At 37.0% G+C, this 142599-nt stretch overlaps 3 protein-coding genes across 4 annotated transcripts; all 3 read right to left on the bottom strand.

Annotated features, from left to right (window-relative positions):
* Positions 1-24879: 24879 nt before the first annotated feature.
* On the bottom strand, positions 24880-83277 carry clvs2 (clavesin 2). 2 transcript variants are annotated; one of them, XR_005282392.1, is made up of 6 exons: positions 81945-83277; positions 76657-76831; positions 35911-36021; positions 33329-33561; positions 26632-27078; positions 24880-26498 (listed from the first exon to the last, which is right to left on the bottom strand). XR_005282392.1 is itself a non-coding variant. In XM_038304150.1 (5 exons), the coding sequence occupies exons 1-5, from the start codon at positions 82331-82333 to the stop codon at positions 26985-26987; spliced, it is 1002 nt and encodes a 333-aa protein (XP_038160078.1). In that variant the 5' UTR covers positions 82334-83277; the 3' UTR covers positions 24880-26984. The 2 variants fall into 2 exon arrangements, 1 of the variants encoding a protein (XP_038160078.1); XM_038304150.1 differs by having other exon boundaries at positions 24880-27078.
* A 27495-nt stretch (positions 83278-110772) lies between these two features.
* Positions 110773-119908, bottom strand: smpdl3a (sphingomyelin phosphodiesterase acid like 3A). Its single transcript, XM_038304157.1, has 8 exons — positions 119708-119908; positions 118544-118757; positions 116042-116186; positions 115355-115451; positions 114556-114719; positions 114279-114459; positions 112910-113034; positions 110773-111481 (listed from the first exon to the last, which is right to left on the bottom strand). The coding sequence occupies exons 1-8, from the start codon at positions 119811-119813 to the stop codon at positions 111176-111178; spliced, it is 1338 nt and encodes a 445-aa protein (XP_038160085.1). The 5' UTR covers positions 119814-119908; the 3' UTR covers positions 110773-111175.
* Positions 119909-122036: 2128 nt separating this feature from the next.
* On the bottom strand, positions 122037-123744 carry LOC119795915 (fatty acid-binding protein, brain). Its single transcript, XM_038304158.1, has 4 exons — positions 123584-123744; positions 123266-123438; positions 122771-122872; positions 122037-122308 (listed from the first exon to the last, which is right to left on the bottom strand). The coding sequence occupies exons 1-4, from the start codon at positions 123654-123656 to the stop codon at positions 122258-122260; spliced, it is 399 nt and encodes a 132-aa protein (XP_038160086.1). The 5' UTR covers positions 123657-123744; the 3' UTR covers positions 122037-122257.
* Between the last annotated feature and the right edge of the window lie 18855 nt (positions 123745-142599).

Raw genomic sequence — 142599 nt, 5'->3', positions numbered from 1 at the left:
TTTCTCTTGGTATATTTGCTGCACTGTAAGACTCATAGTTTGACTGTAATGGGAAAGGCTAACTGAGAAAATGCTCTCAAAAGCTTTAAATAATGAGATAAATAAATACCTGAATAAATAAACAGATGTTTCACTGTTCATGCATTTGTTGAATTTATAATTATAAATTTATTTACATAAGATGTATATGAACAAATAGGAGCAGAAAGAAGATAATTCTTATATAATATGTTCTTAGACAAAGAGGAGAAAAGAAAATGAAAAAAGATCAAATTCACAAAAATAGGAGTATTTAGTATTTCTATCATTTTGTATTTCATATATCATATTGGTATATAAAGGTGACGACTACATTCATATTTCCACAAAGTTTCAAAGATGTAGCAATCAGAGTTTTAACTTTATGCTTTTTGGAGACAGGAAAACTGCAGGACAACATTAACGTGACATACGGATGCGATGCTGTGATGTCTGCTACAGCGAATGAATGTAGACGTTCTTATCGGCCTTAAATTGGGCCTGATTAGTTGTCAAGTTTTCTTGTACCTCGATCTCTCTTCGTTCCGGTGATGTGACTCCGCTCCGAGGTTGCCTCTTTGGTTTTAAGCCTCGCTGAGCACTGCTGGAAATTTCCATGCTACTGTCTTATTAAACACAAAGTTTATGTTACTGTAAAGAAATAGCAAAGGAGTTTGACTCTAAAGGATGACTGCTAAAACCCCCAAGGTTCACTTGAAGATACAGGCAGTTTAGTCACTCCTTATGAAGTTTAATATTACTTTATAATCTAAGTTTTGTGATAAGCTGATGCCTTTTTCTAGATAATGCACACTGAGCATGCAAAAGTTTTATTAAAGTATTTAAATCTAAAATGTTGGACAGAGACAGGCTAATCCATGTTTTATTATGAGCTAGCTGGTTCTTTATATGCTCACAAAAAAGAAAATCTTGGACACTAAAAACATGGAGACAACTCTTAAACTGCAGAGCTTAGACTTTTTTTTTAAAATAAATTTGCAAAGTGGAAAATTTGCTTCATCTGGGGAGAAGACAACAGCTTTGAGCAAAACATGCCTGACAGTGTGGATCTTACCGACTAGTTTTTTTACACTCCGAAGGAGCCGTTAACACTGGTGAGAAAGTTTCTATTTCACGTCAAACGGTTTTCTTTGATGGGTTTTGATGCATCTAACCCTCAAGTTTGTTTAAAACTTTAAGTTGATTAGTCCTAATCTAACATGGGTTCAGGGAAACTATGAGCTCTGCTCGCTTAAACGGTTTATGGATTTAAGTGTGAAAAAGGGAAAATGTACGATAGCTAAACAGGATCTGACAACCAGCGAATGTGTTTTTTGGAGGCGCCTTAAAACACACCTGTGAATCAGGTGTTAACTTTCGGTTTGTTGTAAATGCTTTGTTACTGCAGCACAAAGTGCGTCTGTGTTAACTTTATTATATTAACTACAGTATTTACATTGTACAGCTGCAGGTATGTTATTGGTAAACTGTAGATGTAATGTCAGTTAAGGTGGGACAGACCATAATATTGTAAAAGAAACAGAAAAGAACAGGAATCAGTATTATCTTATGGAAGTTAAGTTTTGTGTTTTAACGTCTCCTTGAGGTGGAAAATGTAACTAAAGCTTGATTTTATTACAAGTTTAATATTCATGTTTGATATATTTTTGCCTTTTAATGCATGCTCTTTTAAAAAACTGTTGATTGTTATATTTTATTTAAGTGCTCTGCCTTTACATTTTGCTATTTCTTATTCCTTTTATCCTTTTTTTCCTCTCTGTTCAATTTATGTAACCACAGCTGCACAAGGATTTTATCACATTTACAGATTCAATCCTCGACGCAAAGAAAAAAACGTTTGACTGTTGCATTTTTCAGAATCAGAGAAGTATGAAATGATGTTTAGAGTTGAAATGTCTTGAAATTGTATTCCATTTATTTTCAGCATAAATGTTTTACTGCTGCAACTAACTTTGGTGCTTAAACTAAACACTTGACCAAGTAAACTGGTTAAAGGTTAAAGGTGATCTGATTCACTTCATCTGTAATCTGCATATCAGGCGTGTGTTTTACAGAAATCCTGCCTATGCCTTTAGCATGGGTTCAGGACATTATTATGCATTTAAAAGTAACAGGAATGTGAAGTAGATCCACATTCATGTGGTAAATGGACTGAATTTATTCATATTTTACACTTAGAGTTCTACACTGTGCGCAAACACCTAATCTCACTCATAAACAAGAGGCAGTTTGAGGTTAAGTGCCTTGCCCAGGGATATCTTGACATGTGGTAGGATGATTTTAGCATCAAACCCACAGCCACTACAGTATATCTGCATATAGTCACCAAAGTTGTTTTGTCTTCGCTGGACTGACTGTGTCATAATGGTCATTTAGGAAAATCTACTTTGACTTTATTTAGAAAACATTGATGTTCTGCTCATTCGTTTTCCTGTTGGTACAGCGTAGATTGACCCTGAACTGTTTTTTGACAGCTTTCCACTTTTGGCTGCCCAAATTCTATGTTTGAAAATAACTTCTGCTTAAATCCATGAATGCTTAGTTTTTTTATTTGCAAGCAACAAACAAGTGAAATGTTCAGATTTTTTGTTTAGTTTGTTTTTTTATGTTTTATGCATGAAAAATATAAATTCAGCCGATGCTTAGTTCTGTTTCACATCATATGGTGCAAATATGTGACTTATGGGTGTAAAAACAATAATGTTGCCATTAGACTGCCTTTATCGACCTATTTTATGTAATCTAAAGCAGAACTGTTTGATGAAACTGATTGTTGAGAGAAAAAGCCTGATCTAGTTTCATTTCTGGAGCCAATTAAAGGCCAAGAAAGACCTGAAGACTCTAAAATATCAGAGTGAGTGAAAATTTCTGTTGTGTAAAATGTTGAAACTTTCACCACAATTGAGTTTTCTGTGTTATGACTTCAATAAATATTTGAAGACGTTTGTGTATCATTGTATCCATCATTGAACAAATGAATAGTTTTTAAAGAGCTCTAAATAGATAGAATCTTTGCCTTTTACTGAAACGATTATTTTAATAGAAAGATAAAGGATCAAAACTGATCAAATGTTGTCTCACAGGCTGTTCCCCTTTTAAGGCAAATCTTGAAAAATCAGTCTGATGAGAGATCATTTTTAAGCAATGTAGGAGGTCAAGTTTATTGTAAATGGCATCAATGCCAGTTTGAAACAATAAATTAAGATGAAAGAGACATTATTGGGATATATATAGAGAAAAACAAGCAGATAAACACTGTTTAAAGACTGAATTAAAACACAAAGAAGGGAAAGAGAAAATAATTAAGAGAACAGTCAGGACTTAATGTATGTGAGAGGAATATTAAAAGGAAAATCAGTGTTAGTGCTAGATTTTTTATCCATCCATCCATTTTCTGTCCCGTTTATCCCTGCTGGGAACGTCAGGGGTGCTGGTGCCTATCTCCAGCTGTCAATGGACGAGAGATGGGGTACACCCTCGGCAGGTCGGCAGTCTCTCGCAGGAAAACACGGAGACAAATGGAAGAAAAAAACAACCATTCACCCACACACTCACACCTTAGAAGAATTTAGAGAAGCCAATTAACCTAACAGTCATGTTTTTGGATTGTGGGAGGAAGCCGGAGTACCTGGAGAGAACCCATGCATGCACAGGGAGAACACGCAAACACCATGCAAAAAGATCTCAGATATTTTTTTGTAATTAAATTATGTAACGTCCTTACATGTAATCCGTTACTCCCCAACACTGCTTCCAGGCAACATATTTCTGTTATTCTTTTATTTGAGATGGAAAGCATAAAATGCCTAAGAATGAAATGCTTAAATTAAAATATTAAATAAGACAATTTTCAGGTTATGATCAGTTATTGTACGTTCCAATTTAGGACAATCAGCAATGCTTTTAACTCAGAGAGGACCTCATGGTGAGACAAAATTCACAAAGGGGTAAACAAGTGAAAGAATGTTTGGAAACACTGGTTTTTAACTGAAGTGTTGGACTCGAAGTTGAGATGTTTCTGTTAATAAATTCTTATATTATGAATAAAAGTTGTTAATTTATTTGATGTGTGTACAGAGTTAATAGTTTGAATATGATTTCAGCTTTTTGTTTTGTTATCGCATAACAAGAGAGTCTTTGTGTGCTAAATAAATAATTTGTTGTGTCTGCTGATACTCCGTCGCTTTGCTTCACCTCACAGTTTTAATTTTTCCTGCCGGGATTGGAGGTTGAGGAGGGTAAGTAAATACTTACTGCTAATTTCAGTTAGCATTTATTTCAGCAATATTTTACCAGTGTTATTTTTTTACAAACATACATTAGATTTGCAATGAGGAAAAGATGCTGATATGATAAATTCGGATGGAGCCAATGCCTCACTTGGTCAGACGTGGGATGTCTATAAATAACAGGAGGGATGTCTGATAAAGGTCACGTTGATACCATCATGTTGCTTCTGTCAACAGGCTCAGAAGGCAAACAAACTAATTAAAGGTGTGAAATTGAGGTTTAATTCATGCAAAAACTAGAGTTCAAACAACATTTTATTTCAAAAGCTGTTTTTCCACCCTTAGCACCTTGGATGAGAATAAACTGGACATTAATATAAAACCAATTTAGTCATTTAATAGTGAAGGCGTTGTTCTGAAAAAGGGTTAATTTGAGAAAAATGCTCTTTTGGCTAATCGTAATGTACGGAGCCCCTAAAGGGACATGGAGGGGAAAAAAATAACTTTTGCGAGATCCTGCAATAGTTTTGCGAGATCTCGCAAAAGTATTGCGGGATCTCGCAACAGTATTGCGAAATCTCGCAAAAAATAAACTTTTGCGAGATCCCGCAAAAAATAAACTTTTGCAAGATCCTGCAATACTTTTGCAGGATCTCGCAATACTTTTGCGAGATTCCGCAATAGTTTTGCGAGATCTCGCAAAAGTATTGCGGGATCTCTCAAAAGTATTGCAGGATTTTGCAAAAGTTTCTTTTTTTCGAGATCTCGCAAAAGTTTATTTTTTCCCTACATGTCCCTTTAGGGGCGCAGTAGTAATGTTTATATAAGTTAAATTACATTATCTAAAAAGGTCAGCTAAAGTGAGTGGAATGGTAAGAAGTCTTGTACTGTTGGTAAAAAGTCAAAGTTTCAACACTTCTTCTGTCTTTCCATACACTTTTTTTCTGTCATACTATTATGGGTTTATTTAATAAAGCCATTCTAAGAAGATTGACTAACATTTATCTTTGTATGATATCTTAATTTATGCTTTTTTTCCCACATGAATATATATCTACACAGCACAATGTACAGTGACATGTAATACTCTATGCATTGTATTGTTGCTGCCATGCAGAGAAAAAATCAGTAGTCTAATAATAAAAAGTGTAATCATACTTGTATATGGAGGAGTATCTTAGCCTATATAACATTTTTACACTCTATTTTAACTTATTCTGTGTTCCACATATGCTAATTAATTCTATATTTGACACCAGATTAAGACTGCAAAGATTATGAATGTAGAAACGGCTCAGAATTGAGCAGATGGATGTCATTTTGTTTAAAAGCTCTTTGTTTACCTTTCAGTTAACACAATTAGATCATATTGGAAGCAAGGTTATCTGGGGGTCTGTGAGTGTTTTTATAACCCTTCATAACCCTGACCCTGACCCTGTATCTGTAGAGCAGAGTTCTTCAGTTCCTGAAGGTTCAGGGTTCTACACCTTTTAGATGCAGGAATTTAGAGTGAATGTCCAGCAGTTTGGGAGGGGGGTTGGATTATTTGTTCAGCCTAGTAAAGCAGTTTATCAATTCAGTTTAAAAAGTAAATGAAAATAAATCAGTGTTGTAACTCAAAGGATTTTTTTTATTTTTATTTGTAGAAATCAATGGCTGTGGGCAGAAAAATCTCCTATAAAAGTCTTTCCTGCTGCAGATCTGGAGAAGCCTTTGATTGAACACACACTGTTGTTGTTTAATTATTTTCTGAGGAGGATGTTTATGGTTATCCATATATTCTTCATTTTATGAAAAATCCTTAAAACTAACAATCTGCTCTGTCCCTTCTTGTAGAGAGCTTCAAAGTTCTGTCTCCAGTCTATTTTGTTGTCCGGGTGAACACAAAGGTATCTTTGCTCCTGCATCACTTCCACCTCTTCACCAATGACGTTAAGATAATTTGACCTGTTGCTGTTTCTTCTGAAATCTACACTAATCTCCTTTGTTTTGTTCACATTCAGGATCAGATGATTGCATCCAAACTCTGCAACAAAGCAGTTAACCAGCTCCTTGTACTCAGCGTCTTGTCTATCTGAGAGTCATCTGAGTAATTCTGTGGATGACAGTTGGTCTGTCTTGTACTGGAAGTCATAGGTGTGCAGAGTAAAAAAAGGAATGTTAAGAGCTCCCCTGTGGAGCTCCTTTGATCCCCATGTCATCCTTCAGACTCAACCGGTCTCTGCGGTCTGTTTTTAAGGTAGTCTTTTATCCAGGCAATTGTTTAGGCCTCAAACTAAGTGTCCTGGAGTTTATGATAAAGTAAGTCAGCCTTTTTTGTGTTAAATGCACTGGAGAACTCAAGAAAGGAAGTGGAGCTCTCTCGCCCCAGGTACCAGATAACCCAAAGCCAGCATTGTGGCACAGGAAATCTTGCAGCTCTGGGCAAGATTCATCTGTACACTTGCACCTCCAGAACAAAGGGCAATAGCCTGGGTGCCATTCCGAACTTACTCCCGCCCACAACGTTTGAGGTCGGGAAGTTCGGTCTCGCATTGCTTAATAGTAGCGCGAGTATGCTCGCACAATATCTGGCGGGCCAATCAAATTGTCAGGGCGGGCTTTATACGATGAGGGACAGATGATCAACAGTAACGTTATCAACCACGTGACCAAAGCGCGCTTGGGTGACAACAACAATGGCTGCCGCTGGAGAGTTGAGGTGTGTAGATTCTGCTATTAGGTCTGTTCTAGAAGATATCGACAGCAAATTAATTTTAAAAGAGGAACAGAGGAATGCGATCAAGGCTCATCTTCTTATTCTAGGCATGAAACTGCACGCTTTGATTTTTTTTGACAACAACTAAGCGTTTGTAACCAGGATAATTTTTCTATATTAGATTCATTTTATATTTTATTTTCCATTTTTAGATTTAATTCTATTTATTTTTATTTAAAGGTTTAATTAAAATCCTCCTTTCTTTAATTTATTCAACACTAATCTAGTGAGAACAATACTGTTCTTGCATGGTTTTGACATCATGTGCCAGCTGCACGTCATTGTCCTAATTGACAGCTATGGCTTATATGGCTGCTAACCGCGCCTTAGGTAGGAAATGCTGTTGGACCCTGACGTGCAGACGTGTGATCACTCAACCAAACATTGTAAAGATCACGGTTGGTCAAGAGGGAACTGGCCAGGTATATTGCAGATCCCCCTCAAGGCGTGGCTGAAGGGTCTAGGATACAGCAAAGATTGTCTGGCTTCATAATGACCAGACTGGCGAGCTAACCGCTTAACGGATTGGGATTGTCTGAGGAAACTCTTCCGAACTGGTTGGAGATTCAGCCCAACAAGTCTTCACTGAAGGAATTGGATTATTATTTTTGTTTTTTCTCCCTTTCATCATCAACAAAGACTGGTTGACTTCCTTGGTTTAAGGAACCCATTTGGACTTTAACATTGTGGAATAACTTGTGTATATATTGTAAATAATAATACAACTCACTAATTTTGCACCATCAAACTGTCTCTGTGTTTTACAATTTGCCACCTCCTCCAGCAGACGAACCTAGTCTATAAGAAATCACATGTGTTGACTTTAATTTGGGTTATTTCTAATCCTAATAATCCTAGAATGCAACTTGGGTTACAAAAATTGGCGAGCTAGCCAGGAGGTTGTTGGCATTTTGTTAAACACTAATTTATTTATTTATTCTCTCTCTTTTTTTTTTTTTTCCTTTCCCTGTCATCTTCAATATGGATGAATTTCAAAGACTTGATATAAAAATTCCCAACTCTGTTTTGGTTGAAGGCATGTCTGATGAAGAGGGTAAAGAGGAAGTATTTAACTTTTTGAAACAATATGGCAAGATAACAAAGATTGAAATCATTTCTGAAGCTGATTCTGAATTTGAGGGCCAGCTTGTGGTTGAATTTAGATGTGGTACAGCTGTGGCTGAATTACGTTCCATTCTACCATATTCATTTAAATCATCTCAGAAGTCAGACACATTTTCCATCTCTGAATTAGCAGTTGTATATGCAGAACATGTTGCACGGAGTAGAACTAATTCTTATTTATTTGAGTTACAGAAACTTGCAAAGCTTTCTGGCATGGAGTTTGCAGAGGTGTTAAAATCCACGATGACTCAGATTGGACAATCAGTTGCTGAACTTCATGCGGCTGCTCAAACGGAGGATCCTGATGAAAAGTCTGAGGTTATGACAGCATCTGCAGATCCAACAATGAAGAAAGAGCCAACATTGTCAACGGACACTGATCCTACAGTTCCCAGACTGAGAAATGAGCAGCAACCTACTTCAAGACGGAGACCTTCTTTTCATGATGATGACATCCAACCACCTGAAGTCCAGCGCTACGTGGTGGAACACATTATGAAAACTGAGGAAAGTGCTTACCATCTACAAAGGCTCCGAGTGTTTTCTGGACGGCTGCCTAGACCAGCACATGAAGCAGACTACGAGACCTTGCATTCAGGAGTGGATCTGCTATTAAAAGACCCATCAGTTTCTGAGCTTCAGCGATCAAGGAGGATTGTAGAGAGTTTACTTCCCCCAGCCGCTGATATGCTGAAGCATTTAAGTTCAGATACTCCACCTACTGTGTATCTGGACATATTGGATTCAGCATATGGCACAGTGCAAGATGGAGAAGAACTCTTTGCAAAATTCATGGACACTTTCCAAGATGCAGGGGAGAAGCCATCTTCATACCTCCAGCGGCTGCAGGTAGCATTAAACTTAGCCCTGAAACGAGGTGGTGTGTTAGCCAAGGATGTAAACCGGCATCTCATAAGCCAGTTCTGTAGGGGTTGTTGGGACAATATTTTGATTGCTGAACTCCAGTTAAAACAAAAGAAATTGGTTCCACCTAGTTTTTCTGAACTGCTACTACTTCTACGTACTGAAGAAGACAGGGAGGCAGCTAAAACTTCCCGGATGAGACAATATTTGGGTTCCACCAAACAAAAAGTAGTCAATCATGCACAATTGGCTTGCGTTGACACAGGTGATGGTGGAGCAGTTGCTGCTTTAACCAAATTGACTCAGCAGTTGGCAGAACAACTGGCAGATGTACAGCGGCAGCTGGCTAAGCTAACATCCACCACCACCCAGCCCAGGACTGCATTACAACCCAAGGTAACACACAGTCAGCGGGGTGTAAAGGGGGGCAATAAAGTGACATCTCAACAGTCCCCACCAGTCCATGTTAAACCTGTTTATTGTTTCAGGTGTGGTGAAAACGGCCATATTAAGCCACAATGTAATAATGAACCAAACCCTGCTCTTGTTACCAGAAAAAGGAAACAGTTTGCTCAGCGACAGCAAAACGTCTTTCAGAAGAAGTTAAACTAGGCATGGTTCCTGTTGCGGGACAAACCGGAACCAGTCCCAGCCAAACCAGTCCCCTTATTAAAGAAAAGACTGTTAAATGTACAAAACCGCAAGCCCAAGCTAATAAACTACCCACTCAGCTACCCAAAGGTTTGATTGGATCTAAGTGTGCTGCTGTTGTTGACATTTCTGGTCATGTGTGTAACTGCCTTTTAGACACTGGTTCACAGGTGACAACTATCCCAGTCTCTTTCTATAATGATAAGCTAATCAACCAACCTGTAATGCCTTTGGATAATTTGTTACAGGTTGAGGGTGCTGCTGGACAGTCAGTTCCATATCTGGGGTACGTGGAGCTGGTCATCACATTCCCTGAAGACTTCATAGGAGTAAACACAGAGGTACCAACTCTTGCTCTTGTGGTCCCAGATACTAGTCCTGATAGGCCATCTACTGTTCTTATTGGCATGAACACACTGGAAACACTGTATGAACAACATCTTAGTAGTAACCATGTACAATTTCAACCCATGGCCCAAGGATATCGAGCAGTCCTGAAACTGCTACAGTTAAGGCACCAGCGAAATCAATCAGGAAATGCAGGGACTGTCAGGCTGTTAAGCACCACTCCAGTCCTAATTCCACCTGGTCAAACCATTGTTTTGGAGGGTTCTATTAAAACCACCCCTCCATCTGTAGATAAGTGGGCCATTGTTGAACACCCTAGCTCACCTTTACCAGGGGGTTTCTGTGTTCAGAGTTGTCTAGTTACACTGCCACAGCATCCACCATATAAAGTCCCCGTGATCATGAAGAATGAATCAGAACAAGAGGTGTCCATATCACCTTTAACCATTATTGCAGACATTGGGTCAGCACCTACTGTTTTGTCACAACAGATTACATCTCAAACCTCACAACAAAGCACTTTGGAGTTTAACTTTGGAGACTCTCCCATTCCACCCGAGTGGAAAGAACATATTATCAACAAATTGAACAGCATTCCTGAAGTGTTCTCTCATCATGATATGGATTTTGGCTGTACAGATGCAGTTAAACATACCATTAAACTTAATGATGAAACACCTTTTAAACACAGAGCAAGGCCAATCCATCCACAAGATCTGGAAGCAGTCCGTGAACATCTTAGAGACCTGCTCGAAGCTGGCATCATAAGAGAGTCTCAATCACCATTTTCCTCTCCAATAGTTGTTGTTCGGAAACGTAATGGTTCCGTCCGGCTATGCATAGATTACAGGAAACTGAATCTTCAAACTATCAAAGATGCATATGCCCTTCCTAATTTGGAAGAATCTTTTTGTGCTTTGACAGGGTCCAAATGGTTCACTGTGTTGGATTTAAAATCTGGCTATTATCAAATAGAGATGGCAGAAGAAGATAAGGCTAAGGCAGCTTTTGTAACTCCCCTTGGATTTTGGGAGTGGAACAGAATGCCGCAAGGAATTACAAATGCACCTAGCACGTTTCAGCGGCTAATGGAGAGATGCATGGGAGATCTGCATCTAAAAGAAGTCCTTGTCTTCCTCGATGACATCATCATCTTCTCTGCCACTCTGGAAGAACATGAGGAACGGCTGCTGCGTGTGCTCTCCCGGTTGAAGCAGTTTGGACTAAAGCTCTCTCCAGAGAAATGTAAGTTCTTTCAGTCTTCTGTACGTTATTTGGGACACATTGTCTCTGAAAAAGGAGTTGAAACTGATCCAGAAAAGATTGATTCTTTAAAATCCTGGCCAGTCCCCCGCAACCTTAAAGAGTTGCAATCTTTTCTGGGTTTTGCTGGATATTACCGAAGATTTATTAAAGACTATGCTGCTATTGTCAAACCACTTAATGAATTAACCCGTGGTTATCCTCCTGCCCGCAACCCTGCAAAGCTGAAGAATCCAGAAGGAAAGTACTCAGATCCAAAGCAATCCTTTGGAGATAAATGGACTAGCCATCAGCAGAATGCCTTTGAAACAGTAATTTCCAAATTGACTACAGCACCTGTTCTTGGGTTTGCAAATCCACAACTGCCATATATTTTACATACTGATGCCAGTACAAATGGTTTGGGAGCAGTATTGTACCAAGAGCAGGAGGGCAAGCTGCGTGTTATTGCTTATGCTAGTCGAGGCCTGTCTGTCAGTGAGTCAAAATATCCTGCTCATAAACTGGAATTTTTAGCCCTGAAGTGGAGTGTTACTGAGAAGTTTCATGACTACCTCTATGGGACTAACTTTACAGTTGTCACAGATAGCAACCCTCTCACCTATGTTCTTTCTTCAGCCAAGCTGGATGCTACTGGTCACCGGTGGTTAGCAGCACTGTCCACTTACTCATTCAAACTGCAGTACCATGCTGGAAAACAGAATTTTGATGCTGATGCTCTGTCCCGACGCTCACATGAAGATACTTCTAGTGATCAGCACTGCAGAGAGAGGGAGCTCATTCAACATCTGACCAGTCAGTGGGGTAATGATAAAAAAACACATGACATTTCCCCTGAAATTGTGGATGCTATCTGTCAGAGTTGTATAAGCCGAACACAGAACCAAACTGAACTAAGTCGATCTGTTGCACTGGTTGAGTCTCTATCTGTCTCTGTTAACTCCATCCCTGATGAGTTCAGCAATGAAGAGTTACATGGCTTGCCTCTAATCCCCTCTCTATCTCAGGTCGATCTCCAAGAAGAGCAACAAGCTGACCCTGCTATTCGTGAGGTCATTCATCAGCTGGAGACTGGTGAGAAGGTCCCTCCATCAGTTCGAGAGGAGCTACCTGACCTTCCTTTGCTCCTGAGAGAATGGAACAGGTTAGAGTTGGTGGATGGAACCTTATATCGGAGAAGACATGATGGAGATAAACTTATCTACCAGCTAATCCTACCGCCCAAGTTACGACCAGCTGTTTTAAAGAGCTTGCACCATGATATGGGGCATATGGGCATCGAAAGAACAATTGATCTGGTGCGCCAACGCTTCTTTTGGCCCAAAATGACACTAGAGGTGGAGACCTTTGTAAAAACCTGTGGTCGTTGCATAAGGCGTAAAGCTCAAATAGAAAGAGCAGCTCCATTAATAAATATTCAAACAAGCCGACCACTTGAACTGCTATGTATGGACTTTTTAACCATTGAACCTGACAGCAGTAATACTAAAGACATTCTTGTTCTTACTGATCACTTCACCAAATATGCAGTTGCCATTCCTACCCCCAACCAGAAGGCAAAGACGGTTGCAAAGTACCTCTGGAATGAATTTATGGTTTATTATGGAATTCCAGAGCGTATACATTCAGACCAGGGTACAGATTTCGAGTCCAAGCTCATTAAAGAGCTCTGTGAAGTGGTAGGCATGAAGAAAAGCCGAACTACCCCGTACCACCCACGAGGGAATCCAGTCGAGCGCTTCAACCGCACTCTGCTCAATATGCTTGGAACCCTGGAAATGAAACAAAAGTCAAAATGGCGAGAGTATGTCAAACCTTTAGTACATGCATATAACTGTACAAGAAACGAGGTAACAGGGTTCACACCTTATGAACTCATGTTTGGTCGTTGTCCTCGTCTTCCTGTGGATTTGGCTTTTGGTTTACCCATCAGAGAACAATCATCAATCTCTCACTCGGAGTATGTTAAGAATCTGCAATCCAGCCTGAGAGAAAACTACAAATTAGCTTCTGAAAATGCCCTTAAGTCAGCTGCAAAGAACAAGATCCGTTTTGATCAGAAAGTTACACCATGCAGTTTGGAGATAGGAGATCGAGTACTGGTTCGCAACATCCGTCTGAGGGGTAAGCACAAGCTGGCAGATAGATGGGAACCAGGGGTGTACAAAGTTGTTGACAGAGCTGAAAATGTACCAGTTTACACTGTACAACCTGAACACAAAAAGGGACCAACTCGTACTTTACATAGAGACCTGTTGCTTCCTTGTGGTTTCCTGCCAGTTTGTTCCACAGAAGACCCTCCCATCTCCATGCCTGCCTCACAACGAAAGACTCGCAACCAGGATGGTTGCCATCCAGATGTTTCTGATGTGATGGAGGAGGATGAGGATGCTGAGCCATATGTGACAGAAGTTTCCATCCCACTCTCAACTGGATTCAGTGTGAAGGTGAGCAAATTCAAGTCATCACCGGAATCCATTACTTTGCAGCCCAGTTCACCTTTGGCACAAAGTGATGCTGAAGCGCCAGAGCATCCTGTACCTCTAAATCAGAGCACAGACCTTGAGACTGCTAGTCCATCTGAAAATGAAGGATCCTGTTTAACAACTGATTCCTCACTGTCTCACCATGAAGACAAGCTACCTGTAGAACAGGTTGAAACAGAGGAACTTTCTGAACCGCATATAGCTGAGGCTGTGGAAGTACACATGGAGGGAGAAATATCTAACGAACACTTACCTGAAGTTCAAGAACCTGACGCTGAGGATCATCTGGTCGTTCAATCTGAGTCATCTACAGGTCCTGCCAATGTCAGCTCACCCTATAACTCAGTTGAGGCTGAAATATTGCCCAGGCGATCAGATCGACAGCGGCAGCCTCCTAGTCGTCTAACATATCCTGTGTTGGGTAAGCCACTCATTTCAGTAGTTCAGACTCTATTGCATTGTTTGGCAAATGTGTACACTGAGGCTCTCAGTCAAGTTTCTAATGTGAATATTAAGAAAAATTAATTCAAGCAACCATGCAACGGGACGTGCAGGAATTAAAGAGGGGAGGATGTAACCAGGATAATTTTTCTATATTAGATTCATTTTATATTTTATTTTCCATTTTTAGATTTAATTCTATTTATTTTTATTTAAAGGTTTAATTAAAATCCTCCTTTCTTTAATTTATTCAACACTAATCTAGTGAGAACAATACTGTTCTTGCATGGTTTTGACATCATGTGCCAGCTGCACGTCATTGTCCTAATTGACAGCTATGGCTTATATGGCTGCTAACCGCGCCTTAGGTAGGAAATGCTGTTGGACCCTGACGTGCAGACGTGTGATCACTCAACCAAACATTGTAAAGATCACGGTTGGTCAAGAGGGAACTGGCCAGGTATATTGCAGATCCCCCTCAAGGCGTGGCTGAAGGGTCTAGGATACAGCAAAGATTGTCTGGCTTCATAATGACCAGACTGGCGAGCTAACCGCTTAACGGATTGGGATTGTCTGAGGAAACTCTTCCGAACTGGTTGGAGATTCAGCCCAACAAGTCTTCACTGAAGGAATTGGATTATTATTTTTGTTTTTTCTCCCTTTCATCATCAACAAAGACTGGTTGACTTCCTTGGTTTAAGGAACCCATTTGGACTTTAACATTGTGGAATAACTTGTGTATATATTGTAAATAATAATACAACTCACTAATTTTGCACCATCAAACTGTCTCTGTGTTTTACAATTTGCCACCTCCTCCAGCAGACGAACCTAGTCTATAAGAAATCACATGTGTTGACTTTAATTTGGGTTATTTCTAATCCTAATAATCCTAGAATGCAACTTGGGTTACACGTTGCTTAACATACGTCACGTACTCCGTTGCTCTTATTGGTTGTAGGTCTATCCAATTGAGTGCAGAGGCATTTTTTCCTGGTTCGTTCCAAACACGCCCCATAATCACAGCTCTATGGAGCAGCATCAGACTCATATTCTGACTAGAATTGAGTAGGACTACGTCAGGCTAAAAGGGCACATCTATGACCAAGATCTTCAGATGTGGGACAGGGAGGACAGAGAGTTTAAAAGAGGGGAGAAGGCAGCCATCTTTAAATTAATTCTGAAGAAATTACAGGAGCAGTCTGATTAAGATTCACATGCTTAAATACATAACTCACACCAAAGAACACTCTCCAATGACCCAGAAGATCAGTTTGCATCTGATTTGGAATCCAGGATGGGTGGAGGATGGTCGTCCATGTGCTTTAAAACATCAGCACTCAGAGTGAAAGTCTAGGTGCCTCTAACTTCAGCTGGTTTTGTAAATCTTATGTCAAATAATAAACAGAAAAAAAGAATCAAACAACAGAGTGAAAAAATCTGCATGTCCATATTTAATTTTGATCATTTTACATTTCAGCAAATTGTCTCCGAGGACATTTACACACAGAACACCTATTGGACAGTTTTTGCTCCTATAATATACTGGCTTTCCATAATAACTTCACAATTCTGCTTTCATGTGATCTTTCCTACTGGTCCTACTGCCACTATACAATAAAAAAAACAGTGAGAAAGGATTACATGATAAAACTCAAAATTATGCAATCATCTTTCCTAAAAAATGACCATTTTGTAAAAAAAAATTACCATTCAGTGTCATTGGTGCAAAATACTTAATGATCATAAACAATTCATTAAATTCTCAATGGAACAAGATGCTTTGGCTGAGACATAATCAACACAATTCAAAGTCAGTGAGAATCAAACCTCCAACAACAATATAGATTATTAAAAACAAATGCAGATTATTGTATAACAACAAAGTGATGGAGTGGAGTAAAAACTGATTAATGAATCCATTATTTTCCTTGGAGCATTTTTATCAAGCAGGATGCATTCAGCGTGTTTTCACTACTGAAGGCTTTAATTAATGAAAAAATTTGTTTCAGTTAGTGAAAAGTTTTTCTACTCAGGTGTATGAAAGCTAAGCACATCAATTATATCTCAATGGAAATATACACACCATTAATATATTTTTAAAGGTGACTAAGTATGAAGTCCTTGAATCAACTGAAATTATAATTTGAAGGTTTTCTTTGCTGTGTATATAAAAAATACATTTACATAATCAAAATAGCTGGAAACCACATCAGTTGCCATTATGGATATTGAAGGAAGTATGTTTAAACAGTTGAAACTGCTGTAATTATCTCCAAGGTTGTCATTAGATAGGGAGAAAACAAACAGGGTTTACATAATAAAATCTAACCTAGATGTTATCTGTAGCTTGAGGATGCTTCCTATTGCTTCTAAGTCATTGATGAGTTGGTGCTTAAGGGTTCGATATCAAGGAAAGGAAATCTGTTTCACATTTTATGTATGAGACTGCAATGCAGTTTATAATGCCAAAGAATTTAGTTTCCTAATGAGGATACTGATCTTATCATTTTTTCCTGACTGTGTGACTGTATCCTTATAAAATATGGATGTTTAAAGATGTTTTTTTTCAACACTAAAGTGACCAAATCAGATATATCTCTTCAAATCAATTAGAAACCAAAAAGGATAAAAAAAGGAAAAAAAACTTAATATTTTTTTAACAGTAGATAGAGGAAACTTTAGACCAAAATAATTTCTTGGCAGTGAATAACACACCTCTGCTTGAATAGTATGTTTTGTTTTTCCCCATCTTGTGTATAGCCTGGCAAATTTATTCTGATTCTCCAATGGGCAAGAAAAACGGGAGTTGATAATATTACAGATTACATTAATTAGTTTGTAGTCTTTTTTCCAAATATCTTTTCATAGGTGACAATAAATGCGAATAGGAGCGGATTTTGTAATTCGTTCCAAATGCTTTTCTGTTGTTTTTTTTACAGGGGAGAATAAACTGAGAAGCCCATTTGCTTCATAAAATGACGGGAACAAATACAGTGTTTACAAGCATAGCTTCTTAAAGGCCACATTTTATGACACAATGTCCCGGGAGGAAGAGATAAAAAAAAAAAATAGTTGTAATTTTTAGGGAAGATTTCAACCTCCAGGACTTCATTTCGGGTGTTTTTCTGTCAATACTTGGGTTTAAAATTATGATAAAAACACCTTTGAAAAAAACAGAACATCAGTTAAAAAACAAACATTCAAAATGCTGAGTTTGATTCAAAACTAATTTCCAAATGCTAAGACTTTAAAAGACATTTTTTATATTAAACATGAGCAATTTTCTTAAAATACTGATAAAATAAACAAAACAAAATACGTTTGGTGAAACCTCACCAAAAAGGATATTCGTTATAAAATTAAAGATCTTTAACTGTGTGTGATTCTGTATAGCCATCTGTTAAATACTTTCACAAGTAACAATCTATGAAATTCACTTTCAAAACCAAAACCATTGGAGGAGCAGCAGGATGCTCAGAGGTTAACGGAGTGGAGCTATATTCAAGCAGTATACATGTTTATTTCATGTAAACATTTTATCCCAACAACTGGAAGCATCTACAGTGGCTGTGTGAGAGTCTGTGTCCCTGCTTATGTCTGTAGTCTTTACATCTCCTCCTCCTGGATCTCTGACCATCCATTATTCTATATCAGGTGTCTGATCACCTTAAAAATACATCTAAGGTTTTTCCTGATGCACAGAAAATAACATCTAACCACTTGATTACTTCTGTAAAAGCATCATTACAGTCTCTGTTGGATTCACATTGTTCCTTGATTTCAACAGCAGTTTATTTTGCATTTTTTGCAATAAAAGCTCAAATGCAAAATGTTCAATTTAAAAGTAGATCGGTGTGACCTCTAGACTGATAATTACAAACAAGATGCTGATTCTTCAGGTCAACATAAAGATATTTTGCAAACAGATAGTGATTAGAAGCTGAAATGTGAGTTTTATTTTTTATACATTTTACAGAGTAGCTGTTAGCACTATTTCGCTGCAGCGTGAAAATGAGTTTGAATCCTGATCTGGGTTTCCTTCTGCATGTGGTTTCTCTCTGTGTACTTTGGCTTCCTTCCACAGAGTAAAACATGCATTTCAGGTTAACTGTAGAGTGATCTGTGCTGCACCTGACTGAGCAATGGCTCCAAACAGCAACAGTGTTCCTGTTTTTAAGACAGACATATTTTTGGCAGGATCACTAAACAGGGGCTTAAGTGGCAGATAACTGATTGACAGTTTTCACATAAAACTAGTGTAATATGAGATGAATGTGCAGGTTTACATTCATATAGCATAATTATACCTTTTTTAATCTAAAGCATTCACCCAAATGTATGTTATGCATTTGCATGTTTGCAACAGTTACAGTAGTAGCCATTTCAAACTTGGAAACAAAGTCCAGCGGATTGTTTTTTTTCTTCTGTATGACTCAGAATATTCATCATCAGTAAAAGCCATTCAAAATTTCCCCCTGATGGGCCTTTGGCTGGTCATTGGCCAGTCCTCTACAGCTCCTTTTTAAACATCACTCTTTGTACTAAAATGTTCTTTCTGTCATGATTTGTGGACTTTAGGATATAAACAGAAGCATCATCTCCTGATCGGACCCTGTAATTCAGTGAAAGGGTGGATTCAGAGTAAAAAATATGCATGTCCAGGAGAAGGCCAGTGGCTGGAAGTTGGAGGGGATTTAACTGGGAGTTGCAGGGGAGTAGGCTGCCATTCGGCTGGCGTTTGACTGGGAAGGGACACTTTGAATGGCTGCTACTGTACAGTTTTACCCAATTTATAGGAGAGATTTGCATTTTTATAGAAATATTCCAAACATAAAATTTATGTCAAATGAAATCAGTCATGATTTTCAAATGTCCAGATTATCCAAATAAGTAATTTTCAAAATATTAGCTAAATCTCTGAAAAGCTTGGATGTTCTATTCAGTTTAAAAATATAAAGAATGAGATTCAGAAGACGCACTTTTTAAATGATTGATACAGTATAGAAGTCTAAACTTATCTCCTTATACCAGCTCTTTATTTTCTGTTCTTCTACATCAGCTGAAACCTTAATGAGCCAGGAAGCAGTGGCGGCCGGCCCATAGGGGGCGCTGGGGCACCGCCCTCCCTGATAAGAAGAGAGAAACGTAAAATATATTTTTAGAAATTAACTCATAAATGTCAGTTTTACTCTCTAGACTGTGTACCTATAAGCAAAACAAATTATATAAACTACATTTCCCTATCTACTGTCATTAATTTGTGGATTTCCACAGACAGACTCCTACCGTCTCTGTTCTGGGGGCGCTGATCAGACTGACCCACATTTGCAGAGAATCTGTCAATCATGTACTATTGCTAGGTGAATTTAATGGCCAATCAGCGTCTCGGAACTTTATGGTCTTGGGGCGCTGAAAATACTGCGCTTTAACAGGCTTCTGAACCCAAGCGCAGGTGCAGACAATTAGAGGGAAGATGGCGAATGTATCGAACGAGATGCAGCTTCCACCAAATTCGGTGAGATCCTTATTTATCTACCCGTTTGCCAGAAGAATATCCCTGTTGTAGGATATGAACATTTCATGTCATGGTTATTGTGACTGTGACGAATCCACCTCGTCGCTTAAAACAACCTCTCTAACTTTGCGCGCCACACACACATTCCTGTTATACTGTGTTTGTGAGGACCAATACACTCGCGCTGAGACCAGTAGCTCCATGAACTTAAAACACACAAGCTGTTCCTGGTTACCTGCTGGCGTATTGAGGGTGCACACTTAATATTTCAGTGGGGTTAGCCGTGTGTGTGTGTGTGTGTGTGTGTGTGTGTGTGTGTGTGTGTGTGTGTGTGTGTGTGTGTGTGGGGGGGGGGGGGGGTGTACGTGTTTATGCTACGGGGACTTGTCATCTTCAGTCTGGCTGCGTCTTTGCTGGGTGAAAACCCAGTTTGGTGTAATTGAATAAGTCAATGAATCTGTGTAAAAGAATTAAGTTGTAAAAATTATTTGTTTTTGTACATCAATTATTTGTGGAGGTAATATATGGAAAAAACTGATTAATGAGAAGAAATCAGAAATAAGAGAGCCTGATGTGAGGGGCTTAAACTATTTAATGAGGGCTGTGGGAAGAAGAGCGGCAATTTTTGTTTTCTGTTTCTTTGTTACATTGCTGGTAACTGGAGGGAGGCTGAGGCCCAGAGTATCTTGTATGTTTAGTTTCTTTTGCACCCTGTTTTGAGTTTTTGAGCTCAATAAATCACCAACACCGGTAACCCGACTGAGCCTGGATTCTTGGAGGCCAAAGAACCCCGTCACAGTGACCCAAATCATCACTGTTACTGTTATTATATAGTAAATTAAATCATTACTGTTAAATTGTATGTATTGTCCAATTGTTTATTTGAATTCTTATTCCGGATTAGTTGGAGACATACACTCACCGGCCACTTTATTAGGTACACCTGTCCAACTGCTTGTTAACACTTAATTTCTAAGCAGCCAATCACATGGTGACAACTCGGTGCATTTAGGCATGTAGACATGGTCAAGACAATCTCCTGCAGTTCAAGCCGAGCATTAGTACGGGGAAGAAAGGTGATTTGAGTGACTTTGAACGTGGCATGATTGTTGGTGCCAGAAGGGCTGGTCTGAGTATTTCAGAAACTGCTGATCTACTGGGATTTTCACGCACAACCATCTCTAGGGTTTACAGAGAATGGTCCGAAAAAGAAAAAACATCCAGTGAGCGGCAGTTCTGTGGGCGGAAATGCCTTGTTGATTCCAGAGGTCAGAGGAGAATGGCCAGACTGGTTCGAGCTGATAGAAGGGCAACAGTGACTCAAATAACCACCCGTTACAACCAAGGTGGGCAGAAGAGCATCTCTGAACGCACAGTAGGTCGAACTTTGAGGCAGATGGGCTACAGCAGCAGAAGACCACACCGGGTGCCACTCCTTTCAGCTAAGAACAGGAAACTGAGGCTACAATTTGCACAAGCTCATCGAAATTGGACAATAGAAGATTGGAAAAACGTTGCCTGGTCTGATGAGTCTCGATTTCTGCTGCGACATTCGGATGATAGGGTCAGAATTTGGCGTCTACAACATGAAAGCATGGATCCATCCTGCCTTGTATCAACAGTTCAGGCTGGTGGTGGTGGTGTCATGGTGTGGGGAATATTTTCTTGGCACTCTTTGGGCCCCTTGGTACCAACTGAGCATTGTTGCAACACCACAGCCTACCTGAGTATTGTTGCTGACCATGTCCATCCCTTTATGACCACAATGTACCCAACTTCTGATGGCTACTTTCAGCAGGATAATGCGCCATGTCATAAAGCTGGAATCATCTCAGACCCGTTTCTTGAACATGACAATGAGTTCACTGTACTCAAATGGCCTCCACAGTCACCAGATCTCAATCCAATAGAGCATCTTTGGGATGTGGTGGAACGGGAGATTCGCATCATGGATGTGCAGCCGACAAATCTGCGGCAACTGTGTGATGCCATCATGTCAATATGGACCAAATTCCCTGAGGAATGCTTCCAGCACCTTGTTGAATCTATGCCACGAAGAATTGAGGCAGTTCTGAAGGCAAAAGGGGGTCCAACCCGTTACTAGCATGGGGTACCTAATAAAGTGGCCGGTGAATGTACACTAGGCTATATCAGCCCCACCAAAAATATTTTTCACCAGCCGCCACTGCCAGGAAGCCAATTAGTTCAAAAAACTGAGGATCTCCAAAACTGCTCCTTAAACCTAAATTACAGCCTGTATTTGACTACACCTAATTCTACCATTCTAGGTTTAATACTTAACTTATGCCCAAAGTAAAGACGAGCCTATTGGCTGCTTCAGCTTTCAAGCACTTCCACTTATTTGAGCTTAAAGGTAGAACCAGATTAGGATTCTTTATGGCCAAAATCATGACCCTAAATAAAAGTTTTTTTAAACTTTCAATAAAGAATTAAAAATATATAATTTGCACAGTTAACTGAGGATAATTTGAAAACATTGCCTTCATAATATTCATAAATATGTTGGGAAACAAAGCAAAGTGTATGGAAAAACTATAAAACTTGTCTTTGCAAGCTTGTTAGAGATCCTATATTAGTTTCTTGTAACCAATTACTTGCTTAAAAAGACCAGGTAACACAATATCATGTGACATTTGTGTAAGTTGATACTGATGTTGGAAAGAGGATATTATAGAATCTAGATTATTAAAACATAAAGGTAAAAAAAAAAAGAAAACATGGCCTGTTGGCTGATTTATTAAATATTCCATAAGAGATAATTTATGCAGAACCATCAGAGACTTCAGAGTCCAATTATCAGTCATTTTAATGTGCTCGGCGCTCAGAGGGACAAACTGATCATATATTCAGTGGATGAATATTTTGACCATCCGTGTGGCTGATTATCATCTCCCTGATTTAAACCCAGATCAGAAACCACACGCTGCTTTAAGTGGGGTTGACATGTCAAGCACGCTGGTGTGATAGTTTAACATTCCAGCTGTCTGCTCTGGTTGCAGCCGGCCACCTGATGCTCCCTGCCCGCCGGCGGGCTCCTCTGTGATCCGCTCGGCTGCCCGTTTGCCAGCCCGATGCTGCTGTGCCGCTCGGCGGAGAGACAATTTTTCCCAGCCTGCTGTTAACATTCAGTCGTCGAAGCTTTGCACTTCATTCGCCTGCGGTGATTCACTGAGGTGGAAAAACTGTAGCAGCCATTTATCAAACACTATCAGATGGGACCAGTTTCATTTGAATAAACTCCACAGGAAAGTCTGTCTATTATAAAAACACAATGTGAAACAAATGAGAAAAGTTTGTCCTGTTAAAGCGTCTATTTATCTATGCAATATAAATGGAAATCATTATCTCACTAATTATTACATGTGTATTCTAAATATAAAATTTAACATAAACTCTACGTACTTTAACTTTTTACAGAAAATACATTTCCAAACTGTTTGGAATATGTTTGACTTTTCTCTCATCCTGTTTACATAACTAAGAAAAGAACGCTCTATGAGATAAATAATATATTACTGTATATATCTATGATCATTATAATAATACTGCAGAATGGGCAGCCTGCAGGTCTGCAAAGAACCTTAAAGAAAACTCATGTCAACAATAGAAACAGCCAAAATTAACTTGGATTTTTAAGGACATTTTGAATTTGTGCATCATGGGCAGCTTACTGCTGTCAAATGCTAACCAGATTTTACACTGGGAAATGTTCCATGTAAAAAAAAAAAAACTAAAAATCATTGCAATTGATCAGTGGTTCTGCTCCAAGAGACTGACGCTGTTTTAGACACAAAGCTTCTAACTGGCTGGGAAAGCTGAGATCAGCTAAAATATGTACCTGTTTCAGTAGAACTACAATCACTTCAGTTACTCATAAACTAAAACATTCTAAACATTTTAGAACCGTTCTCACTCTCAACTTACCAAACATTTAAGTTTTGTCATAATCCTCTTTTTATGTTTCTTGATTAGGCCGGATATTCTGATAGATTTTAGGACGGAATCCCTGAAGCAGAAATGAATGCATTAAGACCAGGGATGATGTGGTAATGCAGAATCACATAATAAACTGTTTCAAATACTAAGAGCATTTTGACAGTGGTTATCAGAGCTGGAAAGATTTAGTCGCATGATAGCAATAAAGTAGATGGTACTTGGTTTATTGCTAAGTGGAAAAAATTAACTTGATAGAAAACATTATTAAATCCAAAATCACAGCCACCCAACCTAAAACTGAATAACATGTTGCTTTTACTATATAATGACTCTGAAGGTTAAATGTAGAATCTAAAGCAGGTTGGATAGAAGGAGGGTAAAACTGCAGGGTCAACATAACTGAAAACTAAAGAAAAAACATTTTAAAATGAGCACCCAGCTCCTGATATTACAGTTAGAAACCAACAATTAGGCTCAGTATTTGGGTTTAACGATGGACTCTGATCTGAACCTTCAGAGAATAATAAAGACTACCGTCTTTATGATTTATCTTTTTCTATCATCTAAAGAACATCTCAAGGATTAAACTACTAACGTCTCAGCAGGACTCTTAGACAACTGATTCATACGTTCACCTTTAACAGTATCTTTAAAAGGCTGTCTAAAACATTGATCAGAAGGCTGTAGTTGATCCAGAATTCTGCAGCATGCGTCCTCACTAATGCTGAGAATGTGGAGCACATCTTCCAATTCTAAATTCCTTCCACTGGCTCCCTGTGTCTTAAGGAGTGCTTCTATTTAGACTAAAAAAATCACCAAATGGCTTGACTCCAAAATGCATTTTAGACTGGTTGTGAGTGTAGAAACCAGCCAGACCTCTCAGGTCTCATGGCTGAAATCTACTCTGCAAACCAAGAACCAAACATGAAGAAGCAGCTTTTTGTTCCTATTTTCCACTAATCTGAAACAGACTAACAGAAAGCTGTAAAAACGCTGAAACCTGAAGTTGCTTTAAACTCCTGATCAAAAACTTGTATTTTTAAGTGACTCTTTGATATCTAAACATTTAATTTACATTAGTAGTCAAACTATCTCAGATTTTATCATTAATTATTGTTATTTTATTTTATCGTCTCAATAATCAGTTTATTCTCTTGAATTCTCCTTGTTTTCCTTTTATGTTTTTTTTTATGTACAGCATTTGAATTACCTTACGACTGAAATGCACTATATAAATAAACTTGCGTTGCCAAGAGGTTAAAGAAAATTCAACATCACTTTTAGCGCTTAGCCAGAACCTGACAAGACCTCGGTTGAATGTGGCATCTCACTTCCCCTTGTTTTATTTCACAGTATGTCTGAAAGAGACAACCTAAGTGCTAACACTGGATATTCATTAATTAAATGTCCAGGCATATCCTGTCTAATTTTTGCACTTATTTCAACATCTCCTTTTATCCTAGAATCCATTGCAGACACCATGATACAAGTTTTATATAGACTTGATTTTGCAAGCCATATTCTTTACTTTCAGGCAACATTGTTCTCTACTTATATTTGACGTGATTGATTTATAAAAACAAGGAATCAAACTATTTTAGGAAATATCAACAATTATTGGAGTCCCTTGGTCTTTAGCAAAATAAATCTCTCAAAAATCTATGTTTATCAGCTGGCGCAGGAAATGTTAAAATGCACTAAAGCATTTGTTGCTCCTGCAAAGTTTCTGTTGCCAGAACTTCAGAAAAAAGAGTAGCTTAAAATGTAAATGACTTAAAGCAGACGCACCAAAGCATCGATTCATCAATAAAATCTAGAATTTGTTGCCTATCAGTCAGTCTACAGTTAACTGCTTGGCTCATATATAAATAATAGTGTCCCAAATAACTCAAAATTGATTTATAAATAAAACCCAAGGTTAATCAAGCATCATTGAGCGAATATTGTAAAAAGAAAAGTTGAGAGTGAGAACCGGCTGACATATTTGTACCATCAAGCTTTAAATCATCATTAGATACAGACATTTAAATAAAGTGGGTTTACATTGAATTCTTAAAAGTAAAGGCAAACCTGATGTTTGTAAAATAGTTTAGGAATATATTAGTAGGACAACACTGGTTTCAAATTTTAAAACTAAAAGTGCTAAAAAGTATTTTTATCTAGCTTCACTATAAAAATGAGCTAAAATGAATGCAAAAAATAAAAAACAGATTGCAGGCCTTATTACTGCAATATGTATATGGGGTTTTCTGCAAATGGGTAAACGATATGGTGCAGTCTATAACATCTATTTCTATAAATCTTACAGATTGAAAAAAGCCTTTACTCTGAAGTGATAAGTAAAACTGCTGCTACTCTGTGATCATTTTAGATTTCTAGGGGAATGGGGGGATAACATCACAGAAAAAGCGCAATTTTGTGCCACAAAATGTGCCACGAAGCAAAAGAACTTTGCTTTTATAAAATACTTTTTTTCTGGCTACCCATTAGATTCTGAAAATACAACTTCTATCCAACAAACACATGTGAGCCTGCAGCTTTTTGGGCTTTCTAATGGCAGAGAAGAGCACTGTTTTCTGTGACATCTGGGTCAGATGGAGAGAAAATGGTTGAAGGGGGAAAAGCAAATTATTCAGAAAGCAAACTCGTTTGCTTTTCCTAAAGATAACTGGAGAGAGATGGACATTTTAGACATTATTGTTATTCAAAGATTCAAAACCTTACAAATACCAATACCTGTTTGCCAATTCAGGTTAAGGAAGATGGACAGGCTCATAGTTCCTTTCCTCTCCCCCTTCTTGTCCGTATAGAGTGTATTTCTTCATAAAGATATATAAAAAAAAGACTGCTGCTTATAGAAGTGGAGGCCTGAAGCCTTCTTTGAAATATGCTTTGCAGTTTCCACACATTCGTCCTAATCTTGTAATACTCAACAACCGTGGGAACCGTTACCTTCACACATTCAGGGCTTCTCCACTGCTATCCTTTTCAAGATGAGTCTTCCCTGCTCCATTCTGGATTGTTTAAAGACTTTATATTTACAGTTTCTGGAATTGGCACTTGACATGTAACTACATAAATAAATAGAGTGTATAGAGAACCATCAGAAGGTCGTCGGTTTTCCTCCGGTTCCTGGAGGTGTCCCTGCTTGCATCTGTTTTCTGTAAAGTTCCAACAAAAGCAGCTGCACTTTTTTGAAGGAATGTCTTTGTGTAGGATGCATGTTGATCCCAGTATGTGCACAGGTAAGTATTTAGGTTTGAAATATTGACTCATTTCTGCCTCTTCTCCATGATTATGTGGGTTTAGTCCAACGAGAGAAGTGGCTGCATGTTGTCTTCTTCGCTCTTCACTTTGTCCGGTCTCTTCAGGACTCCTGGTTCCACCACTGACTGAGACCTACAAGAACAAGCAAGCAACATCGAAACATTTTAATAAAAAAATATGTTTTGATTATAAAAAGTTTAACAAATAAAATATGAAATATGCATTTTTACTTGAATGCACACAGCGGACTTCGTGAACGAACTCTTGAAATACCGACTATGTAAGTTCGGAGTACACTGAAAAAAAGATCTAGAAATAAGTAAAAATGTCTTAATTTAAGTGTATAAACTTAATTTGAGTAGGTAAATTAGACAGTTTGCCAATGGAATCGGCATTTTTACTATTAAAATAAAATAATGAGATAATATACACTTAAAATAGAAAAATGCAATTGTGTTTTCTTATTTTAAGTGTAAATTGTCTTGTTCCATTGGCAAAATGTCTCTTTTATCTCCCCAATCCAAGAAAAAATGCACTTATTTTAAGAAAAAATTTATTATCTAGATGTCAAATTTTTCCAGTGAAGATGCACCGTTGTTGGCCAGGTAATGTGACCTGGAAGAATGTATCGCTTTATGTCTGTATTCTCTTATATCGTCATGGAGCTAAGGCTTTTGCTCTACTATTTCTCTGTCTGTTGGACTACTGGTCATAACTGTGACAAGAAAAAAGTTTAAAGCTTCTGCGGAGGCTGAAAAAGGAAAATGTGAAAGGGATAGTATGCGAGGAAAAACAAAAGTCGATCTTGGAAAGGAGTTTGCTTGTTGACGCAGGCTGGAAGAAGAAGCCAGATTTTTATTTATTTTTCAACTTTATTATTAGAGTCGTAAGTTAACACTTTCCTCCTAGTATACAGTTATATATCTTTGTTATTATTTTCAATGTTTAGTAGAAACAAAATACAGGCTGTGACAGGTCTAGCGCCCCCAGTGGCCAAAACTTACACCTAGTGCCTTTAATCCTTTTACGTTGATATTTGTAATATTATATCCAAAAGGTGAATGTTATTTTGTTTTTGCATTGAAGTAATACCTTTTCTGTTTTAGTTTTTTTCTGTTTTAGGCTAAAACTCCTCCAAGATTGGGTGCTGCTTCCTGTGTCTGTCCAATCAGCAATCATCTGCACAGTATTTAATGGCTGTGAAGCTGCACCTCAATCCTCTGGACCATTTGTCTGCCATATAAAGCCCTGTTGGTTGTGTGAGCTTGAATGCTTCCCTGCACATTTGTTCTTTTGTGAACATGTTCAGATTGCTTTGGGTTTTTTTGTTTAACCCCAGGTTTCTCTTGTTTATGTGCTTCTCAGGTTAGGTTATTTTTTTTTTAGGGCTCTTTATTTTGTTTTTACTGGAGCTAGCTAAGTTGTGTTTTATTTTTCTTTTAGTGTTGTTTTCTTTTTTATGTTAGCCTGAGTTCTCCCTGAAGCTTTTACCAGTCTGAAAATGTTTTGCTCCTTCTCTCACTGTCTAAATTTATGTTTGTCCCTTATACCCCCTAGACCCAGCCACTGTACGGATGAAGTGCAACCAAACTCCTTTAGATCTTCTCTAACCAGTAAATGCTGTAGCTTTGATTTCAACTAGAAGGCAAATGCTCTTTGAAACATATTTAAACAGTTTCATGAAGACTTAAAAAAGGAACAAACAGGTGGGAACTTTAACTTTAGATGCTTAAAGTCGAGTTGTCTGGTAAAACAATATCCCAGGCTATGAATGTCTCACAAAGCGCATTTTAATATGTTTAGGAAAAACTAGACACAGTGAATCAATACTATACTAGCTACCACGCATTGACGTCCGCTTAAACCTAAAAACCGGGTATAAAAAAGCATAAAACAGAGAATCAGCCAAGAAACTCGTGATAATTCTGGAAGAGCTGCAGGGATGCATGTGTTGGCTGATATAAACCTCAGAAATCTGGCCTTTATTGAAATGTGCAAAGAAGAATTATATTGTTGAAATAAAGCTTTAAAACAGTGTGCAAAGTCAGTCCTAATGCTCTGATGCACTGCATGTTTTGGCATGTTTCCTGCTTAAACACAGCTAAACATTATTAGGGCTCATTTAGAAGGTCTCTTCAGATAATGTTGACGCACAAAAGACGTGATTCAGCTGTTTGAATCTGATGTGTTGGAGCAGAGACAGATGGAAAACATGCAGGACACCAACCCTTTAGAACCGGAGTTAAACTCATCTGCATTAATAGTCTAAAGTTTCACAAAATTGTCATATCCTTCTTTATTTAGTATTTTTTTGAGCCATCAGCCGCATCAAAATAAGCATGGTAGTACAAGATGTAGCTTCTGCTACCATATATGCAGTGTAATAAAAACAGCAATAAGTGCATATTTGAGCGGCAATTCTGTTTTGTTTTGTCGACACTAAGTGTCCAATTAGCTCATGAAATTCTGCTGAGTGAATCTCTGATTCTATGGGTTCAGGCCGTTCATGTGTTGAACTAAACCTAGATTGCTTCCCCCTCTAAATGAAATCCTTTTGTCTCCAAATAAACTCCAGCTAATGATACAAAAAGTTTAAGCGCAACCATATTGAAGCTATTTTTATGCAGAGAGTTTAGATCTGTGTAATTTACTATATGTATATGGGATTGTTTAAAATATGGATAATATTTCTAGTCTTACTATGAACTGCATATCCCTTTTTTACGAAATAATTATGAGCTTAACATAGTAATTGAGGCAGACAGAAGATTATTTCTAACAATGCTGACTGATTATCTGATGGTTCATTACTGTCTAATTATTTAACTGTTAATGGCACCACTGTGAGGCCCCAGAATGGCAGCTTGTTGTCTCAGCTCAGGGTGGATTGTTTTCCATATCATGAAAACTTTTAAGGCGATTGAGTTGCTTTATTTCTAGTAATTATGAGATTTAGTGTAACAGTGAATTACGTGAACCCATTCAAACAATGGGTAAATACATAAAAGAAATCAAAGCTTGTGCTGAATTGAAACCAAAAGAAAGAAATAATTTTTGGACCAAAGGAAGATCGTTGAAAAGTTTGCACAAAGCTCACATTAGAACAGCAATAGAAACTATAATAGAAACCATCAATCAGGTTCTAAATCCGGGTGTAGAGATGGACTCAGACCTGAACCTTCAGACACATAAAGACAGTATGAATATCAGGCTTCTATCTTCTAAAGAACATTTTTAAGATGGGATTAATGTCTCAGCAGGAGCTTTGTTGATCACTGCAGCAATGTTATCACAGGTCAGTCTTAAAAATGGATAAGAAAGCTGTGTGCTACCCACATCCTCACTGAAAGTAAGTAAATTGAGCACATCAGTCCAGTTCTAAAGTTGTTACATTTGTTCCACGTATCACAGAGAATCGACTTTAAAAAACTTCTGCTAGTCTATAAATCACTGAATGGTTTGGCTGCAAAATACATAACAGATTTGTGGATCAACCAGCCAGACATCGCAGTTCTTCTGGATGATAAAACATGGAGAAGGAGTTTTTCTTTCTTATTGTCCACTAATTTTAAATAAATTCACAGAAAACTGTTAAACTGCCAAAACCCCTGGATCCCTGGGGCCCAGGGCAGGATTCACTTCAGGGTGGCTGGCTGCCGGCGGAGCCCGCAGACTAGTCCCCGCTCCATCATTGCGGTGGCTTGGGGACTTCCTCGGGGCTGTCTCTCCTCCTCCCTTGGTGGGGGTTGGATTTCCTGGGCTGGCCTCTCTTTGGTGCCTTCGCTCTTGGGGTCCCTTTGGGCGTCTGGGGCTTTGGGTCTCCCGGCACTGGACTCAGTGCTCTGGGGGGGCGCCCCTTCGGCTCTCCACAACCACTATTGAGCATTTTTACATGCACAAGTGCACTCTTACAAATAACTACAGGTGCTTGGTTCCAGGTCCTCAGAGATTCATTTCCATAAAGAAAGCCCACATTCTTATCTTCACAGAGTTTATGTCAGACTTAATAATACTACTTCAGCGAAAGTTTAAAGGTTTTGCTTTATTGTATGTCTTGTACCATGGCTTTCGGTTGTGCTGTTCTTTTTGCATCTCGTTGCAGGTGATGAAGCAGACTGAAAATGTTTTGTCTCCTTTCTATCTCCTCTTTTTTTCATCTTTTCTCTTTTTTTACTTTTTCTATTTCTGATTTTCCTCTTCTGTTCTATTTACATTGCAGTGTGCATATAAACTGTAAAACTCCCTCAATAATTATAATAAAGCTATTTATATGCATGAAACAAGTGGAGCAATATGGCAATTGCCATATTGCTTATGAAAGTTAAATCTGTTGGTTTTTTTTTGGCATCAAGACAATTATTCTTATTGCCACATTGCCAGACAGGACACTGTTAAAAAAAAGAAAAAAAGCCAAAACCCTAAGCTGATTTTATTCAAGATTAAAAATCTATTTGTTTATTGTGGCCCTTGACGGCACTACTTAATTAAAATGTGAGTTTGTCGTTCAACTTTGTTCCATTTTGTGGTTAACCATTTTGTTATTTGAATAATTGTTTTATCTCTTTACTTATTCACTTTATTTTTAATTATATATCTTTTTTCTATTAGTATTGTTATGCTACTGCAATGTAATTTATCTACTTGGAACTATCTTGCTACTGAAATGGGCTAAATGAATAAACATGGGGGGTAAAACTCAACCATGCAAATTCTTTAATTCTTCTACTTTGGTGTGTATATATCTAACATCCACATGGAAGTTTGTGTTTTGAGTCAAACCTTTTTCAAAACAATTAACAAGGTAATAGGATTTTTTTTTTTATCTCTGCAGGCGATCCACCCTACAATCCAATTACCTCCTCTTTTCTTCCTTTTATATATGTTAGGTACACTATCCATCTTATTTGCTCCTTCTATTAATGAGGAAAGAAAGCTTATACTACATGCAACTTAAGGCATACAAACCAGCACTTTCCCACTATTTTGGGTCATGTCACAGTCACAGTGAAAGATGCAGAATCGATTTAGAGAAAAATTATTTCCACTCACGCAGTGAGCAGCAGGTCTTGACAGATTACTAGAAACAAGGATCCCCATACCGTCTGTTACATCCCTATCACCATCTTTCTATAAATAAGTCATGTGGGAGGCCCCTTATGTTTTTATTTTTTATTTTTTCCATAACTTTGTCCTCACTTTTCAGCAGGTGGTATTCTTTCTTTATCTTTACATAAACCAACCTGAAGGCTGCAAACAGTTTGAGTCTTTCATACTACAATTGTAGTTGTTGTGGAACAAATTCAAAGAAAAAATTAAGTGTTTTTACCCAATAAATGCATGCATAGGGCGTGTTTGATTTCAGAGGCTGCATTCTCCAAGGATTTGGTCTATCTGGACTTTATTACCCATCAAATTTTTATTTTATTTTATTATTATTTTTATTTTGTTTTTTCATTGTGTGTGATACATGTACACTTGCACCTTAATCCTTATTTATCTTGATATACCGTATATAAATTGTTTATTCGTAATGCACCTTTTTCCTCCTTGTTTGCACCTTTTTTAATTACTAAGCCAATATGTGACCAGTGAATTTCTCCGCTGTGAGATCAAAAAAGCTAATCTAATCTAATCTAATCTAATCTAATCTAATCTAATCTAATCTAATATCGGACTCAATAGCCATTTAAAAAGACTACTTCTATTAATTTCTTCCAGAACTATTCACATACTAGTACTATTTTAAACTGAACTTACAATATTCTCCACTGTTCAGTGCATTTTACCTATTTCCTCTGAGCCGCTGAGGTGCTGGTTTGCTTGGATTTGTTATGAATAACAGGAGCTCAAAGCTACATAGGATACACAAAACGGGCAAAAAGAAGGATGCATTTGTCAGCCGCATAATGAGGAGTCTACCAATCGGAACGGGCTTCGGCGCTACGCTATGATGTCATCGGCCCAAACTCTGGCCCTCGGAGGACGCAGACACTGAATACAAACTCAGTGATAGTGTTTTTTGAATGTTGCCAAATGGTATCACACCAATGAGGAGCCCCTTGCTAGAACTGCACACAAACTATTTGTCTGCTAATATTAAGCATAAAGAAATATCTTAAAGCTCAATGTCAGCAAGTGGGTTATGAAAAAAAGAAAAGTACCATAATCAAATATTGAGTCTGAAATTTAGCCAAAATATTTAGGCTGATAACTGGGGAGGTTTTTTTTAAACAAAGATGTGTCAATTACACCTTACAGCTGTTTAAGACCAACTAACCTGAAAGTTGTTTAAGTATTCCAGCCACAGGTGTTTGCTATTTGATTCAGTAGAAAATCATAAACACAGATCCAGATGTGGAGGTGTTTAAGTTAATAATCTGACCTCTTCATGGTTTTCGGGGACATGTTTTTCTCCAGGTCTCTCTCCAGGTCTTGCACCGATAGGGTGTAGGACTCCGGGCAGTAATCCGTCTCCTCGTCGTAGGCATGGTCCAGCAGCGTACGCGCCCATGTCCCCATATCATATGGAGGCATCATCCCACCAAGCTCTGATGGCAGGATCTCTGGGTGGATGAGCTGGTGGAGGCTGTTCAGGTTGTTACCGTGCATGAAGATCTGCAAACAGACATTAATTGTAAAAATGTAATATATAATGTTAGACGTAAACAGCTACCAAATTGTTTTTATCTATTTTTTTTTGCACATCTCTGGTGTTCTGCATAGCTCTTTATTGATTATTTATTCCTTAGAAACAGAGTATTTATGTTGTAAAAACACTGTACAGTACAATACACTATTTGTTTTATTTTTCTATCTGTTATGTTTATGCTCTTTTCTAAGGTGCACATTGTGTGACCACTTCTACCATAACCTTTGCTGCTGTAAACACCACAATTTACCCATTGTGGAACAATAGAGGGATATTCTATTATATTCTATTCTTTTATATTCGATTCAAACAACATACTTTGTTAAGAGAGAGGACAGGAATAATAACAATAATAATCTATATTTCAAAGTCTTAAATGCTTGAAAAAATATGAAATAAAACATGGACGCAGGATGGTGAATGGATATGACATAATGAGTTTCACTTCTTCATATCCCTATTCAGAAATAAGCACTAAATTGTACATATAAGAGTTGTAAATCTCATCCCTTATAACATTTGTCTGTTAATTGTTTTTTTTTTTTTCATTTTTTTACTGATTTGTCTGATATGAGGTTTTCATTCATTGAATTGTAAACCACAATAGGACCGGCTCTATTTCGCTGAGCTGTTCTTTTAGATAGAAGTGTGTCAAGTCTGCTTTTGATCTTTTAATCATTAATTTCCCAGAGATCCCCAACAGCTAATGTGGTTGGTCCTACTCATTTTATGATGTAGCAGGAGGACATAGTAGTGGGATGGAATAGTGTTTAAATGTACATTTTCAGTGACCTGTTTTAAATGAAGGGTTATTGTATGATGGATGCAAATAGTTTACCATATGTAAGTGTTCAGCTCTGTGTCAGGAATCCAGTTTTTGTGGGTTTTTTCTGTGTTTCCTTTTCTCCTCCACCAGGTGGTGCCCCGTCCTCATTGGCCCTCGCTAGACACCTGCAGATCGTTGCCTCATTACCTGTGGAGTGCCACTGCCTCGAGGCCAGAGTGTTTGCCAGTTTGGGGAAGTTATCCTGCAAACTGGATTTTTCGAACCTTCTCTCCCTGGAAGGATCAACTGAGCTTCAAACTGAGCTGGGAATACAAACAGGAGGTTTGGATCCACTTTTCCTCCAGGAATCGTTTGAGCTTCACACTGAGCAAGGGATTCATCTGCACTACAGTCCGTTCAAGTACCGCAGGAAATCTGAGTGGCAGTCAGTTTCTCCGTTCACCAAGCAACATCCGCAGACTGAGTAAACCCTGCCTGGTCTCTCTGTTTGGTCTTCTGCATTTTGGGTCTGATCTTTAATTAAATCATGACACTATGGACTTTGGGCCATTTCAAAGCCTTGTTTTTCTTTATAGCCATTTGGTTTCAGATTAGCTGGATTGTTACCTTTTTGATGACCCAATTCGATCCAAGCTGTCAGATGAATGGCATCACTTCTGACTTAAATGCCTGATGGGAGAGAATATAGAATTCAAACAAACCCAAATCCTTTGCCCTAATGTCTGCCTTGCCTAGTGGATGTTTAGTCTGTTTTTTTTTTCTCAAAACATTATGGTCAAACATATCTGCTTTAGTCTAATCTTTCAAGAGGACTTTTTCCAAAAGCCCTATTCGCTGATTTAAATGCAGCTTTGCAAACCTTATTCTCGTGGCCCTATTCTTGTTTAGGAGGAGAAACCTTCTATGAACTATACTTAAAAACAACCAACATTAGTTAGGTGTTTATTTGGTGTACTTTCATGAAGTTTAACATTTAACATCCTAATTATTGCTTGTTAAATCAAAGCTGGAGCTTTTTTTTTTCTAACCTTGAGGAAAATTTTCAGATATTTTTGCTCCTGGGTAAATTAGCAGCAGTCTTAAATATTATCATCTTCTCAATAGTTTATTTTGCAACATTATTGTGCCCTTTGAAATATTTGGAAATGGACCTTTGCCTCTTCCAACAGGTTGTTAATAATTGTTTCTCTAAGCTCGTTCATCACAGCATAGTGGAAACACATAAAGGCCTACAACAGGGAACCGAACTGATAAATCACACTCAGTAGTTAGGATGAGTTTATTGCATGCATCTGGTTTGCAGCACCTGAGTTCTAGTGTTCATAATAACTTGTAAGACTTGGCTGTCACCTGTTTTTTAATGAGTGTGGAAAATGTTGTGAATTCAGGACCAGACTTTGATGCCGTGAATTGAAAAAGACTTCCCTTTCAAAATGATCATCATTTTATTCAGAATAGTAGATTCTTCTTAAAGAAAAAACAAAAGATTTTCCTCTGACTTTTTAAAATCTTAAACTGTTTAGCTTACCCTTTTCCTGGTTTTGTCCTTGAGAAATGGTCGAATGACAGTGTAGAGTGCATGGATGTACCAGGGCTGGTTCACAAAGTGGATCCCTCCAAATCTTGCAGGAAAACTGTCCTGTTGGGAGCAGAAAAAATAAACACAACTTGATAAGGTTGCTGAGGATTTTTTTTTTTAAAAGAAAATAACAATTACAGATTTGGTGACCCCTTTGATCTTGTCTATTGTATTTCGCATTTTTCTCATAGAAAGGCTTGATTGTGCTTGATGATGGGTTAAATGAGATTCTTGTTTGTTCATGCTAATGACAAGTCCTTTTCAAAATCCAGGGTTACTTGTGAAGCACCACAGGGTTTAGTGCTTGGACCAATGATTTATTTGTCAAAATAGTATTCCTGTATATAAACCTACTTTAATCTCTGGCCTCTGGTTGCATGTAAACAGATCAAAAGAAACCAAAAGGAAAGCAATAAAAAAAGCAAAAATATTTATCTAAAAAATGCTCTAAAACTTCATTTCAAATGTGTGATATGTATTGTTTTACTTGAGTCAATTATGTAAGACAAGAATATATACAGTATATAATCTAGAATAATACTGTATAAACTGAGAACAAAGATTCCTTATTCATAAAATGCTTCATGAAATAGCTGATAATTGGCATTAATGAGGGAAAAATGGAAGAATATTTAATTAGCATTGCACTTCTGAAGTGATCTCTACCAGTTTTAGTCCGTGAGGCAGACAACCTGTCTACTTTTCAGGTCAGGCAAACTTTCCTTTTTGATAAAGCTTACAGTTAAAAAGGCTCAGGTTATCCTGAGCTATCTCTATAGTTATGCTGCTATAGGCTTAGACTGCTGGAGGACATAGGGACCCCCATTTCATCATTCTGCTTGATTCTATCTCTATTCTCCCACTCTGCAGAATCTGTTAGTTGAATCTCTAACATTATGCTGTCTCTGCTTTTTCTCATAGTAGCTTCGCCTCGTCTGTTCCTGTTTGGCTATGACTCCATCCTGGACAGAAATATAGTCTGTGCTGCTGCCATCAACACCTTTGTTTATAGATGTTGGAGATCAGCCTGTTGTTCAGTGTAGACCTGTTTCTCTGACTGTGACTGGCTGGATGCGTTCTCTTCATCCTCTGACGTGGGAGCTGCCTCGGAGGCTATCTGTCTGGCTGTATGTTTCCAGAGATACAGCTGCCTTCTGTATCTCTGCTTCCGTCTCCTTGAACCCCAGTCGGCCTTGGCAGATGGCCGCTCACACTGAGCCTGGTTCTGCTGGAGGTTTCTTCCTGTTAAAAGGGAGTTTTTCCTCTCCACTGTCGCTACAAGCATGCTTAGTGTGAGGGACTGCCTTCGAGTCAATGAGTCGATGCAATCAGCTGGTTTTCCTTAGATTGAAAACTTGAAAAAAAATGTTTTACTGTATGATCTGGTGAACTGTAAAGTGCCTTGAAATGACTTGTGTTGTGAATTGGCGCTATAGAAATAAAATGAATTTAATTAAATTAACCCCAAAAAGAAGAAAAATCTCTACATTTAATTAAATCATAAAAGTACTTTTCTCAAGTTTCATGAATATAATCAACTATGCAACAGGCCAGTCTAAATCACAATGATTTAAACTCATCCAATATAGAAAACATTGAGATCCTGTTTACACAAAATTACCTCGGCGAGTTTCCTGTCCCTTTTCATTAGATTACTTTTGCAAATGGTCTTTAATCGCATATTAAGTAGGAAATGGTTCAGTCTATTTTAGAGGCACCGCAGCACAAGACCGGTGGGAAATGAGTCCATGTTCATGCAGGTTGGCGTGCAGCATCTGAGTCCAGTGCTGCAGTGTTTCCTAGAAGGCTGGACACAATTATGATGATTACAGTCCTCTTTCATGTGTCTGAGTCATAATTTGGCTGTGGTTCAACAGTACAGCGAGATAACATTCTGACCAAAGTGGTTGCTGATGAAAATTGCTTTGAGCAGACTTTATCTAAAAAAAAAAAAAGTGTGGAGGGGGGGGGGGGGGGGGGGGCATAATTTGGCACTATGTGGAAGAGAAGGAGAAAGTAAAAGTGTCTGAGGTCAGCTCAGGTACACGCATTAGGATTTTACCAAAATGATCCAGCATGGTTGAAGACCCAGTAAGAGTATTTTGCTTCAGTAGCTGTTTTCTATAAATATATAGAGAGCCTTTCTATTGAGAGTCCTTTCATTTAAATTAAATAAATACTGTTAATAATAAATTATTAATAGATATTTAAACAAATAGATAAATTGTACCCATTAAAGACATATATATATATAAAACAGCATTTTTTTTTCTAAAGATGCACCTCAGTGCAAAAAAAAAAATCTTTTGCATTTTAGTCATGATCCACATCATAATCCAGATGCAGGAATTTGTAAAGGATTCTTTTACATTATTTGGTGGAACAAGCAGTTCCTCCCTGAACCAGAGGATGGCAGCATCGACTATTGACAGCTTCAACATCTGACTCAAAAAGTCCAGATGTATTATACCAAGACTATTGTACTATTATATTTTATATCTGGAGTTTTGGCATTGTGGTTAGAGCAGTGTGCTTGTGCTCTGAGAAGGTTGCAAATACTCGGGACAAACTCCACTGCTCCCCAAGGGGATGGGTCAAAATGCAGAGAGTCAATTTCCCAATTGTGGGAACAAAAAGGGATTTACATTACCATTTTATTACATATAAATAAATAATATAGATATTATGTATATCCATTTTTTTATTTATAAATATATCTATTTGTGATTAAAAAACTCTCCTTATGAGTCATATGCAAAATGTCAAAAACGTCATCTTTACATTTGGTTTCATGTTAAGATTAAAAACTGTCTAGTAAATAAAAAAATCTACAGAAAATGATTCCAAAAAAGAGTCACATTTTTATCCTAAAATCTTGCAAACTGTTAAAAATTATTCCACATAACTCAGTATTAAGTCTGCTCCGAATGTTCAACTTCAATTTTAACTTTTATCTTTTCACAATCATCTTAGAGGAATAATCCAACACTGAGGGAATTATACCTTTTCATATTAGCTTTCATTGCATTTAGTTCAAAATCAAAGTTTAACTAACAAAGCATCTTAGAGATGTGTATTTAAAATAATATTTAAAATAGCAATTCTAATCCTCCCATGCTTGTTTTTTTTGTTATGAAAATTGAAAACAAGCTTTTTATTGATCAAATTGACCTTAATCAAAAGCTAAAGCATGTTTTAATGTATATATAACGATTATAAATGGAATATACTTAAAAAAATTATTGAACACTATTGAGCCACATTGAATAAAAAAACTATTTTATCCATCATTTAGTACCTTTTACATTTGAATATGAGAGGACTTTGGACTCCTCTGTGTCTCAACCTTTGGTCTGCCCTTTGCATGGCAGCCATGTTCACTTTGATGAAGTAACTGGCTGCATTATGCATGAGCACCTGAAAATGGAATATGAGCTGTGAGGTCCTGAGAAGAGGATCAAGAGTATGAACAGGAGCTTAGGGATGGCATACTTTCCTGCAAATCACTTCTGAAGAAAAATAGGAAAGGTCGGATTTGTAAACATTAAAGGTGAAGGACAATTCTCTCTGCCGAAGAACAAATTTCCATACCACAGAAACCCTCATTATTTTTAATCCAAAACTAAAACTCATATATTAATTTTTCTTATAGTCTTGCCTTTATGTAAACGACTTGCCTGCATTGATTTCTTAGCATCAATTATAATCACAAATCTGAATGTAAATTGGAATCTCTGTATGAACTAAACTAAAAGCAAGAAATGTGAGATCGCATTGCAACATAAGAGACTGAAAAATAGTAAAGAAGTTATCTTTCAGGTCATAGTGTAGATTAGCTTTAGGCTCAGAATGACTTTGTAAGAATTTTAGCTGGATTTTGCTGTTTAGTATCCCATTAAAAGTGCTGGTCTCAAAAACACTGGAGCAAAAAAGAGAATATCATCAAAATTGACAGAGAAAACATGTGGAAGATGGTACTCTGGTCTATTTTGTTCTTAATGCTAAATGTTTGAAGTGTTACGTCCACCAGTTGTTTGGTGGGGGTAACATTAAAGGAGACCACACAAGGATTTTCTTTAAACTGAAAATTGAATTTATTAAATTATACTAAAGAAACAAAACCTGGAAAAAGGATAAATAAAATGGGGAATAGAAAATGGCTTACTGCAAAACCAATAACTAAACAGAAATAAGCAAATGCAACCAAACCTATCAAAACCCAACCATAGGACAGGATACGAACCAAACCAAACCAAACGGGTTTCTGAGGAGGTAAGAGGGAGAAGTCTCCTGTCTGCTGCTTGCATGACAGCTTTTAAAGTAGACAAGCACCAATTAGGGCAAAACAGATCACCTGCAGAAGGCCTGCATCCAGAACCCTGCAAGGAAAGGGGAGAAAACCACTGCAGCCGTAATGGAAGGAAATGTAACTTTGCAAATCAGCCTAAACGCACCAGCCTTAAGGACTGGTTATCCTCCCGCAGCAGTGTGTCTCAGTGAGCTTGTCGCAGATATTTTTGATTTATGCCCAATACTAAAGCGTGGTCTGCACTATGTTATTCCACGCCACAACGGAAGAGGGACAATCAGGAACTAGCTGTGGGTCTAGATACAGCCAAGGAGGTGAGGAAATGGAAAAACTAAAGAGGCAACTCTTCTAGTGGTTCCAGCTTCACGAGTCATTTCCCACAATGGCGGTCATACAAAAAAAACAAGCCGGTAAGGTACCAAACAAGAAATACACATAGAGTAGAGCGGATATAGATTTGACCAATCAGAGGCCTCCTGTCTGCGGCACTGTCTGCGGTCACCAACAATTTTGGAGAGTGTCTGTGGAAGAGGAGGGGACACATTTGCATTCACTGCGACACACATGCAGACGACCTGGTTTCTGAGTATAAATTAGCCTTTAGAGTGAACATTGAAGGTGGCAGAGCCAGATCTATGCCTATATGGCCATGGGGTGGCCATATAGGCATAGATCTTGCAATTGAGGTAGTGAAGACTGACTAGATTTTCATAAAGCCTTGCAAATTAATCTGCAAACATGTAAATTATCTAAGTCAGTTATTGTTCTGCATCATATTTACATTTAACTGGCGATCTGTCCAGGGTGTAACCCACCTCTCGCCCATAGACAGCTGGAGATCGGCACCAGCACCCCTCGTGACCCTGCTTGGGATAAGCGTGATGGAAAATGAATGTATGAATATTTACATTTAATGTGCTGAGCAGTGGTTCATTATCTCCAATTTTACAGACGACTATTTGATGTCTGTAGAGACTCATAACTTTCTCCTTCTTCAACATAAAGCAGACCATTTGCTCTTAACTTATCTTATTTAACATTGCTTCATTGATGTAAATATTGAAATTACTGTAATTTTGTTGTCATTTTAATGACAACTGAACAATCAAATTAGTTTGGACGCTCGGTTAGAGAGCACCACTGCTGCCACCCTCTGGTTTACTGCTTGTTCCAGAGGGGTCTAGTATGAACAACAAATCACTTGCACTGCAAAAAATGTAAATCTAAATAAGTAATTTTTTCTTAAAATAAGTAATTTTTTTCTTGAATTGAGGAGGTAAGTGAGACACTTTGCCAATGCAACAAGAAAATTTAAATTTAAAATAAGAAAAAATAACTGCATTATCTTGTTTCAAATGCATATTATCTAATTATCTTGTTCTAAGAGTAAAAATACTGATTCCATTGGCAAACGATCTTATTTACCTGCTCAAATTAAGAATAAATTCCCTTAATTTAAGAATTAGTTTACTTATTTCTAGATGTTTTTGCAGTGAATTGGACCACACTGGAAAAACGATCTAGAAATAAGTAAAAATTTCTTATATTAAGCGTATTTACCCTTAAAATAAGTAGTTAAATGCAATAGTTTGCCAATGGAATGAGTATTTATACTCATAAATTAACATAATTATATAACATGCACTTGAAATAAGACAATGCAGTTGTTTTTTCCTTATTTTAAATATAAATTGTCTTGTTCCATTGGCAAAATGTTTCTTTTACCTCCTCAATCCAAGAGCAAATGCACTTATTTTAAGAAAAAAAAGGACTTATCTAGATTTCTATTTTTCCCAGTGCAGACCATTGGTTGACCACAGTAGACCCAGTAACATACCCAGATGTATGAAGTTGGGACAACAGGAAAGATTCAGAGGTTGTGATTACTTTTAAAACGCACTGAAGAGAGAAACATCACTAATAAAGTTCTTTAAGCTTTTATTTTACAAGAAAGTGATAATAATCTAATGCCTGAAATCAAAAAGAAAAGAAGCTAAACAATAAAAAAATACCATGATACAGTTTAAACAATAAAACAGAATTAAACTACTAAAAATATCAACCTTTCTTGCCTTTTTTCAGCAGAATTGTACTTTTTCTAATTTCAGATGGGATTGAAATCTACATATTGCCTTTGAACTTGTTGACGAATAAGGAGCTTAAATGTTTGGTAAGTAGGAGCTGCCAATTCCAGACCACCAAGTCAGAACCACTTCAGTGCTTCCTTTGATGTCGGCCCACCGCCAAGCAAAAGTGGATCCTAAGGGAACGAGAACGTGGGGAGGATTTCTTCTTAGATTCCTGCTGTATGTCACTGCCGATTATGTCACACTTTCAGCAAATATACTAAATGATAGAAGATGGACGGGAGACTGTTTACAAATACTGGGCAGCCTGTTGATCTGTTCCTTTTCACATTTACATATTGTGATGCTGACTCATCTCTCCTCCTCTCCCCTGGAGCCTGTGGCTTCACTCAGGAAGATAAACACATTAGACATGATTTGCTCCCCAAAGCCTGACTTAGTTTTAAAGAAATACACCTACCCACTTCCTGCTTCATGTCATAAATCACTCTGATGGATTTGTCTGCAAATCCAACCCCCGGCCACAACCACCTTGTTAAATCAGTAAATCTTACAGACTTCTTTCTTCTCCTTCAGTGACAATTACAGTAAAGATTTGCATTGTATTGCAGACCATAAACGGATGGATTAGCCTTTAATACTTTTGCCAAACTGTAATCATTAGGGTTGGTGTCTTGCAGCATTAAGATGTGTCTCTTCTTTGGCACACATGAATGAAATGATGATGTCAATAGCAGGACTCTGTAAATCTGGATCGTTTGGTGAGGAGGTAATTCAGGGATTAATTCAGGTGTGTTTGACAGAGGACACATTGAAGAGCTGCAGGACTTCAGCTCTTCAGGACTGGAGTTGGACATAAAGGATCTGTTTACCAACCCTACAGTGAACTCATTGCCGCTTTTAGGAAACTAGTTTAAGTTAATCAAAGTTTTAATACTTGATGAAGTAGTTAAAGATGGGTACTATGATTAGAAAGGGTGTATATGGTATAGGCAGCAGCAATACGCATGTAGACAAAGGCCTGATAATGAATTACTACAATATGCAATAATTTATGCATATATAGGGAATTAAATGTATTCATTTTTTGAATTAAATGTATTGCTTTAATGGATTATTTAATTCATAAATTTTTATTCATTTTTTATTATTCAATGGGACATTCAATCATTTAATTGCACATTTTGCAGGTTTATTATTATGTAAATCATGTGTTATGCAAGTAAATATATTAGATATAAAATAAGAATGATATTTAAATGTTTTTGGATCATTTTCTGTAAATCACAGAAATGGTTGCGTCCTAAAACCCCAGAAGTTTAGCAGTTTCTGAAGCACTTAGTCCAGTCCGTTTGGCAGTAAAAAACATTCTTTATATCTCCTCTCATTTTATCTTTAAATGCCCCGTATCATGTCTGGATTTCTCAATTAATTTATTTTTTTCATGTGATCGGCTGATTTCCTGACGTTTTTACAATAAATTCTGTAGGTTGTATCCAATAAACTCGGTAAGGAGGGCATGCAGTTTATTAATGCTTGGTTTTATCCCGTTTAAAGACCAGAAATAACATTCAGAACCAGCTGCAACACTGACAGGCAGAAGCTGCTTCAACTTAAACTGTTACTTGCAGGCTCAGTCTGAGAACATTTGCAGAAAACCCTTCAGAGGCTCGCAGTGTGACTGAGAGGATTTGGGCAGTCAGAGTATTATGGGAGTGCCAGGTCTGGGGAATATTAAACAACTGCAGTGATGTAAATTTCTAAAAGGAGCTTTAGAGAAGACCTTGAACATGACACATATCAGGTACACTCTTCTGACTTATCCATCCGTCATTTCTTCATGCACTGTTTTCCGACTTCATAGCTCCATTGTTTGGGTAGAAGTGATCATTTCTCCACTAACAGAACTCACACTTATGAAAAATGAAGATACTTTTGAAATGCTTTCGACTGAGAGCTTCAAAGTCAGCAGCCTGCTGTATTTGGATGTAATTAGGTTTGGATTGCAGCCCAGCAGGTTGGCCAACTTTCAGACAGCAGAAATAAATAAACATGCTATGATTGAGTAAGCCTTGTTAGTATAAATGAGGCAGGTACTGTACAAGAACAACAACCTAGGTGGCAAATATTAGAAGAATCAAGTTGTTTTAAATGTTTTTTATATATCAGTTATTTTAAAACAAGGAGTATCAATGTCTCTATAATCGCTGAGAAAATGTGTTTTGTTTCCCCCCCTTGTGATTTTAGTATTTCGGGTTTACAAACACACTGAGCAGATTTCTACCTGCAGGATGTAGGAATAATGAATCCATTTACCACAGCATCAACACTGATGATGAAAGGGATCTGCAAGGGTTTTCACAGCTGATTTTTTCCCCAAAGCATCTGCTTAAAAGATGATTTTACAGCTCGATCGCAGATGACATCAGTTTCCCTTATTTTCTTCTGCAGACGAGTTGTTTTGTTATGCTCTGCTTGTTTCGATATAAAAGGATTCATAAATGCAGCAAGAAAAACTTATGTGAAGAAAGAATTTCATGATAAATGCTTGAAAGAAAACATCTTTTACAAGCTATTTAAAAAGTCTGATTCAAGTAATGCTTGCTCTAATCTCTTTTTTAACTTTATTCAAAGGAAATGCTTTAGCATTTAGAAATTTTACACTAAAGTGCTTCTGTCTGAAGTGACCTCAGACGTTCTGTATTGATCTGCAACAAACCACAAGCTAAACCTGGCCGAGGACCCGGGCTCAGCAGAGCAATAAAGAGAACAGAGTCAGCATCCAGTGCCTGATGCATCAACTAAGGCAAACAGCATTGATTTATATACACACTGTAAACTTGCACCGGCCATAAAGCCCAAACAACTATAGGGGTTATTTATATAACAGATTAAAACCAATTAGGCCCAGTCAATTACTCACTAAAATGGGTTGAGATTCAGAGCAAATGATCCTCTAATGAAACAATATAAAATAACAATAAAAAGGAAACTCCTCAGTCACCTACAGAAGAAATAAAGAAGAAATAATCGATGCTCTGAGGTGTGCGTGAAGCTTCCATTTATCGGCTGATCCTCCAGAAGCTCCTAAATCAGTTTATGCTGAGATAAAAGCTGAGAGCGACAGACTGATCATTTATTATTCGGTTTATCAAACAGAGCTCTGACAGGAGCACGAGATGGGAGGGATTCAGATGATGGGGAACAGATTCACAGCATCCAAACCTGAGTTATTGCTCCGCACCTCTCCAGTCAGAAATACAGGAATAGACCATCTGTGGACATCTCTTTGGATTGATAACAGTTAAATTCAGTTTACCCAAATTAGTATTGCAAATCCAATTTCCTGAAAAAATAACATGTTGGTAGAGGACACAGAGAAAGAACATGGCTTCCTTTAAAAACATAGATAAGTGTTTGTCGCCACCAGGGGGGCGCATTTAATTTTGAGTTCTGAGTGTCTGACGAGGGGATAGGTTATTTAAGGTCAACCATCAATTCTGTTTAGGTGTTGTTAATAGGCTGAGGCAAACAGTTTTCTAGTGTGCTTGGTTTGGATTTATGTCGAATTTATGTGGATCTTGAAGGAAACAGTAAGACAATGGACTTTGTGCTGAAAATAAATGACTTTGTTTTATGTCAAACGGAAGATCGGCATTCTAAATCTTAATTGAGCGCACGTAAAACCAATGCCTTCCAAAAATAACCACCAGTAGCCTAAAATATAGGATTTTAGCCGCTACAGGGAAGGTAATTCAAAGCTTGTTCTGGTGTCACCAAACTAAGGTTGTTGTTTAAAAGCTCAAATGTTGCATAAAATCTAATGTTAGAGAAAAAAGAAATGTTCTGAAAAGTACAATGCCCTGATTTATAAACATGGTGTAGGGTCTGTGATGCTGTGGGTCTTATTCTTTGTCAAAGTTTTGTATTTGTTGTTTGAAATAAAATAAAAATAATTATGTTGCATCTGAAAGATAATAGCTAACTGGTCCATGCAGTTGTGTCAGCAAACCTTCATTTATATTAGAGAGAGACCAATACGTCAGCCGGACGATATTAGCGTTTCCTTTCTTGTATTGGTATCGGTCAAAATGAGCATGTGTTTGCTTTGAGATCACATGAAGTGCATCCTTTGCTGCTTTCTCCATATACTATTAATTCTTAATGTTTTGCTTTATTTTTTAGTAAACATTTTTTTTTTGTCGCTTAAAGACATTAGCCTTGTGAGACCATCCTGATCTCGAGAGCTTTCAAGATTTCACTCGCTAATCAGTCTGGAGACTCTCCGTTGAAGAAAATTTGGAGCCGTTCACCAAACGAACGTCCAATCAGCGTCGGCTTTGAGGCGGGTTGAGGCGTGACGCAACGAGAAGCGCGACAGTTCAGTCCAAAGAACATGGCGGCTTCATGAAACTAGCGTTAGCGTGGCTATCGAGCAAGTTTTATCGGAATTACAGAGTATTTTTTCACTGAAAGAAGAGTAAAACACTGCTCTGGAGGCTTTTCTCAGAGTAAAAGATGTTTTTGCTCTTCTCCCGCCTGGTTTCGGCAAGAGTAGCCTGGCTTGTGGTTGTGTTTTCGTCGTCGGTCTGTTAGTACGTCATATGCTTCGTTGATCTGATTGGTTTATTTGGCCCGTCTATCACCAACCAGTATTTTCGCCCAGTCCCAAAATTACTTCAACGGAAGGTTTCCAGATGGAAATGCGGAGCAAATCCAGCAAATCCATCTGGCGGAGTCAGGTTATAAAGACATAGTGGAGGATGTTCTTTTTCCAGGTGAATCATCAAAATAAGTGGTCCTGCTAATTGTCAATCATTCCGGTAATATGTTTACCTAAGGCCGTCCTACGTGCTTATCCACATTTTCACTTACAGTAACAGTGTTGAGTCTCACATAGTGGAAAAATTGCAAAATTTCTTTTGGAAAGTAAGCTCGTATGAGCGATGCAAACAGCAACTTTTAAACAGAGCGTATACGAGGAGAAATGGGCTTGCGCACGCTCTTGCATGAGTTTAATAGGCGTCCCACTGACCTTCTCCTTTGCGTGCATATTTTTTTACTCATTCTCTTAAACCAAACCGCTCTCCTGAAGCACATAAACTGCTAATGGCTGAAAACCAGTTGCTGGATCTGTTCACCACTGAGGGAAAGAGTTTAAATATATTCATGCTTTTTTCCTGTTTAAATGTTAAAGATGGATGCAACATATCGCTTAGAAATTATCAAATACCTTATTTTTCATATATAATTTTGATTTTTTAAATGCAGCATATAAAACATGCTGTAATTCTGTACCTGCAGCACAAAAATACCTGTAAAAAAATCAGATATTTTGATCAAATCAATGTTTTCCCAGCCAGTGAATCTATCAGCCGCACTGTTAAACAGCTGATGTAATGGAAGCTGATGGGTCTTCTACGCTTCAAGTGTGCCTGAGTTGTGGTCATAAATCTTTTTTCTCTCCATAATGTTTTTTTCAGGCTTTGTACAACCCAGGTTGATGAGTTCCTTCTACGTTCCGCTCTGCATCTGTCACTTCCAATCCATACGAGGATGAGTTAGCTTGTCCTCAATGGAGGGAAAAAAGAGCTCAGTGGTTTGGAAAAGGGGAACACGCCATGTAAAGGCCTTTGTAAAGCATAGCCTACAGTTATAACTTTGTTTGCTCTTTTCAGAAGCCTCCTTTAGTGGACGCTATGTAGAACTGGAAAATGGGAGATGTTCTATATTTGACCGGAAAGCTCTGGCATTTTTTTTTTTATCAAACTTCACTGATTTTGTTTTTTTTTACTTGCTTTTAGGAAGGTCAAAGCACTGTGTAAATCTGACTTTGGGCTTTTTCATCCTTATCTAATTTCTTCAGATGGTTTTATACAATCTTTTTCTTTATATCTAGTCAACACTCGTTCTCCCCTTTCTTTACTCAACCTTTTAACCAATCAGACAAACTTGCTTCTGGTGCTTAAACCATTAAACCCATCTGTTCCTGCCTTGGGTTAGATTTAACTTGCACCACCTCACAAATCAACTCGTAAGAATCACAGATAGAAAAAAAGGTAAAAGAGACACAAAAAGGTGAAGAAGAACTGCCACTTTTAAGAAGAATCTGAACAAAAAAGAAAAAATGTCTGGTTTGATGAAAAAGCAAATAGAAACTGCCCAGAAAAGGACTCCCTGATGCTTAGGAGAAGCTCTCTGGTTAAAGTAACGTCAGTATAGCAGCAGGATACAGTAGAAATAAACAAACATGAACAAGTGAACTACAGAGGCAGCTGTCCATGGGGCCCTCTTTATAAAACTTCTTCATCTTTCTGCAGTTAATATATTTCTATGTTGTATTCTGTCTGTTGCCACTGGTAACATTTTCTTACAAACAGAAGAAGTGGAATAAACTGGTTATGATAAGTATTTCAAATACAACCAGTGTTCAAACAGCAACAAATAAGATCAAATAAACAATTTTCATCCAAGCCACCTCTTCTTTTTTCACATTATGTTTTACTGGCTGACTAATTTAGATGTGGTTGTGAGGATATGCAGATCTTTGGGGTTTGAATGTTTATAAGAGTTAATATAGATGCTTCAAGTTTCCAATGTAAGGCTAACAAAGCAAATGGTTACACTTTTCAAACTGTCCTATGGTAAGGTTTTTTTTGTTTTTTTTTCACGAAAAGTGGAAGGCAGCACCGGGCAAGTTACGCCACCGTTTGCGGATGGATTGTAGATGCTTGGACTAACGTGTCTGCTGGCACTGTTGTTCGAGCTTTCGCAAAAACCGGCATCATTTCCGAGGAGCCGCGCGGCACGGAAAGTGACTCTGACAGCGAAGAAGAGGAAATTGGCATGTCTGATTTAGCGCAGCTGTTTAATTCAGAAACAGTGCATGATGACTTTGATGGGTTCGATTAATACTTTGTAACAAATACATGAATAAAACACAAATATACTCAGTTTTGCTCCCGCTCTATTTTTAAATATGCAGTAGAGGTATTTAAATGTAGTAGAGGATATGTACCTGTATAGAAAACCCGCGCCTTTTAGCATGGTGCACCTTATGGTTGTGAAAATACGGTACAATAATAAATTGTTGAACATTGACAGATATTTTCCTCTGCTAATAAACTTTTGATTCTTTAAAAAAAATCGACAAAATATAGCAGAAAAGGGTTTTAGAATAATTTCCACAATATTGAGCAGCAAGAAGTGCTACTTAGGGGCCATTTTTGGTTTACCTACAATTTCTTAAGCTGATAAATGTAAAATCTTAAATTATCAGAAATTATCTTTTTTTTAAATAAAATTACCTCTCCATTTAGATTTCAGTTTAATCAAAATGATTAAATATGTTTTAGAGAAAATTATTGTTTAGAGTAATTGTATGTTAATACGAATATATAAAATCAAACTAAAAGGATAGAAACAATATAAAAAAAAATAATTTTTCTGCATGATATCTAGACTTAAAGCATTAAAGTGACTACAGCTAACCGTGTTGGTCACAGTTTAAAGTGAGTGGGAGGGCCAGTTCAATTAAAGTTAGCAACAGGTAGCAAAATGTTATTAAATATGCGTTTAACTCATCTTCCATGTAGTGAGTTTCCTTTTACTCTAATTACTGATAGAGGCAAGCTTCCTGGCATTAAAATTCAAAGGTTCTTCACATGACTGCTTCAGTGAATGCTGAGAGCTAATCAGGCAGGTTGTGTGATCATTCAAGAGCCACTTCAGTATTTTGTAAGAAGCAAACTGCTTTTTCTTTTCTCTTTTTAATAGGTGCAACATGATGCAGCTCATTGTCTGTCTTCTCATGTGAATCCTTGTGTGTTTGAAGCCGTTGACCTGCCTGCATGTGCAGATTGCTCTGCGCCTCAGAGGAGCTTGTTGTCCTGCCAAACCAACAGAAGGAGGGAACAAGGTGCAACGACACAGAACTGGTTTGGGTGAAGATCCCGAGATAATTACTGCATCGTTATTTGTTCTGCATCGCTATTTAAAGATCTCTATCTCGGTGTTACTGACTTGGTTGACAAATTCTGTTGCTTGCACAAATGCAGCTTCTCCGCTGATGGCACCTCTAACAAAGGTGTTTACAAAACCCTCAGAGAAATTCCTTTTTATTGCAGTGGAATAATCAGATTAGCTTTGAAGACCTTGCTCTTCCCTTTAAATCTTTGTGTGTGGTAACAAAGAAAATCCTATTATTGCCCAGCCTCTTTTGTCACAGTTGCCCCTCTTTTAAATTTCAAAAGATGCTCAGGTTTAGGTGAGTAACTGTTTTATGTTTCTGCATCCCTTTCTAGTCATATAAAGATCAACACATCTGCGTCACACAAATGCCATGTGCTTTTGCATTCCCCCTATGTAGCTAAAAGCAATGAGCCTCCATTGCATCCTATTCTGTCTCCTGGAAATAGAAAGCCGCTGGTTTTTGCTCATTAGTTTGTTTGATCGGTTTAAAATATGGAAGTTTTTTCAAGTTTCAATTTTTGCATTGTCAACTGTCAATTGTGCCTTTGGTATTTTTCAGTCTTGAAGTGGGAATTTAGGTGGGATTATGACAAAGAATACGTGTGAAGTTTGCTGCATATTCATAGATGTAGATATCCTTCATAATGTGATGCTAATCACAGTTCAGTGTCTGTCTGCAGGGGCAGAAGTGGGAAATGATGTGGACGATGTGCCACACCCTAACAGCTCACAAAACTTTTGGCAAATCTAAAGGAAAACATCCCAATAATGCAGATTTGTTCAAGATTTTTCCATCTGGCTTAAAGTAGGATATATAGCCAGGCTTAATGATTGGATCAGCCAAAAAGTAAGATGTTGTCAACTTAGCCAAAAGGAATTTCACCATCACATCTGGAGTAATGCTCAACTCTAAGCATCTATCCTTTTTAGTCAAAGAAAACTCTGTGATTTACCAAGATTGAAAACCACAGAACATTTACCCTAAATCAACACATAAACCAAACTACGTAGGGGAGTGGTGACCTAGTGGTTAGGGCATAGTGCTTTTTAGTTCGAGCCACTAGATTAAATGCAGAGAGTTAATTTTGTTGTACTGTAATCGTGACTGTGTAATGACAATAAAACTGTGGTACAAAAACAACTTAAGAACTTCTGGCAGCCATTGATCACATTCTACCTACCTGCTTATATTCAATATATATTATAAAGATGGCCACCTAAATTATGCAGGCTAAATAGTATGGTTATAAATTAGATCCCTTTTCAAAGACCTATATGGAAAGTATGTAGTACTTCTTTTAATGAAATGCTGAAGAAAGTATTTTAGATTTATGTATAATTATTTAGTGATATTTAAATGTAAAAGATGTCAAGCTGAAAAAGGAATCCTACCAACCCTGGTTGACCTGTGAAGCCCCTGAGGTAGCAAACAGCTGAGGTCAAGTGTGCCACTGCCGGGTGGTTCCAGAGGCACAAACTCAGGCTTGGTTCAGTTTTAGACAGTTCACAGAGAAAGGGTAACAATCACCTTCAAAGTGATTCTAGCAAATTGTACGGCATAGTTAGGACAGTGGAGGGATCTCCTCTATCCAGCTGTCACACATTCCCTAGTTCGTTTCTCAAAGCCATACTCCTTCATCATGCAAGATGAAATTACAGAGATGGTCACAGAAGACACAGAAGTAAAATTTCTTAATTTTGAGATCAATAAAGTCAGCCTCCGACAGTACCAGAGGGGGCCCGGTTTGGGTTTCAGCAGATTTCGTCTCTGCTTTCTGTGGATGACGTGGTTCTGCTGTCTCCCTCCTGCCATGGAAAAGCTCTGAATTTGCCCATCAGTGTACGTTCCTACCCTCACCTATGGTAATGAAATCTGGGTCATGACTGAAAAGAACGAGATCTTGGATAAAAGATCTCGTAAAGAAGAAATTCGTAGAGATGACAGGCACTCCCTTAAAGAGAGGATGGGGAGCTCAGCCATCAGGGAGACGCTTGGAAATAGATGCTTCTGCTCCTAAGAGGAGTCATCTGAGGTGGCTTGGATGAATGGAGGAGGTCTTAGGGGAGAGGGAAGTCAGGGAGTCCTTGCTGAGACCCAGTGAGTAAGAGTATTTAGTTGCTTCTGGATTTATTTTTAACGAGGATGAATAAAAGAATGAGGATGAATAAAAGCGTCTTTTAAATGACAGACATGAGAATATTTAAGTGTCCAATAAAGCTGCTGTGTTATTTGTTCCGTTAGGAGATCTTAGACTTCTCCTATAAAGATACCCTATAGAGCTTAAGCACATACTCTGAAGTAGCTTTTTATCCTCGGCAGAGGATGTTAAAGCTTTTGGAATAGTGCTGTTATTCTACAGGGGGTTCGTTTTTGTTTACTCCCAGTCAAAGTGATTGAAAAATGTTCTAGGGTAATTCATGCAAAAAAGGTAGGCTTTGTTGAAGTGGAAGTTTTCTCTTACTCCTGGGGAAAAAAAATGTGTGGCAACTCACATTTTATCTGACTGAAGAAATAAGCCATAGAGCAACAAATGAGATGGAAAGTATGGACTTAAATGTGTATTCCTGAAGCATTTCACCCAAACTCTAGCATAAGGAGAACATTCTGTTTGCTTGTGGTATATTTTTTCCTAATAGCTACCAGCATGACTGTGGCAAACAATATTTACAGTTTTCCTTGAAAGTTTACTTACCCTTCCTTTAAAGAAAAAATCTGGCAGTAAAATAAAATGGAAAATGACAAAAGTAATAAAAAAATAAAATACCTACATATATATATATATATATATATATATATATATATATATATATATATATATATATATATATATATATATATATATATATATATATATATATATGTAGGTATTTTATTTTTTTTGTGTATATATATATATATATATATATAATGTGTATATATATATATATATATATATATATACATTCTGTTAATATTAAAATAATCAGATACCCTGCAGGAATAATAACCTGGCCAAAAGGATGAGATACAGGACACAGATGTTAAGACACAAAAGTTCCTAACCATGCACGGAGGGTAACACCCCAAATCCAGCACCCTGAGACTGTAAACCAGACATAAGGAAGGAGGCCGAGGACTAATGAGCGTAAGAGCCACTATCCAGGAAGAAACATCCAAGATCCATAAGTACATCAAGGACAAGGCTCCAACAGACGACATGCTCAGTGAATGTATCAGACAATGGGGAACAGAAGATGAGGTGCCAGAGTCTCCGTCATGGGAGGATAAGCCTCTACACGGGATGTACCATCGAAACATAACCGAAGTGGCGGATATCAGGAAATCCTACCAATGGCTAGACAAAGCTGGACTGAATGACAGCACAGAGGTACTCAACATGGCTGCACAGGAGCAGGCCCTGAGCACCAGAGCAATAGAGGCCCAGATCTACCACACCAGACAAGACCCCAGGTGCAAAGAGGCCCCTGAGAATATCCAGCACATAATTGCAGGGTGCAAGATGATGGCAGGGAAAGCTTACTTGGAGCACCATAACAAAGTGGCTGGAATAGTATACAGGAACATCTGTGCAGAGTATCGGCTGGAAACCCCCGGGTCAAAGTGGGAAACACCTCCAAAGATGACAGAGAATGAACGAGCCAAGATCCTGTGGGACTTCCAGATACAGACTGAGCAAATGGTAATGGCAAACCAACCAGACATTGTGGTGGTGGACAAAAAGCAGAGGAAAGCTGTTGTTGCTGATGAAGGTTCTCAGTCATCCAGGTCATAGTCATCAGGAAATCCAAAAGCAAGGAAATCCAAAAGACACGCAACAGAAGACAGCGATGGGAAAATTAAACGCAAAAACATCGAAATCGCTTATGTTGCTGGAGTGTCTGAAAAGCTCAAGAGGATTTTCTCCAAACACAAGATCCCAGTACATTTCAAGCCAAACCAAACCCTTGGAATGCTCTGATCTTTATATTGGCGAAACCAAACAACCGCTCCACAGACGCATGGCCCAACACAGAAGAGCGGCCACCTTGGGACAAGACTCCGCAGTACACCTACACCTTGTGGACAAAGGACATTCTTTTGAGGACCAGAATGTCCATATTCTGGATAAAGAAAATAGGTGATTTGAGAGGGGTGTGAAGGAAGCCATCTATGTTAAGAGAGAAAAAACAACTTTAAACAGAGGTGGTGGACTCAGATTCCAGCTTCCAAAAACATACAATTCAATCATAGACATGATCCCTTCCAGATATCACCAAACCCCCCCACCCCATCACAGAGGAACGACGGACCTACCCACTCCAGCCGGTGAACAATACCTCCTTAACGACCGACCCTTAACAATCATAGACAGGTTTCAGGTATTATAGAGGGATTATCAGGCAACGTCACTCTACGTCACTTCCGGCACCAATGCGCATGTCGCCTGCAGAAAGAGCCGCTAACATGTCTTGTTGTGCTGTCGGTTGCACGAACCGTTTTGATAAAAATAATAAAACGCGCAAGTTTTACCGAATCCAATCAACTCGCACCCCTTTCAAGGCAAACAAGAGACGTCTTTGGTTGCAAGCCATCAGAAGAAGCGATTGGAACGAGCAGATGATTAAAAATGCATCAATCTGCAGCGATCACTTTATATCAGGTAAGTCTTATCTATAAAAAAGCTAAACGGCATCGCTGGTTTTACAAGCAATGGTTTTACATACAATTATTAAGTATTACATATATAAACGGGATTAATGAATCGTACAAAACACATTGGAGCATAACTAGCATACAAGCTAATGTACCTTGATTCAGTCTTATCAAGTTGCAACTCATCGGGTCAGCCATAAGTTTTATCATTAACATCATCAGGTTGTCTGGTCTAAACTTCTCTGTGTGTGCTGTCTTTTCAATTGATTGACTAGTGTCTGTAATAAAGGTTGATGATGATGATGATGATGATGATGATTGCGTCAATACATTATTTGTACAGGAGAGGCATCAGACGACATCGACAGCCCAGACTTTGTCCCGTCTATCTTTCCATACTCAATCCAGCCCGGCAAAGACGGTGTTGCAAAACTGGAGCGGTAAGTATCACATCTGTGTGCTTGATTGTTGTCTGATTACAAGCATGACTCCACATAGTATGACTGGAAGTGCAAAGAAAAAATATTGATATATTGTAGCTATATAGGTTACCCCGGTTAAAGGTCAGAGCATGTAGTTTTTATTAGACATCTCATATGGAGAGTTGGGATGACTTAGCATGTGATTTGCATGGACTTGAATTTAGGAGATAACACCTGTGGAACTGTTTTGTTTTTTTGGTTTTTTTTTTGCACGAAATGATTGTTCTCTCCTGTGTGTTTCAGATATAAGAGAAAAAGAAGAAGGGATGCAACCCCCAGAAGGTGTCCAGAAGATGGACATCAGTGTATACCCTCTTCCATCTCTCCAACTGAGTGTGGAATAGAGGCTGGTGCTGATCTATATAATGGTATGAAACCTTATTACTAACCTGACCAAGACGGCCTGCAAACTCATTTGGATTTTTATAAAGGGACGTAGATCTGTGTGTTCCTAAATGTTAACATATTAATTATTGCAGAATAGAATAGTCACTAGTGTACAGAAGAGGTTTAGGACCACTGAAAAAAAAGTAAACTGATTTTTTAAATTTTATTTCAGTTTAACATGGGAACAAAGTCAGAATTCTGAGATTAAAGTCAGAATTCTGACTTTAATCACAGAATTCTGACTTTTTTCTCAGAATTCTGACTTTATTCTCAGAATTCTGACTTTATTCTCAGAATTCTGACTTTTTTCCCATACTATACGAAAAAAAAACAAAAAAAAAACAGTTAACTTTTTTTTTTTCCAGTGGCCCTTATCCTCTTCCGTACTAGTGTGATTAATCAGTTAGTAATGTTCATATCTGTTGCGAACAGGTATTTGCCCACAGTGTGACTGATCACCCAGAATGTAACCATTTGTTTTTTGTAAAGATAAGAATGTAAAATTTGTATTTATTTTTCAGAAGGTATGGTCCCAAAGACTGTCCATGATGACCTCCAGCTGAAGTACAGCCAACTTCATACAGAGTGTGATAACCTGCGTGAGGACATCAACAAACTGAAAACAGAGAATGAACAATAAAAAGAAATGCTCGGGACTGCACAGTTCTCTTTTGCGTCACTGCAGTGTAAAGCAGCACAGGTGCTGTTTTTCACAGGTCTAACCAGTGCCCTCTTTAATTGGGTCCTGCAGACGATTAAGGACAGTGTTGAGGTCATCCGTGGCTCTCTGACCCTAGAGGATCATCTTTTGGCTGTACTCATGAAACTCAGATTAGGACTCACCAACAAGGATATTGCATTCAGATTTAATGTTAACGAATGTGACATCTCTAAAATCTAAAGAAGTTGGCTGCCTATTATGTCTCAGATTTTGAAACCTTTAATCAAGTGGCCAAGTAAGCATGCTATATTAAAGAATATGCAAAAATGTTTCAAACCTAAATACCAGCGTTGCAGGTGCATTATTGACTGCACAGAAATTTTTATTAACAGACCAACAAATTTAACAGCCAGAGCCCAAACATATTCAAATTATAAGAGCCATAACACGGTTAAGTATTTGGTTGGCATGTCACCTGCAGGAGCAATTACATTTCTGTCTGCAGGTTGGGGTGGGCGTGTTTCTGATAAACAACTTACAGCCGAGTCTGGATTTTATGACCTTCTACAAGTAAATGATGAGATACTAGCAGATCGTGGTTTTACCATTAGAGATGAGCTTGCCTTGCGTGGTGCTACCCTGAGGATCCCTCACTTTACCAAAGGTAAAAAGCAGTTGTCTGCTCAAGAGGTGGAAACATCGAGGCGTTTGTCCAATGTTAAAATACACATTGAAAGAATAATAGGGAGATGGAAAACTTTCCGAATTCTTACTACTGTTATTCCTTTATCACAGGTGGACCTGTTAGATGACATTGTAATTGTTTGTGCAGCAGTGACAAACATTTGCAAATGCATAGTCCCTAGAAAATAAATTAAAAGCCCTTAATTGAATTGTGCCAAAATTAAGGCCTTAATGTTGTTAACATCTATGAATTGAGGTTTAAATGTCATTGAATATTATTTTTTGAAAAAAACGATTGCCTAAGTATTTTCACTGCATAAGCTCATTGAACATTCAAAAGCTGTGGTTTAAAACATTTTGCAGCAGTTTTGGTTCAAAATGTGTGTTGTATCCAGTTTGCTTTTGAATATTGAGATTTTTCCTCATTCCTCTGTTGTATGATATATTTCAAAATCTTAAATGAAATATGCAGATATTTTGCTTTGTGTTTTGCCATTGAAAATAAAACAATTCAATCAGCTGATACGTGTGTAAACCCTGTGTAAATATTAATAAAGTATTCAAGAGTCAAGGAAACATTGAAATATATTTATTCTTGTGCATGTAACCAATAATAAAAATAACAATATTAAACATTCTTGTCATAAGATGCACACTGAGAACCTTAGTGCATACTTTGAATGGTAAGCACAGGTACAGTTACAACTCTATGTTTCAGAGTGCATTTTTTCTAGTTTTTCTGTTTTTTGCACTGATCACAATACCATTCTTTAGCCTTTCTTTTTACTTTTGCACATTCGTAGTGGAAATGCCTATTGCACTTTGCACAAGTGGGAATGAATGTCCAGCCACTGAATTTTGGGCCATTTTTTCTCGTCATTTATCTACTCACCGGCATGTAACGCGTATGGGTCCTTAAGACGTATTGCATTAACTAGTGTTAATTTAGCAGCATAACTTATTTTATCACTAGGTGATAAACTGTTGTAGTACGCTGACAACATCGCTAGCTAGCAGATCGCAACTGCTGAATAACCGCGTATAATCACAACATTCAACCAGACGCTTTAAAGGACCCGGCACTTTTTGCAGTCAAGATGCGCGCGCATCCGCCGTGTTGATAAACAAATAATCCCTCTATAGGAGACAATCCCCCCCTTAATGGCAATCCCCCCTTTAACGACCGACCCCTAGAATCATAGACAGGTTCAGATATTACAGGCTAACGATGGAACTAAACGACCCATTCATCGGTTACCATTGCATGTTTCCAAGCAATACAAGGCCTTGTCCATATAAGACTCAAACTCACTGCGGATCCAGACATTTGAATTGAGAAAGCTTCCTGGAGAGGTGGCGAAACGTCTTCAAATCTTGAAAACCAAGTCCAGTGGATATTTTTTGAATTTTTATGGAAAGCTGTTGTTGTTCACATAGCAATACCAAGTGACTGCAACATCAGGAAAAATGAGCATTAGAAACTAAAGAAATACTAGGGGCTCAGAAAGGAGCTGGAGAAGACCTGGAAGGTCAAGGCATCAGTGGTACCCGTGGTCATTGGGGCTCTCGGGCAGTGAGCCCCAAACTTCAGGAGCGGTTACAGCAGATTCCTGGAAATACATCTCACAGCTCTGTCCAGAAAAGTGCAGTTTTAGGAAGAGCAAAGATACAGAGCAGAACCCTCAAGCTCACAGGCCTCTAGTAGACGACCCAAGTTTGGAGGAAAAAAGGGGAGACCACCCACGGTGGGTGAGGAAGAGTTTCTATGGTATGCAAACTAGAAATAAAAAATTATAACACAGATGCCCTCCTCACAGTCATTTCTACCCCTGATAGAATGGTAAATATGCCTCAGTGCAGAGCATCAACACACATAAGTGTTGGGTATGCATACAGAATATTCTCCTTATTCTCTTTTGGTGAATTGCTTTACATGTCACATGTCACATGTGGTGCTCATGACTTGGAAAACTCTAACAGTTGGTGCCTGGAGAGATGCAAGTCAGCTATAGACGGCCTACACATAGGGGAAGACCTCTTTGTAAAAAGCCATATCAGTATTGTAGGCCAATTCGCCTCTTGGTTTAAACTTGACCAACCTCTCTAAAAGATTCCCTCAGTATATAAACACATTAACAGAAAAGCCAGAAAGAGTCTAAGTCCAGTAAAGGGTAAAATTACATTATATTGTCTTTTTTGAAAATGGATCAAACATGAATAATGAAGCTGGAGATGGATTCTATTATACCTTTGTTACATAGCCCAAATAAGAGTAATCAATATTAATCATTAATAACACTTTTAGCTATTATGCTGAAACAGATTTGTGATTCTTTTAAAGCATAACAAACAGTAGAAATTGTAATTTTTTGATGAGAATTTCAGTTTTATTTACCCATAAGCAAACCCTTACTCTGTGTAAATGAGTGTGACTGTAAAATATAGCATTAAATAAAATAATGCATAAGGGATTAAAACAAAGCACTTAAGCATAGCATTAAAACTGAAGATTTAAATAATGCATCAAATAAAGTATTTTATCCTATTTCAAAGCAAAACTTGAATGATGCATTAAAATATAATATTGCAATAAGGCACAAATAAAGCACTGAATTCGTAAATGGGCAGAGGTGTTTTATCTTATTCTGAAATACGGTTTGTTTGTGCAATGGAGGAAAATTAAAATAAGGGAATGGCATAACCCATTTGTTAATATAGATTGACATCATAACCTACATATCTATTTGTAAATTTAAAAGAAAAAATAAATTGATAAGATACATAAGTCAACTGACATCTCATGTAGCAAACAGGATTAATAACACTGGACCAGGTTGGAGCTTGAAGAGATATCTTCAGTCATTTCTCTTTCCAAAATCTCTGGATTTTCTTGAATTCTTTCTATCTACAGTTCATACCTAATCTGTTTTGTTGGAATCTGCTTGTTTCACTTATAGAAACCAGAACATTGTGGTATTTACATTATGCATGATTTCTACCCATTTTATTTTAGTCTGCTGCAGGAAAATTATATTTTCTTTGACAGCAAAAAATCCAACACTTTGTTACTTTAGCCCCTAGGGGTGCTAGACCTGTAACTTCCAGGTATAGTTCACCTGAAGACAGCCTGCAACACTGCACTGTTGCAAAAGCAAACTCCATTTATGTCTTATATTCTGAAAACAGACTGCTTTGGATTGATTATTCATGGATTTACTTGTAAAGACAAGATCACTTTCACTGCTTCAGATTTAATCCTACATCATAGCTCCAAATTATCAGGTATAATATCCGTTTTGCAGGCTAACAGCAACGTTTAGCTTATTAGCTCTGATGTTTAATGGGAGCTCAGACTGGTACAAAGCGACACTCTGTGTCACATGACTTATTCAGTGATGGATCCAACCCTCTTAAGTTACAAAGCCAAGATCAGCCCACAGTGAACACTGATAGGCACAAAGTCCTGTATATTGCCATTAAAAATGTATTTAATATATCTTAAATAAAGCTAATGTTTGGGTCAAAATGTATGCATTGTTGGTTTAAAAAGAATTAGATTGGGATATTAGTGTAGATCCTTGACGTTGTATAAAAGCTTCTTCATGAACACAGAAAACCCTAACAATATCTTATGTTGTGGAGAAAATGTGGTATTATAATTTCATTTAGGTCAGAGGGTCTTGCAGAAAACAGTAACTAATTGCATCACTAAAAGTTGGAATATCTGAAGCTTTCTCTCTTTTTATGTGCAGAAATAAAGAACAAATGCTGTTCTTTGGTCCACACTCAAATTACAGACACTTGGACGCGATTTTGTTGTTTTTCTTTTTCCTTTTCCTCTTTTTTTTTGGCTGAGAACACACATTATTTGGCAGTTTCTCTTTGAAATTATCTTCAAAACCTGAGATCAGCCAAACTCTAAGAAGCTTATTTTACTGAGATGGGAGAACATTTGGTCAGAACGTCCATCTGCAGCGAACAGATAACATACACGATGTAGAGTTTAAATCAAGACAACACTGTTTGCAACGAGAAACCTGCTGAACAGCTTCTTTAGTCACATCAAATCTGGTTGACCCTCTATTCCAAAACTGCAACAGCAGATTATTGATGCCGACAATATGTTTCAGCTTTGATACCAAATGCTGTTAAACAAAAGTGGGAATTATGGCCTTTAAATATATCAATAAGAAGAAAATCCATTCTAAAACATACTTTTATCAAATATTGCCAAATATTTCTATGTAAACATGGGAAATAAACAGATATATTTTAAGCTTGTTAGTATTCTCAAATTGGAGTATTGTAATAGCTTCTCTCTTCCCTGAATAAAATACATTTTGTCGGGTTCATAAAATGTAGGTTTTTGCATAAGAAGAACTGAAATACACAATTTATGGATACAATTTCTGCAGAAAGGAGAGACAGTTGAACCCCAGACTCAAACATACTGTCTCCCACTGGACCTCCGCTGCAGAGCGTTTATTAACAGAACATGACGCATGGTTACAAACAGAGTATTGTTCTGACAGAACAATTGATCAGTTCATGAAGACAGAATGCTCCATCAGAATGACAAGTAACACATTTCATCCCAGCGCTGCTTTTCCCGAGCCCGTAACATTATCAATGACCCCTCAACCCCATCATGGACTGTTCTCCCTGCTGCCCTCTGGGAAGAGGCTTTGCAGCATTTGATGCCGGTCCAGCAGATTCTGGAACAGTTTCTTCACCACTGCCAACAGACTGTTAAACTGTTGAAAAAACTCTAAATAAAGTCACAGACTCTGTATCACACAAAAAAAATACCAAACCAAAATACTTCAAATTTGCACCATATAATGTTTTGTGTTAGCGCCATGCTTTTTCTCCCACACTGTTTACTTTTGATCACTGCTGCACTTTATGGAATGGAAATGTTAATTTCACTGCCATGCTGCTGCTCATTTACTGTCTGAAAGCTGTGCAGGATGAAATGTTGTGTTGTATATGCTATGTGTATACAAAATGACAAAAGTTATCTAATTATAATAAAAAAAGTCAGCTGCAGTCTCCAAGACCTCAGACTCATCTCAGATTGTTGGTGAGATACAGTAAGCCACCGTTCCTCTCATCATGCATACTTACAGGCTTATTGGCACAGTTTTAGTCCCAGTTACTTTGAAGGAGGCTGCTTGTTACATAACAATGTTAATGCAGAGCGAGTCCTGTGGGAGTTTACCAACAGGATATGTAACCGACTGTAGATTTTAAAAAGGGTCAAGGCGCTTTAGATGATTAGATTTTACTCTGAAAATTCTTCAACTGATGATATGTTTAAATTCAGTGCATTTATATGTCAAGGCTGATGTTTATCCTGATGGTTCAAGTTTTTTAAAGGTACAGTATGTAACTTTTAGAGAATACATACTTAGATTACATATTAGCTAAGACTTTCTCTATATGGTGGCAATAATCTGTTAAAAAATCAAGCTCCTCCTTCTTCTAGTGTCTACTGCCATTTGCAGAAATGCACCACAAATGGTCAGAGACAACCAATCAGAGCCAAGAGGAACATCTTAGCAGTGTCTATCATACTTGTGCACGTAGTCCTCACACCCCTTAAGATTGTCAGCGTGCCTCAGCTATAGGTCAGGGTAAATAAAATCATTGATGTTTGGTCCCTACCAGTGAGTGATTAGGTAATTAGGTAATTAGGTAATATGCACCTCAAATAAGACAATAAAATAGTTTTTTTCTTATTTTAAATGTAAATTGTCTTGTTCCATTGGCAAAGTGTCTCACTTACTTCCTTAATTCAAGAAAAAATGCACTGATTTTAAGAAAAAATAAGACTTATTTAGATTTAAATTTTTTGCAGTGTGTAAGACTCGTTGAGTCTCCTTCAGTCATGAGGTCAGCTTTTCCAGGTTTTAAATCGACATTTAATCTTTGAAATGTTTTATTTTATTTTATTTAAATCTTTTTATTTTACTTTGGTTTGTAGCACTTGCAAAATTGCACATAATAAAAATGAACCATTATTAAATTTGCCATAATGAATATATTATATTTTTTTATTATAGTTTAGTGCTTGGAACCTAGAACTCAAACTTCTAGTGTCAAAAGCAATATATTAATTTAAATGCAGTGGTCAGTACTTTTTGCACGTTTTATCTATCAAACTAAATACATCCTATGAAACAACTCAATTTGTTGCACATGCAATTTAGGACGTCTTATTAGAAATCTTTGAAGATCAGCCCTAAATATACAGATATTGCTAAGGAAGCACAACATTTTAACAATTTACCTTAAGTTAATGTTTTATTTTCATCAAATTAAAGGGAAATTTTGCAGCTGCTATAAAATTCTTTTATCAGTAGAGAAGAAAAGTGTTAAATGTTAAAAAACCTTAAAAGAAATTGACAAGATGATAAACAACAAACAGAGAACATCTTCTGGGTCACATAAAGGGATAACATAAACATTTCTATGTCTTAATGCGACTTTAATGTATTTTCTTTATGATTATGGTGAAATATGTGGGAAAAGATCAGCCCAAAAAAGATTCCTATGCTGACTATCCTATTGTTCTGCAAACAGCGTTATCGGCTGATAATACATCACCTATTTACATGAGTCATTGCACATTTACAATCTCCCACGTTGCGTTCGTTGACACTCAATCAGCTGCCTGCGAGCTTATTGAGGGAAAGAAAACAGCCGAGAATTACGGAGCTGCGTGTTTTCTGTCTAAACACACTACAAAAGGGAGCCCATCTGGAGAAGAGGGCAAGGCACATAGCGAGGCAGCAGGACATGTTGCCTTGGTAACGTAGCAAGGGTGGGATGAAGCAGGAGGGGGGTCTGGGAAGATGGAGGAAGAGAAAGAAAGGAGGGGGGTTAAAGGGAAAGCTCAAAACCGCCCGATGATGCTTCTTTCGGTCGAAAAAAGTAATAAAACCATTAAAGACGCTTTTGATTTGTTCAGATTTTGAGTTTAATAGAAAGGCTGATTTCTTGTGGAGCACAACTGGTGCAGATGACTAACCGATGCCTCAACAAAATCAATAATTACGTGGCTGAATGCTGCTGTCGGCGCAGACAAACGGCACTGCCACTATTGTCTCTGCTGAAAGAAGGATGGAGTGGCTTAAGTGAGTGAGAGAGGAGGCAGAGAAAGAGGGGACGGCAGGGCAATGATGTAATTAAAGAAAGAGGTGGGGGGAGGGGGAAGAACACAAAAAGTGAAAGGTGGGAAGGCCAGAGGGGAGGGATGATAGGAGGAGAGCGAGATCACAAGGCTATTACTTCACTTCTTTTACATGAAGTCATTTTTCTAAACACTGAACTTAATATTTTATCCATTACAGCTTCATCTGCTTCACGGTTTACTGCATTTCTGATTCACATTCATTTACTGAAATGTTTCCTTTAGATTTGACAAAAGGTCGGTTTAAATTTGAAAATCAAATTGTTCGATTAAAACACACATCATTAAGTTTAACCTTATTTTTTTTTTTACATAACGTCCAGTTCTTATCTGAGCTGCACTTGAAGAGGAAAATCCATCTAGGGTTCATTAAAGTTAGTCCCAAATGTCACAGAAATGTGTTTGATTGTCGGAGCGTCATCAGCAGCTCTGCATCCGCTTCGTTTTTCTCCTGCTGGATAGAGAAAGAATATTGACGTATTGTCACAAATAATTTGCTCAGTTAAAGGGACCTTTAGGTCATTGATCCGATGCTGCGTGACTGATATGTTATCAATATTGTTATAGAACTTGCTAATGTCACAGCTGTTCCTGGCATGTAACTGGTCCAACCAACCATTTAGTTTTATTCTGCACTAAATTGTCCTTAAATTTGGATGTCAACTAAAGAAAAAACATTCTGTTCTAGTATAACTCATGTAATTTCAGTCACAATATTGTGCTTCTGTTTTGTGTGACCAGAAACTTATGAACATTCATACATTTCAGCAAGTAATAGACTAACATCCCATCTAAGATGATAGTTTGATGTCTAGGTGAGTCAAGCTACCATACATTATTCTGAAACTTTCTACAGTTTACTCATCTCAGCCTGCATAGATCTTAAAGGGGCTTCTTGTGCATCCTTTTTATATTTATTATTGCAGATTAATATTGTTTTACTTCCACAGCGCCCTCAGATTGTCACTAGACCATCAGACTTTTGTTTACAGACAGTCAGGAGATCAAAAAGTCCCAAATCTTTAACAGCCTTTCCAGACCAGACAGAATTTGATGCTTCATCATTTATGTTTCCTTTCCTCACATTTAAACCATCTTAGATTAACATTTCTGAACATTTCTGATTTTTAATGATTGTGCATAGTGCATAGTTTTCCACAGTTTTGTCTGAATTTTAAAGAATATTTTGGATTATCCACAAATCCCGAGGCCGGTATATTATTGCATGTTAGAATTTTTTTCATGTATTTATGCTAGGCTAAAAATCCACAAAATAAAACTTGCATACTGCAAGAAAAAAGTTGGAAAAATTGCTTATTGTGGCTGAATTTGTAGGAGTTAAAATATTGTTTAAAATAAACACATTATTAAGATCTGTTCAGAAATCTCCTTGCAGTGAAAATAAATAAATACGCTTTAAGGCACACTTTAATGTGTTTTGTTCTTCATCTTGGTCAAAAATGAACTTAAACATAACAGCAGGCTTGTCCAAAAAACAAAACAAAAAAACAATTACATTTTGTTCACTGCTGAGTTAATAGCATTAAAGGACATGATCTAAAAAGACATATGAAAAGAGTAATTTCCTTTTACAGTTTTCCTCTTTTAAAGTCATGCATTGCTCAAAACTTAGAAGGAAAGAAAAATACATAGTTATTGATATAATGATATATATGAATAGATATATTTTAGAGATCTGATTGTTCCTTATGTTCCTAACAGAGCACTTCACTCTCAATCTACAGGTTTACTAGTGGTTCCTAGAATTCCTAAAAGTAAAATGGGAGGCAGATCTTAGTTATCAGGCTCCTCTCCTGTGGAACCAACTACCAGTTTTAGTCTGTGAGGCAGACACCCTGTCTACTTTTAAGGCTAGGCTTAAAACTTTCCTTTTTGATAAAGCTTATAGTTAGAGTGGCTCAAGTTATCCTGAGCTATCTTTATAGTTATGCTGCTATAGTCTTAGACTGCTGGAGGACATAGGGACCCCTTTTCATCATTCTGCTTGATTCTATCTCTATTCTCCCACTCTGCAGAATCTGTTAGTTCAATCTCTAACATTATGCTCTCTCTGCTTTTTCTCATAGTAGCTTCATCTGGTCTGTTCCTGTTTAGCTGTGACTCCATCCTGGAGAGAAATATCAGCTGTGTTGCTGCCATCAACACCTTTCTTTATAGATGTTGGAGCATGGCCTGTTTTTCAGTGTAGTCCTGTTTCTCTGACTGTGACTAACTGTATGTGCTCTCTTTCATGCTCTGACATGGGAGCTGGCTAGGTGCTTGTCTGCATGGCCTTTTGTATCTCTGCTTTTGCTCCTTCAACCCCAGTCGGCCTCGGCAGATGGCCGCTCACACTGAGCCTGGTTCTGCTGGAGGTTTCTTCCTGTTCAAAGGGAGTTTTTCCTCCCCATTGTCGCTACAAGCATGCTCAGCGTGAGGGATTGCCTTCAAGTGAGTCGATGCAATCAGTTGGATTTCACTACATAGAAAACTTTGACCAATCTGACTGTATGATCTAGTTGAACTCCCTCTGTAAAGTGCCTTGAGATGACATGTTGTGGATTGTTACTACATAAATACGCTGAATTGAAACTGAATAATAATTAGTCAATAATTAACCATTTTTAACATTTTAAATGGCTATAATAAATAGCATCCCAATACAATTCAATCAAAAAATACCAAACTTACTAATTTGACTCATTAATTTTTTTGTTCAATAAAAAAGAACATCTATTAAACCTTTTTTAGATCTTTAAGCTGACATTTTTGTTAAAATGTTCTGAAAGCAATGAAAGGATTGAAGCTTTATACTTCCAGCCTCATCATTACTGAAACACCCAGCAGCTGTATTTGCACAGGTTACATAGTTTTTGTTGTTTTTTCCCCCCACATCCTCTCAGCAGCTGGTAAGAGCTCAGTTAACTGTCAGAGTCATCAGACAGCTCATTCATTACGTTGATCGATCACTTTCACAAGGAGATTCACAGCTTTGACCTCTGGAACCAGATGGCTTCACAACATGGCTGTGTACAGCCACTGCCCCTTTAACAGGTTGCATGGTTGCAGAAAAACATTAAAAGCAAAACAGTAAAGTACAGCAAGATGAAATGCTGTCTTTAATGTAGCTTATTTGAGTTCACATGCTTTAAAGGGCAACGATAAGTCAGCCAAGTTAAGGAAAACACTGCTTGCTTCAGACTGGAGGATAAAATTATTCATATGTTGCATCATATTTATTCTCTGTGCAACTGTAACCAGCATGAAGCAAATTTTAAACAGTCCAGTTGCTAAAAACCCAATTAAATCATCAACAATTATTAACGGATGATACAAAATGTTAAGAAATATTTCTTCGCTGTATGATGAAACTCATTTTCACACATTAGAGGTTTTCCTCCAAGCTCTCATAAATGTTTGGAAAGTAAATCCCCAAACAAAATCCCTTTTTAAAAATGCTTTACCTACTTTGAACATTTTACAGTTATATTTCTTATCAGCTTTAACAGTTTGAGTTTTTGTTTAACCGATGAGCTGTTGGCTTTTTTTGGAAACATTTTTCAGTTTTACCCACAAAGTTTAACGTGTATTTTAAATAAAAGCACTGTCTTAAACCCACTGACTCCTGTAAAATACAAATTTCAAACTTGTTCTGAAAAGAAAAGCAGGTTCTGGACACGTGAAACTTTAATCCCTCAGTGAAATTGTAATCCTGGAGGATTATGACCGAATGGGGCTGAATCCCATCATCCACAGCGTTTCACCTCCTGTGTTTTCCTGGATTTTTCAGCCTAAGTGAATAAATATGGTTAAATGTGAAATTCTAATGTGAACAACAGGAAATCAGCCAGTACATTTTAAGGGCATTCATCCATGCATATAAGCACTTTACTTGAAGGACATCAAGTCTAAAATATGTGCTTATTTGCAAGGCAAAAAAACTGATTTTTTTCTATATTTTGCTACTAAGATCGCAGTGTAATATCTTGTTGCATAACTTTGTTGTTAAGTTACAGCTCATTGCTCACAAATAAGAAAAAATGAGGAAGAAATGCACCAACATCCATTTGGGTTTCCAAAGTTTAAGGATTTGGTACACATTACTTTAATATCTGTAGTGTTTGTGCATTTGATGGTGTTACTTGCAAATGAGTAAAAAATAACATGAAAGGAGTTAAAATGTATGAAAGCATGAATTAACTACACATTACAATGTTATTCACATCTGATTCAAGACAGGGTATAAGTTATCTATGCACACAGAGGGAAAGAAATGCATGGCAGGTTGTGATGCACAAAGATAAAAGGTCATTTTCACACAGGTTACAACAAAGCAGGCAGCATAATAGACTTACATCACATCCATGGGATTTATTATTCTAATAAACTGAACCTACATAGGCGTCATGCAAACCAATGCACCAAACCCTTCTTTACCTTCTTTTATTGATTAACTTGTATGGAACAAAGCATGGACTCCGAAATAAATGAAAACAAAGTAGATTACCAAGAGAGCGGAAATATGACACCTCGAAACTTCATGTATCAATAGAAAATATGTGTAGAAATATTCCAAACAAGCTGCCCACACAGTTTCTGGACATATAATATATCATTTGAAGGCTCGAGCAAGACATTAAATCCCTTAACCATGGGGCATGAGTGGGCGTAGTTGGATCCTTCAGTTCTAATAGAACTCCCCACGAAGCATAATGCACCGCATAATGGCCTCTCTGCCAACACATTTGTCACAACATGGTCTCACACCCTGGTAAATGTGCTAAATCTGGCTGCAGACATATGGTATGTGTCTGGAAATGTAAACTTCATCAAACATCGCCGGACACCGAATAAAGCTAAAACAACTATTTCAGTTCTGGGTTTTCCCTGTTTTTGAAACAACTTTTCATTTAAATTCTTTAATTTTTGTCTTAACTTTCATCAGTAGATAGTTTAAAGTTTAAACTAGAAGATTAAGTTAGAAGCTGCAAGTAGACAACAGGTAACAGTTGCAGTCTTACTACTATAAGAATCCAAGATATACAGTAAATACAGTAAATGCCATAAACACTACACTGTTTATTGTTTCTATATATTTAATAAAACATTGTAACATGGAAGATGACATGTTATTCATGCTAGGTCCTGCAGCGCTAGCTCGGTGCAACCAAGACTTTAAGAAAGCAAAGGGTGTTAGAAGTGATGATTATTTGGGGAGTGGTGGCCTAGTATAAGGGCATAGAGCTTGGATTCCTGAGGTTTTGAGTTTCGAAACCCACTCCCACAGACTGCCACTCTGGCTCTCTGAGCAAGACCCTTAACCCCACACTGCTTCCTGGGCGCCGCACAATGGCAGCCCACTGCTCCCCTAGAGGATGGATTAAATGCAGATGTAAATTTCTGTGAGACCAATTATGTTCAATTATTATTTCTTTTAGAGGAAGATGGTGTTTGCGCTGCTGCTGCTAGAGATGCAAACCCAGGTAAAGAGCTATAAAGAGCTCCAGTTTCTAACCAAAGCTGGTTATGAAAATCATCGAGATCAAAAGATTTTCTTAGATATGATCCTGATCGAAATCTTAAGACCAGTTAAAAACTGCATACATTTGCATTTTGTACAGTTGGATCTTTGGTTGAACCTTAGGATGAAAAAAAAAGAAGAAATGGAAACAAGAGACCAAAGTGAGCAGGCAATAAATTAAAAATAACAAATCAACTTAAATAATCATCAGATGATTCAAAGTTTAACACCACAACTTGAAAACCCCCAAAATCTTCTAAAAAGGAAATTAAAGTGTCAAAAACTGACTCAGCATTAAGTGGCTCCACCTTTAATGTTAACCTGTTTTTACTTTTTTAATTGAAAGGAAAGAAAAATGGGTAAAATTCATTGAAAATCCTCGTGCACTGAAATCTTAGGTTATCTCTAGTTTTTAAGTTTAGTGCATCAGATCATTTTACTGTTCTTGATTATTTAAGACAGATGAAACTTTCAGTGATCAAATAATTTGATCAGCAAATAAAATAAGGGCTATTTTCATTATATACACATATATGTTATTGGGTAATGTTTGCTTTAGCACTTTAAATAATTTCAACCACACAGATATTAACCTCAGATCTGCTGAGTCATGATAATGTCATGTTGTTTCCTTTCTGTTCTTAATAATTATTATAACGCAGGCATCTGGACAGCAAAGGCAAATGGCACAGATGGTTAATGTCAAAACTAATGAGGCCATTTTATTTTGCCAAATTACATTTAGTTCATTTCATTTGTTTGTCATATAAATAATGTCAGTCTGATAATTGATGACATGATGAATAACTAAACTCCCATTACTGGAGTTTTGGAGCTGAGCTGTCACTATCTCCCTCATTCTCTCGTTTATTTGTGGATTTCTGACTCCAAGAAGGATCAATAACCTTTCCCACATCTTCTATCTCTCTAGTTCTTTTCTGTTTCTAGACTTTGTACCTGGAGGCAAAAAAAAAAAAGGCTCCTAAAGAAAGTTGTGGGGAAAAAAAGTAAAATTACAGTTCAGATGAGAAAGCTGAAGCCTGGAGGAGACGACTCAGACCCACTTCTGCCCTGAACATGATTTGGAGCTGCAAATTGGATTCTGAGAGATGGGGTCTGCATGCTGTTTGCATTGCTCATACCCCACAGCATCAGGGTTGTCATGACATACTTGATGACAGCTGAGGCACAATAAGCATCAGATTTCCTTTTTTACAAAGACAACTGAGACTAATTTTCTCTGCTAAGGTATAAAATATCAGATTATTTACTGTGGTTATTGTGTTTTAGGCCAGAAATATGCATTTTTAGATCTTTCTCTCTCAGGTTGTCCAGGTTAGGTTCAGAGTGCAGAAGCAACAGAAGGTAACTGCAATTCAACGCTGACTGAGAATTGACAATACTCTTCTGTTTTTGTCATTGGCATCTATCAATATTTCAATTAGAAGTCCAGAAGTAAATCCTGAAATCAGATGATGCCCCCAGAAAGACCAGTAAATAATAAAAAAAAAACAAGCAAGTGCTGCTGTTTAAGATGGAAGTTAAATGAGCGATGCTCCGAATGTAAAGAAGATAAATCCCGGAGCAGAATTAACTCTGCAAGGCAGACGCTGCATGACTGTGGTGCTGCTGCTTTACACCAAGTCGAAGTGAGTCACCCTCACAGTTTGACAGTCAGATGTCTCTTTGTGCATCGAAATGAGTCAACCTCACCTTTGCTTGTCGGTGCAGCGGCTATAAAAGGTCCTGATTGCATTAACTCTATTAAGTCTCATTGTTTATTTAGAAAGGAAAATGAAAATGAAAACTGTCACTAAGAGAGATGTGAAGCCACAAAGGAGCCTTTATTCACTGATACTGGTTTATTTTTTGTGTAAATGAATGTTTTTCAATTATCACGTTCATTAGAAAAAGAGTAAAGAAAGTTTAGGCAAATAACCTCCCATTAAAAATCAGCAACTTTTTTACTTTTTAATTAACTCAAACTCAACACTAAAAATAATTAAAAGTATTCAATGACTGAGGTTTTTTTTTTTATATATTCGTTTAGGAAAATCTACAAAATTTATTAGCCTGTTTTTGCAAAGTAATATCCTCCTAATGAATTTGCAGCACCTGTTTCCTTTGTCTTGAGGAGCAAGCAGAAATCCTCCATGTAGATGAGCAGTTTGGAAAGACTTGTCGCTACGCTAATAACACTCATCAATAATTCAGACTCTTCTCTGTGTCTGGGGCACAGTAGAAAAAGAGTTATGCATGGACTCCTGGCAGCGATGCGCTGCATGAATCTTCTCTTTGTCCTCCTTATAAAAAACAACATAAACAAGAACATTGACAAGCATCAAAACAATGTTTAGAGGAAGTGCAGGTGGTGAAATAATGTGTTCAGTTATTCCTCTTATGTTGACATGAAGCTAAAGCCATAAAGATCTCAAAAATAAAAATCATCCATTGAGATGAACCTCTGTAGGATTTTTCTTTCCTCCCGAAACACAAGTAGAAAAATCTTTTTCATGTTTTTAAATACCTAACAAACTGCATTTTTAATAAATCTCTGCTCAGTTTTAAGTTTTGATTTGATCAGTCTGGCTGTAGGACAACAGGATGAGATCAAATGCAGGCTAAATTTATTAAACAATATAGGTACAAATTGATTACAAATGTAGATGAAAATGACGTTTACTTGAATCAAAAACAAACTTTAGGGTAATTTCTACAAGCTAGAGAATCCTCTATAGTGTTTTCACAGAAAGTTATTTTTTAAAATCACATGACATTTAACACATTTTTAAAGAGAAATAAATTATTTAGTTAGCCTTTATTAGATTAAACTTCTAAATGTTACATATTTCAGCAACCTTAGCTTATGGTTTTTTTTATAGAGCTTGCAAAATGTTTTTGCCTGTCATACTTTCAGACTTTTTGCTCTGAATGCTGCAACAGAAATAACGTTAAAGTGGTGGCAGTTTACTTGATGCTAAGTCATGTCGACTTCTGCAGGACACTTGCTTTTGAGTCCAGACGGCAGGTTTCCAATTAATCCCTGCCAGTTTTGTGTTAAAGTAGATGTTTTTGATTGGGTAAATACTTGCTAACGGTAAAACAAGTAGTTTAAAAATACACTCTTTTCTTCGCATGAAGGGTGAAATTTTTAGTAAATTTTTTAAATCAAAGTTGTCAAAATAGTTGCTTTACAACTGGAGTAATTGGTCTTGCAATCAAAATTGCTGCCTTCACAAAAAGATCCATCCTACGCCTCCACCCCGAGGATAATAGAGCCCTCATTTACACAATTAAGCTAAATTGAGACACGTTATGTAAAATTGTACTGCTAAAAAACATAATTAAATCTGCAAATATCAAAAGAGACTTGAAAACAGGTTAGAAAATGAAAGAATGAAAATGTTATATATTGCATTTGTTTTAAACACTAAGCTGGTCAACCAGAGTGTAAGGAATCAGCCTAAAAACAGTCAAATTATGAATCCCTGCAACCTGCAAGAGATTGATGGGAAAGTTTTCAAATCAATCTTTCCATAAAGTGCCTCTGGTTACAGGTTGGAGCAAATGAAATCCAACTGAGAACTACCTGCAGTATATATCCAATTTTCTATAACATGTTTTACGTTCCCTGAAGGAACAGGTGTGATAGATCTATATAAATGTCTCTTTCATTGCTGATAGTAATGAAAGATAGCAGCCATTAGCCGGAGGCTACGGACTTGTAGCTTTGAATTTGTTTTCTGGGTCTTTTCCCTTCGGTAAATTCAGCCTTGCTTGTATTTCTGACTCTCCGGAGAGGTTATTTTGCTTATACTGTGGAGAAAATGTGAGATTAGTGTCTAGTATGAAGCCCAGTAATGATCTCCTTTCATGCCGAGGGTGGATCTGATTATTTTGCAGATTGGCTTTAGAAATCTGAAATGCAGAAAATGAAACATTTTTATTTCCCTCTGTCAAACCAAGATCCTATCTTATTTGGACTTTTTTTTTGGTTTGGACTGATCATTATTTGCAAAGAAAAGCGCCCTACTTTCAACTTTTACAGTTTTTTCTCCAACCTTATAAAGATTTCACAGTTTTCATCACAAGTTTTTGGCACATATCTAGTTTGCAATATTTGTTTTTGTAATTGAATTAAAAAAAGCAAAGGTGCAATTACAGAGATATATTCAACTTTGTTTTATCTGCAAGGTAAAACACTGAACACATTTAGGGTGAAATTAATGCTTAGTTCTGTTGTGGCTTTCATATTTATCACAAACACCCCAGATAATCACTCACTCCACACTCGCCCTAAGACAAACTCTTCCCCTTCGGATTTAACTTTGACTAATGGAGCCCTAAACAAATTGGCAGATGATGCACAGCCATGTTGTGCAGAAATAACAAACTCTGCTCGAGCACAAACTATTTTTCCTCCCAGGTTCGCTGGTTACCGAAGGACAGCTGAACTCTTTGCTCACCAGCCTTTCCCTCCACTATCTCATTTCAGTAATGATGTTAAATGTTTGCTGATGACTGAGGAGACAAAAGGGTTTTTTCAGGAATCTATTAAACACAGAGTGTAGTGAGAGTCTTGCTGTTTCCTTATTTCTTTATCTCCAGGGTAAACAAAAACACATTTAAAAGGAGCAAAGTAGAGATATAATTTTGTGGGGTTCGGATGCTCTTTGCGGAGCTTCTGGGAGCTGGATTGTTTTTAAGAGCTGTTCTTTGACAGCAGAGTGAATAATGGAAGTGAAGCTGGAGGTTTGTTGTTTTTTTCCTGCAGAAGAAAAATCTAGCTCTCCGGGGGTTTTTCTTTCTCTGGTTTCAAAGAAATGTGACATATTTAGTGCAGTGAGAGTTAGTTTAAAGATAATCAACATAAAAAAAAAAAAAGCAGATAGCTATCCATTATTTTAATTAAAAAGTTAAAATGAGCTATTTTTAATTCGGCTGAAAATCAGATCAAAACAAAAGTGGTAATTTCCTTTTGCGAAAGAATGCTCTCAAAACAACATATGAAACGTCTGAAATGTAAATCTGTGAAGACTTTTTTTTAAATGTGGATTTCATTTTCGAAAAATCTCACATTGCTTAACATTTAAACCTGAACAAAAGTGAGAAATAATATAGAACTATATATAAACCAAGAACCAAGAAAGACAATAATAATACAATAGATTAATAAATGTGTGTCTTCCTATATATCTTAGTAGTATTGGATCATCTGGAGATGATCAATGTTTATTTTTTTATAACATTCAGATCAATTTAATGAGAAGGAAGGAAGCAAATATATGTTATTGTCAAACTATTATTTATTTTGGATTATTTTTACAAGTTGATGTGGTAAACATTGTTATTTTAATTGATAATTTCTTCAACATGAGGCGTGTAAAGTGTGAGCAGGATCAGCACTAAAACAGAACCCTGAGGGACTCCGTGAAAAATGGCTAAATAAATCTTAAATGACATGTTGACGTTAAGTTTTTTTCAAATAAAATTTTAAATCATTCTCAGTATGAATCAGATGACCAAATCAGATCATAAAGTCATGCTATTTTTGAATATCATGTGGTCAACTGGAATTAATCACTCTAGGACTGTGAATCAGCCACTGAAAGCAATAAAGAAAGTCTGACTTTTCAGAGTTAGCAGAAGGGTTTCAGTGGAATGACGACATCAGAAATGCAAAGCCTCAACACTGGAAAAAATCTACATCTAGTCATTTTTTCTTAACCCCTAGAACCCTACGGACCCACCGGTGGGTCCAGCTGCTACCTGACCTCGTAATTTTAACAAACTCCCAGTATTGATGTAAAAAACACATTTGGCACAGTTTGGTGACATTTTTGGATAAATGTGCCAAAATGGCCTCTCCGCCTAAGAAATTTCTCACTAAAACCATTCTAAAATAAATATGATTCATCTGATTGAGTCCAAATTTGGTATATTTTTACACAACATTTAGATTTAAAAGTCTGTACTACTTTTTTTGTGCTCTAAATAATATTTTGGTAATGTTTTGCAATGTTTATTTCTAAGAAAATTTTGGCGAGGTTCATAAAATGCAAAATATTTTGTATTTTGTCCCTAATATTTCAGGCAGGGTCAAAGCTACAATGGGCCTGACACCAGAAAACCATTCTATGACATCTTACCTTTACAGAGGTACCAAAAGTTTCTTCTTAAATCTAATAGCTGTGAGGCTATAAGTGATTTACTTTTGTGTGTTTTTGTCAGGCAGAAATTTATTTATACCCCCTGAGGGTGTAAGAGGTTAAAATAAGTGCATTTGTCCTTGAATGGAGAAGGTAAAAGAGACATTTTGCCAATGGAACACGACAATTTGCAGTCAAAATAAGAAAAGACAATTGCATCACTTTATTTCAAGTGCATTTTATCTAAATATCTTATTTTAGGAGTCAAATATTCATTCCATTGGCAAACTATCAAATTTACCAACTCAAATTAAGGGTAAATACACTTAATTTAAGACATTTTTACTTATTTCTAGAACGTTTTTCCAGTGAATCTAAATGATAAAAATACTTTTGTTTTTGTTTTCAAGAAAATAATGAAGTCGCTCAGCCAAATGGCTTTCCCTACATCTTGCAAATAATGAAAATCTAACTCTTTTAGATAAAACAAAATATTTTTGGAACCATTACCACATCTGCAGATAAAAACAAGTTTGATTTTAGTTTGAATGTTTCCCAGTCCATCACTGTGATCACCAAATCGTAACCAGCAGAGCTTCATTTTGCAGTCTCCTACCTGCAGCCCCTCGATAGCCAGCCGCAGCATGCTGGGGGTCAGTTTGGATGCCTGCTTGAAGGTGAAGTTGCTCCAGTCGATGATGAGGATGAAGCCGTTCACCTGTAACTCAGGATCTTCAATCATAGATTCCAGCGACAGCAGGATCGCTCTCAGGATGTCCACAAACGTGTACCTGAAAGGAAATGTCAAATGTGTTTTATTTTTCCTTTGAGGGAAACATCAAGGTAAACCTCATGGAGAACTGGGAGGAGGGGAGGATCTGAAGGCTGAACTGTTTAAAATAATCGTGCTATGAAGGTGTGAGAGATGGTTTAAAAATCTGTCACAGCTCTACTTGTTAGCGCTGTTGAATTGGAGTTAAAAGGTTACTGGTAACTCTGAATGTCACCTTAGGTAAACTGATAAATGCTCTAAGGTGTTGATGTCATGTGTGCATCATTGTCTTTCTCTGAGATGTCCTACTGATTTTACCACAGCTCTTTGTCACCCTAATCTTCAGGGAGGGAATCTACCAAGAAGTAACAGTTTTTTTTAACACAAATTAATTATCTCCAGTAAGTGGTACTTTATAGGTTATTATGTGACAGACTAACACAAAGTAAGGCATTGTGGAATGGAGGAAACTGATACATGGATTTTAATTTCTTTTTACTGAAATTTCAAACATTTTATAAACATTTATATTCAGGCTACTTTGAGTCCATAGTTTAAAAACAACTTTTCTCTTCCATTTCAGCCCCCGACCTTTTTAAATGTTTGGAATCAGATGTTCTTTTTTCTTCTTCTTGAAAATAAAAAAGCTGGTCAGTTTAGAAGGGCAGTGTTTCTGAAAATCCTATTTTAATTCATCAGAATTATATTTCTAATCGAGCCATTCAGACACAGAAATATACTTTTTGAGCCCTGGAACACAAAAACCAAAAGAAAAAAACAAAAGCAACTGGATTTATTAAAATCTTTTCAGGTCTTCCATTCATGGTGGGCAGTAGTCAGGCCGTTAAAATGCTGGTTTAAATTTGCAGAAGACAGATTATGAAGAAGACGTCTTGGTGAGATTGATACATTATTAAGAAGTTTGTTGCTCTTAATGCAGTTTTTTTTTAACCTTGCATGACTCAGAAGGCTAAAAATCTCCATTAGCATGTCGCTCTGGGTTTATTTTTCCAGCTAATTTCCAGGGTTTAGTTAGTTTTTACAGCATCTTCCTACCCAATAACTAAAATAGCTTCTCTGCTTGTGCTGAACTGGTATCACCAAAGCATGATGCTACCTTCACCATGTTCTTATTCCAAGAACGGCATGTTCATGGTGATTGGCAATGTCAGTTTTTCATCAATCTAGAACGTAGGCCCCGGAAAAATAAAGAACTATGGGTCGTTTGATTAGGGTATCATCTTAATATTCCCAGTTTTACAGATTTTTCTTGCAACTTTTTCATAAAACCAAGACATCTTTAATCTATGTTGTCACATTTTTCCCATTTTTAGTTAAAAAACAAAACCAGTTCAATTCAATTCCACCTCACAGTTCAGCCTTTTTTATCACATAAAATCAAAATAAGATGCATGTAAAGAAGAAATTTACAACTAGGGATGCACGATATAATCGGCCCCCTATCGGTATCGGCCTTAAAACTGAATATCGGACATCGGCCACCCCACCGATATTTAACCCGATATTTGATCAGCTTCTGAAAAAAATACTACTACTTCTTCTTCCTCAAAAACTTCTTTTTTACAGACTTAAAAACTTCTAAAGACGAGGGAAAAAATATTGATACATTAAAATATCACAATATCTTCATATGCTGATATATTGCCATTTAAAAACACCATATCAATCTCTTTCACTAATGAAATATTGCTATATGTCATCGTTATGCGACGAAATCCCCCCAAAATTCACGAAATGTTGCCATATTTTCATATGTTGATATATTGACGCGGTATCGATCTATTTTATTAACAAAATCTCACAAGAATTTGCAAAATATCACGAGAGTTTGTAACAGAACGATGAAATTTCACGGGATTTTGAAAGTAAAATAGATCGATACCGCGTTTTTAAAAATCAATTTGATATCATTTGATATGAAAATATATTTGAGTATATTATTTTTCAAAGTGTCAGAAATGGATAACAAAACTGCTATTTTCAATGACTACTTATTTTTGTCCAGCTTTAACATCAGTATCGATATCAGTTATCGGCTACATGAGTTTTAAAATATCGGCATATCGGATATCGGCCAAAATCCCAATATCGTGCATCACTACTTACAACATCTTAAATAAGGAAATAATTAGGAATATCAATGCTTTGCATGTCACAGTGTTAAGATTTCCTTTAAAACAGCTGATGGCCACACAGCCTTTTCAGGCCTTCATTGCCAGATTCACAGATAGCCTCCCAATTAGTTCTATCTCATTTTCATCATGTTGGTCTTAAAACTTTAATTGCTTTCAGTGATGAGGGCCCCTGCGTGTGGTTATCCTGGAAATGTAAGAATCTAATTTGGTGGCTGAGATTATTCTTTAGGATTTTCATCCAGCTGATGCTTTCAATTCTCCTGTGTCCTGTCCACTGTTTAAGATTTTTCCTGCTCACAGTTACCATGAAATCCTTATATCCTTAATCTTATATTTTTTTCAAATTTTATGAAAAGTTAAAATTGGTATAGATATTTCATGTGCAAACACGGAAAGTCTACACCGTATACCAAAAAATGCAAAGTCGACAGTATCAATGCAGCTAAAATATTTATATGTTTCTTTTAATTGTTATAAATCATATATTTTATACAAAGCAAACCAACATAGAGGGCAAAGGGTAAGTATGTTGATAGAACTGCGGTTACTCAAACGTTAAAAAGCCATGATCTCATTTTAAAGCCCAACAAAACCACATTCTGACCAAGCTTTTACCTTTAACCCCAACCTAGAAGATTATCCTGACTAAGTCTGTGTCAGTCTGTGCTTTTTCGCCCTATAAACACATGGCAACATGGAGAGAAAAAGAAAATAAAAAAACTAGTGAAACAGCCCCAAATAAAAAAGCAAAACAGAAATGTTAATTTAAATGAAACTTATTTTATGACTAAAAACAAATATATTATTTTGAAGTGGTTTCAACCAAACATTATTAAAGCTGAATCTGATTTTACCTTTTATAAAGGAATGGATGCATTCATTCCACTTAGCTTTAAATCTAAACTTAGAAATGTGTAGTTGTAATTGGAAATCTCTTTGCAAACTATGATTTTTTTTTTTCCTCATGACCATGTGATTTGATGTCCAGCCTGGTGGTCAGTGGGTCATCAGGTGATTAATGGTTCCTGAACCAGCACAAAGCAGGTGATCATGGTGGGAAAAGGCATCCTTTTAAAGTATCCTTTCAAAGGATAATGAGATAGCAAGATTCAGTCTCACAGCTGGTCGATCGGTTAAACTGCAATTAGGCACACTGTTGCTTTGAGGATGCAAACATGCTGACATGTGAAATGGGTACTGCTGGTTGTATTTTTGCCTGCTTTTTCGGCCCATTAGCAAGCAAATGTGTGTAGATTCATTGAGAGTGATAAATCTCTAACAACAAAAGTTGTAGAAGTAATTTTTTCCCTGTTTTTTCTTATTACAAAGAATACAAGGATTTTAATGGAAGAAAAATGAGACCATGAGGAATCATTTCCTGAGTTTTAACACCCTTAAGCCGACAAACCTCACCATATTTTGATGTGATTGACCCTCTCTAACTTACAAAAGGTTTTTCAAAATACTTAGAATCTCTTCAGATCCCTCAGATTAATCCCCATATATTCTATTCTGAAATCTAGAAAAAAAAAGTCATTTCTAAAGAAGAGTAACACCTTAGCATGATGGTGCTGCCACCATGTTTTACTGTGGGTATGGTGCTCTTTCGGTGATGCAGAATGCTGTTTTTGTGCCGAGCATCTCTAAAATTGTAGCTCAAATATTCCAGGATATTTTTTTCCTGCTAGGTTTGGACAAGCCTGTATGTTTTTATCTTTTGACACATGCCAAATAAAACCTTCCTGGAACATTTTTATCTTAAGTTGTCCAGAAACATCCCTGTTGTCCCAAATTTTCTTTAATTAAAGATGACTAAGTCCTGCTACATATTGTCCTGAAGATTTGTTTGCCCCTATTCATTTATCTCTATGTACGCTCTAAGGTATCTAAACACTACTGACTGGAACATTTAATATAGCTAAAATTTATTTCAGTTGAACCAGATACAATTTAACCCAAAACAGGTGTTAAGAAGACTGAATGCATAAATAAAATTCATAATAATCCCATTTCATCCTCTAAAGAAAATTTTTAGTTAAACTGGAGGAGAAATTAGGTCACATGAATCTTATCAATAGAGTGAGTTATGATTGCTTTCTTTTACATGTTACTTAGACTTAACAGACTTTATTGTCATTTTGTACACACAGAGTGTATACAAAAATAAATGTTGTTCAGTACAGCTCTCAAGACATTTTCATTTTTAAAGTGCAGCAGTGATAAAATGAAAACATACGACCGTATTTGATTTCCTACATTTAGTTTTTTTTTTCTACATCCCCTACTGTCAAAATAAAATGACTCAGTTGTAATAAAGCCGTTCAGAAGACTGTCCCCTCCGGACATCAAAATAAAAAGTTAAACAAGCCGTATATTAAATCAACTGTTCTTTGCAGCATTTAATGTGAGTTATAATGTATTTCTAACTTTATTCAGTCAATTTAAAAAACATTGTTTTAGAAAACAGGTTTCTGTTTTCTATTTCATTTTATTTTGTTTTAAAACAACACAATAACCTAAAGATCTAGACATAATTGTTTTATTTAAACTGATTTTTCCTGGGATGTAGAGGAAAAGAAATAAGGACCATAAGCAACCACTATATATATATATATATATATATATATATATATATATATATATATATATATATATATATATATATATATATATATATATATATATATATATATATATATATATATATATATATATATATATATAGTCAAACTAAATCGTTACATTTGTACATTTTTTGTATTTTATGAATGATTTAGAAATGACAACATCAAGTAGCCCCACAGCTGGTTAAAGTAGGTCGTTGCTTTAGAAGCACTGTGTGGTGCTGAATGGACAGCTCCACAAACCTCAGGCTTCTATTTCTGGGGATTTTTCAAACACGGAGGTATTTTAAATAGTCTGGACACTCATTTCATGAAAAGAAGAATAAAAAATAGCCTGAAACTTTTTTATTACCTGCTCTGGTCCCAGTTGGCGGCGAACAGAACCAGGATCTTCCTGCCGTATTTGTCCAGATTAGAGAGGACGCCGGGAAAGCCATCCTTCAGCGCCTGCTTGATGCCAGGGTCGGTGGGCTTCAAGTTCTTGAACATGTCCAGATTCTGCTGCCTGTACTCAAAATACTGTGCCAGCAGCCGAAACGCCTCAAAGTGGTTGAATTTCCTCGCCCGGAGGAAACGGAGGATGAAGGCGTCGTCTGTTCTGAGGAAACCGATGTCCGGCCGGGTGATGATCATGTCCCGGACCTCCTGGATGTCCTGGTGGAGAGTCTCTGGGTTCTCCTTCAGTTCCACCTTGGCCTTCTCCAGGGTTTCTGGAGAGAGGCCAGCCTGCAAGTGAGTCATCGTTTGCAACAGCTGTCCCTCCGCGGGGGGTTCGCACTACAGCAGCTCCCAATAAAACGGCTGAATAAATGGATACCTCCCGCAGCAACAGGGCAGGGAAGTGGACTGCCTGTTTCCTTTTCTCTCTCTCTGCTTTCTCTGATCAGTAGCTGACTTCAGATGGAGGCCTGCTGCTCTGGAGACGTAATCCACCCTGAACTGACACATACGCTGCTGCTCTGATGATCCTAGGATGCATTTTCTACATATGAGCCTTTCACTTTTACGCACAGATTCATTTCTTTTTTTAAACCCCTCCTGCAAGATTTCAACTTTATTATAATTCTCCACTGTGCATTGGTTGAAATCACGTCCTCCGGGCTTCAGGCTGCAAGTCCAACCTGCTGATCCGGGTGGCCTGAGCTGGGAGCCAACAAACAGCCGCTCTCCTCCATGTCACAGCCTCTCCGCCTCTCTCTCTCTCTTTCTATGACACAATGACGACGACAGCATCACCGTCTCTCCGAGCGTCGCTGGAAGCGGCCCGGCAATGCGGCACGACCCCGCAGCCGCTGCTACATGAAAACCAGCAGACCTTCACAGCGCATCTCCATCCGTGGAGCTCCTGCTGCTCCTCCTGCTCCTGCTGCTCCTCCTGCTCCTGCTGCTCCTGCTGCTGGGAATCAGAATGGAGGATTTCACCACCAGTATCTGCGTCTTCAAGCCAGTTTAAAGCACATAGGCGCTCTTTCTTATTCCTACCCACAATGTGGGAGAGAAACTCCAACGCATCAGAAGGTGGGTGGTCCAGTAGTGTACAGGTGTCCCGTGTGGTTTTTGTTCCCCTCTTGCCTCCTGCTCCTGGCTGTATGGAGAGGGGTGGGGTGGATGAGGTGGGGGGGATTACCGTCTCTGCTCCTCCTGCTGCTGCCGTCTGTTCTCTGGGAAAGTGACTGACATCCAGAGAGTCCCTGCTCGGCGCGCCTGGGTGTGTGGATACCATCGACCGGGGGGAAGGGAAGAGAGGTGGTGGGAGGAGGGGGTGGAGTGAGAGATGAAAAGGCGAGAGAGAGAGAGAGAGATGCCAAAACGGGATGCAAGGAGAAAGAGAGGACAAGGTAGCAACGGGATGGAGAGGCTGGATGGAGAATGCTTAGAAAAATAAGCATTAAATGAATGTAAACAGATGGGGATGTTGACTTTAGGAGATGGAGATCTTAAAATTAGGGCCCCCCTTCTTTTTTTTTTAAACCTTTTAGTGACCCAGTTTGTTTGAAAGAGCCACGTGTTTGCAGGTTTCAGCCTTTACATATGAAATTGTCGCAAATGCTTCAAAAAAGTTCATCCTGATGTTCCAGTTGCTAAAGAAGATTGATTTATATGTTAATTATTCTGTTAAAGTAAGCAATTGAGATTAAAATAAACCACAGTTTCATTAGAAATTAATTTTAATATTTAAAATAAAAATGTAATAGTTTCATCTATGATCATATTCAGACACTGTTTGTGTTAATGATCATGTTTTACAGTCTGCAAAACCTCCAAATGTTGTGTTTTTTTTATAATTCTTTATACCCAACATAGAGATTCAAAACACTTAAAATGTTCAACAGAAAGACATTGATAACCTTCACAAATGACAGAATTTATTTCCAAGGTTAAGTTTCCAAAGTCAGTGAGGATTGTGAAAAGATATCCTCTGCAGGATCCACGGGGATTTATTAAATCCAAGGTTGGCGGGACATTTTAGAGTCTTCATGCCTCCCCCAAGAAGCTTTATGGGGAGGCTGATTTCATCTTCCAGTAGAACTTGGCGCCTGCTAACACTGCCAACTAAACCAGTATCTGATTTAATGGCAGCAAGAGTCTCTACAGCCAGACATATTTACATCACCTTCTCCTACTTTGATCAGAGCCAGAGCAACAATACATATTAAAGATGCATTTAGATATTACTTTCCAAAGATGTAAAATCAGGCTTTGTTCTGATGGTTCCACGTCGATTATTTTCCAATGAAATGACTTTAAAAATGCTGCTTATTGGTTGTTTATGTGGGAGTTCAGTGCAAATACTAAGTGTATGTTTAGTCAACTTCTGGTCTGCATATTCCAACACAAAAAAATTACATTTTAGTAATGCATCTAAACATAAACATTACTTTTAAAATGATTTCACACCAAACATCTCTGTGAATTTCAGCACACAAACATGTACAAAATATATCCAATAATATGGAAAAATAGATAATAAATATAAAGGATTCAAACAGTCCGATTTAGTCATAATTACGATTCAATGCTTTCTCAATCAGTGCCAGTTTGCAGTAAGAGTCATGCTTTACAAATATTAGCTGAATACAATATATAAAAACCTTTACATTTTCTCATGTATGTTTGTGGAAAAACTGTCTTACCTGTAATCAGCTATACAGAATTTCACATTTTATTTAAAATCTAGTTAAGAAATTTCTCTTTCATAACATTAAAAACTATGGGTCTTTTCTAACTGATATTCTTTTTTGATGTTTTTTTGTTGAGATCTTTTTTATAACCTTATTTGCAGAAAAGTAAGAGTCTAAAAAACTTTTTAAAAATGTCCCTCAATTGATACTTGGTCATTGTTAAGAGAAAAATATCCCAAATTTTATGTTTGACCTTAATTTTAGATAAGCTATGCCAGTCCTATTTTTTTCTTATATCAGTAGATATAGTTTAATTCTATCTGTCAAGGTTGAGCAGAGGTTTTGAGGACCCAAAAGCAGAGATCAGGAGGCAGAGATACATTTTTCTGATTTAATTGAATGTCCAAGGCAACAGAGGCAAAAATCCAAAATACTGAAAACCAAAAAATCTAGTAATGTCGGGTGAAAACACATAGGGAGCGATGAGTAACAAAACAACAAGACACCAATATTGAGGAACTGCAGAGGTGGTGCATATATGGGGAACAGAACAAAGAATGGGGTAATGAGCTGATATGGAGCAGATGTGAATAGAAGTAACTAGAAGGGGGCCAAAGGGAAAGAAAACAGACACAAGGGGGCAACAGGGAGTAACTCAAGAAATATAAAACTGACAGAAAACAACTACAATGACATAAAATAACAAATAAACTAAAAATAAACTTAAACAGAAGGCAGAACCCTGACATTATCCTTGTTTATTTATTTTTCTATTAAACTCTGTTGCTTTAAATGGTATTTTTTGAACATATTTTTTTTTTTTTGCTAAATAGATTTGGGCTTCATTTTCATTTTCCCTTTATTTCTAGCTTAACCTTTAGATTGGTAATAAATCTACTCCACCATCAGCCTACTTTTGCCCTGTGAAATAATAATAGATGAGGTAAAATAGTTGTTCTGCAACAAACATGATCGTGTGCTGCCACAATGTAGAGCATGATGGGATGGAGTGTGTGTGACTGAAAGGGAAAGTGCAGCGAGGAATGAGGGGGGGCTGACACCTGCTCAGCAGTCACCAGACAGCTGGACTTTAAAATGCTGAATTAATTTCTTTTGTATCTGCCTGATTATCCCCCCCCTCCATGGCTTTCTGTGTCACTGCAAATGGTGGAGCGTTCAGCTCAGTTACCTTCACTGCATGCTGTTAAATCAGCAGAGTCGAGACAAATCTGGAACAAATAAAGTATAAATAGAGCGCTCACTGTTGTGTCACAGCACGGTACTTAAGTCTTCCCCTAAGAGCAGCTATAACCTCCAGCATTTAGAGCTTAATGCTCCAAAAACACAATGTATGATTTGGCATCATTTGCCCTGCATAGTATTGGAATATCTTACTAATGTAATAATATTATTGTCATGATATCAGGTGCAGTATAAGCCTATTTGTCTGTTTTTTTGTCTCTCATCACTCTTTGACCTTTAGCATTTTGGGCATTGTCATATCTGTCCACTGTTAACATCTGCTGCTGTGAGACTCTATTCAACGGACTAAATATTACATTAGCATGAAAAATGCAATTCATAACACTTGGAATGTATCAGCCAACAATTTTTGGACTCCAAACAGAGCTTTATGGTTTCAGTAGTTCACACTGATGTCAGTATAGTGGAGATATATTCTAAACGTCCTATAAACCAGATAGAAACTAGTAAAGAGCATCTTTGATTGATGCTGTCTTGGTCTGAAGGTTTTTTCTTTTATTTGCAGTTATGTAAACTTCAAGCGAACGGCTGAGAAAAGATTTCTGCTTTGATGGTTGGCTGAGATGCTTCTGCTTTGATGTCAGTAAATGTGTTAAAGCATGAATGTTCTTGGATTGAGGTTCCTCACATTGGTAATGGGTTTGATCCAGTACATTTAACTGGTTAGTAAACACACATATGTGCTAGTTCACATGTATTGACTAAAGGAGCAAAAGGTGAGTTACTCCAGAAAGACATAAAAAAGGATAGATATACGAGATGATGCAAGATAACAGAAAAGTACAACTGCAGATGTAAAATTGAATACAAGGCCAATGCAAATGTTTTATTTTCCAAATCATAAAAAGGATTACTTTAATGTGTTTTCAATTAAATTCAACTCAGTTTATTTATATAGCCCCAATTCACAACACATGTCATCTCAAGGCACTGTACAATTCAACCAAACTCTAGAGTCAAATTGATTCAAAGTTTTCTATCTAAGGAAAACCTACGGAGCCCCTAAAGGGACATGGAGGGGAAAAAAATAACTTTTGCGAGATCTCGTAATACTTTTGCGAGATCTCTCAAAAGTATTGCGGGATCTCGCAAAAGTTTATTTTTTGCGAAATCCCGCAATACTTTTGTGAGATCCCGCAATACATTTGCAAGATCCCGCAATTTCTTTACGAGATCCCGCAATAGTTTTGTGGGATCTCTCAAAAGTATTGCGGGATCTCGCAAAAGTTTATTTTTTGCGAAATCCCGCAATACTTTTGTGAGATCCCGCAATACTTTTGCGAGATCCCGCAATAGTTTTACGAGATCTCGCAAAAAGTTAACTTTTGCAAGATCCTGCAATGCTTTTGCAGTATCTCGCAATACTTTTGCGACATCCCGCAATAGTTTTGCGAGATCCCACAAAAGCATTGCGGGATCTCGCAAAAGTTTATTTTTTGCCCTCCATGTCCCTTTAGGGGCTCCGTAAAAACCAGTTGATTTCATCAACTCATTGAATCGAAGGCAATCGCTCACACTAAGCATGCTTGTAGCGACAGTGGAGAGGAAAAAAATCCCTTTTAACAGGAAGAAACCTCCAGGAGAACCAGGCTCAGTGTGAGCGGCCATCTGCTGAGGCTGACTGGGGTTTTTGAAGCTCTGCTTTTAACTATGCTAGCAACTGTGTATGAGGAGTTCGAATAATGAGGTAAAATGTAATTAACACATTTTTATTCTCTTACAGATTTTTTTTAAGTTTTAGGTTGGTTAAAGTAACCAAGAATCATAAGAACTTATTTACAGTTAAGTTTTCAAACCATTATTCATTTTTTTAAGGATAGAAGGTTATAAAGAGCATCATAGTCCAATAAAGATATAAATCAATCTCTTGTTAATAAATGAAATACATGTGATTAAAAAAATTGGTTCGACTTCACAAGCGGGTGTTTTCACTGCCTGACCTGTTATCAGGAAATCATTTAAATCATTTTTTTTTCTGTCAACAAGATGGACATAAAGAGCTTTAAAATCGGGACAGTGAAGCATTTTTCTCAGCTCTGTATCTAACTGGTGTTTGGGCCGTTTAGTATTTAATTGTTAGGATAAATCGTAAAGAGTATGGCATCAGCCAAAAGCTGGGTAAAATGCTATTGATGCCAGGTCAGTGTAATGTACCACAAGTCACAATAAATGCTGCCTTGATGCACTTTCCAAGATGACTAGGTTGGTTTTTAGACAGTTATATAAACTCTGTTATAATGAACATATAATTTCAACTCTTTACAATTTCTACTAACCAACTATACAGTATATTTCAAATATATAAAGCACAACTCAGTCTTTTACAACCTCCTTCAGAGCCACATTCTCTATGAGTTGCCTTTTGCGGCTACCTGCTGGGAGACAAACAGAAAAAAAAGTCTCTTACCAAGGGTACTCATTATAAAAAAAGCAATGCAGTAGACCAGAGTAAAAAAGCAGTTATAGATCTGTCAGGAACTCTGTCTCAAAAAGAGACGCAACTAAATAAGGAAGAGCTGGGCCATTACCTCAAACCTAATGGCAACTATAATCACCAATAATACAGAAATGAAGAGCTGTGGGAGACAATAGCAGGTTTGGAAGAAATGCAAATGTCAATATATGCTTTAAGAAGTATCTCCTAGAGATGAAAGCATAAAATGACTCTGATTTTGAGATCTTACTGCTTCTTTTTGATGCACATATTCTGGGCTTTTTATGTTGTGTTCTGTTGGAGAAATCTGAAGTGAATGTGGTTATTCAACTGACACATGCTGCTGTTTGAAGGATTTATGGAGATTTACCACAACTTCTGTGCCTAATAAATACATTTATTTGAACATGCAGATATTTTCAAATCATTTCAATAAAAAATATTTTAGCAATCGGTCAAAGCAGGACCGCAAGAAATCTTTTAACTAAGCCAAATACACAAAGTTAGAGATCTAAGATGTGTGGAATGAAGTGTAATTAATTTAATCCTACAACCTTGTTGCAATTAAGATAAAACTTAAATTAAATCTATTTACAACTTTGATAATTTCCAAAAGAGAATAAATAAAAATCACGTGAAAAAGGAAATATTCTGCCCAAAAAAGAAAACATGTTCTTCAACCTTCATTACAAGTATTTTCTTGTTGAGTATGAAACACCTTAACCCATTCACATCAGGATAATCCAGCATTAGTCACTTAGTTTTTACTGCGTAATATCTTATTGTAGCATAAAAAGAACAAATCTAAATCCTTTATTCTCTTATAATGCCATAAAAATAGTAAACTGAATTAATTCCAAACAACAATGCGACCCACCAATCTTAGTAGTTTTCCATAAACTTTTCCTTCGGCTTTTCTAGGTTATTACAAAGTATAGTTAAAAAGGTTATTTCATGACTCCTTTTTTTCTAATGACTCAGTGTGAAAAAGGTGTAAAGAGATTTTTTTTGTATATAAACTGCACCAGTGCTAAATCATAAGGTTTAGCTGCCTCAATCTTCGACTATAGCTGTCAGCTTTGCCCATTCCAGCTGAGAGTCATTTTGTTGCTATGAACGGCTTGGAAAAAAAACAAGAACTCGACTGGGTAAGAAATCAGCTTTTCAAAGATGTCAGAGTTAAAAAGTTTAAAAGATTTTTTAAAGCTTTATGTTGCCATAAAGGTGAGGGCTTGTTTTTGTGTGAAGCAGGATTTTTAACTGATGTTATTTTATTGTGTTGGTTTAAACTGAGTTTATAATTTAACTTTTCTAGATTCTGTGGATCTGTTTCTCTTTCCTCTTACAGATATTTCTAATCCAGTTCAGTACAACTCTACCTTTTGCATTTATCAGTGTTGTGGTCAAGACCACCTAACCCGAGACCAAGAGACCAAGACCAGAGTGTATCGAGACCGAGACAAGACCAAGACTTTTAGGGTCCGAGACCAAGTCAAGACCAAGACCAGCATCAATATGTGAAAATAAAATGTGAAACATGATCAAAATAAAAAAAATTGATCTAAAAGACCCACATTCACATAAAAACACCTAGATATTTAACACACATAACTGGACTAAACATTAACATCTTTATTTAGAACTTCTGTGTAGTAATCACAGAATTTCAAACAATAATCAAAGTCGATCAAAATTGTATTTTCTCTGCCGTTCATGAACAGTACATACATTCATGTTGTTTTTAAATGTGCTATTTCAAAACAATGTGCAAAATTTTGTAAAATGTGTAAAACTGAAAAAATGCCAATCATTTCTCGTTTCTCTCTCATATACAGATTAAAGCTTTATTATATAACTTTTCTTAAATAAATCTATATCTGTCACCAAGTTGTGAAATATGTTATGAGACAGATAATTTGTTGAAGAAATAGATTGATCTCCTTCTCTGCATTTACCAATGAGACAGGTTATTGCTTGGATTTGAATCCAAGCATCCAATAAAAAGAAGGATCTTAAAGAAACTGATAATATTCTGATGATTAGCGTTATTTCCACAGTTGTGGTCTTGACCAGTCTTGAAATAAAATGCAGAGTCGTCAGCGCCCGAGACCGAGACAAGACCTGAGACCAAATGCGGTCAAGTCCGAGACGAGACCGAGACCATCAAAAAATGGTCTTGAGACCAAGACCGATCTCGAGTACTACAACACTGGCATTTATATTGTATAATTAACATATGTCATAATCTTCATGAATTCCTTCAAACCTTCTGTATTATCAATCAGCTATTGATTTTCTTTCAGTTAGTGTTTTTGGATCCTCACACATGTTTGTTTAAAGTCAGGTAACGTCTAAAGTGGAAGAGTTGTATATCTCCAGGTCTGTTTAGAAAAGATAAGCCTAACATTCTGTACAAGTGTTGATAAAATCGCTTAAAGAGAGCCAACATACATGAGCTATGGGTGGTCACCAAAAGAAGAACTGCCCTGCAAACACATTAGGCTTCTTACAAGGCCTAACTTGACTCACCTTCTGGGAAAAAGCAGAATATTTAGGAAGGAATCAGAGTAAATTAATGATAATCTTCAGAACAAAAGGGGTAATAGCTGATTTTGAGGAGAAATCTTTTTTTTTTTTTTAAGTTTGCTATCAGGAAAAGTTTTTCAGACATGGAGCTTCGGGTTGAGAACTTAGTATGGAAGCCGGTTTCCGCCACTCTGTAAAAAAAAAAAAAAAAAAAAAACTATCTCAATATAATGAGATACTGTCTCATTAAAATGAGATAGTATCTCAATATAATGAGATACTATCTCATTATAATGAGATAGTAACTCAATATAATGAGATAGTAACTCAATATAATGAGATAGTAACTCAATATAATGAGATACTATCTCATTATAATGAGATAGTAACTCAATATAATGAGATACTATCTCATTATAATGAGATAGTATCTCAATATAATGAGATACTATCTCATTATAATGAGATAGTAACTCAATATAATGAGATAGTAACTCAATATAATGAGATAGTAACTCAATATAATGAGATACTATCTCATTATAATGAGATAGTATCTCAATATAATGAGATACTATCTCATTATAATGAGATAGTTTTTTTTTTTTTTTTTACCAATTTTTTAAGTTAAAATTGAGTATTTGTGGTCAATAGCTCCCAGGTCATGTGACCTATTGATGCAAAATCAGTGTGAAATTGTTTTACTAGTCTCTGTAGATGGGGCACACTCATTTGTTTTTCATTTTAACTCTTTTTTTATTTTTTAGCAATTTTTTAAGTTAAAATTGAGTATTTTTGGTCAATAGCTCCCAGGTCATGTGACCTATTGATGCAAAATCACTTGGAAATTGTTCTACTAGTCTCTGTAGATGGGGCACACTCATTTGATTTTCATTTTAATTCTTTTTTTTATTTTTTAGCAATTTTTTTAGTTAAAATTTAGTATTTTTGGTCAATAGCTCCCAGGTCATGTGACCTATTGACCCAAAATCAGAGTGAAATTGTTCTACTAGTCTCTGTAGATGGGGTACACTCATTTGTTTTTCATTTTAATTCTTTTTTTTAATTTTTTTTAACCAATTTTTTAAGTTAAAATTGAGTATTTTTGGTCAATAGCTCCCAGGTCATGTGACCTATTGACCCAAAATCAGTGTGAAATTGTTCTACTAGTCTCTGTAGATGGGGCACACTCATTTGTTTTGCATTTTAACTCTTTTTTTTATTTTTTACCACATATGGACACCCTTATGCTTGAACATGGTGTTCGTTATGGACAATCCATGACGAGCACAGAAGTCCAACAACAGAACACCACTCGAGTTCAGATCGGGGCGACCATTCCTCCCAACCATGCCCCTCCAGGTCTCACTGTCATTGCCCACGTGAGCGTTGAAGTCTCCCAGCAGAACAAGGGAGTCCCCAGGAGGAGCACCCTCCAGTTCTCCCTCTAAGGACTCCAAGAAGGGTGGGTAATCTGAACTGTTGTTTGGCCCGTTAGCACAGACAACAGTCAGAACCCGTCCCCCCACCCTTAGGCGGAGCCCTCTCGTTCACCGGGATTAACCCCAACGTACAGGCACCGAGATGGGGGGCAACAAGTATGCCCACTCCTGCCAAGCGCCTCTCACTGTGGGCAACTCCAGAGTGGAAGTATGTCCAGCCCCTCTATAGGAGACTGGTTCCAGAACCAGAACCATACGTCGAGGTGAGACAGACTATTTCTAGCCGGAACCTCTCAGCCTCACACACTAGCTCCGGTCCCTTCCCACCAGCGAGGTGACATTCCACATCCCAAGAGCCAGCTTCTGCAGCCAAAGATCGGACCACCAGGGTCCCCTCCCCCGGCCAACACACATTGCATACGACCCTTATGGCCCCTCTCACGGGTGGTGGGCCCATGTAAGGGGGGACCCAACAATTCACACTGATTTTGGGTCAATAGGTCACATGACCTGGGAGCTATTGACCAAAAATACTAAATTTTAACTTAAAAAATTGGTAAAAAAATAAAAAAAGAGTTAAAATGAAAGACAAATGAGTGTGCCCCATCTACAGAGACTAGTAGAAAAATTTTACACTGATTTTGGGTCAATAGGTCACATGACCTGGGAGCTATTGAAGAAAAATACTAAATTTTAACTTAAAAAATTGCTAAAAAATAAAAAAAGAGTTAAAATGAAAAACAAATAAGTGTGCCCCATCTACAGAGACTAGTAGAACCATTTCACACTGATTTTGGGTCAATAGGTCACATGACCTGGGAGCTATTGACGAAAAATACTCAATTTTAACTAAAAAAATTGGTAAAAAAAATAAAAAAGAGTTAAAATGCAAAACAAATGAGTGTGCCCCATCTACAGAGACTAGTAGAACAATTTCACACTGATTTTGCATCAATAGGTCACATGACCTGGGAGCTATTGACCAAAAATACTCAATTTTAACTTAAAAATTGGTAAAAAATAAAAAAAAAACTATCTCAATATAATGAGATAGTAACTCAATATAATGAGATAGTATCTCATTATAATGAGATAGTAACTCAATATAATGAGATAGTAACTCAATATAATGAGATAGTATCTCATTATAATGAGATAGTAACTCAATATAATGAGATAGTAACTCAATATAATGAGATAGTATCTCATTATAATGAGATAGTAACTTAATATAATGAGATAGTATCTCATTATAATGAGATAGTAACTCAATATAATGAGATAGTATCTCATTATAATGAGATAGTAACTTAATATAATGAGATAGTAACTCAATATAATGAGATAGTAACTCAATATAATGAGATACTATCTCATTATATTGAGTTACTATCTCATTATATTGAGATAGTTTTTTTTTTTTTTTTTACAGAGTGGCGGAAACGGGCTTCCATAACTTAGAGCCGAATCAAAGGCCCTCATGCAAATCCAGTGTGATATGACTGGCTTTGAAAGTGACTTCTGAATTTATCCAGGAAAATCTGGGAGAGAATTATTCAGGGTAAGGTTAAAATCGAAGGGATGGATAACTATAATAAAACAGATGATTTTTAAAGAGATTATTGCCTGACTTTATGACCCTATTTTGATTATCGGATAAAAGTTGGAGAGGAACTTGTGTGTAAACCAGTTGTTTTTTGTTTGTTTATTCCCTGATTTCTGCTCTCTGACCCATGAACATGTCAATTTACTGCTAAATGCTGCCGGAGGGAAGAAATGTGTGTCCAATATCTTAATCCAGTTAGCAATGGAAATGATTTCAAGCCTTTAAATGGGTAATTAATTCTTAAAGTAAATTTGTCTGAAATAAATCCAAATGAAATGACCTCCCACTCACAGCGGCACTGATTCCAATATGCAGTTAAGCGCTGCAGCAGCACAACTTTCCCAGGCATGCCAGAGTTTATTTTTCATCAAAGATGTGTATAAAGGTTCTTCAGAGTGTTATTATGCTGCCCATTTTGAGCAGAAAGAAACTGGCACTGTGTGTCGATGGTTTGGACAACACCCAGTCTGTGGGGAGGATAAAAGGGTAAATGGAAGTTTAAAGAATGTGTTTAAGGCAAGGCAAGTTTACTTTATATTTTATTGCACATTTCAGTAGCACAGTGATTTAATGTTGCACATAGCAGAAAAACACACAGGGAAATTTAAATTGCAAGATGATAAATAAGAAGTGATTGGTAATAAAAGAGGAGAAATTTGGACTACAAACTTAATGAAGTATTAAGATAAAACATTCAAAGATGTAAAAACTGCTGCGCCATCATTGGTTCTGGGTTCAATCAACTGGGTAGGTGGAGTAGATTTGAGCCAGTGTCAGGTTTCTGTTATAGAATTCAGTCTTGCTTTACTCCTTGCTGTGTTCTTTGTTTTTTTTCCCCCAGTTACTGTCCTAGTCTGGGTTCTGTTATGTTTTTCTTTTGAGTGTTTAGTTTTCTTTTCTCCATGTTTTATAGTCCTTGTAATTTAACATTGTGTTATTTCCAGTCTTCCAGGTTTCTATTTGTTGCTCTCTGCTGCCCTCTTGTGCTCTCCTTCTTCCCTAGCTCTTTCCCTCTTGTTCTGTGCACACCTGCTCCCAGTTTCCTCATTAGCCCCCTCTTTGTCTCTGTCTCCTTTAAAACCCCTTTCTCTTCAGTTCCCCTTTGCTGGGTCCTCGTCAAACACTGCCAAACTTTGTCAAACTTCCTCCAACTCCGTCTTCCCGAGTCTCCCTCGTTGTGATAGTGATTCCCCTGATGTCTCCACGGTTTCTGGTTCGTTTTGACTAGTTTTTATGTTTGATTCTTTTGGATTTTTGGACTCCTGATTTGATGCTTGTTTGGACTTTGTTTTCATTATTGGATTATTGGATAACCTGCCTTTGTTTTCAGTTTCCTTCTTTAATTGAATCTAAAGAAATTCACCTCTGCCTTCCTGCCTCTGCTTTTGGGTCAACACTCAATAACCAAATCCTGACAGCCAGAAGATCTGGGAGGTTTGGGGTGTTGATTTACTGATAACAGTGTGTCATGGTTTTTTTGGTGCTAAGCCATCCAGTGATTTATAGACTAATAAGTGTTTATTAAAGTCTACTCTATAGATAAAGGAAGGCACTGTAATGGTTTTAGAACTGGCATGAAGTTCTCCACTTTTATAATATTAGTGGGGATGCAGGCAGCAGCATTCTGGATCCACTGCAGCTGTGTGAGACACTTTTCATTCAGACCTATGAAGACACCACTACAGTGATTAGTTCTACCAAAGATGAACACATGAATTAGTTTTTCAAGGTCCTTCTGAGACATTAGTCCTTTAATCCTGGAGATGCTCTTTAGTTGATAGAAAATCCACTTTGTTATTCTATTTATGAGCCTCTCAAGTTTTAGGTCAGAGTTCATCACTACACCGAGATTTAGACACTGATTAATGTTTCTGGCTGGATTAACTGAAGCTTAATACTAACTTTTGAAAGCTCTTCCTTTGTTCTAAAACTATTACGTCAGTTTTGTTTTGGGTTCACTTTCACTCTGTGACATCATAATGTATAATTGTGTGTCGTCATAGTTAAGATAACTTGTAGTATTGTTTAAGATTTAAGTAACGGACAATGTAGACATTGAACAGCAGGGGTCCTATGATAGAATCCTGTGAAACACCAAATGTGTCTTCTACTTACCCCTGTATTTCAGGTAGGATTTAAACAAGTGCTGGAAAGAAATGCGGACATAGTTTTCCATACGCTCTTATAAAATCAAATAATCAACAGTGTTTAATGTTGCAATTAGGTCCAATAAAACCAGCGCTGTGGTTCTTCAATAGTCTGTATTTATAGATATAATTGAAAATCTCAATCAAGACCAGTCTGTGGGAGTGGGGCTTGAACTCAGAATCTCAGTATTCCAAGCTCTATGCCATAACCACCAGGCCGCCATTCCCCAATTAATGCATTACAGAAAATAATTTGCAATAGTTGCAATCTTTCAAGCTTTCTGTTTCTATAGAACGGTTGGTGAAGCCAAGTTTCCAAGAAACACAAAGTCAACTGGGTGTGCTGACTCTGCACACACTGTAAAAGACAGAGTGTAGTTTTCATTCGCTCTGTCAACAGTAGTTACGTTTGATATTCATGCATTAATTTTCCATGCCAGCTTATTTCTTTTCAAGGTCAAGTGGGCCTGAATCTTTCCCAGCTATTACCTGGAATGAGGCATAAGTCACACATCTGCATATTCAAAGGCATAAAAAACAAAAATATGCATGAGATCTGCTTCAAAATTAAGTCATTAACCTAACCTTCATGCATGAGAATTTACATCTACTAAAATTAAATCTATGCAGGGATTTAGGAAAAAAAAGCAATCTCTCCACCCTCCAAATTGGAACCATAAACCTTGCAAGGAGGCTTAGCTTTCTTACAAACAAAGATAAACATTTTAAACATATGTCACAGAATAAATACTTAAGAAATAAGTCCCACTCCACTGAGAAAGATTTTGAAACATTACATTTAGTAATTTAAATTAAAAGGTTAAACCTATAATTTTCATAGTATATTTTTCATAAGCTGATTTTCATTTTGTTGTGATGTTTTACTGTTTATAAAACACTTGAAATTGAGTTTTTCAAGCAAAAATAAAAAGGAATAAGACGTTCATAAGTTAGTAGCAATGGGAATTTTTAATGCATAAATATTATGGTCTACACAAACCAGAGGAAAACTGCAGCAGACTCTACAATGGTTCATCAGACAGTCCTTGACACCTTCTGCAAGGAGGGTAAACCACAGAAGGTAATTCTGAAAGAGAAGCTGGCTGTTCACAGAACTCTGGATCCAATATCCATATTAATGCACGTTTGAGTGCAAAGAAAAGCTGATAGAATAGATGTGCAGACTTCTTCTATAAGCAAGACTCTGAAGGGGATTAATAAAGTCTGAAAAGAGGCTGGAAACTGTATTTCAAGAGGCATTATGCAAACATGTATCAGCAGTTATCAATCTGGTCTGTATGTAAACTTCCTCACCTACAGCAGTGCCTCAGGCTGATCCTCTCTATGCCATCCTGCAAGTAGTACATCATGCAAAAGATGTGATGGGTAAAAATACAAGGATTATCCTCTACAGCAGTGATTCCCAAGCTGAGGTCGTGACCCCACATAGGGTCCTTGATCAGCCAGCAATGCTTAACAATAAACATTAACTACTACTATACTTTGTTTGCTGTTTGTTATAGTATTAACATCCATCGTTAACTGATTTTGTGTAAATGTTTAATCTCAATTAATAGTTTAATTAATGTACTTTATCAAGGGTCAGAAGAAGAACTTTTTTTTCTGAGAAATTCCATTTTATTTTGCAGTACCTACAATAAATTATGATAAAATCAAAAGACATAAATGCTTGTATCAATAGGCAAGGCAAGACAAATTTATTTGTATAGCACAATTCAGTACAAAGACAATGCAATGCAATAATTTATCAGTATTAGGTTTTTTTTAACTGAATTGGTGAAACAAATTGATTTAGTAAGAATATTTTAGATTTCATGATACACTTTTACATGGTTGGAAAGCAGAAAAACATTAAATATTTCTAGACCTTTATGTTATCTACCTTTTCATTGTTCTGGATCAGAATTAACCAAACATTTTAGTCCTACACTGCCATCTGCTGGTCAGTTCATTTTAACTGGACTTTTCTGTTTGTCAAGTCTTTCTTTTTTATCTTGGTTGTACTTTTAGGAAATTAATTGATTTAATATTTTTACTAACGGGAGCCAATTAATCTTAAATTCTGCCTTCTGTAGATAAATTCAGCTGGTGAAATAACAATTTGTCATCTAAAAGAGGTTGGAGTATATAAAGTCCTAGTTTATTACCTTTCTTTGTAATTCTGATACATGATTAAATATGTTAAACTGGTTATAAAATGATTATGACTCAGATTTTATACTGTCTAGTTTAGTGTAAGATCAGACCTTGAAAAATGGCTTCTTAGCTGCTTTTTAAATGTTAAATTAATAAAGGATTTGTTAAATAAGATCTATCAAGAGCTCAGATCATAAATCTCAGTCAAATCTAGCTCTTTAAAAGATAATCCTATGTATTATAGAGATGTACACCCTGAACCCTTGCATTTATTTGAATTACTAACAAGGAATAAAAGCAGTAAGGGACCCCTAACACCTCATAATACTTGAATCCATGCAGTTAATCTTTAGTAACCATCTTCTATGCTTCAACCAAGACCTACAGCCAGATGAACAGCAGATGGCAGACTTGTTATACATGCAGTTTAACATATATGTCCTATTATTATCAACCAGACTGTTGAGGGGATTCTTTAAAAGGAATAAGACAAACTTTATTGTCATTTTGTATGCACAGAATGCATACAGAATGAAACTCTGTTGCATACAGCTTACAACAAGAATGATATGTAGTTGGAATAAATAACATTAGAAAAAGGATGAATAATAATTAGGTGATTAATTTAAGTTTTTTCCTAATATGTATAAGTATATAAACAGTTTATGCTTACATTTGCCTCCAAATATAAAGTTTGTCTCTACTTTCTTAATATTTTAAAAGTGAAATTATAGATAGAACAGATTTGTTAGATCAAGATGTAAGATTGGATAAAGAAACTGAATGTTGTTTCCATTAGATTGTTAAAATGTGTCCAAAAAAAAGAAAGAACATAAAAACTTGGGGGAGGGGAGATTTCTCTTAAACTGGGGAGCCGTTTATGAGGCCCAACTGGAGATGTTTCTCTGCATGGGGCCTGTTGGACGCCAAGGTCAGCACAAAGCTCATCAGGTGGAAGAAAATTGATTGTAAGTTCTGCAAGGATCAAAGACGCTGGCCAACATACCACTCCTCTCTGCTCCAATACTAACCTCTTTGATTACAAACTCACTGACCCCTGCAAGCAGAGACGACAGGGGGTGCAGGGCAGCAGAGAGAGTCTGGGTCATTCCTGGAAAGTGGGAGAGCTGGTTTGGTAGTGGAAGAATAAAAGATGGGATGAGGAAAGATAATTAAATAATAACTGAAGTGCTTTTCTTTAAAGAGTTATGGCCTGGTGGTTAGCTAAATGATTTATCCAATTCCTTTTTTTTAAACAAATCAGTAATATATGAATAAAATATGAATATAAAGGATATCTTTTAATATTCAAAAATAAAGCGAGAATAAAACAATTTTCTAATTAGTGAATTCATCCCTCCATTCAAACGTCACACAGTCATTGGGTGAAAGGTAGGGTTTATCTCCACCATCTATTATTAGGCAACAAAGAGAAAATTAATAACCATGGAAACACTCATAACTAACAAATAATGAGAAACAAAAACCTCAGAAGCACATTTTTGAACTCTTGGAGAAAGTTTCGTCCTTCAGGAAGAAAACGTGCATCAGGAGGACATGCAGACTCCATGCAGACTCCATGCAGAAAGAGCTCAGGTCATGAAGATGCGAAGTTTGTTGAGGCTGTTTTTTCCCTGTGCTTACCCCTACTATGATGTAGAAATAACAATTGTTTAGAATAGGTGTTTTCTTTTTTTTCCTGCTCTGTGATAAAAAAACAAGAAAAAAAAACATTGTTGGAATGAAAATATGTTGCTTTAAATTGACAAATTAATATAAACAGAAAGGAAGTTCAGCTATAGATTTATGGATATTACAGCTTTTAGAGAAGAAACGCAAAGATATAAAAATGTTTAAATCCTTTTCATCATTACAGTTACATTCTTGATGCTAATATCTTCAGATTTGTCTGGTTGATGCAGAATTTCAAAGTGGCTAAAGGTGGATTAACCCTGGACAGGATGTCCGTCAGTACTTATGCAACTATAATCACCTTTTTTCTTTTATAGCTAACTTACAGTTTAAGCTTTGGTAATGAATATATAATATATAGTTTAGTCTCATTTCCTCAGTTTATGACAAATGGCAACACATTTTCAGTTTTACAATAGTAACAACAGGAGAACATGTTTCAATATATACTACCTGCAGTTATGTTAAATAAATTAGAATATGTATTTCAAGAATGCTTTTTTTTAAAACAGATTTAAGCCTTTTAAAAGTAACCTGTAAGTAATTACAGCACATACATTCAATTAAGCCAACATTTGGGGATTAAAATGCTTTTTTTATTATTATCTTAGATGGGATGTTTTCATGAGCGACAAGTGAAAAATCATCATATATAACAAAAGATTAAAGTTATTCTGAGACGACAGTTAGCATGATATAAAAACATGCCTAAAACTTAATGTTGGAGAATCTTTGGGTGATCAAGTCCTCAAAGTCTACATTTGATGCAATGTAATGTAATGTATTGTAGAATAAGTCTTTCTGCATCTACAAACACAAATGTAAAACACTTTAAAAAAATGCTAAAGTGTTGACATCGGCATTAGATCAATGTCTTAGATGGGCAGCTAATCTGGGACTGTCTTGCTCAGGGACTCAGCTGTGGGATTTGAACCAGGCAGGCAGTTGTCACCTTCTTAGAGCAACTGCTCCTTCTTTATCTGGAAATATGCCCTTTGGTCAAACGAAACATGGACTTTTAGACAAACTCTACAGGTTGATTTGGTGTGAAATGGAAAAATAAATGTGTGAAAAAGGACATCATGTCCACTGTTGGGCACGGTAGAAGATTTGTGATGCTGTGGGCCTGTTTTTTTTTTCTTAGGGCCAGTAAACCTAAAGAGCTATTCAATGAATTAGAATGATTTTGAAAAGGTTTTTTTTTTGTTTTGTTTTAGTAATATATTTCAGTAAATAAAAGACATTGTATAGAAAAACTGCACATTCAGCTGCCCATGTTAAAAAAATGATACATCCTTTTTCAGCCTAATATGAGGGGAGAATTTTTATTCTTAATCAAAGTTATACATTTCTAGTTTAAAGACGCTACACCTTCTTATTAAAGAAAAATAAAGCATGATTTTTTTTTAAAAGTCGCTTTTTTAAATTTTACTTTATACCAGCTGTTCAGATTGATAATAACTTAATATATTGTTATGAATGGATGGATGAATATGTTATTGGCTAGTATTTTCTGTGGTTGTAAGTTTAGTAGGCTTCATTAACCATGAATAAAATTTGTGAGTAAAACTTTTTACGGTCATCTGTTATTATTGCAGTAAGTATTTGTTTGCTTTTTATAAATTAGTTAATTAAGGAAACACATTGAACGCAATTTTTTTCAAGCCAAAAAAAAAAAAAAAAGCTGAATACGTATAGAATTTATGGATATTTTAATCACTTTGTTCACATGTTACGTCTTCAGTTTTTGTTATTTTCGATCATGTTAGTTAAGCACTGAAGTCTTGCATGATGCTGTCGCTTAAAAGTTAAATTGTGTTTATTTTATTAAACAGACAACATGTTAGTTTTGGTTTTATGAGTTGTAGAAACACTATGTTTGGTTTTTTTCTTCTTTCTCACATTCAGGTATTCTCCATAACCACTTTGTTTACACAACATTTAATAAATATGTTTTAAAGTATAAAATTAGACACATTTCCTTTAGTTGTTCATAACTTATTGCTAGTTTTTTTCTATTTCACACACACTGAGAAAATATTTCTCACTACTGTAGTGAAATGACACACTTCTTTTTCAGTGCCTACCATCTTTTGTGCCCATTCATAAATTCATCAGTTCAGGAACAATCAGGTCTTTGTTTTCCCACTGAAAAGATTTACTCCAGTGGGAAATGAACAACTGGTGTTGCTGAGGGAAATTTTAATTAGATGCAACAAAAAAGACTTAACCGTGAGGTTGGGATGTTAATAGCTGGCCCCCTTCCAGCTCATTCATACCAAAACACACACAGAAACACACATTTATACAACTTAAACAAAAGTTATACCACATTTTAAGAACTTCAGTGCCTTTTGGTTGCTTTTGCTGTTACTTTTCCCTTTGAGTCTTTGTGAAAGCAAAACTCTTCTTCATGGATGCGAAGAGGAACCCCTTTGAGATAAAATTTAAAAATACAGTTTTATTAAAACTAAATAATTCCCATTTGATTTCTTGTTTAATTTTCACTTGAAATGTGTGCTGTCTGTAGAAAATGATGGCTCCTGGTGGACTCTGGCCAAACAGGCTCAGTAATTAAGAGTGAATAATTGATTCCTAAATCAAACAGGACAAAAGCTTAAATAAACATATAAAGAGGTCGGAAAGACAGAAAAGATTGATTTTGGAACTAAGTAAATGTATGAATTTATTGTAAAAGCCGTAACATATTAGTAGAAAAATATTTTTTCTCACTAGCTTTATGGTAGTTTTAAAAACATACATTAATACTGAAAAAAAAAATGCAATATATTAAAGCATAAATAAAAACAAAAAAGAAAATCTGATGTGGGCTAAGAACTGCAGCAGGCAATATACACTTCGTCTGGATGGTGCATCTACTGTATTCCTGTTAGAACAGTGTTAACCTGAATTAATGATGCTGGAAATAGTTGAAGATTTTTTCATGTGTTCATGTACCTGTAGGAACTGCAAAAGATCCATTTGGTGTAGGAAGGCCTTTTATTTTAAATACATTCAGATCCTTCTTGAGGAAAAATACATAAATAAATGATGAACTACATAACATACTACATGTTGTCAGTGGCTCAACATAAAAACTCAAATGTCTAACTTGAATCATTTTCAAATATGAGACATAAATAAAGTTTTGCTGTCAAACATTAGTTAACAGTTAAAAATCAGAGCCGAACTTCTCTGTTTCTTCGACGACCACTTTCTTTATTCACTGCTTTTATTCTCTCCTTGAATTAACATTTTGTTTGGGTGGATCCTGTTCCAACTTGGCACAGCCACCACTAGAGTGAGGTAATGGGTTCTGGGACGCCTGATTGGCTCCTGGAGACCTGCCTATGGTGGTCCCACACAAAAGAGACAGATCTGGGCTACAAATGGGCTGAGAGCGAACCTCAACCTAAAGGTTCACCCCCGCTAGTGTACAACCCCCCCCCCCCCCCCCCCCCCCAACACACACATTGCACTACTCTAAAATTCCTTGCCACTGTCTCCCTCTCTGATGAAGGAGGCCATTCATGCCCGGTGACAAATTACTACTGAAGCATGAGACTAAAGAGACCCCCCATCTCTGTGTTTGTACCTCCATCTTGCTCCATTATTGACTGTTTGAGACAGAATATCACAGGACACCAAAACTAAGAAAGGAGCCTCATGTTTAGCTGCTACAAACAGAAACTGTGTATTTCTAGATAGGTTTTATTATAAATATTGTTATTGTTTTATTCACTCTTGAAGTTGAGCTTTCAACATAAAGAGTTTGAATTTTATTTTTTCAGGTGTATTTAGAAATAGAGGATGTTATGAAAAAAATATCCAACAAAAGAGAGTGAAGAAGTCACTTCTAATATTCTTTTAGCATGCCATAATTTACAGAATATCTAATTCTATTATTATAAACATTTAAATGACCCGCATAACAACCTGTACACTGCAAAAAAAATAATAATCTAAATGAGTAATTTTTTCTTAAAATGAGTGCATTTTTTCTTGAATTAAGGTTTGAAGTGAGACACTTTGCCAATGGAACAAGACAATTTACAATTTAAACAAGAAAAAAACAATTGCATTGTCTTATTTCAAGTGCATAATATCTAGATAGCTTATTTTAAGAGTAAAAATACTAATTCCATCGGCAAATCATCTTATTTACCTGCTTAAATTAAGGGTAAATACACTTAATTTAAGACATTTTTACTCATTTTGAGATCATTTTTGCAGTGTAAGGAAAACTGTGTAACAATGATTATTAAAATAAGAATTATTCAATATTATTAGAAAGATAAATTACCAGCTATAAGACGTACTGATACTGAACGCAATGTTACATTCTGTTAAACTACTAATTACACTTTAAAAGTGGTGTTTTTATGAATTGAAGAACATTTTTGTGGCTTATTTTATTGCAATATTGAATGCATTACGTTTGATTTATCTATGAACTGAACTTGAGTTAAAAGCTAATGTAGAAAAGTTTGATTGGCTGCATCAACAACATCTACTGGAGAATCTTCTTGCTCTTTTTGGTTATACAACCTAAGAAGAACAGTGAAATTACTGGGTGCTAAACATTTTATAATATATAGCCATTTTATAAGTGAATAAAAACAGTCTTTAAAGGAATGCAGATAATTTACCAGGAATCAGTGCATATCTGCTGAGCTGGGTTGATGTGGTCATGCCTTTTGGTAACTGTTACCTGCCACACAGCAGCTTCTGGACTCTGTGGTCAAAGCAGCAACCTCTGAATTCAGAGTATGTCTATAATATAACATTTACTATCTAGTATTGATGCTAACCCATAATAACTCATTGCATGATCTATTATGGGTTATTCATAAAAAGAGCAGTAGAATGGACTCTTCTTAAAACATCACCATTTATCTTCAATTTCAGACTAATTGCTTTGGAAAAGGAGGTTGTGTGCATGAAAAAAATAAAGATAATTTATAATTGAGGTAGTTTTATCTTTTAGCAATAAGACAACAAAGGTAAAGTGTAAAAAAAAGTAATAAATTTGTGCTGAATGTAACCACTGAAATTAGTTAAAGACAAGCAGCTAATTTTCTCAATCTAACTTTCAAGATCTTAAGACCACATCTTTATTTATCAACCTTGACAAAAGATATAAAGAAATATATTAATACGGACTGTTTTATCATTATCTCCCTTCTATCTCCTCTTTCTTTCATATGTTCTCTTTTTTTCTGTTTTTCCTCTTCTGTTCTATTTACATTGCAGTGTCCATATAATCTGTAAAACTCCTTGCATAATTATAATAAAGCTATTTAATTGAATGAAACAAGTGGAACACTATGGCAATAGCCCTACTGCTCCACTTGTGAAAGTGAAATCTCTTGGGCTCTTCTTTTGGCATCAAGACAATTATTCTTATTGCCACGTTACCAGACAAAACAGCGTAAAAAAAAAAAAAAAAATACGTACACTATTTTAGGAGGGGGTCATTTTTCAAACCCCTAACGATGCTGAAAAGAATGATCTTGGTTGGAAAAAGGCAATCTGAACCACAGACACAGAGATTCCAGCTCCACAGGAGAGGGCTGCTGGATGGTTATACTATCCTGACAGTAATCCTCAGATTAACTGCTGTGGGCCTCCACCAGTCAGCCAAAATAAAAGCAGAAATCTCCATAAACGTGAATATGTGGGTCAGTGAGCCAAACGAAACAAGAGAGACAGTTTAAGACAGAACAGAACAGAAACAGAGTTTAAAGAACTGGATTTGGTTGTTTTTTATACTGTAGCTTCTTATTTAGTCTTAAAGTATTGAAGTAGAAACAAAAGCAATAATTATGCATAATACAAAGCTTATCATTAGTTATGATGGTTACCTTTTTGTATTAATATTTTCACTTTGAAGACAAAAAACAAATGTTTTCCTTGCATGTGTTTTACAAAAACAGAAAATCTTTCTGCTATTTAAAAAACGAAAATCATCTGTTTTTTAACTTCTTAATACAAACCTAAACACCACCAGTTCAACAATACAACATTAGATGGACTCTGAACCTTAGAATGTTCTACTGTCTGTATTACATTTTAGAAATTATTAAATCAAGAATTCAAAATTGTTTTTCCTTTATCATGCCTCCCAAAAGGAAACCAAAATCCTAGATAACGCACTTTCTTAAGCAGCAGGCACTAAAAACCCCTTATCTCCTTTATATGCATTGTTTCTTATCTTGCACATAAACTAGCATCCAGTTGATAAAAAGAACTGCTATATAAAAAAAAAAATCAAGCAAAGTAAAATCTGAGCTCTAAAATACATTTTTATGGGAAATTATACATTTCATTCTTGTTGAGTACATAGCTGTTATCTATGGGTATTTACTAAGGCCCCGTCCACACGAAGTCAAAACGAACATGAAACGCTAATATTTTCCAGAACGTTTGTCGTAAAGACGGAGACGTAAAATAAATGTGATCGTCCACACGAATGCATGAAAACGCTGCAAAATGTATGCCAGGCCTGTAAGTGGCGCTGTGGTGCCAAAGCAAAAATAGGCGACGAAATGTTGGGCATGCGCAGTAATATTTATACATGGTTGCCCTGCGGGTCCATTTTCGTGGTTCAGTCAAATTCAGGTGATGAACTATGTCTTCTATATTGCTCTGTTCTTCCTGGAGATATTCCAGAAGAAGATTCTGTTGTAAGCCCGACAGCAGGGTGAGTAGCATGAGCAGCAACCATTCAACACAGTACGGCGCCATTGTTGTTGTGATACTGTGTCGCGCATGCGTGTTTAGAGGCGGCGCTATGACGCATGCGTGTAAGAAAAAAAATGCGGTTAGAGCTTAAAGATGGAAACGCGAAAATGGCGTTTCAAAATCTTCCCACTCTGAAGGCTTAATAAAAAAAAGATCGTTTACAGACCCCCGAAACGCCGGCTTCGTATGGATGAGAGGCTGCTTTGGTGAAAAATTTGTGCGTTTAGGCCAGGGTTTGACTTCGTGTGGACAGGGCCTAATACTCGCTAACCTCTAGATTCAGGAACCAAACAGGTAAAGGAAAAACCTCTCAAGCCATCATGGCTTTGTCAAGCTGCTGCCTGCCTTTGTGAAGCAGGAAAAAAAAGACTAATACAAAGTGAATCCAGCACAACTTTTTATTGCCTACCTGAAATGGGTGAAAATAGTTGAATAAACTTTTGGCTCTCAAAATGGTAACAGTGCCCTATTTGTTGGTACTCGCCGATACCGATACCACCATTTTAGTGCTGGATCGAGGCCCCTCCCGATACTTGTATCGGTATTGGTGCAACACTAGTGTTTACCCTCAATTTTAATAAGGGAAATAAGATGATCTGCCAATGGAATTAGCATTTTTACCCTTAAGATAAGATATTATGCACTTGAAATAAGAGACTGCATTTTTTTTTTTTTTTTCCCTTTTACTTAGATTTACATTTTTGGCAGTGCTGTCCTAGTTTGTAAGCCATATTGAAAATGGCAATGAAAAAAATAGTCTCTAACAATGCCCTCCGACCATTAGGAACAATCACACATACAGTGTTTTGCAATAGACATCAGATAGAGTTTGGCACAAAGACGAGTGTTCTCTTGACCTTTCTCTACAGATGATGAAATTTGTGTTTAAATTAGTGTTGCACCGATACCAGTATTGGGCAGGGCCCCATTCCAGCACTAAAGTGGTGGTATCGGCAAGTACCAACAAATAGGGCACTGATACCATTTTGAGAGCCAAAAGTTTATTCAACTATTGTCACCCATTCCAGGTAGGCAATAAAAAGTTCTACTAGATTCTCTTTGTATTAGTCTTTTTCCTGCTTCATAAAGGTAGGCAGCAGCTTGACAAAGCCATGATGGCAATTATTTTACATCCAAGTAGTATGCAGTTCTTCATATAAACACACATCGATTTCTAACAGATCGTATCGGTATCTGCCAATACTGTACAGCCAGGTATAGTAGCCATAAAATGGCATCGGCTCAACACTAGTTTAAAGTCATCAATCATTACTGATGACATGAAAACACAAGTTCTAAACTTTAGCCATACAAAGCAGGCTGTATTGGAAGGAATTTGGTTTCCTCAATTAAATGTGCATAAAACACTTCTAACTACTTTTTTCAATTGTAAAGCCCATATTGCATGAGTTTATAAAGTTTAAGCTCCATTAAATGCTGCAGAAAGAATCTCGTAACACACATGCATTACAGCTCCTCTGTTTGGCTGGTCTGGAGTTGAAAGCATTGCTAATAATAGTGACTCAAGAGAAGGATCCTCATGACTGGAAGCTCTACTCCTGTTACTGTGGTGACGGAGTCCTTTCCATTGCCATTCCTACGCCATCTTAGTCTCCACGGTTACATTTGGACAGGAACTGAGAGGAAGGAGGCCCGGGATCGACAGGGAGAATAAAAGCAAAGGAGGCACAGAAGGGGAAAGAGTTTGGCAAAAGACACCAAGTACCGACTCTGGTCTCAAGAGAAGTTTCTAAACTCCTGAGCAAATAATTCTTCTCCAAAAGTGTTCTGAATATTATCTTTTAATAACAAATAATTCAGATAATTATTCTGCATAAAAGATTGGATATCCTAACATCTCATTGTTATGCAAACTGTGACAAGACAGCATTTCCTGTTTGTGTTCTTGTTTTGACCTTAAACTCTAAAATGTTCAAGAGTTTTTTTTATTGCTCCAATGAATTTTACAGAATAATAAAAAAAAATGTTGCAAAAAAAACTCAAAAAACAAAGCCTCTATTCCAAACCACTGTGAAATGAAATTTCATGCATGTCAGAAATACTGTTTTTGGAAGATGGGAAACTCTTTCTTATGCAGTCCAGCTTTTGGTGATTTGAACTGATGCATTAGCAAACACAAAAAGGCAGTGTTAGGGAAGCTTTGGGAGAGGTCCACTCAACATTTGAGAAGGGAGGCAAAGGGGACAAAAGAGTCGGGAGGGTGATGGGAAGGAGGTGAGGGTCAAATTCTTCAGTCGGTGGCTGAGAAACAAGGGGGATTTTCTAGAAGGTTTGAACAAGAGAAGAAAAGGACCGGAGGGGTGGTGATAGTGGGAGGGAATGAACTTGAATGTTGACGGTCTTTTGGGGTTAGCTGCTGAGGCTTTGGGGCTCCAGCAGGGGACACTAGTCCATGCAGCTTCAGTTTATACATTTTACTGCTTTTTTTTCCTTACTGATAACTTATGCATTCTTAAATTATCTCTAATTAACTAAATTTACAGGCTACTTTTATAACATTACTGCTGAACTTTTAATCAAAATAAAAAAGCTCATAAGTTTTTGTGACGAAACACAACTGATGTATCCAATAATGTTTTGTTTTTTTGTATATGCTGAATAATTGCAGCTAATATTCCTATTAAAATGTGATACAGTTTTAACTCAAGGCCATTCTGACTCCCATTGCCTCCTTAAGTCAGCACAGCTCAAAAGCCAAAGCTTATTTTGCTTATTTATTTTTTTTATTTAATTTGAGATATTTAACCCCAATGAAAAGCTATTTCCTAGCTCTATATTGGAGCTATATCTGGCAACGCCTGAGCTTTGTCTCACATCTAACTACTATTCCAATTTTGACTTAGGTATCCTTTACAGAAGTAAATAAATTGCATATATATTTTAGACCTGTCAACATGTTAGAAAAAAAAAGCTGGAATGTCTCTTTGTAAAATGTACCAGCAAAACAAAAAAGTATAAATACATCTTTTGTTGACAAGACAAATTTGGTAGTAAAATTTACTTGATTTTGTTAAATCAACTCTTCTTAGTAACTTAGATTTTATTGAGTGAATTCTACAAAAACTTTCTATGTAGAAAAAGTTACCTAACTAGCTTAATTAGTTCTCTAAATTGTCCTCAGGTGTGAGCGTGTGTGTGAAAGGTTGTTTGTCTCTGTGTTGCCCTGCGACAGACTGGTGACCTGTCCAAAGTGTCCCCCACCTTTCACCCATAGACTGCTGGAGATAGGCAGCAGCCCCACTGTAACCCTGACTAGGACTAAGCAGGAGAAAATAGATAGATGGATGTAGCACTTAAATGTTCTGTGATGTATTCAAAATTAATCTGATAAAAAATTTTATCCATCACATTTAAATTTGTTAACTGATTTAAAACTTGAACTAGGGGCATCTGGTTCCAAGTTTTTCGATTTCTGATATAATACTGATTTGGCAGCTTTGGGTCTGGACTGATAAGGATGCTGACCTGATATGTCACCACACATCAGACATACTTTTAGGAATTATTTTGTAGTGGGGAAAATTAGAAAAGGCTTCATCAAATGATATTTTTAAGTGAACAACAACGAATGAACCAGCTTATATTAAGCAGTGGGTTACATAAACCTTAAACAGAAGCTGAGTTATTCTATCAGCTTGGTAATATGTAAGATATTAGATGTAGGCAGAAATATTCAGAGATTAGGTTTTGTTGACTGATATCCGGATGGTTTCTGTGACATCCTTATAGCTTAAATATAAAAAAGTCTTAAGATGCATTTGTTCTGATATAAAAATAAAAAACAACATTTGAAAAGACAACACTTTTTGTATATTTTATTCCCTCCAGATACTTATACAAACTTTATTTTAAATACTATTATCCTCTTCCATGAAAAGAAGCACTGTAACTGCAGCAATCAGCATCATTTTACAATCTTTGGATTCATAATTGCACTTGAAAAGATTTTTAATAAAAAGAAAAAATTATAGAGGTGATGAGAAAAATACACAGAGATGCATCTTGATACTATGTTAAAAAATATTGTAACATAATATTTTAGCAACAAATAATCATCAGTAGAGCAACTGTGCTGCTCAACAACAGTACACATAATCAATTTAAATGAAACATAAAGACAGTAGTTATCTTTGATCTCTTTAAACTAATAGTGAAAAAAATACATTTTAAACTCCTTAAGTAACAATTCGAAGTCTTTTTCCTGAGTTTCCAAACATCTGTGTCATTTTTATTTCATTGTATTCTACAAGTCTCTAACATCAAGTAATTGGCATAAAACTGAAAAAAATACCACTTTAACAAAAAATACCACCTTAAGAACAAATTATTTGTTGAATATTGGTTTTAGTGAAAGCAGATGCTCACATTTCCCTTCTGATTCCGGCAGTTATCAAAAATCTTAAAGACTGTTTCCTGAGGATAAAGTTTGCTACAAGGCTGCACTAGCAGCACATTTGTTGTAGGACTTCTGGTCCAGGTAAAGCACAGCACACACCTGGTTGACCTTACAGCTTCCATCACAGGTGATCCTGTTGTCGTAGCTGACCATAAAATGGCTGAAGTACTGGTCAAACGCTTTGGCCTGTGGCAGCAAGAAGCTCAGGCCCAGCTGAAGAAGACTTTTTGGCTGCAGGTCTTTCAGCCCAAAAGCCTCGGTCATGACGTATTCCAGCCTCCAGTCGGACCTTTGTTTCTCGTTGGCCTCCGTCAGATTCAAGTAGTACTGCCAGATATCCTTCAAAGGGACAGAAAAGCCCAAAAAGAGACAGAGGAAGAAAAAAAAAAGTCTTTGAGTCACTTTAAAAGCCAGAAACAGTTTTTGTGTTCTGATTGGCACCGTAATTAATCCTAAAAGCGCATATAGCTTCGGTCTGTAAGCAGAGAGATGAAAGGAATTAGCAGTTAAGCCTAATTCTATTAGAATATCCGACAATGTTTTTTAAATTCTGTTAGTTTGTGGATTATATAGTGAGAGAGAATAAATCAATGTCAATGAAACAATGAACCTTGTGGTAATCCATCATTCTTTTGATAAAATAACAAGCTTATGCTTAGTAAAATGCTCCTTATACATCAAAAACAACCAGCAAATTCCACTAAGTTATAAACACAATAATCCAATTTTAGCTGTTTTTTATGTCCTACTATTCAATGCTGAACACTAAATGTAACCTATGAACATTTCGTTTATTCAGAACATTTAATTTAACATAACAGAGTTTTTATAAAATGTTTTGTTTGGGTTTAAAAATAATTAGGTGAATATATGATGCAGTAGATTTAGAAAAGGAGTAAAACACAAAAAAACTCTAAGATAATGGATGTAAGATATTTTTATTATGCTCCAAAACAACCAAAAGTAATTTAATACTGAATTTCAGCTGATATACCTTTATGTAGTTAATTAGTAATGAAATGCCTCTGGTCAGAAAACTCCTGGCTGATAAATCAAACGCACCCTCTCACAGGAGAACATGCATATCCCTGTCAGAACCATTGTCTGATATCCTTTTACTCCAAACTACATGAGATAAAGATTTTGCATCCAATCAAAGTTCCAGAATTTACCAGTAGGTCAAGTCTTGAGACGTTCCTATTTTAGCTGCTGCATGAGTCTATGTTCTGACAAAATCCCTGATTTATTAGCATTTTTTTTAATTTTTTTGCAGAGCTTGTGGTCCCTGTTTGTGTAGAGAGATCAGACTTAAGCCTAAGACCACCGTGTTCAATGATAAAGCTCAAGAATATGGAGTGACAGCAGAAAACCAAAAGTGGTATCTGGCATTCTACTTAAAAAAAAGACATAGTCCTGTTGAAAACTGAACTGGATCATTTGGCTAAAGTGATGCATTTTGGAGTGTTAGTTCTCAAGGCTCTGCTCGTGAGGCCTGTACAGACTCAGACTGAGAAGCTGAACAGCGAATCTAACTTTAGATTGAAATTGACATTTTGTAAAGTGACGTGAATAAAATTGTCCATCAAGTCAACATCAGCCAGTTTCATGGTCCAAACGCTTGTGCAATGAATTCCAAAAACATTAATGTTAATGAGGTGGTTAGCTATGTTTTATATACTGTTGTATTCCTTTAAATCAGTAATGTTTGTCTGAGAAGAATGTGAACATAACTAGAATAAAAGCCTTTAGTTTGTTCTACCTTCTTACCTTCATACTGAAGTCCTCGTTGTTGTATAGATACATGCGGAAACCTGGGTTGTTGGAATACGGCTCTAAAACATTTTTGATGGGCGTAACAGCCGGCGACACGAACAGAGAATTTACTGGTTCACCTGCAGAACAACCGCATGGAGTCAAGATTTTTTTTATCCAACACAATCAAACCTTGTACTTATTAACCACTTAACAAATATGTGTTTAGATCTTTGTACACAAATCACAGTTTTAATAACAGAGGAGTTGAATATTACAAAATAGGGTGATCTAATAGAGATAGAAAGATCATGGAGATCAGGTACTTTCTTTCACTGAAAGTAAAGCAAGATCTATTTCCAGAGAAAAACCTTTCCTTGATCCTCAGTGTCGTTACAACATGTTAATATGCAAAGGTACTGTATATTACTTTATATTTATTCTACAGTTTATAGGTACTTCGTACTAAAGTCTAAACAAGAATGGTTATACGTTCTTCACAGTTTAAGTGTTTTTTGACACAGTAGTTAGTACATTTAGTCTAGTTTAGAGTCTGCTCAGGGGCTGAAATCTAACCACACAGAAACAACTAGAAATAAGTATAAATTTTTTAAATTAAGTGTATTTACCCTTAATTTCAGTAGGTGAATGAGAGGATTTTTGCTCTTAAAATAAGATATTTAGATAAACTGCACTTGAAATAAGACAATGCAATTGTGTTTTCTTATTTTAAATGTGAATTGTCTTGTTTCATTGGCAAAATGTATCCTTTACCTCCTCAATCCAAGAACAAATGCACTTATTTTAAGAGAAAATGAATTATAAAGATTTGTTTTTTTAGGAGACCTAAAACAAGCCTGATTAATAATAAAAATATACAATTAATAATAAAATAAATAATAAAAATTCTAAGCTCCTAATAAACCCTTTTTGTAAATAAATGGAATGAAAAAATGAATGGAATAAACAACAGATTAATTAAGAAGGCAGGTTGAGGACAAACATACATTTCTGGAAGATGGGTGGGGAAAGTCTCAAAATAAAGTTTTAAATCCTTCTTTATTTTTGCATTGATCCAAAAAGACATCCTTTACTTTTTTTTATACAATATAACAAATTGTATTCTTTCCGTTTACTCACAGACAAAGAAAACAGAGTAAGTATGGCTTTAGGTAATTGTTAAGAATGCTGTTTAAACATCTTCAAAACAAACTAAAACTAACTCATCCGACCTTAATTTGAACTGTAAATCTCTCTGTTTGATTTTTTTATTAAATCATATTAGAATGGGTATCAAATCAGATCAGAATTAACCAGCAGAGACGAGTATCAAACAGCTTCAAGTGCCCCAAATAAAAGATTGTCAGTACTTGTCTTTTCTCACCCTGTTCGTCTAACAGCACCATGATGCTGTCTCTGTGGGTGTGGCCGTAAAACTGTCCAGCAACAACATGGCTGTACTTCCTGAAGATGGACACCAGCCTCTCGTTGTGGCGCTCTCTGATAGCGGTGACGTTTCTGACAAAGGGCAGGTATCCCACCGGGACGTGGGCAATGATGTAGACCTAAACAACAAATGCATCAGGCGGAGCGGATTAAACCGACTTTAAAGGATATCACACACAGCCATGAGGAAGCGAAATTAAAGGAAAAGTTCACACCTTTTCTTGGCTCTGAGCAGCTTTCTGCAGAATCTTCTCCAGCCACTCAAACTGTCCAGCTGGGTCTGTCATGTTACTTGTAACTTTATCAGGACCGTAGTAAAGGATGGTGTTGAGACTCACTAACCGAAGACCAGGTTTTACCAGCTGAGAGTAGAAACCACCTACAGAAACAGAGCAAAGCCCAAAATACAGCCTGATGCTTCTTAAATGAAGCCATCTGTAAATTTTTCCAACATTTCCAACAGGTTAACGTACAGTTAAAGTAAAACATTCACATGCATGGAACGCAGAGATATATTATTAGGTATTCAATTCCTTAAACTGATGAGATGCTGCCTTTTTGAGTCAAAACTAAACTGATCTTACACCAAGAATGAATTTAAAGATCAAATACTGATACCTTGGTATTTGAATTCATTTTTACAATGCAGAAATCATTTAGAAATTTCCTATCAGCATCCAGTAACATATTCACATAAAAACAGAGCAGATCAATTTAATGTCAACAGTAAAAACACTAAAGCTGCCCAACCTAAGTTTATATTGAAAAAGTATAATTTCACCACATTAGGATATAAAAAGCGTGGAGACCATGAATATTGGAATGGATGTTATTAAAATAGACCAAATCTAACTGGATTTGAATAAAATTTTTCCCCGATGTTGTGGTTTAGAGCTCTACAAGTAAACTAAAATGAAGTGAAGTGATTCAAATTAAGATATAAAGCAGCTCAGATTAACAGCTGAATCAGTTTATGTAAAACATTCTATCCCGATCCAGGAGGCCCTAATCTACCTTGTGAGAGAGTGGAGAGAGCTTCAGCGTCCAACCAGGGCTTCCAGAGAGCAGCGGCTGCTTTGTAGATGGCGTTAGGGGAGTCTGGCATCTGGTCCTGGATGAATAAAGATAAGCAATCACTGGAAAACAATTCAAACCTTCTTATAGTTTTAAGGTTTCAGGATAAAATAACAATTGATCTGATCTGACCAGGACTCTCTTAAAAAAATGTTTTAACCTCAATGAAATCTACCTGAATAAATACAGGTTACATTCATAGATGGAAACAAAATTAATGAAAAATAACATGGAAGATCACTGGATACTTAAATAGAAATAAGAAACAATCACTATATTGCAGCCATATGTTGCTCTACAAGCTGGTGAATCAAAGGTTGTAAATTATTCACAGCATCCATGTTGGTTTTGTTTTGTTAAATGCTTAATGTGATGAAGAGATAAACAAAGTCTTGATTTTTAAAACCTCAGAAGTGAAAGAAGATGTGGTTTTATTTTTATAAGAGCAGGTCATGAGAAGATTGACTGAGTCATACCTCTGGGTAACTGATTGCTGCATATCTGATTATCACAAATTTCCCCTAAAAATGACCTGATTCCTTTCTTCAGGACTAACTTAACACAGCTGGGGAATAACATGGTCACACTTGTTGTCTCCATCCTTCCTCCCTGATGCGTCACGGTTACCTGGGGCCAGTAGTCATGGTTTCCCACAGCTGGGTAGACAGTCAGGTTGGGGAAGTGTTTGGTGATGGTCTGCGTCATGTTGCTGATCACCTGGATCACCAAGTCTGTAGAAAGCTCATCTGGAGGAACATGAGGTGGACTGTCCCTGTGAGACAAACAATATAAACCCTTCATAATATGCTTATCTAATAAAGATAAAATGAGAGGAATTAGAAACACAAAGTACATTTGTCAGGGTCCCTACAGCATAAGGCAAGATAAATTCAAGACTTTTTAAAACTTTTTAATGCCACTTGAAATAAAAATTTAAGACCAAATTCACAAGAAACACAAGAAAAACCTGCTTGCGACAACTTAACCCAAAGGTTTATTTTAACATAAACCCCTGCACTAATGTTTCAAATTTTGAAAAGCTTCCCATACAGGAAGAAAGCTACAAACACACAAATGACAGATATATTTTAACAATTATTTAACTGAATTCACAAACTTTGTTTTAGCAGGGGAAAAAAATCAGTTTTAAAGCCACAACATAACCAGTGCTAAGTCTTTTTTGCAGCTATTTTTCTTTGTATCGTTTTCTTAGTATGTTTGATTTGGTGATAAGTGGAGGCGTAACTCGATTTTGACGCTTTGTGTTTCGTGCTTCGCATGTGTGACTCCACTGCCTTAATTCCCATCGTTCTGAGCTTGAATGACTTCTTGCACAAAATCCACTGAGCCTCATGTATGTTCCCTGGTTTTAGCCATGGAGAAAACTCTTGGCTGGAGCCAATTTTGGTTACATTTACACTTGCTCATATTTTCCAGACAAAAAGTTAATGGCGCATCTCCCAAATGTCCCGGCCGCAACAACGCTTTTATTGGTTCCGCTATCGGGACGGAACCAATAATGGCAAGTCGTTATTCTTTTTAAATACAAAAAAAAAATTGTCAATTTTAATGTTTTATTTAGATTAAAAATATTTATGATGTTTTAAAAATTAAGACCTGCGAAAGACTGATTTAAGATATTTTAATACCAATTAAGGCCTTAGTTTTATTTTGAAGAATTCAATGCCTTTTAAGACTTTTTAAGGACCCGCGGGAACCCTGTTTGTTAACTTTGTTGGTATTAGCCAAATGTTAATTATAATCTTAGCGGTAATACGGTTGTCAAAAATATTTATACTCTAAATGTATTGTTACTTAAAAAAAGCATTTGCATATTATTCCTGTTAATTTTAGATTACTGCCTAATTTTACATATAAATAATGATACATCTGAAAACTTCAAAATATTGGAAGATTTTGTCTTACTTGGGTTGTTCATTTTGTATTTACTAGCATATTGTTCTGTTTTTTCCACGCGATATAGAAAAAAAAGTGAGTTTTTCATGTTATTTTTAATTAATTTTTTATGCCATTGGTGTCAAAAATGGTATCGACTATAGAATATTTTGGTCGGTATCAATATAAAGTTTCAAATTTTACTGTAGTCATAGTACACAAAGATCGAATCATGACTCCAATTAATGTATCTATTTAAATATTATACAAATAAAAAGATTGACAAAAGATATATTGGTAAAGATATGAATCAAGATATCCTAAAGGGAGTAGGTCAAAGTAAAACTTATATTTCTACTCCCTTCTAAATTCATCACAACAAATTAAACATATTTAATTCAAATGAATGTTTTTTAAGTCTTCCTCAACTCCATAAAAACTACAATCACTTCCTTACAGTCCAGCTAAAATGTATAAAGACTCTTTAAAATAACTTCCTCATGAAAAACCACAGAAGATAATAATCTTCAGGAAGAGGGAAGTGAAGCTTCCTCTTAACTGAACGTCAGGAATAGAGGTCACAAAAAAAAAAAAAATCATAGTCTGTTTGCTGATCTTTTAAACCATCTTCCAAAAACAGAGGAGGACTTTTCAAATAAAAGGAATATTAACATTAATGAACGAATTACTTTAATCTAGCATAATTACCAACTTAACACATACAAACATAATGTATAGCTTGTGATATATATGATTAAAAATGAGCTATATAAGTTAGTGCTAATGTGTGAAAAGCGGTATGGAGAAGTGAAACTTTCATATTCATACCCCTTTTTGTTTCCTACTTCATTTATGAGTCCATTGTACTCCAAAACAGAGGAGAGAAGGGCCTGTAATTAATTCCTTTCTCTTTAAATAAAACAGATAGATATATGCAACTTTTTTATTATAAAGAAATTTGTTGCAATTATCTTTTAATTTAAATGGAAAATTTTAACTTTAACAGCACTAAAGAGTCATCTGGGACCAATTGAAAATGAAAGTAACTTAAAATCTTTGAACTTTTCTAAGTCCACCACTAGAGTAAAAAAAGGAACAGGAACTGTGAACTGGTTCTTTCTATTCCTGACAGACATTCACCAATTCAGCGTTTCGCATTATTCTATAATGAGACAAACCGAACTAATACTTTTAAAGTATTTTTCAGTCGTCACCTTCAGTGTGCGTACTGACCCGGTCCATATGATGAAGTCCTGTGGCTGTGTGAGTGGAGCCATGTTGGCAAAGGCTGATTGGATCAGGCTGTAGGGGGAGTCGCACAGGAAGTCTCCGTACAGCCCTGCGTGGGTGGCGGGGGCTCCTTTAGAGGAGAAGCACACCTTGGTGGGGTCCTGGGCCAGGTGGTAGGTGGGGTCCAGGTGGAGGTCAGTGATGTGCCAGAACCTGCCTGAGAAAACAGAACACTGATAAATAATCATTTTAGAATATTGTTTCCTATCCACTGGAATGAACTAAATGTGGGAACTATAGTCATATGTTTACATCACCACAGTGTTTCTTTTCACCAGTTTCTTTTTTTTTAATCACTGCTGCTTACTTTAATCAAGACTGCACTTTAAAAAATGAAAAAGTCTAGAGAGCTGTACTAAAATAAAATTATTTTTGTATACATTTGTGTGTAAAAAATGAAAAAAATAGAATCTAAGTCATAGAAGTTACAGTTGTTTTAGCAGAAGTAGTGTTACTGATATTATTTTATTATAACCCTAGCAACAAATATACATAAATACAACCATGTCATGTAAAACACAAACATGAGAAAATTTGTAGAAATAAATACATAAAATATGTATGTTTATTTCTTAAAAGGGTAAAATGTCTTCAATCTTATTTTTCCTATTAGTAACTGCCTTTGAGCGTCAGCTAAGGATGAAGCCATGGTGTGATGATGAAGGTCCAGGGGTTCTGCTCCTGTTTCCTATCTGCCTACTTTAAAAATGTAAAACAATAAAGGCCACTAGAGCCCAAAAATAAACAACAAAAATAAACAACAACAACAACAACAAAAAAAAAACATTAAACCCCATGGATGACTCCTATGGCAGAACTCCCCTTAAAGTTTGATCAATTCTTAGATTTTTGATTTTGGCACAGATAACGCGCACTGAACATAATAATTTAACGTATAAAATGTATGAATACAGGATATTTTACAATTTGGCAGGTGAATAATGAGCAAAGCTCCGCAATGTTTATAAATATATCCTATTTTATTTAATGATGTGGGCGTTTGTTGCTGTTTAACGCGCAATGTTAAAAATACTGACTAATCCTCTCTGCATGCAGGAGCCCTGGGATTTATTTCTATATTAATAAAAGACTGCAGCAGCTTCTTACCTGTTTCTGGCAGGAAGCTGCTTCCAGTCGGAGCTGCAGAAACCAGAGTCTCTCTGAAGAGCAGCAACAGGAACAAACACACAACCTGAGCCATGATTAGAGACATGATACAAAACGAGGTGATACGTTGGTTAAACAACAAGGAAAAGCGGCAGGACTGAGGAACCGATCAGGTCCTAAAAGTAAACAGGAAGTTCAGAGACCAGCTGGTCAGCTGACTGAAAGGGGGAGGAGTTAAACAAGAGAAAAAACTTTACTGGTTAAAATTTTTTTTCATCTTTTTAATGCTGCATTTTGTTCCCTCTAGATGACATTAAAAATAAACTGACCCATTTATTTTTTTTTTTATTTTAATATTATTAATGCTGTCGTAAACTTAATAAATTGTCCTACATAAACCTTTAAACCTCATAATTTATTTTCATTTGGCGAATTAAGCAAACAGAGGTGAACTTCTTGTTTTAATCTGCATCATCGTCCTCCTGCTAGTATAACATTTAGTTTTAATTAAATGTATGTTGTTCATTTCCCAAAAGCCAGTGTTAAGTTTTCCAGATGTAACACAACACATCATTTAAAAAGCTCCACCTTTGTTTTTGACCAACTGAAGGTTGATTTAATCTTTTTCTAATATGGTGCTGTGATCCGGCAGCTGCCTTTAAGAGTTCAAAGTTTAGTATTTGGCTGATTCAGGATCAGATCACTGACCTCTATCCAGATGTGATGAAAAATCATATCCTCATGTCTGCTCTATGGTTAGGGCCCGTTAAACCATCCATGTTTCACTGCAAACACATTTGTCAAGGAAGCATCATTATTAGAGATTAAAGGTAAGGTAATATGGAAAATGAACATGGTAATCATCATGTTTCCAAAGTGTTTGTGTTAATTTATTGCTCTCATTCAGTGGCTCGGCTATTGCTTCATCACACCACGGCTGTGGATTTTGCCACCACAAAGGTGGTAAATCTTTCGGGATGATAAACTGGAATCCCCGTGAGAAATCAGAAGGATCCTCATACCCTGTTGGCATCCCTTTGATGAGACAGAGGAGATAAAGGCATGCCTCCTTTAATGGCACATAGTGTGTTACAAATAATAAATGGTTTCTTCCCTGAAGATGTGTTACTTTCTGCACTGAGGTTTAACACAGAAAACAATGAAGCCGCCTGGTACATCACTAAACAAAAAGGAGGGGTTGATGTTCGCCTTGAAAGAGAAACAAACCCACCTGTTGAAGTATTTGAGTGGTTATCGAGTGGTTCTCCTGGTGAGTGGTTCTCCTTTTTTATGCTTTACCCACTTGGAAAGACATAATCTCAGCCAGATTATGGAGTTCATTTTGGTGTTCAGCAGGATAATATCAAGACTAGAAGCTTTTGATTATAATTGGCATTTGAAAAAACAATCTATTATTGAATTTATGAGACTTTATGGAAAAGAACATACAAAAAACATAGTTTGTCACACAGAGTGTCAGACACTGACCTTAATGAACCATCTCAACTTTTCTATTTGAGTCTAAAATGACCACTCTACTTAGGTATATTAATGATTAACAGTAAATCTCTTCACGAAATGCTAGAAAATATCGTATGTAGAGAGAATTGCAAGAAAAGCCCAACAAACCATCAACTCTGGAAATACAAAGGTTCAGTCAATTCTTGAAGAACTTCATGTGTTTAGGTGGAGAAAATAAAAGTGTCATAAATGGAAATGTAGTCAACCTGCACTGCAAGAAAATATCCCACCTTCACTGAGGCTTACCATTCTTTAATGATATGATAATCTAACCAAGTGCTTTAGGTATTAGAGAAAAGTTTTGGCTGCTGGAGTTCTGTATCACATTCAGACATATGATAGACTACAGAAAAGGTTCAACAATGCTGTTTTTTATGAAAGATGGTCGATTTTTCCAATTAATAACTTGGTATTCTTTAAATATAAATGCGTAAATCAAAACCTTGGTTATTGTGCCTGTGCCAACCCTTCCTGTATTCAGTAGAGGAACTGGATGATTCTAGCAAAGATTCACAGATTAGATGTACAGAGTAATTTCATACATGGAGTTTAAGGGAATGGAAAATTAACTACCATGTTCCCTGATATGATAACAAAATGTGTTATTGTTACTATAGGTGACAAATTCTGCATTGAGCCTTTGTCACAGTGTTGTTCTGCAGTGAGTTAAATCTGTGTTTATTTAATAGAGAACATACTTTATCCAGAAATGTCAAAGGTTAGTCTAAAAACTACCCTTTTTAAACAACTGACCTCTTATAATCAGACCAAACCATTCATTTAAATCAATACAAGCATGTAAACACAACACATTTCGTTTCTTTATTTTGTTTTACACAGAGTTGCAAAGTCCTTCCATCTGTCATGACAGAATTGGATTCATATAAAAAAAAAAAACATCTTACAAAACATGTGCAGCTTGCAGATCTTTTACATGCAGAGGAGAATGAAGTGCAAAGAGCAAACAGTCCACAATAATTATGAAAACAACACGGCTTGGCCGGTCAGTGGTGCTGTCAGTGTGAGCTCTCATGCCTTCTCATAGGTGCGCACCGCATGGACATCTTCAAAGGTCAGATTCTGCACAAAACAAAACAAAAAAATCCCATTATTTTTCTTTTAAAGCTCAGTTTATATAAAATAAGCATGGGAATAAATTACAGGTGCTGCCAGTAAAAAAAAATATTATGCTTGATGATATGATATCTATAGCTTTGTATTGGGATTTGTTGTTTAGTCTTCACATTGATTTTCTGTATTTAATTTCTAGCTCAGAACCCAAATATTTTTATTTAAACAGCTTCATTCAAAGAAATGCCTAATGAACCCTGTAGCATCCTTCCCATAAAAAACAAAAACAAACATCGTTTATCATCATCTTAAACTTTGAATTAAAAGGTTAAATAACTCATATGGTCATAGGATATTGTGCTATTTTCCTATTTAAACCTGTTTTCTTGGGAAATTATTTTGACTGAGCAATAGTCAAAAGTTAGAAAAAGCTAATAAAATGCAGAAGTGAACTTAATCTTGTGCCTTTACCATGATCATCTTGCCGTCTTTGATCTCTCTAACAAACTTGGTCTCTTTGCCGTCCCATTTCTGGACGTGGACCAGCTTGTCTCCATCCAGAGTCACAGTGGACTGAAAAGAATCAGAGAAAAGAAGAGTTTCAATCTGAAAACAACAAGTTGAACCTTTATAAGGCTGCTGGTTTTCTCCAGATGAGTGAAGATGTTTATTAGTGGTGCTGACTTATAAACATACCTAAAATCAAGAGTTTAGAAACCGTTCCAGGATTTTAACAGCCATGAAAAAAGACATTTGTTTCCCGGAATAAAGAAAAGCTGTATACTTATTTTCAAATTTTAAGTATCTTCAAAGTAGTAACAAAAAGTTTTCAATCTTACAAAAATACTTTAAGTTGTTCCTCATATTCAGACACTGAATATCTTTCTTTTTATTCTTACTCTTATTGTATAAATAAAGTTTTTAGGTTAACTGAAGAGGTTTGAGTCTTGTGTTCTGGGACCTTACTTTGCAGTTTCTGTCATCAGCAGTGGTTTCATCGAACTCCTCTCCCAGTGTGAAAGTTATCTCTGTGTTTTTGAAGGTGCTCTGGGTGCGGATTGCCACCTTGTCTCCCTCCTGGCTGATGATGACGGTCGGTTTGGTCACATTACCAACCTGCCTGGTGGCAAAGCCAACACCTGAAGGAAGAGAAACAGGGAGAATTTTATTGAAGACCTCTTTATTCTTAACAATCCTCTTATTCCTGATGTGTAGTTTGCATATTAATTATTGAGCTATGGTATTTCATATAGTAAGAAGTAAGAAAGACCACATGTCACTCACCAAGTGCTTTCATGTACTCATCGAAGTTCTCGCTTTCGACCAGCTTCCAAGTGGCACAGAAGGCGTCAACCATGGTGAAGGTTTGCAGAGGACAAAGTTATCTCCAAAATGCACTGAGCAAGCTGCAGCTTTTGCAGATTTACTCCACACACTTATCAGCCTGCCTCTTATTATTATGCACACATGTGGGTGTGGCTCAGCACCCTATTGGCTCAGGAGATTTTAACTGAGCTGTGATTGGCTGAGAAATTGGGTCAAGTTCTTTAACAGAAAAGTAGAAATTTAGTTAACCCATTTATATGTTTAAAGATTCAATATCTGTTATATATTAGAGTCATTTCTGTTGAAAGACACAAGATTTTTCATTTAAGTAAAGACAATTTATTTTTAAGGATGATCAATTTAATTTGGTCAATGTTTTTTTGAAAAAAAAAAATCTATAAGTTTAGAAATCTTATATCAGTTTTTTGACCTTTAGTCACATCAGGACAGGTTGAGGCTGCAGCAGTAGATTTGTGATTTTTTAAGTTTTCGTCCATTTTTAGTAGTCAGACTGTTGTGTTTGTGACTACTGCATCCTGCAGGGGGTCATCATTGAGGCAGAATTACTTTGTTTGACAGCCTATTGTCCTCACAATAGGCTTACAATAGACACAATCTCCTTAAGTGGAAAATACACACTAATTAATGAGGGTGAATGTCTGCATATGTCCATGTTAGAGACTGAGTTCAGTCAGCTTTCCCCCATAACATTAAAATGTGAACTAAAGAACTTTGATCACTTTCAGGATTGGAGGATGAAAACAGTAGCATTTTTTTTATTAACCCCAATTTTAGTTTCTACTTTCATTGAATCTAGAACCTCATTGAAATTATCAAGAGGACTTAACTCTAATTTAGTATTAGCTACACAGAAATATGAAAAATGAAGACTGCCAATCCTCAGATGAGGTTTAGTGAAGCCAAGAGGAAAAAGCAAACCATATGTTAAAGCGTTGGAGATTCTAGTTCTCTATTTGTAACTGCAGCCTTGGACAAAGGTTTAGTACATGTGGTCTCCTATTTCTCATTTTTTTTTAAATATATATATTTGTTTATATTTTCAGCAAGCTGCTGAAATTAATCTCAACCTGATTTTCCTAATGCACTAAAGCGTAAAAAAATAAAAAGGTGATGCAGTTAAAGCAGTTTAATGCATTTGAAAACAACATGTAGTAATTATCTGCATCGGTCACCAGTGGATGTGCAAACAGCTATGCTGATTGGCTCTGCAGGGTTACAGTGAATGTGGAGCTACAAGGGAAAAAGTTTATTTGGAGAGAAAAAGAAGATTTGTAGTACAACTAGATCAGTTTGTAAATACTTTTGTATCAAAATGTTTGTAGGGACATGGTTAACAATCAGATATGTGAAATGGTGTGAGAATTTATTTACATTTTCTAAAAAAAAAAAAAATGCTTAAATGTACAGTAAAAGTGGGACAAACAGGCTCTCTAAAGGATCTCTAGTGCCTCCTTATGGCAAGAAATGGAAAAGCGTGATGGAGAAGTGCAAAAATATAATCTGCAGCATTTTTTGGTCTAAAATAACTATTCCCGTTATTAAAGAAGATTTTTTATTTTTTTTAAAGAGAATAAATAAAATATTCTCTTTTAAATCCCAGTGTTTGTCAGTATTTGCACATTTTCGAATAAAGAAAATACTTTCTGATCCAGATGATCACTAAACAGAAATTATAAAAAGGTTAATCTACCTACATTACAACCTCATCTCACCATGTCCTTTAAAGCAGACAGTCAAAGCAATTAAAGCAGAAAGTTTAACTGTTTGGCAGTTTGGACAGTTGCAAAAACCTGCTGGAATTACAGTAAATTCAATATTTCCCTAAAGCCTTCCAACAGAAGACGTTTCTGCTACTTTAAGATTTGATAAAACCCTGTTGATCACAGTGGCTTTTTCTCTGTAAAAGCTCTGCTCAGCAAGTCAGGAGTCGTTCTTTGGATTGTGTGACCAAAGTGAAACCTTTATAAATTCAGGGCCGCTGGAAGCCATTTTGAACACGGGGTGCTGTGAAATTCTTTTTTGGTCTTTTTTTAGACAAAATACCTATGAGCCTATAAGCCTATTTAAAATACAATAAATAAAAATATATAAATAGACTGGGATCTACTACTTTATTGTCATATACACTTAATTGTTTGTAACCAGGGTCTGTAACACACAAACATCAACAGTTCTCTGGTGAAAATATGAACTATTAATTCAACTTCACAATAACACTATGACAACGTAGATTTGGTCAACTGGCATGAGTCGAGAAGCACCTTGCCTGAGTCACTGTGTTTATGTCAAACATGATTCTATTAGCTCCAAAATCCTTTTACGCAAACCAAAAGGATATAATTATATTACTATACTATTTAAACACTATTGAACAGTTCTCCACATCCATTAAACAAAGAACACAAGATCAAAATAACACTCTTAAATAGTATGATTACATTAAACTGCATGACATGAAAGTGCACGGCGAGACCATGCTGTTGCTGTGAGCTTCAGGCAGGGTGCCCCAGGTAGACAGCAGAGGCACCCAACAATGACCTTACTCTGGCTGCTCTCTCTTATCTGTCTCAGTTGTTCTTCTTCACTGGTGGTGGTTTCCCAAAAAAATCCAAAATGCGTTTTTACCATATTTCCTCCTTATTTCTGTCATTAGCCTCTGTAAGCTTACTAGTCTACTGCTGCGAGTAGGAATCCTCTTTTCTCTGAGACCACTGGCTTGCTTAACGCTGCCATGACATTGTAACTTCAATGAACTTGTGTTGATTAGGCCTCAAACTAATCAATTAAAACCCACATACAGGTAATAGTAAGATAACAAAAAGGAAAAACACTTAGCACATATTTATAAATTGTGGAAAGTATTTTTAATGCATTTTTTAAAATCCCTCTCTACTTCCTGTGGCCATGTATTTATAAATCTTTTTCACTAGTCTGAGTTTTACTTTCTGGCAAAAACTTGGTTTTTATAGCTGCAAGCCATAATAGCTAAAAGTAACAGATATAGAAGTTTGGATAATATCCTCATGTTTTCGTGAATCTACATAACATAATAATCCCTTTTTTTTAATAAAGCATTGAAGTAAATTTACTTTTTGATGATATTCCAGGAACCTTGATAAGATACCATTAAGGACATTCCTACTTTACAACAATGAGGCAAACTATGATTTGTCTGATAATAACATCAGTGGAAAGTTTGTAGATTTTATTTGAGATTTAAAACAAATACCCTAAAGAGTGAGGGACGGATGGAACGTGAGATCGATAGACTGCGTTGGCAGTCGTGCGGTCGCTGTATGTGACTGTCGTGGTGAAGAGGTAGCAGAGCCAGGGGACAAAGCTCTCGATTTACTGATCGATCTACGTTCCCATCCTCACCTTTGGTCTGGCGATCTGGGAAATGACCAAAAGGACAAGATCACCAATACAAGTGGCCGAAATGAGTTTACTTCTAAGGGTGGCTGGGCGCACCCTTCCAGATCGGGTGAGGAGCTCGGAGTAGAGTCGTTGCTCCTTCACATTGAAAGGAGCCAGCTGAAGTGGCACGGGCATATTTTTCAGATGCCTCCTGGTCGCCTCCTTTGGGAAGTGTTCCAGGCGGAGGAGGCCTCGTGGAAGGCCCATGACACATTGGAGGGACTATGTCTCTCCATGGTTCCCCCCAGAGCAACTGGAGGAGGTGTTCTGGTGATCTGGAAGTCTGGACATATCTGCTTAGATTGCTAGGGATGGGTCGTGGAATAAAATGGAATGGATGGAACCAACTATGTGAAGATATTTCACTTAATCTGAGTACAAGCAGCCATTTATTTACTCTAAGAATACAGTTAAGATGACATGAAGCAAACAAAAAATTCAATTTTGAGAAAATATTCAATAATTTTCATTTTAAGTAATAAACTTTGTCAATATGCTTTACCTGGAGGTAAAAAATACAAACAGTGTCAGAATTCCTGACAAATGTGATTTCACGACACTTTACAAAGAAAAAAACACTTCAGAAAAAAAGCGAAGAGAGAAGTTCTATTGTTGCAGTGAAATAAACAGGCATGTATAAGTAATTTACTCTTACACAGAACGTCATGCTTATCATAATTTCTTCAAAAACAAAACATGGGTCATGAGATTCCAAAGTTTTGTTGGAGCTTCATTCTCTGACTCCTTTCTAAACAATCTTTCTTTGTCTTTTCCATCTGCAAGATGCTTTTGGCTACAGGCTGTGATAGTCCAATATGATATATTTCTAAGTCATGCTAACATCAAAATAAAAGGTTAAAATCTACAAAGAGAACATTTAGAATGACATAAAAGAGCGAAGAGTTATGGGTTGAAGATATTTTCCCAGACAAATCGCAAGATCTTTTTTTCTCACGTTCATGAGGATAAATATGACATCAAAGATCATTAGATGCAGCAAAGTCTGTGGTTGTAAAGGTGCTACTTTCAGTCTATAATGGAGCTGGCCTAAATGTGAGAATGTCAACAGCATTGCGTTCTGTTTTTTTTTGTTTTTTTTAGATATAACCTTCAACATATCTGACGTTATGGAAACATCAACCCTCCATTTCCTTCTCAAAGTGTGAAACCGCAACGTTTAAAGGTATTTATACTATTGAGGTCATGCATAAAACAAAGTATAGAAGAATATCATGGGAAAGCATCTCAAATAAACTATTTACAGAGATGGTGCAAAGCCTTCAAGCTGATATTTAAAACATTAGAAAAACAATATTAATTTAAGTACACAGCCATGCATACACATGAACATGCTGAGTTTCTGTTTTATGCTTTCTTCTCTAGAAGGCTCTACTGCTCTACGGACATATTTTCAAATAGATCCAACAGAAAACTATCCATAATTTAGATTATTAACTAGATTAAAGTTTCTCATCACACCGCTTCTTTAAGATTGAAATAATTCACCTGACTTTTAAAACAACAGCTGATGACCCTTACTTACTGATTGTAGAGTAGAGACCGTTGGGATCAAAGGTCACCTGAGCAGAGGAAGATTTCACAGTGCTGTATATCACAGCATCAGGGACCTAAAAAGAAAGAAAACATGAAAAGACTGATAAACAAAAAAATATATATTGATTCACTATTGACCAGAATTTTAACACATCCTGCTTCATATTTCCTGTTAGCTCACAAATTGACAGATTTACGTTATTCACAGTGTTGAGCTTTATTTACAGCTAAATGTTGCTTAATATTATAGCTTCACTCATCAGTAACATTCTTATTAAAACTTGCATGTGACTCTAAGACACATAGTTTTCTGTTGCTAATCTTTGCTAGTGATTTTCTACATTATAGTAGAACAATAAACTCACTCTGGTTTTATTATTGGTCTTTTTGGTCCTTATGGTGAGAATGATGGAGGCATAGGGAACGTTATCCTCAGGATCCTTCTGCACAGAGAAAACAACAAATCAACAGCTCTGATTTCCTGTAGCTGTTTTAGACCCAAAGTCAAAAGCCTACCCATACATTTAATTCAGGTTAGCTGTAGATTGTCATCATAGAAGCTCCTTTTGTCTGCAGGACAAAACATTAAACACTTGTTTTGGTTGACGGCAGCAATGATCTTTTCCTAAATATGAGAATTTATGTGACTATAGTCTTTAGGTTTAATCCTACTGTGTCCTAAATGTATTTATTTGTTGATTCTGAAACAAATGGAGAATAAAATGTCAATCCAATATCTGGAGCATTAAGCTTTTTATTGTGGTGGTAATATTTAGGGTAACTTCTTGATTTTAGATAAAACATTTCCTGACAGTGGACTTAAATCATTCTCTTTTACAGTTCCAGCTATTTGCATTTTTTTCTCTTCATTGTTTTGACTGTAATCAAGACTACATTTAGGTTAATTACTTTGACATTTTCATTTCCTACTAATAAAGATCAACATCCTCATGGAGGCCATGTCCCCATCTCGTCCCCAGTAAGAACATAAGAAAAGATCAATGATCTTAAGGACAATGTTAATAGATTATTAATTACAGTTTAAGGTATTAGGACCAAAAGGTATGGTTTGAATAAAAAGAAAAGCTTCAATTAAATAAATTTGATAAAAATACTCTTATGTTTATATGTAATCAAGGACCCTGCAAATATAATTTAAATAATTTAAATGATATTTAAATTATAAAAATTATTTTTCACTTGAGAGCCTGTTTAGTTTTGAGGAGCTATATAGCAATGACAGAAAATAGTTTATTCCTTCATGAGTGAACATTAAAAGTTAGGAATATCCCCAAAATATGATCAGATATTTTGCTTCTAGAAAAATAAATGTATATTTATTTATAAGACGTTTATGAGCTTATACAAAGGTTTTTTTTTGTTCAGATTTTATAGTTAACAAAAAAATAAATAAAAACCTCTCTTTCCATTGAAATCAGTGTGTCTTCATTCAGTGATTCATTCACTTTACTTTCTTCTTCCTTTTTTGTTGTGTTTGCTGAAATATACAAAACAGGTGATCAGTTCAGCGCCAGTAGTTAACTTAACTCTTGTCTGTGTTCTTATTTATACCATTTAGAACACAAATAATTTCTGTTTCTGGAAATTCAAACAATCCTAAACAAATGAGGATGTAGGAAAGGTGTCCTCACCTTTAGTTTTCTTCCATTTGATGATTCCTAGAACAGTTATTATGATCGCTGCTGAACCAACGATGAACAACCAAGACCAACCTGGAAGAAGAAGGAAAAGAAAACAATCCTGATAAACTAAATCATGACATCAAGAAGTATGAAAGCTCAAATACATTACATTTCTACCTTCAGTTTTTGATAAATTTTTTTATGTTTATAAATGAATTTATTCCTGTAGAGGTCCATTTGTTGAACATTGCTGCTGTTGTTACTGATAGAGTTATAATTGCTTGTTTTGTTGTCGGTGGTTGTGTGCTTGTAGTCGTCTTTATATTGATTGGTCCAACTGTTGAGTCTGAACCATTTAGAAATAGAAATAGAAATACAATGTGTAATTTGCTGAGCAACAGACAGGTGTTAACATGTGAATTCAATCACAAAGTTATCATTTTCAATCTGAGTTAATGAAAATGTTCTCACCTGTTCTTCCAGCAGTCGACTGAACCCCGAAGTCAAACAGCTTCTCTTCTTTAGTCTGACTATCTGTCACTTTACACTTTAAGATTGGAGGCAAGTCTGACTTCCAGTCATGGATTGATGTTGGAAACATTACAGTAGCAGAGCAGGACTGTTCTGATTTCTCTTTGTGTGAAAACCTTTTCTCTACATCCTCATACAGCCACTCTGCTGTGTGCTCACAGGAAATATATTCACTCACCAAGCAGCTAAGGAGGGTGTTATCTTTCTGTTGTCGTTCAGCCTCTAAAGTAGATGAAGATTTCAGACAAATGAAATAAAAAGCTAATAAATTAGTTTTAACTTTTGAAGTTATGTTTCAAAATGTGGTGAGACAGTTTGTTTTTGCAAAGTTGAATATTTTTTATACTCACTGTGGTCAACAGACAGATTAATATTAAAGTCTGATCCTTGTTTTCTGCAGGTGTAAAGGCCAGGATCCTCCACTGAGACCTTCTTTATAACCAGAGAACAGTCTGCTGTAACACTCAGTCTGTCTGATTTACCTGCTGCATCTTAGGGTTGAACAACCAGGTGATGGTTTTAAGGTCATGATTAATATTTTCACAAGGCAAAGTTACTTCATCACCAACTCTGGCTGTCAAATGCAGAACTTGTTGAACTACAGGGAAAAAGAAAGAGGAGAGAAATTTTGAAGATAAATAAAATAATGACTCCTTTGTTCATTGTTAAATATATGTTTATTACAAGTAAACTGATTAACTGATACAAAGAAGCTGTCCCAGAAAAGATTAATTAAAGTCAAAAAGAAAACGGCTTTACTGTTTGTTCTGTCAAATCTGGAGAGATAAATACTCACTGTCAATAACAGAGAGATGAATCTTAAAGTCTGATTCTTGTTTTCTGCAGGTGTAAAAACCAGCATCCTCCTCTAAGACCTTCTTTATAACCAGAGAACAGTCTGCTGTAACACTCAGTCTGTCTGATTTAGCTGCTGCATCTTGGTGAATCTGTCCAGTTTCAAACAGTTTTACTGTTGGGTTCTTAGAAGTGAACAACCAGGTGATGGTTTCAAAATCATCCCTGATATAGAAATCACTACAAGCTAAAGCTGTTGGGATCCTGAGGCTTGCCCACCAGAGGGCGCCGAGGATCCTCTTCTGTTTTTATTTGTTTTCTGTTAGGGACTGGGGTTACTGTTGGGATCTGGAGATCTACCATCTGTCTCCAGCAGAGAGCGCTGTGGGTCTCCTGGGCTGGAGCCTCCAGCACACCTGAAGCTCATCAGCCCATCAGGAGACCTTCCTACATAAGCAGCAGCCAGACCACCCTTCAACGCCGCAGTGATGACCAAGTTTGGTTAGCAAACCTAAGCCTCTGTAAATCAAGTGAATCACAGTAGACTCTAGAGAGGAACTGGATTCTAACCTGTCTCTATCTTCTCTACTCACAGAAAGCCTGACTGAAGTCTGAAGCTCTGGATGAGCTTTACCTGGAAACCTGCCTGCCTGCCCAAGGAAGCCAAACCTGAAGGTCTTAGTCTGGATTCCTCCTTCAGCTCTCAGGGGAGAGCTAGGAAGTTGAACCTGAAGATCTCAGTCTGGATTCCTCCCTCAGCTCTCAGGGAAGAGCTAGGAACCAAACCCACGTCTGAGGCTCACTAGCCAGAAGCTAGACGCTGCTGCTGCTGACCTCTCTGCAGTGTTGGGCACGTTACTTTGAAAAAGTAATTAGTTATAGTTACTTCTCCCAAAAAGTAACTGAGTTACTAACTGAGTTACTCCACAATAAAAGTAACTAGTTACTAGTAAAAGTAACTATTGCGTTTCTCACCACCCAGCCCCCACTTTCTCGCGGTGTGTTTCCAAAGCCAGCTGAATAGTGCGGACGACAAAGACAAGAACCTGCAGAGAGTTTAGCATTTATTGCAACTCAACGTAAATGACATCAGGGGGGAACGCCATGTGAAGTTTTTTAACAGGGCATTCAGATCTGGTGAAATTAATAACTGGGGATGTCTAATTCTGAAATCCTGTGTGTTTGGGTTGTTATAGATACTGCAACATCTATCTATCCATCTATCTATCATCTATCTATCTAGATGGATACTCTGTGTGTGACATAAAATATGGATCTCCATATCCTGCCACAAAGGCCATCAAATAATGTTTAAAATAAAAAATACAGTAGGTTGAGAAGGCAGAGTATCCATCCATCCATCCATCCATCCAGATTTCTCCCTTTCTCCATATAGGCTATCATTTCTGGCTGTTGTCAGGTTAATCATTTGATCGTTCCCGCTCTCCATAGTTCTCCTGTGGCGCGAGCACAGGGCGACTGTTGCGCGCCTTTAGCGAGCATGCGCGTTTCCTGTCACTTGCGCGGTGACTCGTGCCGCCTGCGCTGTGCGGAGATGCAGAGGGAACTGTATCTGATGGGGAAACGCAGCTCGACGTAACACCGGTATTTCCATCAGGAAAACGCTGTTTTGCTGCTGGAGTCATCCTCACTCTCCATCTCTCTGTGTGTGTTGTACGTTAACACCCACCAGCGGAAACACCCACCTACCCAACTGACAGACGGAATCTCACTATACATCAGCCATTCTCATCCTCCCCTCTCTCATGACAAGGCGCGCACCTCTGGATGACCTAAAAAATAATCTTTAATATCTCTTAAACAAAAGTAGCACAAACAATATTTTTTCTGCACAAATCTGCACTAACGTTGCACTAACCATTCAGTCTATTTGCAGAGTTTTTTGACGTGGGTGGGGTGTCAGCTTCACGCAGCTGCGCACGAGTCCTATCTTGAAAAAAGGTTCATTGTGCGCAGTAACGGGGTGTCTGCAATGGTAACTGCGTTATAGTTACAGTCAAAGTAATTAGTTAGATTACTCGTTACTAAAACAAGGTAACAAGTTTCTTTCAACGCCGTTAGTCCCATCACTGCCTCTCTGTTACTTCCTCAATCTCTGGACCCCATCGGTTCCCCATCTCAAGGATCTGTCAGAACCTCTTCAAGGTACATTCAGAAACTACCCACTCATCAATCCATCTAACTTCCTGGCTAACCAAACTCTCCATCTCTCCAGATATCAGAAATCCCAGACCCGGACCTGTACCAGAACCAGTCCATATTTCTCTGTGCATCTTCCTTTAATAAACTTTGTTAACTTTTCCTCTGTCTCCAGTCTGGTGTTCTGCATATGGGTTAACCCACTTAGACCCATCATGACAAAAGCAACTTCATCACCGACCCTGACCATCAATCGTAGATCTGCAGATCTGCGAGCTTTTCAGAAAGGAGAAAGAATTAATAGAATAATCACTCTGCTGTTTATTTTTAGCTGTGAGGCATTTTGTATGAGAAAAATTTGTTAAATTACAAAAAAAAAAAAAAATCGTTTTTTTTTTTCACTCAGAGGAAAAATTTCCAGTTTTAGCAAATAATATAACAGCCTAATGTTTCCCATCAGTCATGATCTTACCTGTAAAGTAAAGCATCAGAATCAGCAATAAAGATGTTTGTGTCTCTCTAGAAGGGATCATGGTTCCTCTGTTTCTCTTGCAGATTCTTTAACAAATGAGTCAGTCTATAGAGGTAAGAGATGAATATAGGAGCTGCTGTTTGTGGGTTGGAAGGTGTTACTTCTTCACCATGACTTCACTCTATGTCCCACATCAGCCATTTATTATTTGCTCTTTCTACACACATCTATATCTGGCTTTTATATCTGTGGTCAGTGAGGTGTTAGTTCCATTCAGCAGACAAAGCTACCAGAAGCTGTTGCTCTGGTGGTTTCTTCTTGTTTTATTTCAACTTTAAGCTTTTTGTGTTGAAAAAGTTCAATGAAATTAATTTAACGGTTAGAGTGTCAGGGGTTGCGGGTGTCTGGCAGTAACTAAACCCCACAATCATAAGGCCTATGTGGAGGTAAAGCTGTGGCTCTGCTACTATTGAAAACCCCCCTAAGATTGTAATATTCTTCAGAAACTTTAGAGAGATCAGGGAAATAGTCATCATCCTCACTTTTAACTGTGGCTTCTGATTTAGCTGAGCGCAGGCAGGGACCAAGACAGGAAGTAGCCCAACCTAAAACTTCCAAGTTCTGCCAGTCAATATATGGATTGTGCTTGGAAGACCATGTTAAGTCTAGAACGACTGAAACTTGCGAACAATCAATGATTAAGAAAGAAATAAGCTCAGCATTATTAACACCAACCACTAAGTCCATCAGTTCTCGCATAAGCGATGACTGGTTAAGTCGATGGCCATCAAAGGCTACTTTCTACCTGGTGGGAGTCTGGTAAAAGAAGAAGCTTAATGCCGAGCCGCATTGCCAGGTCCCCATCCATAAACTCGGTATCAGCTCCAGAGTTCATGAAAGCTGAAAGGTTATGACTAAGTGCACCAACCGAAACAGACACAGGAAGCAGAAATTCTGAGGAGGCAGATAGTCTAGCTTGGCTCAGCAGGATCTTCCCCCTCCTACTGAGCCTGTCCTTTTACTGGGCAGAATCTCACCAGATGTCCCTCTCCACCGCAATAGGGACAGAGCTGAAGCCTGAAGCGATGATCCCTCTCCTCCTTGGAGAGATGTGTAAATACCAGCTGCATCGGTTTCAGACCAGAAGAACGAGCAGGTTCCGACGCAGTCATATGAGCCACTGCAGCCGAAGAGGAGGTGAAGCGAGGAGCAGAGTGAGAAATCAGAGATAGGTGAAGCCTGAATGTGCAAATGTGTGAGAATTGACTCTAATTAAGTTATGCTCCGTTCAATGTCCTCTCGCCACTGCCTGTCTGCTGATGGGTCCATGATTGGCCACATTACTCTGTCAGAAGGCTCAGAACATAGGACCCAGAATTCAGACGAGACAGACAGTGATATATTTAAAAAGGCCTTTATTATATTAACGTGTGACTGCTCGTCTGCTGCGGCGGGCTCACTGGAAACTCTGGCAAAGTTCAGTCTGTGTCCAGAAGGAGTACAGTCCAGGGAAGTGGAAGTGAAAGATCCAGGAGGGTAAATCCAAGCCGTGGTCAGAAGGCAGGTCCAAGGTCGACAGCAGGCGGAATCCAGGTAACAGCCCAGAAACACAGAACAGGCAAACAGAGCAAACAGGAGAGGCTGAAACTCAGAAGTTCATGGGCAGAAACTGATAAGGACCAGGCAGAACTAAACACAGGGAAGGCTAGAGTTAGTTTTGCTAGCAGCTATAATAATGTGGCACCAAAGGCTGGGTTCTGGAGGCTTAAATAACAGCAGGAAAAGGTGGATATGATGAGAGATGATGAGCACAGGACGTGCAAAGCAAAAAAAAAGAAAGCAACAAGGAGAAAACCCAGCCTAAATCTGCCAAGATCATGACGTAAAGACCTTTATCAAATAGCCTTGTTGACCTTGTAGATTTATTCTGGCCACCTTACTTTCCTTCAAGCACTAATATAACAGCAAAAGGTTTACTTTTAATTTGATATATTTCAAATAATCTACAGTGAACCTCACCACAGCAAGGTAACACTAACCATTTGCAGGCTTTTAGAAAAGGTGAATGCTGTTCTTATTGTTAGTTTCTTCAGTGACGCAGCTTTTCATCGGGTTTACAAGACTAAAAGAAAGAATGACTGGATCTTAAAAATGATAAACATTTATTCAATAATACTCCATAAAAAAGAGAAAACAAAGAGAATCGATTAAAGGACAGTTTGCACAAATAATTATCTGATAAAATGACTTCACCTCTTACTAACATCAGCTATTTACTGTATAATGTAAATATGTTTCTGTAAAACAACAGAAAGAAGCACATCAAAGTACAAATTATTAGAGATATATGCATTTGTTTGATGCCTCAACATGAGAAACATAATTTAAACTAGTTATCAGCAGTCCTGTACTCCCAAAAAACAGGAACAAGTTATTTCTATATACATCTTTATTTATAGCTATAAAAGAGCACAGTGAGACAATCAGGTTGATCCTTCACATGCTTCAAGTTCTGGAGGGACCTATAAATAGAAGAACAAAAACGCAGATAAATATGTTGAAAAAAAATCAAATGTTTATATGATTTGTAAAAATCCTGTTTTGTGCTATTTTGTTATTTGAAGTGTGCCATACTAGTTTGGTTTGTTTACCTTTTTATTTTTTTTTACTTTCTAAGCCTTTTCTCTTGCATATTTTTAAGTGTTTCTAGTCGGTTTGTCTTTACTTTAGTTGGTGATTATTTCTATATTTTGGATTATTTCTCCCTTGTTTTCTACACAATTGTCCTTGTATTGAAACATTTCACCTGGGTTTTTTCCCTTCTATCTACATCAATGTTCTCCTCTACTTCAGTTCTCATTTACCTCTTTGTCTTGGTGGATCCTCTGTGTTGTTCCAGTGTTACAGTCTGATTTTTAGTTAATAAATCTCTAGAATCCTTATCATGCTATTATGCTCTGGGTTTCTGCACATTGGTCCACAAACCCACAATCAAAGCATTATATGGCCTTTATAAGTTCAGCTTTAGTTCTTAAACCGATTGCTACGGCCCATGGCCTCTTGAGGCTGCACAGGCTTGTTTTTGCTATTCAGGTCCAGCTGTGACAGAACACTTTCCTTGTTGGCTGCTTGAAGGCTGCAGAGGAGCAGTGACCTTGCTGGACCAGCAGAGGATTGTCAAGCTAATCAGACGTTGATAAGGCCTACCTATAAAAGGCTCCTAAGATTATTAAATTGGGGGCAGCTAGTAGGAACAGGTTTTTTTAAGCTTTAGGCAATTTGCCCTTAACTTACTTGACTTGGTACAAGCTAGAAGCTTGTGTTTGGGAGGTTTGGTGCTCCCTTTCATCTTTTCTTTTGGGTTGTAGTGATGGCAATTTCGAAGCCCCATGTACCAATGGACTGATTTGACACTGGCCAAAAGTCTAAATCATGCTCGAAACATTTGACACACTTTTGAATGGCGGCATCAGTTATGAGAACTACCGGTATCCAAGTGTCTGCAGTAATTTGTTACTGAACTCTTTCGTTACGTATTAACAGTATTGATTACAGTAGATTTATTAAAAATGCTTTTCAGTAACAGTCTACAGCAATAACTACAATAACAAATGATAATTTCATTCAAAATGTATTTATTAAAAATGGTTAACAATTCCTGTAATGGATGAATAGCACAATGAAAGAAAAAAATGTCTCATCTAAACATCCCTCACTTAACAATAAAAGTTAACAATAACTCTCAACTCCCAATAACACATGATACTCAGCCTCAGCAATGAACGAAATAATGTCTGTTCTGTAGGCTATTGGAAAAAATAAATTAACAAATGAGCTAATCAAGAAAAAATACGTCTTGTGTAGCAAAAATAACTCAAAATGTACTAAAAACAAAAACATATCAATAGACTATCTTTACTTTCGGTGTCCAGGGGGCTTTTCAGATCCCTTGCACCTCCATTGGACACCGAGACATATGTGCCTGCTTTGCACACTGTGCACAAGGCCACCCATTTGTCTCAACCCGGTCTGAAAGCGGGGAAACTCTTTAGTAAATCGTCGGTAAACATACATTTGCGCTTTTGCACGCTATCTATATTCTGATTAAGAACAGGGCTGCCCGCACTAACGCGGCTCAGGGATTACCTCACACGCAGCGTCGCGCGCAGTGCCCTAGTGCCTGTAAATTTAATGGTCCAATGAAGGTAACTTAAAAAACAGGACATTTCCTCACTTTCTAAAAAAAACCCGGGACGCCCGGGACAGGACGTGAAATACGGATATGTCGCGAGAAATACAGACGTTTGGTCACCCTAACTTCCATCAATCCTGCTCTCCAACGTCCGCTTGTTGGAAAACAAAATGGATAATCTCCAACTCGAACTCTCTTAAAAAAAAGGTATGTAACTGCTGCGCCAACTCGAACTCTCTTAAAAAAAAAGATATGTAACTGCTGCGCCATCATTCTGACGGAGTCTTGACTGCATCCAGCTATACCGGACAATGCTATTAGCCTGGAGGGGCTAACGCTATACTGCACCGATAGAAACAAATAACTAATTGGTAAGACTTGGGTTGGTGGGGTCTGTGTTTACATCAACAACAGCTGGTGTAAAAATACTAGATCGGTCACCAGCTTCTGCTCCCCAGACATTGAGTTTTTGACTGTTAACTATAGACCGTTGTATCTGCCCAGGAAATTCAGTATGGTTAGCATCACTGCTGTTTATATGTCTACCAGCGCTAATACAAAAGAGGCCATGAAGACTCTATATCAGGCATTCTTTGAGCTCCAATCTGCACACACAGAGGATGTTTTCATCATTGCTTTGGATTTTAACCCAGCTAACCTTAAAGGAATAGTACACCCAAAACATGATTAGCCTTAATTTTCTACTCACCCCCATGCTGAACAACACTCTGGAGTACTTTTTTGATATCTCAAATGCATCTGGAGATCTGGGAGGCTTCTTGCTGTCTGCTGACATTCAAATAATGGAGGTCTATGGTGCCCGAGGCAGAAAGGTCAATAAAAGTCCACAAAAAACGTGTCAATATTCCTCCATACTGCTCGTCCAATGTATTCCAAGTGTCCTGAGTGGGTAGCGTCCATAATTTACTCGAAACAAAGTCATTTAGAATGTTTTTAGAGCATAAACAGTAGTGTATAGGATTTCCTAAAAGCGCGTTCACGAGTCTACGGAAACCGCGGCAGACCAAACCAGACGAAAGTGCGCATTCAGCTCGGCAAAGAACTCATGCTCTTCCTCAACACTGAAGTCCTCAGACATTTTTCTTTCGTTGTTTCTTTCTTTGCACAGGTAAACAGCACATTTCTTCTTCTACGCTTGCATTATCGGCAGAGCAGACGCTGAATGCGCACTTTCATCTGGTTTGGCCTGCCGCGGTTTCCGTAGACTCGTGAACGCGCTTTTAGGAAATCCTATACACTACTGTTTATGCTCTAAAAACATTCTAAATGACTTCGTTTCAAGTAAATTATGGACGCTACCCACTCAGGACACTTGGAATACATTGGACGAGCAGTATGGAGGAATATTGACACGTTTTTTGTGGACTTTTATGGACCTTTCTGCCTCGGGCACCATAGACCTCCATTATTTGAATGTCAGCAGACAGCAAGAAGCCTCCCAGATCTCCAGATGCATTTGAGATATCAAAAAAGTACTCCAGAGTGTTGTTCAGCATGGGGGTGAGTAGAAAATGAAGGCTAATCATGTTTTGGGTGTACTATTCCTTTAAATCTGTTCTCCCTCATTTCTACCAACATGTGGACTTTGCAACTCGGGGTGAAAACATATTAGACCTGGTTTACACTAACATCAAAAATGCATTCAGAGCAGCCCCCCGCCTCCACCTCGGTTCATCAGATCACCTGTCTGTCATGCTTATCCCTGCATATAAGCCCCAGCTGATCAGGGCTAAACCGACAGTTAAAGAGGTCCAAGTGTGGTCTGAGGGTGTCATTGAGAAACTCCAAGACTTTTTTGAATGTTCTGACTAGAAGAAAATCTTCAAGGCTGCAGCAACATATGACAATATGACAAATATTGATTAGTATGCCATGACTGTGTCAGACTACATAAAAAAAAAACCATTGAGGATGTCAGCATCAAAAAGAACATCACCAACCCGGCCAACCAAAGACCCGGGATGAATGGACATGTTCGGAAATTCGTAAAAGCACGGAACTCTGCTTTCAAGTATTGCGATAAAGAGGCATTGAGAGCAACTTAAACCGTGCCATCAGATAAGCGAAGCAGAACCACAGCCAGAAGATCCAGGATATTTTCAACGACAGCAGCAACACCAGGAGGATGTGGAAAGGCATTCGGATGATCACGGCCTACCCCCACCCACCCCCCACCCCACCCCCAGTAGATGCAGCAAAAACTGACTTCCTCAATAAACTGAACAACTTCTTTGGAAGGTTTGAGGCACTAAACAGCACTCCAGCTGTGAAAGCCGTTCCACTGCAGGATAGGAGATACTAAAGCTGGATGTAGCTGAAGTGAGGAACTCTGAGGAGAGTCAACCCAAGGAAGGCCCTGATAACATACCTGGGGGGGTATATAAGAAGTGTGCAGATCAACTGGCTGGTGTCCTCACAGACATCTTTAACACCTCGCTTGACTATTCCGTAATGCCAGCATGCTTCAAGTCTGTCACCATTATTCCGGTCTCAAAGAAGCCTCAGGTCACCTCACTAAATGATTACTGGCCTGTTGCTCTCCAATCATAATGAAGTGCTTTGAAAGGCTGGTTAAAGAACACATTGTCTCCAGTCTGCCGCCAAATTCAAATCTTTCCAGTTTGCCTACCAATAGAACCGCTCCACTGAGGAAGCTATCTCCCCTGCTCTTTACCTAAGCCTAGCACATCTTCAGCTGAGCCTAGCACATCTGGAGAAGAAGAACACCCACAAGCGGGGGGCAAATCACAGACAACCTCACCTGGACTGTAAACACCACCTTACTGGTCAAAAGGGCAAAAAAACGCTGGTTCTTCCTGTAGGGGATGAGGAGAGCCCACCTGCCCCCACCCATCCTCACAACCTTCTACAGAAGCACCATAGAGAGCGTTCTGACCAGCTGTCTCTGGTGTCGAGGCTGCAGCGGCTCAGGCTGGAAGAAAGTATTAAGAGTGGTGAGAAGATCAGAGGGGATTATCGGGGCTATCCTTCCCTCCATAAAAGACATTTCATTCCAGTGATGCATGTCCTGAGCCTGTTATAAAAGGAATTTTTCTACATGAAAACATGTGGGCGTGGCCGATCGTCAAACTTGGTCAGTTGGCAGTGAAACTTAAAAGCAAGCCCCAGGCCATTTTATGACTGAAACTTGGTCCACTTGTGTAACCCTTCAGGACCTACAAGAAAGTCTCTTGGAGCCATGGTCCAGTCCCTACAGGAAGTCGGCCATTTTGAATCAAAGTAATCATTTTGCTTTTTTTAACCTAGATGATGTATCTGAGTGAACTTGTCCAGGAGCTTTTGAGTTACAGAATTTAAACTCACTCCACCTCGAATTGAGGAATTAGAGATCGAAAGTTATCAAATAAAATTTTCTACAAGCGTTTTCTACAAGCGTTACATTTGGAAGCGCTTGTTTCCAAATGTAAAAAAACCTTCATGCTGGCAGACAAATTGAAAATGTAGAAAACTTTTTTTTTTTTACCTTTTGTTTTCCTCCATCTGTTGATCACCACAACAGTTATTATCATGGCTGCCAAACCCACAGGACGAATAACGTTCAACCAAATCCACCCTGATAGAAGAATCAATAGTTGCACACAGTCATTGATTAACAATAATAGTGAAACATACCTGCAATAGAGAACTTAATATTGAGGCTCTGCGCTTCAAGATATTCAGTCACTACCTTTGCCTTCTGATGAATTGTTTATGTTTGTTGATGAATTATTTTGTGTTGATGTCCATTTGTTTGATTCGGCTGTTGATGTGATGGTATGTGGCTGTGTTTTGGTCATTGCTTTTGTTACTGTTGTTGTGGAATCTATATAAGAAAAATTATAGTTAAAATAAAGCAATTTTAAGCTATTCAGAATTAGACATGGAAATTGAAAGATGATAAAATGTAAATTTCTAATCGTAAATGTTTTAAATCTGAGTTATTGAAAATGCTCTCACCTTTTTTTCCAGCATTCGACTGAACCCTGAAGTCAAACAGCTGCTCTTCTTTAGTCTGATTATCTGTCACTTTACACTTTAAGATTTGAGGAAAGTCTGACTTCCAGTCATGGATTGATGTTGGAAACATCACAGTAGCAGAGCAGGACTTTTCTGATTTCTCTATGTGTGAAAAAAATCTTTCCATATCCTCATACAGCCACTCTACTGT

This window comes from Cyprinodon tularosa, unplaced genomic scaffold (assembly GCF_016077235.1).
Source record: "Cyprinodon tularosa strain WSP-4 unplaced genomic scaffold, ASM1607723v1 ctg526, whole genome shotgun sequence".
NCBI classification, from domain to species: domain Eukaryota; kingdom Metazoa; phylum Chordata; class Actinopteri; order Cyprinodontiformes; family Cyprinodontidae; genus Cyprinodon; species Cyprinodon tularosa.
This window is presented reverse-complemented; position numbering and strand designations above follow the sequence as displayed.

What these genes read in the sequence shown, in the direction of transcription:
- clvs2 (XM_038304150.1), bottom strand. Translation starts at nt 82,333, where the DNA reads ATGACTCACTTGCAGGCTGGCCTCTCTCCAGAAACCCTGGAGAAGGCC. An exon ending in GCCAACTGGGACCAGAGCAG is followed by an intron (nt 76,832 to 81,944) that starts GTAATAAAAAAG and finishes ATTTCCTTTCAG; the next exon opens with GTACACGTTTGTGGACATCC. An exon ending in TCCCCGAAAACCATGAAGAG is followed by an intron (nt 27,079 to 33,328) that starts GTCAGATTATTA and finishes TTGTTCTTGTAG; the next exon opens with GTCTCAGTCAGTGGTGGAAC.
- smpdl3a (XM_038304157.1), bottom strand. Translation starts at nt 119,813, where the DNA reads ATGTCTCTAATCATGGCTCAGGTTGTGTGTTTGTTCCTGTTGCTGCTC. An exon ending in ACCATGACTACTGGCCCCAG is followed by an intron (nt 115,452 to 116,041) that starts GTAACCGTGACG and finishes TTATTCATCCAG; the next exon opens with GACCAGATGCCAGACTCCCC. An exon ending in TCTCTCCACTCTCTCACAAG is followed by an intron (nt 114,720 to 115,354) that starts GTAGATTAGGGC and finishes CTGTTTCTGTAG; the next exon opens with GTGGTTTCTACTCTCAGCTG.
- LOC119795915 (XM_038304158.1), bottom strand. Translation starts at nt 123,656, where the DNA reads ATGGTTGACGCCTTCTGTGCCACTTGGAAGCTGGTCGAAAGCGAGAAC. An exon ending in TGAGTACATGAAAGCACTTG is followed by an intron (nt 123,439 to 123,583) that starts GTGAGTGACATG and finishes CTCTTCCTTCAG; the next exon opens with GTGTTGGCTTTGCCACCAGG. An exon ending in AAGACGGCAAGATGATCATG is followed by an intron (nt 122,309 to 122,770) that starts GTAAAGGCACAA and finishes TGTTTTGTGCAG; the next exon opens with AATCTGACCTTTGAAGATGT.